Raw genomic sequence first — 144,179 nt, forward strand, 5'->3', positions numbered from 1 at the left:
TAACGTATTACGCTATATAGTATAACGTTATAACGTATTACGTTATATGGCATAACGTTATAACGTATTACGTTATATGGTATAACGTCATATGGTATAATGCTATGACGTATTACGTTATATGGTATAACGTTATAATGTATTATGTTACATGGTATAACGTTATAACGTATTACGTTATATTACATAACGTTATATGGTATAACGTTATAATCTATTACGTTATCTAACATAACGTTATTTCGTGGTATTTGAATCTATCTGTTACAAAGTTGCAAGTTTATGACGTTATTACCCAATTTGAAACAATAAGAGAATACGTTAAAAATTCATTTGAAATAAGAGAATAATTTCACACATCGGGCTCTTTCGAAAGAGTCAATTAACTGATGTGACGCTCTCTTGTGCTCAAAATAACTGCAAAATTCAGTGGAAATGAAGATTAGATTTCTATATCTCGGACCAAGTCGGATAAGTATCATTGTGCAGAATGGGCACAGAATGGATTCGACACAGTCAAGGCATATCCCGCGGTGTTCCACGGCGTCCCACGGTGTCCCACGGTGCAGTCCAGTCTAGATCATCCAAAATTCTTTTGGCGGCATTTGGAGATCCAAACTGGACTGGTGCGTAGTTCTTTGCTTGGCATCGTTTTCCAAAGATTAATCAACTGATTAATTTTTGGAAAAGGATGCCAATTACCAGGTCTCACCACGAGGAGGTGACTACGCGCGAGACCCGCCCATGGGTTATGTAACACTACACATCGATCTCGACATTCAACCTGTTGGCAGAATGTCGAGTTTTGACTCTACTTAACCATGGGCCTGCGTATGGAAATAGTTTTTTCGTAGCCTAACTGCGATACACATATCTCCAACGCAGCGCTTACATGAATATTTACAAACGTAGAACAAAGCCTACGTAACGCAACATCCATCTCCCACACAACGATTACATCGATCAGTACAAATATCATACAATAATTCGCATCCCTACTGGCAGCATTCGGTATCAAACACACATTTATCTAACTAGGAACGAAAAGAAGAAAATGTAGCTACTGACACTGTATATACCATTTCGTGCCTTGCAGAAGGGACATACGAGTCGCTGTACTAAACTGCTTAACGTTCTACTTTTGCGACACTATAAGATATTGAAGATATTGAAAAGTTATAAGCTCTAACGTGATCTCTATAAGTTTCCCTTAAAAATGGGAAAGCAAGAAGATGCCCGATGAATCAGATGATAAAGGAAAAAATCGCGGCGCGCCCGAAACGAACGAGATCGCGATCTCTCGAAAGAACTAACAAACCTACGCGACGTACCCTCGTACACGAGATAACCCCGAGGTTCAGCGGAAAGCCCAAGAATTGACCGTAACTCGATTCCTGTTTCGCCGTTCGAAACTTACACGAGTCGCGGTCGATGGCGCCGACCGATGATGCCAGTGATCCACTGGCAATTCAGCCGTGGATCCAGCACATAGGCCAGCAACTTAACACACTCCAACTGAACATGTGGAACCCGGGGATGGACCGCTGAACAGGATTACGAAGGCAAGAGGCCTCAACTGAACAGTGGGGTCCACTCACGGGGAGGGACCGCTGAACAGGATTACGAAGGCATTGACCTCAACTGCACAGTGGGGTCCACTCCCGCGGGCCCGAACAGAATTACGGAGGACGTGAAATTGCAGGTCCCTGACCGAGTACCGAAGTACCAATCGGACAGGACTGCGGATCCACGACTGAATCCCCAACAGAATCGCAAGCATCACCGGCGCGACGACAACCCCCGCGATCCGATGCGAACGTCGAGCAGTCGTCGAGTAGTCACCAAGACAGAGGTGTCCTTGGGGCGACTTACGAATCTGAAGAGTTGTCTAGTGCACGTTGACAAGCACGTACGCGGAATACGCGCGGGCGAGTACGCCACGCTACGGTTTGAAAGAACTGAGTGATCGCGAACGAATAAATCGCGAGTACAATAAGTACTGTGTGGTAAACGAGTGAAGGGAGACGAGATTTTTCTTTTTTTCGTTCTAAGGTGGATAAATATCGTTGTACAGAATGAGCTCACAATGCACTTAACATAGGTATCTACCTTACGATTAATTAAGACTAAAAGGTACGCATCCCACAGTGTCCCACGGTGTGCAGCGATGTCCCACGGTGTCCCACGGTGTCCCACGGTGTCCAACGACGTCCAACGACGTCCCACGACGTCCCACGATGTCCAACGGTGTCCAACGATGTCCAACGACGTCCAACGGTGTCCAACGGTGTCCAACGTTGTCCAACGTTGTCCAACGGTGTCCAACGGTGTCCAACGTTGTCCAACGGTGTCCAACGTTGTCCAACGTTGTCCAACGACGTCCAACGACGTCCAACGATGTCCAACGGTGTCCAACGATGTCCAACGCCGTCCAACGGTGTCCAACGATGTCCAACGATGTCCCACGTTGCAGTCCAGTCTAGATCATCCAAAATTCTGTTGGAGGCTTTTGGAGACCCAAACTAGACCGACGGTATCCCACGGGGTCCCACGGTGCAGTCCAGTCTAGATCATCCAAAATTCTTTTGGCGGCATTTGGAGATCCAAACTGGACTGGTGCGTAGTTCTTTGCTTGGCATCGTTTTCCAAAGATTAATCAACTGATTAATTTTTGGAAAAGGATGCCAATTACCAGGTCTCACCACGAGGAGGTGACTACGCGCGAGACCCGCCCATGGGTTATGTAACACTACACATCGATCTCGACATTCAACCTGTTGGCAGAATGTCGAGTTTTGACTCTACTTAACCATGGGCCTGCGTATGGAAATAGTTTTTTCGTAGCCTAACTGCGATACACATATCTCCAACGCAGCGCTTACATGAATATTTACAAACGTAGAACAAAGCCTACGTAACGCAACATCCATCTCCCACACAACGATTACATCGATCAGTACAAATATCATACAATAATTCGCATCCCTACTGGCAGCATTCGGTATCAAACACACATTTATCTAACTAGGAACGAAAAGAAGAAAATGTAGCTACTGACACTGTATATACCATTTCGTGCCTTGCAGAAGGGACATACGAGTCGCTGTACTAAACTGCTTAACGTTCTACTTTTGCGACACTATAAGATATTGAAGATATTGAAAAGTTATAAGCTCTAACGTGATCTCTATAAGTTTCCCTTAAAAATGGGAAAGCAAGAAGATGCCCGATGAATCAGATGATAAAGGAAAAAATCGCGGCGCGCCCGAAACGAACGAGATCGCGATCTCTCGAAAGAACTAACAAACCTACGCGACGTACCCTCGTACACGAGATAACCCCGAGGTTCAGCGGAAAGCCCAAGAATTGACCGTAACTCGATTCCTGTTTCGCCGTTCGAAACTTACACGAGTCGCGGTCGATGGCGCCGACCGATGATGCCAGTGATCCACTGGCAATTCAGCCGTGGATCCAGCACATAGGCCAGCAACTTAACACACTCCAACTGAACATGTGGAACCCGGGGATGGACCGCTGAACAGGATTACGAAGGCAAGAGGCCTCAACTGAACAGTGGGGTCCACTCACGGGGAGGGACCGCTGAACAGGATTACGAAGGCATTGACCTCAACTGCACAGTGGGGTCCACTCCCGCGGGCCCGAACAGAATTACGGAGGACGTGAAATTGCAGGTCCCTGACCGAGTACCGAAGTACCAATCGGACAGGACTGCGGATCCACGACTGAATCCCCAACAGAATCGCAAGCATCACCGGCGCGACGACAACCCCCGCGATCCGATGCGAACGTCGAGCAGTCGTCGAGCAGTCACCAAGACAAAGGTGTCCTTGGGGCGACTTACGAATCTAAAGAGTTGTCCAGTGCACGTTGACCCGCACGTACCCGGAATACGCGCGAGCGAGTACGTCACGCTACGGTTTGAAAGAAATGAGCGACCGTGAACGGATAAATCGCGTGAACAGTTTTTCCAGTGTGGTAAGCGAGGGGATCACGAGAGACGAGATTTTTATTTTTCGTTCCAAGATAGGTAAGTATCTTTGTACAGAATGAGCTTACAATGCACATAACATAGGCATCTATCTTATGATTAATTAAGGCTAAAACGCTCGCATCCCACGGTGTCCCACGATGTCCCACGATGTAGAACGGCGCCCCCGCGGGGGGATATTAGTCCAGTCTAGATTACCAAAACTATTTTGGATGATCGAGACCAGACTATATTCAAGTAGTTTTTAGCTTGATATCGTTTTTCAAATAATAATACTAATATTCAAAATAGTGCTTGGTGTATTATGATTTGGGAAACGATACCAATTACCGGGACCCACCACGAGGAGGTAACTACGCTCGGGTCCCATTTACATAAACAGTTTTTAAACATTGGAAGCAGAGATGTAAAATTATTTTATAATAAAGCGACATTGTAGCGGCGATATTGTTTTGCCCGGAGTGTATTTGTTCTTACATTACTTGTAATCTAACGGTCTTGATACTCCGAGGCAAAACAACAACATGATCTGAAATGTCCTCTGACTCATGTGCAGCTATAGATAAGATGTGGTTGCCTTCGGTTAAATTGCACTTGCTTCCTTGATTCCATGGATATCATGTTATTTCCTTGGTTTTGAGCAAATATGGAAAATTACATCTTAAAATTACATCTTAAAATTACACTCTGTGTTACCACTGGTTTTATACGAAACAGTGAAATGAGAAATTAAATACTGTCTTTAAAATTAAAAAATAATGCTATATAGAAACAAAATAGCACTTCAGGGACTTGAAAGATTTCGTTAATAAAATAAAACAAAATAAATCATTAATACAGTCACTACGAATTGATGGTATTTATTTAAATCAATGAACGTAGAGTTGCTTCCGAATAATGGTACAACTGTTATAAATTAAGAGCATAATTACCTTGAATTAATGGGAGAATATGATTAGAAATTATTGGTATATTTGTTAAGAACTAATGGAGTAATTGGTTAATATTAATGGCTTAAATGTTGTAAATTAATAGCTTAAATGCTATAAATTAATAGCTTCAATGTTATAAATAAATGGCTTAAATGCTATAAATTAATGGCTTAAATGTTATAAATTAATAGTCTAAATGTTATAAATTAATGGCTTAAATGTATAAAATAACAGTTTAAATATTGTAAATTAGTGGCTTAGATGTTGCAAATTAATAGCTTGAATGTTATAAATTAATAGTATAAATGTTATAAATTAATAGTTTAAATGTGATAAATTAATTGCTTAAATGTTATAAATTAATAGCATAAGTGTTGTAAATTAATGGTTTAGACGTTATAAATTACTGGTTGCAATGTTGTTATTTGATATTTTTTTCATTTACCTTATATTTATGTTCTTCTTCGATGTTCACTATCCGGAATTTCAGGCACAAAAGAGCACGCGCGCGACTTCCGTGTTCCTTATATACATTGACAAGGTGACGAGATGTCAATCAAACGGTAACGATCTCTTAACATAGTAAAGGACGGTTTTTCCATTATGACAAAATCAAATTCAACAATTACTTAATTTTATCACAAATTGGCGCCTTCAACGATTTAATACGATATCCATTTTTATCATTTTATATGAATATATAATGGTTATATGTTATAACGTTATAACGTATTACGTTATATGGTATAACGTTATAACGTAATACAATATACGGTAGTACTTTATAACGTATTACGTTATATGGTATAACGTGATAACGTATTACGCTATAGTGTATAACGTTATAACGTATTACGTTATATGGTATATCGTTATAACGTATTACGTTATATGGTTTTACGTTACATGGTATAACGTTACAACGTATTACGTTATATGGTACAAACGTTATAACTTATTACGTTATTTGGTATAACGTTATATGGTACAAGGTTATAACGTATTACGTTTTATCGTATAACGTTATAACGTATTGCGTTATATGGTATAAAGGTATAACGTAAAACGTTATATGGTATAACGTCATATAGTATAACGTTATAACGTATTACGTTATGTGGTATAACGCTATAACGTATTACGTTATATGATATAACGTCATATAGTATAACGTTATAACGTATTACGTTATGTGGTATAACGCTATAACGTATTACGTTATATGGTATAACGTTATAACGTATTACGTTGTATTGTATAACGTTATAACGTATTACGTTATATGGTATATCGTTATAACGTATTACGTTATATGGTATATCGTTATAACGTATTACGTTATATGGTATAACGTTATAACGTATTACGTTATATGATATAACGTCATATAGTATAACGTTATAACGTATTACGTTATGTGGTATAACGTTATAACGTGTTACGTTATACGGTATAACGGTATCACGTATTACGTTATATGGTATAACGTTATAACGTATTACGCTATAGTGTATAACGTTATAACGTATTACGTTATATGGTATATCGTTATAACGTATTACGTTATATGGTTTTACGTTATATGATATAACGTCATATAGTAAACGTTACGACGTATTACGTTATAAGGTATAACGTTATAACGTATTACGTTATATAGAATATCGTTATAACGTATTACGTTATATGGTATAACGTTATAACGTATTACGTTATATGGTATATCGTTATAACGTATTACGTTATATGGTATAACGTTATAACGTATTACGTTATATGATATAACGTCATATAGTATAACGTTATAACGTATTACGTTATGTGGTATAACGCTATAACGTATTACGTTATATGGTATAACGTTATAACGTATTACGTTGTATTGTATAACGTTATAACGTATTACGTTATATGGTATATCGTTATAACGTATTACGTTATATGGCATAACGTTATAACGTATTATGTTATATGGTATAACGTTATAACGTGTTACGTTATGTGGCATAACGTTATAACGTGTTACGTTATACGGTATAACGGTATCACGTATTACGTTATATGGTATAACGTTATAACGTATTACGCTATAGTGTATAACGTTATAACGTATTACGTTATATGGTATATCGTTATAACGTATTACGTTATATGGTTTTACGTTATATGATATAACGTCATATAGTAAACGTTACGACGTATTACGTTATAAGGTATAACGTTATAACGTATTACGTTATATGGAATATCGTTATAACGTATTACGTTATATGGTATAACGTTATAACGTATTACGTTATATGGTATATCGTTATAACGTATTACGTTATATGGTTTTACGTTATATGATATAACGTCATATAGTAAACGTTACGACGTATTACGTTATAAGGTATAACGTTATAACGTATTACGTTATATGGTATAACGTTATAACGTATTACGTTATGTGGTATAATGCTTTAACGTATTACGTTATGTGGTATAACGTTATAACGTATTACGTTATGTGGTATAATGTTATAACGTATTACGTTATATGGTATAACGGTATCACGTATTACGTTATATGGTATTACGTTATATGATATAACGTCGTATAGTATAACGTTACAACGTATTACGTTATAAGGTATAACGTTATAACGTATTACGTTATATGGTATAACGTTATAACGTATTACGTTATGTGGTATAATGCTTTAACGTGTTACGTTATGTGGCATAACGTTATAACGTGTTACGTTATACGGTATAACGGTATCACGTATTACGTTATATGGTATAACGTTATAACGTATTACGCTATAGTGTATAACGTTATAACGTATTACGTTATATGGTATATCGTTATAACGTATTACGTTATATGGTTTTACGTTATATGATATAACGTCATATAGTAAACGTTACGACGTATTACGTTATATGGTATAACGGAATAACGTAAACCGTTAAATGGTATAACGTCCTATGGTAGAACGCAATAACTTTTTACGTTATATGGTATAACGTTGTATGGTATAACTTTATAACGTATTACCATATATGGTATAACGTTACATGGTAATACGTAATAACGTATTACGTTATATGGTATAACGTTATAACGTATTACGTTATAAGGTATAACGTTATATGGTATATCGTTACAACGTATTGTGTTTTATGGTATAACGTTATAGCCTATTACCTTATATGGTATAACGTTATAACGTATTGCGTTATATGGTATAACGTCATATGGTATAACGCTATGAAGCATTACGTTATATGTTATAACGTCATAACGTATTACGTTATATGGTATAACGCTATAACGTATTATGTTACGATTCTATGGATAAAGTGTACGATTCTAATAATCGACGCCGCGAATTAGTCGTTCCCCTGTTTCGATTAAGCAACGGAGGTGGTTCAAATGAGTTTAACACTGAATTGACAGGGTTAATATAAACTTGTATCTTTAACAATATTTAATATTATAATGAGCTCGTCACAAATGATTTAACGATGAGTACAATTATTTTATTAGAATAATTCGAATCGACTGTATGATATTTGTCGATGTATTTGTTAGACTAAGCGATTTTAATTTTATTCGTCAGAACCTCGCGGTGCAATCCGTTTGAGTCCCCAAATGATACTGATTGCACCGCCACCGTTCGCGCCTATGATCGCGTATACCACCTTCTTTGTAATAACAGACCGAAGGCGAATCGACGTTTCTAGAACTCGCAGCTTGGTGACAATTATGCGTTTGTCGTTACATTGTTACGTCGCGTGAAGTAGGTCTGTGCGATGTCCTTCATTGCGTGGCCGTCAACGCCCAAGCGCCATTAGACAGACCCTCAATAAACCAAAGGCCCCACCATAAACCGAATCTTATTAGCTTGCAGGGACCTTTAATCCTGCAAGTATTTTCGGTTTATAGCTGGTACTTAAAACAGTCCTTAAGTCTATTGCGCGTTCTTACAAATTACGGAGAAAGCAGGTAGTTATCTAACGGAAAAGGTGGATATTTGTCTAACGGAAAAGCCGGTTTTTACCATGAACAAGGTCACCCCTGAGCCACGTCGGTAGGAGGCTTCCTTCTCCAATCTTCATTTATTAACATTGGCTATAACCAATGGGCATTGCGGATCGTTATTCTCACTGTTCTAACGAAAAGTGTGAACAACGAATCCACGTTCTTAGTTCAAAAGACACACTCACTCCGAGCTTTCCTCCGTAATCACACAAGAACGAACTTCACTTGTTCTCATCACGACAGAACAATCAAGTGACAATCAAATCTCATCAGCGAATCTATCAACTCGAGTCAGAGGACAGTGCAAAGAACAGCACGAATCTACAAGTCGAAAACAGTCATCATCATCGTCAGCACGAAAGGAGACTCAGGTCGTACTCGTTCGTAGTTGTCATTTCAAATACTCAATCTTGTATCACACTAAAGTTGTTGGATCATTAAAATATATAGTAACCTGTTAATAGCAGCGTTATCTTCAATCAACTACCCTTATTATCCCACAAGAAATAATAAAAGAAAACGGGAATTTACGACTCCCGTTGGCGTGCTCCTTCGAGAACGTGTCTCCTATTGAACGTCCGAAAGTTCATCTATACTTTATTTTACTTTATTACTTTAATGAACAATTAAACTGAATGAAGATAATTAATGAAGAATATACATATTTATTAAACATAAAGCAGGATTCAATGCAAGTAATATTTATATCAATGAATAACAATGGACTCTAAATGAACTCTATTACTCGAAATATCCTCAGGCGATATCTTTATCAAAACACATCTTTGAAAACACAAAAAAACGTTCGAAATTTGTTTTGATTCAGAAACCAGCCTGTCGCGAAGTATTTTCTTGCACGTGAAATTTGATAATATTTATCATAACGGACAGACAAAGTTAGACTTTCACATATATTTTCATATTCCATATCCCGAATTTTACTGAAATTATACTATTAAGTATCTCGTGTATACTCAAATGATACAACTGCTCCATACCATCGTAATCATAATTCAATTTTCATATTAACGAAGTTTGAGGGTATCAGACTTCTTCACTACGAAATATGTAAACGAAGTCATTTCGTCGTTTATTACAATACTCATATATATGCTCACATGGATACTCGGTCTTTATAAACATATAGTAATGTTGAATATAATTTGATTTTATAAATGATTATAATTAATATGTTACGCCGCCTAAAACATCTGCACGCCAGCCCGCGCGACCGGACAACAACCGGCCTGCGTAACGTCACTTCGACCCTCAATAAACCTAAGGACCCACCATAACTTTCACTTCCCTGTATTGTTTCGCCATGTGTCTTCAATCCGTTTGTCTTGAAGAATTTCTAAAGCTTAAAAATATTCTCGAAACACCGTCGGTTTTTAGAGATGTTCTTGGGTTTATTAGGCGCACTTAAAACACGGAGAAAGCGGGTATGCACCCATTAGGAAAATCCGAATAGCCCTCTAATAAAACAAGCTAGGTTTTCCTCACGCACACGGTCATCTATACACCACGATGGTAGGAGACTTCCTACTCATCCCTTCGAGCAGTAGTGCAGGTCATGACCAATCGACACCGCGGTTCGTTACCCTCACTTTTCCTAACGAAAGTGGGAACAACGAATCCGCGTTCTTTAGACACAGGGGCACACCCACACCGAACTTTCCTTCCGTATTAAAAAAAGAGCGACAGTCAGTCTAAAAACTAACGCCTAACGCGGCAGTCTACACATAGCGCGAGAGTCGCATACTTCACGCAAACCTTTTGTCGGTTCTCGGTGTTGTCGAACATACATCTCCTCTCCTAAATATATTATAGTGCTACGTCCATCAATACATTAACTTCCATTATAAGAGGCCAACTCTAGCGTACATATCTATCGCATCTTCGTGCGACAAGTTGTTATCTATTTATTTCTCTTCGACAGTGTAATCTAAGTGTTGGAAATATATATGTCGGAGATGAAAGGAAAGCCGAAGCCTTTCCTTGGAAATTTTGGGAACATCCTCTAGTACCTTAGCCTAGATTTTATTATAGTTGTAATTGCTTAAGATTTGTAATAAGCGAGATTGGGTTCGAGGTGACAATCGGTCGCTGAACGTAGCCACGGTCACGGGATGGATGTTTTATCTAACGGAGGTCTGGAGTGGTTGTATGTGTTTTCCGAGAAATGTGGTTGTGGCGGCATGCGGCCTCGAGAGCGGGCCTAGCCACGTGTGATGTTGCCTCGGAGGTGCCGATGCAATGGGACATACATTGTATTAGTAATCAAAACTCCAGGCAGAAACTGCCTAGCAACGGCGTTTGGAACTTTCTCGATGCTTCCAACGAGTGTGCCTAGCAACGGCGTTTGGAACCTTCTCGATGCTTCCAAACGGGTATAGAAAACAAAATGCAATCGTACAGGAAGAAAAATCTCCACGAGGCTGGCATTCTTGCGATTGCCTTGGAGAGTGATACATCGAGCATTTTCGACGATCGCATTTGCGTCTAAGTTAGTTTCGCTAAGGAGTTATCCCGGTGACCGTGGATTCGTTTGAACTCGAACATTGCTAATAGTATTATTTAATTTAATTATTCGTAGATCGTATTATTCATTAGGCTTAGTGTTTGTTAGACTTATTATTAGTTGTACTTATTATTTGTTAAGCTTAGTGATAGTCCTGTATATACGTGTAAATAAAATCTCGGCTTTGTGAAACGATGGCTAGTCCACATGAAGAGTCGTCGCGCGCCCAAAATTCGAATCGTGATCCGACATCAGAAGTGGGATTAGAACCGTTTAAAGTGCTACAAGAGCAAATGGTCCTTATGCGCGAGTTAATTCAGACGCTAGCGCACAAACCGGGGGAGCAAAGACCGAGTACGGAATCTAAGGATGCAACGTTACCACGTTTTGACCCCGAAGGCGCGGGCGCCGATCCATCCGCGTGGTGCTCTCATGCTGATCTGATTTTGAAAGACCACCCGATGCAAGATAGTGCGTTACTTTCCGCTCTAAATCGCGCCCTAAGGGGTTCTGCTGCGCATTGGCTTTCACAAATGGTGCGCGGTGGAAAGCTTACCTGGCCAACGTTTAAGGAACAATTTCTTTCGCGTTTTGGTGGCAGAGAGACAGCCGCTTCGGCGTTAATAAGGATATCCAGAGAACGACCGTCGGAGACTGAATCCCCGGGAGCGTACGGTAGTCGCCTCCGCTCCATGCTGCAGATGAAGTTGCAAGATCTAACGATGCCCGAAGTGATCAATGCCCTCGCCCTTTATATACTGAGTTCACAAGATCGACGCTTTCGGCGACTAACGCTCGCGAATAATATCAGGACGGAGGACCAATTTCATGATGAAATGAGGATTCTCCCTTACAACGATCAGCCGACATTTTCGCCAAGAAATTCACTAACGGAACCTGAAGCTAAACGAAGCAGGTTATCAGTTCCTCGGATTAAGTGCTACCGCTGTGGTGCTCACGGACATAGGAGAACGGAGTGTCGCCTGCAAACACAAACGGGGAAGGAGCAGGATATACGAAACCCGAAGGAAAAACGACCAGCCGCATCGTCGAAGGTGACCTGCTTCAAATGCCACGAGGAGGGACATATCGCGCCTAATTGCCCATCATCGCGGAAAAGAAACTACGATTCCACTGACGAACGCCGGATCGACTCCTGTGTAGTGGAAGCTCCGGCTGGTAGATTAAGCCATCTGGGTGAGTCGTATCCATTTTACTTTGATTCTGGGGCCGAGTGTTCGTTAATCAAAGAGTCCCTAGCCTCGAAATTTTCGGGTAAAAGAATAACCGATGTGGTAGTGATGCGGGGGATCGGGAATACTTGTATTAAGAGTACACTTCAGATTTTGTCCACTGTTTGTATTAACGGTCTTACATTGGAGATAGTTTTTCATGTCCTTGCTGACGATTACCTAAAATACGACATCATGATTGGTCGCGAGATTTTGAGCCAGGGATTCGACGTAAATATCACGCAAAATAGCCTCGTTATTTGTAAAACAAAGGTCGTTAACGCTTGTGGTAAAGTCGCGGAAGATGCGGTCAACATTAACGAGGTTGACACTGATGTGATCGGTAACGATAAAGATCGATTAATCTCTGTTCTCGAAAAATTTAAAGAATCATTCATTACGGGTTTCCCGCGTACTCGCGTCAGTACGGGCCAGTTGGAAATACGGCTAATTGATCCCAACGTCACCGTGCAGAGAAGCCCTTACAGGCTTAGCGAGGAAGAGCGAAGAATAGTACGCGAGAGAATAGACGAATTAATTAAAGCACAAATTGTAAAACCTAGTAATTCGCCGTTCGCGAGCCCTATGATACTCGTGAAGAAGAAGGACGGCTCAGACAGATTGTGTGTAGACTTTCGAGCGCTGAATAAAAATACGGTCGCGGATCGGTATCCCTTACCCCTTATTGCTGACCAAATCGCGAGATTGCAGAGTGCGAGATACTTCATTAGCCTGGACATGGCTAGCGGATTTCACCAGATTCCCATTCATCCTAACTCGACGGAATATACTGCGTTCGTTACCCCCGACGGTCAATACGAATACGTGACGATGCCGTTTGGATTGAAAAATGCACCAGCCGTTTTCCAGAGAGCCATTTTCAAGGCCTTAGGCGACCTCGCTTATTCGTATGTCGTTGTTTATTTGGACGACGTTCTAATAATCGCCGACTCAATAGATCAAGCTCTAGAAAGGTTGCACACTGTACTAAACACTCTCGTAAACGCCGGATTTTCTTTCAATTTCGCTAAATGTTCTTTTCTGAAGACGTCGGTACTTTATTTGGGATATGTAATTCGTAACGGAGAAGTTCGTCCAAACCCGGGAAAAATACAAGCTTTGAATTCTTTACCTGCACCGTCGACCGTCACACAGCTTAGGCAGTTCATAGGTTTGGCCTCTTACTTCCGAAAATTTATTCCTAAATTTTCACAAGTGATGAAACCCTTGTACGCACTCACTTCTAGTAACAAGCACATAACTTGGACGGACAGGCACGAAAAGATAAGACAACAGATAATTTCCGTTCTGACCGACGCGCCGGTGTTAATGATATTTGATCCCAATCGTCCCATAGAGCTACATACCGACGCTAGTTCGGAGGGGTATGGAGCTATTTTAATGCATAAAGTCGAAAAGGAAAACAGAGTCATCGAATATTATAGTAAAAGGACCAGTCCCGCGGAATCTAAGTATCATTCGTACGAACTGGAGACACTAGCAGTAGTAAGCGCCGTCAAGCATTTCCGACACTACTTACATGGACGGAAATTCTTAGTAGTTACCGACTGTAATTCTTTGAAAGCCTCCAGCAACAAAGTAAACTTAAACGACCGGGTTTATAGGTGGTGGGCTTATTTGCAAACATTCGATTTTGACATCATGTATCGAGAGAGTAAACGAATGGCCCACGTAGATTTCTTTTCGCGAAACCCCGTAGACTTGAATCGACGTATGATAGACAAGGTCGCAGAGAAAGAGATTAATCTGGCTGAGATCTCCGAAGATTGGCTATTAGCGGAACAACGTCGCGATCCGCAAATCTCCGAAATCGTTAATAAATTACAGAACGAAGAGCTCGCGGAAGATATCGCGAATACCTACGAACTGCGATCCGGTACACTTTACCGTAAAATACAACGAAAGGGCAGAACCCTTTGCTCACCCATTGTTCCGAGAGGTTTTAGATGGTCCGTCATCAACCATGTGCATCAGTCAATTATGCACTTAGGATGGGATAAAACGCTCGAGAAGCTCTATGAGTATTATTGGTTCGAGGGAATGGCGAAGTATGTTCGCAAATTTGTCGAGAACTGCCATGCTTGTAGAGTTTCGAAGGCTAGTTCAGGTAAAATACAGGCTGAACTGCATCCTATACCTAAGACCGGCATACCGTGGCATACGGTGCACATGGACATAACGGGCAAGCTGAGTGGCAAGAATGACTCGAAAGAGTATGTCGTCGTCTTGATCGATGCCTTTACGAAATTCGTGCACTTACATCACACACGCAAATTGGATTCGCTTAGCGTTATCAAGGCACTTAAGTCCGCCGTGTTTTTGTTCGGTAGTCCCTGTCGGATAATAGCAGATCAGGGTAGATGTTTCACGGGCCGGGAATTTCGAGAATTCTGTGCAAGCAAACAAATCAAAGTTCATTTGATCGCGACCGGTACAAGTAGGGCCAATGGGCAAGTAGAACGTGTTATGAGCACGTTAAAAAATATGTTCACAACGGTAGAAACGACCGGGCGTTCATGGCAAGACGCGATCGGGGAGATGCAATTGGCTTTGAATTGCACCATCAACCGCGTAACCAAATCGAGTCCTTTAGAGTTATTGATTGGTAGAGCAGCAAGACCGTATGACTTATTACTACCTGATAACATCGAGGAAAAAGAAATAGATATCTCCAGTGTAAGACAACAGGCAATAAAAGAGATGGAAACTAGTGCTAGGTATGACAAAGAGAGATTCGATAAAACCAAAGCTAAAGTAGTTAGGTTTAATCTCGGTGATTTGGTACTACGCCAAAATGAAGAAAGGAACCAGACAAAATTGGATCCAAAATTCAGGGGTCCGTTTGTGATATCGGAGGTCCTGGAAGGAGACCGATATACCTTGAAAACACTGGATGGGAAAAGGTCATACAAGTACAGTCATGACAGGTTAAGGAAAATGCCGGATAGTTGCATTCCTGCGGAGTTGGATGTCTGTTGTGATGACGAGAACAGTGACCATGGCGATGTGAGTACCCCGATCCCAGAGGATCGTAGAATTATATGAGCCCAGGTGCGGCCATGGGATAGAGTTCAGTGCGGTCAGGCACTGGAAGTGACGATGTCACGAAGCTGGGAGCCGGTTTAGTACCGACAGCGACGATGTCACGAAGCTGGAGCTGGTCTAGTACCGACAGTGACAATGTCACGAGGCTGGAGGCGGTCTAGTGTTGACAGCGATCGTGTTACGAAGCTGGTTATGTAACGAACTTTGAGAGTATGTGCGATTCGAAGGATGAGACCCATTTGGGTGTGAAATCGAGAATGGTCCGTCATGTCATTACGACCCGACTGAAAGCACGCAGAATGCAACTGGCACTTTGAATGCTAATCACAATGATACTAATCTTGTTTCCTTTTGTTTTGTTGACGAAGGTACACCCGAGGACGTGTGATAGTCAGGATGGCCGTGTCGGAGATGAAAGGAAAGCCGAAGCCTTTCCTTGGAAATTTTGGGAACATCCTCTAGTACCTTAGCCTAGATTTTATTATAGTTGTAATTGCTTAAGATTTGTAATAAGCGAGATTGGGTTCGAGGTGACAATCGGTCGCTGAACGTAGCCACGGTCACGGGATGGATGTTTTATCTAACGGAGGTCTGGAGTGGTTGTATGTGTTTTCCGAGAAATGTGGTTGTGGCGGCATGCGGCCTCGAGAGCGGGCCTAGCCACGTGTGATGTTGCCTCGGAGGTGCCGATGCAATGGGACATACATTGTATTAGTAATCAAAACTCCAGGCAGAAACTGCCTAGCAACGGCGTTTGGAACTTTCTCGATGCTTCCAACGAGTGTGCCTAGCAACGGCGTTTGGAACCTTCTCGATGCTTCCAAACGGGTATAGAAAACAAAATGCAATCGTACAGGAAGAAAAATCTCCACGAGGCTGGCATTCTTGCGATTGCCTTGGAGAGTGATACATCGAGCATTTTCGACGATCGCATTTGCGTCTAAGTTAGTTTCGCTTAGTAAGGAGTTATCCCGGTGACCGTGGATTCGTTTGAACTCAAACATTGCTAATAGTATTATTTAATTTAATTATTCGTAGATCGTATTATTCATTAGGCTTAGTGTTTGTTAGACTTATTGTTAGTTGTACTTATTATTTATTAAGCTTAGTGATAGACCTGTATATACGTGTAAATAAAATCTCGGCTTTGTGAAACGATGGCTAGTCCACATGAAGAGTCGTCGCGCGCCCAAAATTCGAATCGTGATCCGACATATAATTTATAATTCTGTGAATCACAGTGTTATACAAACTCAATCACCCCTATTATCTCACCGGAAATCAGGGGATCGATCAATTCGTGGTGTCGATTGTTATAATCGTAACGGGAATTTACGACTCCCGTTGACGTCTCTCCTCGCGATTACGTCTCCCCGCAATTGGTCGAATTTACATAATATATTGTGTAATTTTCAATCATATGCATATATACATTAGTTATATCTAATAATACAATACATATAATTATATTATTATCAACATTATATTACTTACACAAAATACTTTATATTGTAATATGTAAATACCATACTTATATATATTATATATGTCGGGTTCAGATTATGATTAAGGTTAGGGGCGTGAAGCGAATTTTCATTTGGATTAGACATCGTTGTTATGCAATAGAGAAGATATTTACTAGCGCAAATACGATTATTACAGAATTTGACAAGTAACCGTGGTAATTAGCTAATCGAGATGCTAATAACAATGATCTTAGGTTCAATAGCGAATCCGCAGTCAACGGGATAACCAAATGCGCTTTCTTCCAAAATCCAAGTTGTACTCCACTTGCTTGTCTACGGTACAAGTATTACTGAACTAAGTCTTTGTTAAAACGTAGAATATCCACAGAGCGTAAAGACGCTATGTATCTCGCTAATGCGACCTCACGAGAGAATGACTTTCCGTCACAATGATGCTGCAGAGGAGAACTATAATAGGGCGTGTCTAAGGACACGAGATCGTCGGATTCGTCGAGGAAAGCCTTCGTTCGGAAAGTGAGGGAAATGGACGTTTCTGTTAATTGGTTAATTTCTAGGTTGGTGGTTGAAGAAGGATGCTAACCACCCTTGAGAGAAAGTTGCTAGCGGGAAGCGTCATTCGTGAGAAAAGCAGATTTCCCGTATCTCCCTGTAGTAGGTGGTAGATTTAGGGACTGTTAGGAAGAATAGGGTCTGTGTGTGACGAGCCACGGGACAGAAACCGTTGGAATGTTTATTGTCCCGTGCTGCTACAACTATTTCTTTTTAAGGAGAGCTATACTATTACTCCATACCTTTGTTAGGCAAAACGTTCATCCCTTGAACGCGACTACGTTCGGCGACTGGTTGTCACCTCGAGCCCAAGCTCATTATCACAAATCTCGAACAAATACAATCGGATTGAATGACGACAATTGCTTAATAACGGCTATGGTAGAATCTAGATTACAGTATTAAGGGGTTTTCCCGAAGTTCCAAAGGGAAGGCTCCGGTGTCCTTTCATCTCCGACATATATATTCATCATCATTTAAAAACGCGGTGTGCAAGAAAACCTATCCTAAACTAATAAATAAAATATAGACAAAAATGTTACTACTCACGGGTATAATAAATAACCGCGGTCACTATGCTCGTCAAAAATTCTACGTATATAACAAATTGCCCGTGTCGATTCGGACCTTCCATCCTTCGATATAATTGAGTGACTTGAAGAACAAAAACGCATGCGACTCACGATTAGATGTAAAGAATGTCGTGTTCGATATTGTTCTGATCCAAGGGATTCGTTATCAAGTCGTCATCAAATTGAAATCATCGAATTCGATGGAAGAAAACTTTAATAAAGCATAGCAAAGCAAAGCAAATAAAAAAAAAATAATAATAATAATAATAGACTAACGCATCCGTTATGTCAACTGACAATCGGCGAACACACAGACCCTAATTTCGCGTCTGATTATTATAATTACATTTAATGAAAGTTATTATGCTCTAAATCAATATTAAATGTGATTTAACGCAGCAAACGCTGATTCTACCGACCGCATTGCGCGCGGACATAAAAATATTCTGAAAGAAAACTTTATTAGAGGTAGGGGATAGGAAAAGGAAATTTTTTTCTTTTTTCTGTCGAGTGTTTGTTTACGAAAATACTGCTTTCTTAGAACTACGAATTAATTATTATTTATTTACCATAGGTAGAATCATATATCATATCAAGAGCACGAAAATATACACATAAATATTATACCAAAAATGCGAAAGAAAATATATCGTTAGTATATTTAAAATATTTTCAAAGTATTTTTTATTATTGTCAAATATATGTATGAATATTGCATAATACGATTGATTTGTAAAAGTTATCCGCCAAATAGAATGTCCGCCATTATAATTTCAAATATTTTATGCATTACTTGACTTCGTTCTAATGCAACATGGCGCACTTTTTCTGCCCGTTAAACAAAGCTGCGCAATACGAAAATAACGCGATATGCAGAAACTGTTTTAACTAGTCTGTGATAACGTAATTTCTCAAATGTAATAAAAGTTATTGAGAAAAACGAAATTAATAGTCCATATTATATTACAGACAATTTACGAATAATGAAGCAAAATGAGAAAGTTATTTGAATTTCTTACTCAAATGAAACAGAATCGAGAGAATCTATGTTAAATTTATGTTAAACAATCTATTCAATTTCTTCGGAAATATAATTTAATATATTCGAAAGAAAAAAATAATTTCTTTAATCTTGCATTTTTCATCTTGGTGTTCTAATAAACCGTGAATTTAGAATTTGTTATATTAGATATTAATTACGATAATATCACGAAATATTTATAAGAAATGGAGTTAATCTAAAAGTGAACAAATATTATCACATTTCGACGAAAAGTTATCAAATTTATCGTTAATCACCATGGTGTCCTCTTGACTTTCATCCCGTCCTTTCGAATTTCACAGCATCCTTCTAATACATCAAAGTTCCCCTCGGTATCATATAATAGTAATCTGCACAAAAAAAGAGCGAAATATTAAAACAAATGTATAAAAAGAATAAATCATTTGAAAATGAAACAATGATCAGGGTCAAATTGTTTTTCGAAAACATATTGCACGAGCTACCGGCAAATGGGACAACCAAAAAGACAGTCGGAAAAACAAAGGTAATTAAATAATAGATTACAACGAAGTATTGAAGAAAAACGTACAATTAAATGAAAATAACAATAGTGTGAGTTTGAACGGTAGAAAAATGTCTACCAAAGTGCCAAAGCCACCTGTCGCGAAATGACACGGATGGACATACGTCTGATTCCTCTGATTGTCTACGCTAAACTGACATCCCATACTGCGATTTACCCGACGAATTTGGGTTAGGGAGAAGTAGGGGGCTAGAGTTGTCGGCTATCCATACATACACGAATAGAATTCGTCAAATTCCTGGAACACTCAAGGATACGTTTTGTATATGCGTTTACACGTGTCTGGTATTGTAGAGCTCTCGTGAAAACAAAAAGTTGTTGACAAAGATTTAGTGACGCTACGATGTTCTCGTCAAGAATTTACAATTCATATAATATATGAGATATTTCAATTTTTATTTTAATTTCAATTGATAATATACTAATTATTTTATCGAATTGTTCAAAACTTTATTTTGTAGTACAGCTCGAGGAAAAAATTATTTAAAATAAAAAAACGTTGAAGATATTTGAACTCTCATAAAAGTAATGATTTCTTATTTCATTACGTCTAATTCCACTTTGGTATTTTTTAGAGAAATTATAGAATTACGTATAATTTCGTCATATTAAGTTAAATATTAAGTTAAATATACATGACATATAGACATATAGATATATAGACATCATAAATGTGTATATCATAAATGAAACGTTACTAAACATTGCTGTATGAAAAAGCATGGAATAGAATGCTAATTATTTCATTATTCAGTCCTGCAATTAATGAACTGTACGAAACAAAATCAAAGATTTAAATAAACTTATATCGAACTTATGTTTCAAAAGTTTATGATACAAGCCACCGGTAATAAAAACGATCAAATAGTCTACCAATGGAAAGAAACAGAAAAAAGTCTCGCTCTTCGACGGTAGAATGGTGGTATCCCGCTAAAAGTGAGCCTAGCCGATTCTTGATTGGCTGAGGCGACGAGGCTTCGTTTGTATGCAATGCGCGCGAGAAATTGAAATACCAAACGCCGCAAAAATTTTCTTACATTTTACGAACTTATGAACTGAATATTTTCAAACCAGATAACTATAAGAATTTGAACACTAAAGTGCACACGTATATATGCGTACATCAACAAACATGATTTCTTTAACAAAATCTTGTATTTTAACAAATATTTTCAGAATGAACATATTGTTCATTATGATTTTAAAATGCGAATTTTAAGTATTATGTGAAGACAGATAATTACAGAATTACAGATTGCTGTTACAAGCGAAATATAAAAAATTGTATGCTTATTCGTACTGTGTAACAGTGCATATACGTAACCTTTCTACTTACTGTTCTACTAATAGTAATATAAAATAAAATTAAGATATAGTCCATCAAATCTAATATATCCACCATGAAATAAGATTATGATCATATAGATAATTTCTAAAATTTTCTGACAAAGAGAGGTTATTGTATAATGCATTAAATCCATATATTAAGATTAATCTTTGGAAAGCGAAGGTAATGTAACCCAAGAACTATGCACTAAATTTGAAACGTATGCGATGTGTTGAAAGTTTTAAGTTTCCTTCAAGTTTCAGATATTTAATCTAAATTAGAGATATATTAGTAAAACATGAAATGAAATATATATATTTACATTATAATTTTTAAACATATTCGTATTTTTAAACATCATTAAGTAAATTTCTAAATAATTAAGAATATACTGCTTCTTATTAAATAGTTACGAAATGTTTTTATTAGCGAGAAGCTATTGAAAGTGATGGTTGACAAATTGTATCGATATACCACACGTTGACGAAGTATACCAGTAATAATTTAACAAAGCAAATTCTTCACTGCGATCTTCGAGAGAAATTCCTTGGAATTGGAATTGTTGTAACGAACGCAGCTACATCTATAACATGCGACACAAGTACACTCTTTTATATACTAAGCTATTTGATTAATGCTAAGTATGTAAGAAATTTAAAAAGTTTTTAAAATCGTATATTTATCATTGTACTATTGATTTTCTTACCATTTCGAAATGTACAATTTTGAGAATAATTGCTATATCTTCGTTCTTAAATAATGGAGCAACTAGCGAAAAAATAAAAGAAAAGGCGAAGAAACGATGCAGAATATTAATGATGTGCGTGTGATTCATCTACGTGTTTCAGTTTTGTTGTATATTTCACGATCGAACATTTTCTTTTCTCTTCTATCGTACTCTTGTATCTTGTGACGTGACTGTTTCTCGTGGGAGATAAGAGCAAGACGATATGCGGTTTCTAGCATTTCGAAAACAAAAAAGGACGAAACTGTTCGCTTTTCTTCTGTTTTCTTGTTTTTAAATAGAGGTGAAAGATAAAAAGACATATATCTACAGAATTTATTCTATTTCCATTACACGTTCTGCCGATTGATTATTTTCATCTAAATCAATTGACTTGACTTACTTAATAAATTCTTCTTGTTTACAGGCATAGCTAACAGAGATTTGAATAGTCTAATATGGCTTATTTTCATTCTTTGTCTTAGCTCTAATACTTTCTTTAAATCTTTCTCGCCAAACCTTATAAATTTAGAATTATTCACACACTGTAATTCATTATTCCAATTCAATAACATTTCACACTGAGTTGCATTTAAAATATCAGAAATTTCTGAAAAATAAAGGAGAGTTTGTACATCAGGATATATTGAAAATAAATTTGGCTGTAATTCTTTACCTATTCCACGTGTATGATATTCTCCTAGTTCTTTCTACTCTAATTATATGTTCCCTCCTAGCATGCTGTCTACTCCTGTTGCTACCTATAGATCTTTTAATAGTAATTTCTTCCATTGCTTCATCATTTCTTGCTACATACCTTTGGATCAAATATAGAACTATAACTAATCACATCTTTAATGTACAATCTCTGTATCATCATGTGTATACATTTTTGTTTTACCTCCGTTTCTAACAAACTTGCAGTTAACTCTGGAGTATAGGGACACACGCCTGGAATCATATTGTTTCTGATCCATGATATTTTCTCTCCTATTGAATTCTGTTTTATCAAGCGGGACATTTCTGCCTTCTGTCTATTTGATATTCTGAAACAAAACACATTGTCCATTTCCTTCTTTAGTACACAAAAGTATTATATAATCATATAAAATAAATGAAATGTACATAACATAAATCACACAATTTAATAGTAATTGTATTTACTTTTTGGCTTTTTTCGTAATAGCGATAGACTTTCTGCTATTTGGATGTATCATTTTTTTTGGCTTCAGGAATTCCTTTCTCATTGCAGTGGCCTATAAAAGACAACAAAATAAATTAGTTAAAATATTACCATGGCTATGAATTATTTCGATTATCCTAATCATCAAAACTCCAACTCAGACTATACGTTTACTCAATGTATAATCATGCACAGGCGAATCGTCGACAGTATCACACGCTTAGAAGCACTAATGGAGTAGACAAAATATACCTCTTTGTTATGACACTCTGAACCGTCACTCTGTTGGATTCATGCAATAAATTTTACCACTATATCTAAAGTTCAATACTTTAACTTATTTGTGAAACGTTCGAACTGCGACTCGAGGAGATCACCGGTGATTTGTCAATTTCGTGATTTGTTGTGTCTCGTATGTGACAACAGCAACGACAGCGACGCCTATCGAGAGTAAAAATAATATCGAAGTATACCTTCTTACCATGACATTTCCGGGCCAACAAACTTCAAAATTGGTTTCTTCCGTTTCAAAATATTTTTAGCTATATTTTTTAATCTTATAATGATAACCTATTTTAAAATGTGCAATGTTTGATAAATGTACATTAGTAAAATTTCATACGAAGAAAGTTTTTGGGAATCCGTATTATATCCAGCGAGCAGAAAACGAAGACTTGACGGAAGTTGACGACAATGGAGATAAAAGTCTTTATCGTAATATTGTTTTTATTGGTTTTAACGTCAGATGGAACGGGTTTCGACAGAAAACGATCCTCCAAATGTCAAAGAGGTAAGAGCAGACTTCAAGTAAAAACGAGCAGAAGTCAACACCCGATTATTATTATTACTGCGACTCAACAGAATTTGGAGTAGTATTATACAAAAGATTCCGTATTTGCGTTCTTGTTCACCATGTGACATGATAGGAATTGATTTCTCTTCCGCTTGTATCAGATGCGGGATGTGCCTTGCCATTGCTGAAAAGGTTGATCCTTTTTCACCAGTCTCGATTATCCTATTTCTCTTTATTCGCCTATTTTTTAAACACAAATATACATTTTTTACGATTATTTATATTGTTGATGACATCATTTAACGAATTCTTCGAGAACTTCGCAAGGGAACCAAGACATAATGATATTTAAAATGTTTATAGCAGTTCTGAAGTAAAGAGAAGCGATATTAGTTTGAAATGATGGATCATTTCAATGACTTTATTATTTCCATTTTAGACATAACACAGGAGAACTTTATAATTTCAAAATCTCTTTGATTTTATGTATCTTTCCACATTTATTTTTCTTTTTGCATATCTGCATGTTGCCTTAATAGCTATCTACATATTATTTTAGTTGCGTTTTTCTTTTGGATCGGAAATGACTATCCTGTGTTTCGTCAATAATTTGTCTTGCTTCTCTTGGTGCATTTCTAAAAGTAGTATTGATATAAATGAATTTTTTACTCCAAGAGTCAACATCACATTTTTTCGATTTCTTTTTTAGTTTACAAGAGTATAAAGCTATATATAGGCCAAAACATGTATGTATTTTTCGATAAAAGATAAATTTTTATTCAAAATCTACGAGACTGCACGCAGATATTTCAAATTGCAGCGAATATAATCACGAATACTTCGCGTTAAACATGTTATATCTTTTAACATTTTCAGAGACGCGTAAACATCCGCAAGCTATTTATCACTTTATTCGATTGCATATTGTAGCGGCATATGAATCATAGGACGATGCGAATCGAGAGTAACTCATGTTGTTGTTTTGCCTCGGGGCATTGATACCGTCTTGAGGTACGAAACTTGATAATAAACAAACTCCGGACAGAACAATATCGCCGCTACGCGCAACCGTCAACCGAAGTCGAATTTAAATTCGTTAGAAGGAGATCGTTAGAAGAGTACTGCCGATAGTTTTAAACACATTTGACTACACCAAATATCAACTCGTCTCATCACTATATACACCAACGTGTTTAATCAACCTCCACATAACCGAGAAGTGATTTCAAATTTGACCCACGTTTCTATCGACTTCGCTTTCTTCTTTATTTTGGAAGAAATGCACATTCACTATTTATCAGCTAAGCGAACTCGAAACGAATGAAAATTCCCAACCACCACGTAGACCAAAGCCTATCAGCCTTTTTCGAACCTGTAGGTTACAACGAGATTCTTAATTAATTAATTCGTTTCTTACAGGCTACAGAGTCTGTGAATAAAGAACTTTTTCTGACCGTTTTGTTACGACCTTTGTTAAAACCACGTCATAGGAATAAGATAATAATACAGATCGTAATCATTATATATCAGCACGTACTGTCAATTTGATTGTGCAATTAAATAACATAATATCAAAAGTAATCAAATGTTGGGATACTTTTGAGCGATAGTGTATATGTGTAAAACAATATGATTCTATAAATTCATTAACAATAAATCAAAAACAATGCTGCGTTGCTTATTCTAGTAAACAATCCAACCATTTAACTGTAAGATATTTGGAAAGTTCATGTAACAAGCATACAATATGCCAGCCGGAAGGTACCAACTACGTTCCTCTATGAAATTAGTATAAATATTTCAAGACTTATATACGATTAACATTTCACGCAACGTTTTTATAAGATACGTTAATCCGTAGAAATGATCCGTCGCGGTAAATTTATACATAGATCAGAGTTAGAAAATACAAAAGAACGATATTTTCTCTGCGTATACGAAGTTAAAATGGTGTTGGACGCAAATTAATTGGTTGAACAGAGGCGCCTTGAAGCGTACTAAAAAAGGTAGCTTACCTCGTTGAAATACCATGGAACGAAACCCTGTTGGGTAATGGGCATTCTGCTGTAGCCTGGAATTCCTTTTGCTCCCGTATTCTTCTTCTGTTTTCCGTGGTTTTTGTTACAACACTCGCGACATTTTCATTCAAACGAACACACAACGCATAAACCGAGAAAAACAAACGTTGAAGGTTACGTCGCGTCACGCGAATCACTGACGCTACACTTATACGTTGGAAACAGGAACGAAAGCAATGCGGGTGCAACACGGGGCCCGTGAAATGTAAACTATCGAACTACGTATAATAGCACACGAAAGTATTTCTATTGTATTGTATATATATGTGTGTGTGTGTGTGTGTGTGTGTGTGTGTGTGTGTGTGTGTGTGTGTGTGTGTGTGTGTGTGTGTGTGTGTGTGTGTGTGTGTGTGTGTGTGTGTGTGTGTGTGTGTGTGTGTGTGTGTGTGTGTGTGTGTGTGTGTGTGTGTGTGTGTGTGTGTGTGTGTGTGTGTGTGTGTGTGTGTGTATTCATATGTATATGTATGTATGTGTGTGTGTGTGAATTCATATATATATTATAAATTGGTTATATATATATATATATTATATATTATATATTGGTTATATTATATATATATATAAAACCAATTTATAATATATATATATGAATACACACATATATGATTACACACATATATATAAGATTTATAAAATGAATCCTCGGTAAAATGTCTGTGATAAATAATTCCAATTAAAATAGAAAAATTTTTAATTGCATTGCTTCGACTATACATATACACATACTTAATGTGACTCACTTTCTATGAGAAAAATTCTGTTTGTCAATTCGATACCGAGAGCTGATAATGCTAACACACGATGAAACGATAACAGAAGAATCCGAATATTCAGAACTTTTCACGATATATGTTAAATAATATTATGAAATAAATCAAATAATTACCCCGCATTGCTTCCGGCGTACGTGTTCACGATTCTCGGCGAAACCGAATATGGCAGCAGGAAATCAACCAATCAGAACTTCGGAGAAAAGTAAAGCGCGGGAAGAAATCGCGGCATCCAGCTTCCTGCGAATCTATTCTCGATCTCGATGTAAGCAGTAATCTTTCGATAATCGTTTTGCAAAATGGCGTGCCTTAAACGAAGTGTATAGTAAAATTCGTATTTGAGAGACGCATAAATAAACGATATCAGACTATTTCCCGGGAGAAATTCACGTTCGGTTGCAACATAACATGTCACGTATATATTTTCGTCGAAAACTGATTTCGAGGGACGTGTATCTGTACGTATCAAGTTACTTGGCGAAAGTTCAACGACAGACTGTGACTTTAAAACAGTAAGTGTGTAAGCCTGTGTTTGTTGTCCGAGAATTTGAAAAATCTGTCATCTTTTGTTTACGTCGGCTGTAATAGAGTGGTGTTTTTGTTTTGTGGTAACTGAATGTCTCAAACAACAAACTCGAGATTTCAATGGATCTTCGAAAAGAAGTCATAACCATTGGCCTTGGATGAGTTGTGATTTCATTAACTTTTTAATTCATAATTGATAACATAAGGTTATTGTAAGACCGATGAAAATATGGATAGCAACCAATTGCTATTGAATATCTGGCCTGTTTTGCACTATTGAAATTTTGCAAGTCACTAAAGTTACCAGCATTAATATGTTCCCTTGCACAAGTTTGACGATAAAACAAATGAAATTTTACTAATTGCAAGTTATTTGATTATTCTATTTAACGAAAAATTATAAAATCATAAAATAGAATTCTATATAATCTGTAAATCGTAACTTGTCAATCTACTAGTACATATATTATAAATTGGTAAACTTTTGTGTGTGGGGGAGGGGGTGCTAGATGTAACACTGATGCGACATTTTGAAAAATATTTAATTATAATCATGAAAGGTGTTATTGAAATATTGAATTTTTATTAATGTTCCTTGCAACTTCGATTTTGCGTACCATATTTAAAATGTACATAAGATATAAAGTATATTGACAAATAACAGTCACAAAATTGTTTCAAATGATGATAATCATCCTAATATCGACTTATCAATTGTGATCTGATAAACAAGAATTCAAAATACAGTTAAACTGTGTTCTACATACAATAATCTTTTTCGGATGAGATTTAAATATATGAACATATTGTGATATTTTGTCCATAATAACATGAATAATACAAAGTTTCGTATTACATATACTATATTTTTTAATATATTCTGCATATCTCATTTTATGACAACAGACAAGCAAACTATATTCCCATTATAAGCTTCGCTCTAATTTCGCATCGTTTCACCTGAATATATCGTGAAATTTCATCCCGTCAAAATTTTGCGTCAATCTTTTTTATCTTAAAGGATTAAAGACAGTTGCAAAACGCCACGTGTTTCGGGGTTTGTTTAAATTTCCGCCAAATGAAAAAGAAGTTTCGCGAAAAATGGTGGTTACTAACGGCACGTCTGGTTACAATTTTCGTTTACAATACTTTTGGCGAGTAAATATGACGTACTGGGTCGATACTAAGTAGTCGGTCGTCCCTGAAATTTGAACTGTTGAGAACGAGGTAATAAAAGGGCGACTGGTTTGTTGCTGTGTAACGTATACACGTTTCTGAATAGTTTTCTACTTCAAATGACATTATCTGCTACCCGACGGAGTTTCGACGTAGCGATAAACACGCCACTGAAAAAAGCGACGAATGGGAATGGAACATACGTAAAGATTTTTTTGACAAAATAAAGAATCATTTTGTCAGATTCCAAGAAGAGTTTGGGTAAATTCAATGTATGCTATTTGCTACTTGACTTATGTTTATAACACTAAAAGTTATCTTTACAAGCAGCGAAGTGATTCAGTTTCATTCGTAGTTCGGTTGCTTCCAATTTTTTCATTTTCACATTGCGTATTACAATATTGATGTTAAAATATTATTATAGAAAAACATGTTAGCAATTTAATTTTCTATTTGTTCTTTTCTCTGTTTTCCTTGTTCCGTTTTTGGATTTGTGGTGGATGATTTAAATAATGACGTGACGAGTTGATACTTGATATTGTCAAATATATTTAAAATTATTCTAAATACAGAATTAATCGCGCGGGAGACAAAGATTTTATAACGAATCCTAGCGGCTGCCATTTGTCGTTCACGCGCTGTTGCCAATACCGGATGCGCTAATGTCACGTAAAATAACAAAATAAAAAAAGAAATTTGAGGTAAAAAATAAAAAAAGAAACTTTTTTTCTAACAACAATCCACTTCCGAACTCTAGGCGTGACTTTCCAAGACTGAAGCTCTTATGATTTGATTTTCGATCGGATCCGATTACTTTCTTTTGTCATTCCTCAACATCCCCACCGTCAATGCATTTGCTAGGCGTCCGCGGCCGTTGCCACGTGCTCTTTCTTCTAGACCCTTCGGTGGAAGGACCGTTGGGATGTTGATGGTTCATTAGACACTTCAGCGATATACATTGTCGCCGAGTGCCGCCACATCTTTATCTCCATCGTCAGTCCATCGGATTTGAAGTATGCCGGTCGTAACACTAACATTGTGGCGTCAGAGAGGACGCGCTTCGAATCGCAAAAGGCGTTTTCGGTTTGCTTCGACCACTCGAATCGCCGCGAACAGCTCGTACGTATCTTTGTTCGCGGATCCGCGTAGTTTGTTGCACGGGTATACGTTTATATTGACACCGGTGTTCACGAGGAAAGAGATCCTTGGTGCCCTGTCCGTTACGAAAATCCGACGGGATACTAAAGCCATCGCCACATGCCGCGTTTACGGACGGCTGGTCTCGTTTCACTGGGTCCAGTTGCAAGGGGCCCGGCACTTCCTTGCGCGGTCTCGAAAGGTCTCGTGGTAATAGCAGAGACCAGACTTCTGCGGTCTGTCTTTCGAACTCGATGTCAATCTTGCCTTCCGTATGTAGAATAACGATGTGAGGTGGATAGCGGGTGAAGGTGGCCACAAGAAATACTCTTGATGTTCAACAAAAAAGTTAATTAAACTATTAACAATCAACAGTCAATAATTTATGATCAACAATTAACGACTAACGATTAACTGTCAACAACAATTAACGATTAACGATGAACGATCGACAACAATTAACGATTAACGATGAACAACAATTAACGATTAACGATTAACGATTAACTATCAAGAGTCAATAATCACGTATCTCTAATTGTGTTTACTTCGCTATGACGCTTAACCTTTCGCACTCCGCAGCTCGGGGCAGAATGAATCTTTGATTCGAAACCAAATGGATTCTTTATTTTGTTGCCCCTCGATATCCCCACTACGCACGCGTTTATTAGATGCCCGCAACGGTTGCCGCGTATGCATTCTTCCGAATATTCGGCGAAAGAACTGTAGGTATATCGATGGTACATTAGGCATGTCGGCCTTACGCTTTGAAGGTATAGCGCTTTGTGTCGCGAAGCCGTTGGAAAGTTCCATGGTCGAGTGCCATCACAGATGCATGACGATTAGATACAAATGCTTCAAGTATTACAATTAATAGCTGATACAATTGCAACAAAACAGATGTCCTTTATGCAATACTACTGAAATTACACAGCTACAATAATATAAGGAATACGTCTGTACTATGGGAAACATAAATAAATATACACATAGTAGCTTATACAACATGTATGTGGAGGACGATTAAACGTGTTGTTAATTAATGACTAGACGAGTTGATACTTAGTTTAGTCAAATGTATTTAAAATTATTTGCAGTACAGAGTTAGTCGTCGTTCGCTTAGTGTTGCTCGATATGTGTTTACAAGGTAATGCTTACGTTCGTTCGATATTAATTCGCTATAAGAATGTTCGATACTAACTGTCTTAACGATCGTGTTCTTTTATTTATACTCGGGGGAGTACCAGAAACTTTAAATTCAACCTCGGTTGACGATTGCACGTAGCGGCAACAATGTTTTGCCCGGAATTTGTTTATCGTTACGCTTTGCGTGTCACGTAAAAGTAATGGGAAAATAATAATAAAAAAATGTTGGGTTCTTGAACCAGAGTTCGAGATACCTTTATTCTATAATAGGATTACAAGTGTGCGATTAGATTAGATCAATATAACTAATAATTTATAAGACACTTAGTTCCTATTTCTTAAGACTTCTAATTCTATGTTCATAATTAAGGGAGTTTACTTCGTTGGAAATTTGATTGAGGTGCATTCTATACGATTATACATTATTAATGATTTTTGGAGCGCTCTTAATTTTTGTTAGGATTTCTTCTAGACTGTCAGTTAAGGGTAAAGTTATAGTTTTGAGATTTATTTTGTAAGTTATATTGGTTTTTAAGTTATTGTTTTCTATAATCTTTTTGTTTAACATTTCAGTCATCTGTATATTTATTTCGGTTTTATGATGTTCGGGAGGACGGTAGGATTTTACGTTGATGATCTTGTTAGGTAGATGATACATTTACACTGTACATGTGAATGTGTGTGTAAGCGTCAGAGGGCGTCCAGGTCTCAGTTGAGACAAAAGACGATTGGAGGCTGTTAGGAGAATCTAGAAGAGTTGCTTGACAACAAGCGTGCGTGCAAGAAGGTTATCGAAGTCTTCAGAGTGTAATATATATATATATGTATAGCTGTTGTGTGCGAAATAAAGTAAACTATTTGTATTTTCGAATCCTCTGTATACCTTAACATGGTAGCAGAGCGTGGTTACTAGTTTTGCAAGCTATTTAGTGCGTGGTTTTTAGTCTTGCGAGTTTAGTAAGGGAAGAAACGTTCAAAGAATATAAAATAAAAGAAAAAATACTTCAAGCACGTAGGAACGCTTGAGTAAAGAATAGGAAATCAATTAAAATGGAGAGATCGGAAATTATGATATCGATATTTGATGGTGAGGGTTACGGTATGTGGAAGAAAAGAATAACAATGTTTCTGAGGTATAAAGAATGTGATATTGTTATAACTAGAGTGAAGACTGAAACAGACAATCCAGACTGGGATAAAAAGGATCTGAAGGAGATAAATATAATTTACAGTGCCTTCTCAAATAGACAATTGGAATATATTAGGGGAGAAAAAACAGCGTATGAAATAATGAAAAAGTTCGACGAAGTGTACTTGAAAGAGTCGACGGCACTAGATCGTGTGCAGAAGGAGATTGGAGAAGATAAGTCTTGATAAATACAGTGATTCAGCATCGTTCTTTAGCGATTTTGAAAAATTAATAAATGAATTAAAAGGTGCAGGCGCACAAGTGAGTGAGAGGGAAAAGCTGAATTACATGCTAAATACGTTACCCGAAGAGTATAGCTACATAGCGGATAAAATAGATGCAGTGAAAGAAGAGAAAGAAACGGTAGCGTGCGTGAAGAATAAAATAGAAATAGCGGAAAAGAAAGATAAGTCTAATCGAGGAGAAATGAAAACTAATGCCTTTGCTGCAAAAAAGGAAGGATGCTTCAAATGTGGAAGAGTGGGACATTTTGCAAGAGAGTGTCAAAATAGCGTCCAAGGGGAAGCAGTAACAGTTATCGGTGTGAGTCAACACGCGGTCGCAGCAGAGGAAGAGGAAACAATGGCAATACGAGCAGGGGGCGTGGAAACTTCCATCGTCAATCAGCAGCCGGCACGAGCGAATATGGCGAATATGGCAACACAGGAGCAGGCACATGGATGGCAACAGCGCACGCAGCACACAGCAGCGAGATGAACGAGATAAGTGGTAACGAAATAACATGCCTATTAGATAGCGGTTCTACCGATCACATTATTAACGATGTAAATTATTTTGATAAATCTATCGACCTTAAAGAACCGGTAAATATATATTTGGGCGATAATAGATCGATAAAGGCAACAGAAGTATGAAATGTTATTAGCTATTTTGAAGCATTTGGAAAGCGAAATAAAATAAATATGAATAAAGTTTTTTATGTGAAAGAAATGTCCGCAATCTTGATTAGTTTAGGCAAGTTAACGGATAATAATAATATGGTTATTTCAAAAGGAAATATTGCAAAAATAATAGATGAGAACAATAAACTTACAGCTTTAGCGGTCAAAGAGAATGGTACATATAAAATGAAAAGTATATTGAAAGGAAGAAGCACTTAGTAAACAGTGCCGAACGTAGTGGTATGAGTAAAAAGGAAAGATGGCATAGGATGCTAGGACGCGTAAATTTTAGATACTTAAATATTTTGGGCAAGTAAAGAGCAGCTAGTGACAGGTATACCGAATAAATTTGAAAAGGAATTGTTCAAATGTAAGGTGTATATAGAACGTAAAATTCATAATTTATCTTTCAAAAATAATCGAACTAAGGCTAGGGAGATAATGGAAATTATTCATACGGACGTGTGCGGTATCTTTAAGACTACCGGATTAAATGGAGAGAAATATTTTATTTCATTTATCGATGATTATAGTAAAATAGCTAGGATCTATTGTATAAAATCAAAAGATAAGGTCTGTCATTCTCTCGTACAGTTTGTAAATGAAGTTGAGAACTTAAGGGGCAAGAGGTTAAAAATATTAAGATGCGGTAATGGAAGAGAATACTTAAACAATCGAATTTATAAATTTGCTAGGGATAAAGATATCATAATAAATAATTGTCCTACCTACGTACATGAATTAAGCGGGACAGCGGAAAGGTATAATAGAACAGTGATGGACACGGCGCGTTGCTTGTTAACGGAAGCGAAAGTACATAAAAAGTACTGGCCGGAAATAATATGTACAGCGGCGTACTTGAAAAATCGAATACTAGCAAACATTGTAGAGAGAAAGACACCTTTTGAAATATTCTTCGAGAGAAAACCAAGTGTTGAAAATTTGTATCTATATGGAAGTAAAGTTTTTGTAAGAAGGCCAGAACAAAAAAGTTATTTGGTATAACGTTATAACGTATTACGTTATATGGTATAACGTTATAACTTATTACGTTATATGGTATAACGTTATAACGTATTACGTTATATGGTATAACGTTATAACTTATTACGTTATATGGTATAACGTTATAACGTATTACGTTATATGGTATAACGTTATAACGTATTACGTTATATGGTATAACGTTATAACGTATTACGTTATATGGTATAACGTCATATGGTATAACGCCATGACGCAATACATTATATGGTATAACGTTATAACGTATTACGTTATATGTGTAGTAACTGATGGATTCTTAGAGTAAGGACAAGTGATGATGGTAGAGTTCAAAGTTTGATGTATTTTAATAAGTGATATTCGATAACAACAGGACCGACTACGATATCGTCGCACGCCGACTCACACTCCGTATCAGCTCATCTCGCACTCTGCTTCTCGACTGACTCTCTGGCCGTTGTAGCATTCTATTGTCTTTTGCTAGGCCCACCGCACATGTGTTCTGCAGACGCTCGTAGCCAGAGTCACGTAGGTCTTTTCGGCGAAGCTATTTATTTGAAGGACCCGGTAATGCATTGATGGAGCCGACAGCGCCACGACTCTCGCGACATTGTCTGTAGTTAGCTCGACGTTTCTTAGGCCCTTCTCCCCGATACTACATATGCATTATTAAATTGTCTAAATTTCTTTCGCGAGCGCGTGTAATCATTTCATTGGAATGCGGGCATTCACTTTTATAATGCTCTGTTAACATTAGTCTAAATCTCTTAATTTCGCTGAGTTTTGCATATATATCCTTAATGTCTAAACCTATAATTACGTTTACAGATTCGCTATATAAGTATGCATGAGCTAATTTTTCTTGATATATAGAACTACCGTTAAGAGGTATAACGTTTAGCTTAGCTAACTATGTAGAAGGTGAAGATCGTCCTGGAAAGTAAGGTTTAATACGGTTACCATGTATTTTCCTAATCGAGTCATTTACTATTATTTCATAATAAGGGGCTTTTCACTTTTTCAATGGTGTATGGCTCTGGCCATTCAGTATCTAACTTGTGTTATTTATGATCGTTATGAACTAATACTAAATGTCCTTCTTTAAAAATAGATTGAGGTTTGGCAATTTTAGAGAAGTTTCTAATAAATTTTCTATAGTATCCAGCTAGCCCAAGGAATGATTTTACATCTGTAGGATTTTTTGGTAGTTTAAAATTCTTTACTGCTTCCATCTTTTTAGGGTTAGGTTTTATTCCATCTGCTGTCACTACATGTCCTAGATATTCTAATTCGGGCTTTAAGAATTCACATTTATCTGGTTGTATTCTTAGACCTACTCCCCTGAGTCTTTGGTATATAATGGCTAAGTTTTTATTATGTTCTTCTATCGATTGCCCGAATATAATGATATCATCGAGATAAACGAAACAATGATTGTTAATCAAACCTCTTAACGTGGTATCCACCATTCTTTGAAAGGTAGCAGGTGCGTTCTTGAGCCCGAGTGGCATTCTATTATAGTGGAAGTGTTCTTGTGGTGTGCTAAATGCAGTGTATTTCTTTGAATTCTCGTCCATGGGTATTTGATGGAACCCTGAAGATAAGTCTAAAGCGGAGAAATATTTCGCATTTCCTAGTTGTGATAGTATATCGTCAATGTCAGGTAGTGGATAGGCGTCTTGGTCTGTTAGTTCGTTTAACTTCCTAAAGTCAATCACTACTCGCCACTTTTGTTTCCCTGGTGCGTCGATTGTCTTTGGAACGACCCAGACAGGAGAGTTATAGGGGGAGTCGGAGGATTCTATAATCTTTTTGTTTAACATTTCAGTCATCTGTATATTTATTTCGGTTTTATGATGTTCGGGAGGACGGTAGGATTTTACGTTGATGATCTTGTTAGGTAGATGATACATTTACACTGTACATGTGAATGTGTGTGTAAGCGTCAGAGGGCGTCCAGGTCTCAGTTGAGACAAAAGACGATTGGAGGCTGTTAGGAGAATCTAGAAGAGTTGCTTGACAACAAGCGTGCGTGCAAGAAGGTTATCGAAGTCTTCAGAGTGTAATATATATATATATGTATAGCTGTTGTGTGCGAAATAAAGTAAACTATTTGTATTTTCGAATCCTCTGTATACCTTAACATGGTAGCAGAGCGTGGTTACTAGTTTTGCAAGCTATTTAGTGCGTGGTTTTTAGTCTTGCGAGTTTAGTAAGGGAAGAAACGTTCAAAGAATATAAAATAAAAGAAAAAATACTTCAAGCACGTAGGAACGCTTGAGTAAAGAATAGGAAATCAATTAAAATGGAGAGATCGGAAATTATGATATCGATATTTGATGGTGAGGGTTACGGTATGTGGAAGAAAAGAATAACAATGTTTCTGAGGTATAAAGAATGTGATATTGTTATAACTAGAGTGAAGACTGAAACAGACAATCCAGACTGGGATAAAAAGGATCTGAAGGAGATAAATATAATTTACAGTGCCTTCTCAAATAGACAATTGGAATATATTAGGGGAGAAAAAACAGCGTATGAAATAATGAAAAAGTTCGACGAAGTGTACTTGAAAGAGTCGACGGCACTAGATCGTGTGCAGAAGGAGATTGGAGAAGATAAGTCTTGATAAATACAGTGATTCAGCATCGTTCTTTAGCGATTTTGAAAAATTAATAAATGAATTAAAAGGTGCAGGCGCACAAGTGAGTGAGAGGGAAAAGCTGAATTACATGCTAAATACGTTACCCGAAGAGTATAGCTACATAGCGGATAAAATAGATGCAGTGAAAGAAGAGAAAGAAACGGTAGCGTGCGTGAAGAATAAAATAGAAATAGCGGAAAAGAAAGATAAGTCTAATCGAGGAGAAATGAAAACTAATGCCTTTGCTGCAAAAAAGGAAGGATGCTTCAAATGTGGAAGAGTGGGACATTTTGCAAGAGAGTGTCAAAATAGCGTCCAAGGGGAAGCAGTAACAGTTATCGGTGTGAGTCAACACGCGGTCGCAGCAGAGGAAGAGGAAACAATGGCAATACGAGCAGGGGGCGTGGAAACTTCCATCGTCAATCAGCAGCCGGCACGAGCGAATATGGCGAATATGGCAACACAGGAGCAGGCACATGGATGGCAACAGCGCACGCAGCACACAGCAGCGAGATGAACGAGATAAGTGGTAACGAAATAACATGCCTATTAGATAGCGGTTCTACCGATCACATTATTAACGATGTAAATTATTTTGATAAATCTATCGACCTTAAAGAACCGGTAAATATATATTTGGGCGATAATAGATCGATAAAGGCAACAGAAGTATGAAATGTTATTAGCTATTTTGAAGCATTTGGAAAGCGAAATAAAATAAATATGAATAAAGTTTTTTATGTGAAAGAAATGTCCGCAATCTTGATTAGTTTAGGCAAGTTAACGGATAATAATAATATGGTTATTTCAAAAGGAAATATTGCAAAAATAATAGATGAGAACAATAAACTTACAGCTTTAGCGGTCAAAGAGAATGGTACATATAAAATGAAAAGTATATTGAAAGGAAGAAGCACTTAGTAAACAGTGCCGAACGTAGTGGTATGAGTAAAAAGGAAAGATGGCATAGGATGCTAGGACGCGTAAATTTTAGATACTTAAATATTTTGGGCAAGTAAAGAGCAGCTAGTGACAGGTATACCGAATAAATTTGAAAAGGAATTGTTCAAATGTAAGGTGTATATAGAACGTAAAATTCATAATTTATCTTTCAAAAATAATCGAACTAAGGCTAGGGAGATAATGGAAATTATTCATACGGACGTGTGCGGTATCTTTAAGACTACCGGATTAAATGGAGAGAAATATTTTATTTCATTTATCGATGATTATAGTAAAATAGCTAGGATCTATTGTATAAAATCAAAAGATAAGGTCTGTCATTCTCTCGTACAGTTTGTAAATGAAGTTGAGAACTTAAGGGGCAAGAGGTTAAAAATATTAAGATGCGGTAATGGAAGAGAATACTTAAACAATCGAATTTATAAATTTGCTAGGGATAAAGATATCATAATAAATAATTGTCCTACCTACGTACATGAATTAAGCGGGACAGCGGAAAGGTATAATAGAACAGTGATGGACACGGCGCGTTGCTTGTTAACGGAAGCGAAAGTACATAAAAAGTACTGGCCGGAAATAATATGTACAGCGGCGTACTTGAAAAATCGAATACTAGCAAACATTGTAGAGAGAAAGACACCTTTTGAAATATTCTTCGAGAGAAAACCAAGTGTTGAAAATTTGTATCTATATGGAAGTAAAGTTTTTGTAAGAAGGCCAGAACAAAAAAGTTATATGGTATAACGTTATAACGTATTACGTTATATGGTATAACGTTATAACTTATTACGTTATATGGTATAACGTTATAACGTATTACGTTATATGGTATAACGTTATAACTTATTACGTTATATGGTATAACGTTATAACGTATTACGTTATATGGTATAACGTTATAACGTATTACGTTATATGGTATAACGTTATAACGTATTACGTTATATGGTATAACGTCATATGGTATAACGCCATGACGCAATACATTATATGGTATAACGTTATAACGTATTACGTTATATGTGTAGTAACTGATGGATTCTTAGAGTAAGGACAAGTGATGATGGTAGAGTTCAAAGTTTGATGTATTTTAATAAGTGATATTCGATAACAACAGGACCGACTACGATATCGTCGCACGCCGACTCACACTCCGTATCAGCTCATCTCGCACTCTGCTTCTCGACTGACTCTCTGGCCGTTGTAGCATTCTATTGTCTTTTGCTAGGCCCACCGCACATGTGTTCTGCAGACGCTCGTAGCCAGGGTCACGTAGGTCTTTTCGGCGAAGCTATTTATTTGAAGGACCCGGTAATGCATTGATGGAGCCGACAGCGCCACGACTCTCGCGACATTGTCTGTAGTTAGCTCGACGTTTCTTAGGCCCTTCTCCCCGATACTACATATGCATTATTAAATTGTCTAAATTTCTTTCGCGAGCGCGTGTAATCATTTCATTGGAATGCGGGCATTCACTTTTATAATGCTCTGTTAACATTAGTCTAAATCTCTTAATTTCGCTGAGTTTTGCATATATATCCTTAATGTCTAAACCTATAATTACGTTTACAGATTCGCTATATAAGTATGCATGAGCTAATTTTTCTTGATATATAGAACTACCGTTAAGAGGTATAACGTTTAGCTTAGCTAACTATGTAGAAGGTGAAGATCGTCCTGGAAAGTAAGGTTTAATACGGTTACCATGTATTTTCCTAATCGAGTCATTTACTATTATTTCATAATAAGGGGCTTTTCACTTTTTCAATGGTGTATGGCTCTGGCCATTCAGTATCTAACTTGTGTTATTTATGATCGTTATGAACTAATACTAAATGTCCTTCTTTAAAAATAGATTGAGGTTTGGCAATTTTAGAGAAGTTTCTAATAAATTTTCTATAGTATCCAGCTAGCCCAAGGAATGATTTTACATCTGTAGGATTTTTTGGTAGTTTAAAATTCTTTACTGCTTCCATCTTTTTAGGGTTAGGTTTTATTCCATCTGCTGTCACTACATGTCCTAGATATTCTAATTCGGGCTTTAAGAATTCACATTTATCTGGTTGTATTCTTAGACCTACTCCCCTGAGTCTTTGGTATATAATGGCTAAGTTTTTATTATGTTCTTCTATCGATTGCCCGAATATAATGATATCATCGAGATAAACGAAACAATGATTGTTAATCAAACCTCTTAACGTGGTATCCACCATTCTTTGAAAGGTAGCAGGTGCGTTCTTGAGCCCGAGTGGCATTCTATTATAGTGGAAGTGTTCTTGTGGTGTGCTAAATGCAGTGTATTTCTTTGAATTCTCGTCCATGGGTATTTGATGGAACCCTGAAGATAAGTCTAAAGCGGAGAAATATTTCGCATTTCCTAGTTGTGATAGTATATCGTCAATGTCAGGTAGTGGATAGGCGTCTTGGTCTGTTAGTTCGTTTAACTTCCTAAAGTCAATCACTACTCGCCACTTTTGTTTCCCTGGTGCGTCGATTGTCTTTGGAACGACCCAGACAGGAGAGTTATAGGGGGAGTCGGAGGATTCTATAATCTTTTTGTTTAACATTTCAGTCATCTGTATATTTATTTCGGTTTTATGATGTTCGGGAGGACGGTAGGATTTTACGTTGATGATCTTGTTAGGTAGATGATACATTTACACTGTACATGTGAATGTGTGTGTAAGCGTCAGAGGGCGTCCAGGTCTCAGTTGAGACAAAAGACGATTGGAGGCTGTTAGGAGAATCTAGAAGAGTTGCTTGACAACAAGCGTGCGTGCAAGAAGGTTATCGAAGTCTTCAGAGTGTAATATATATATATATATGTATAGCTGTTGTGTGCGAAATAAAGTAAACTATTTGTATTTTCGAATCCTCTGTATACCTTAACATGGTAGCAGAGCGTGGTTACTAGTTTTGCAAGCTATTTAGTGCGTGGTTTTTAGTCTTGCGAGTTTAGTAAGGGAAGAAACGTTCAAAGAATATAAAATAAAAGAAAAAATACTTCAAGCACGTAGGAACGCTTGAGTAAAGAATAGGAAATCAATTAAAATGGAGAGATCGGAAATTATGATATCGATATTTGATGGTGAGGGTTACGGTATGTGGAAGAAAAGAATAACAATGTTTCTGAGGTATAAAGAATGTGATATTGTTATAACTAGAGTGAAGACTGAAACAGACAATCCAGACTGGGATAAAAAGGATCTGAAGGAGATAAATATAATTTACAGTGCCTTCTCAAATAGACAATTGGAATATATTAGGGGAGAAAAAACAGCGTATGAAATAATGAAAAAGTTCGACGAAGTGTACTTGAAAGAGTCGACGGCACTAGATCGTGTGCAGAAGGAGATTGGAGAAGATAAGTCTTGATAAATACAGTGATTCAGCATCGTTCTTTAGCGATTTTGAAAAATTAATAAATGAATTAAAAGGTGCAGGCGCACAAGTGAGTGAGAGGGAAAAGCTGAATTACATGCTAAATACGTTACCCGAAGAGTATAGCTACATAGCGGATAAAATAGATGCAGTGAAAGAAGAGAAAGAAACGGTAGCGTGCGTGAAGAATAAAATAGAAATAGCGGAAAAGAAAGATAAGTCTAATCGAGGAGAAATGAAAACTAATGCCTTTGCTGCAAAAAAGGAAGGATGCTTCAAATGTGGAAGAGTGGGACATTTTGCAAGAGAGTGTCAAAATAGCGTCCAAGGGGAAGCAGTAACAGTTATCGGTGTGAGTCAACACGCGGTCGCAGCAGAGGAAGAGGAAACAATGGCAATACGAGCAGGGGGCGTGGAAACTTCCATCGTCAATCAGCAGCCGGCACGAGCGAATATGGCGAATATGGCAACACAGGAGCAGGCACATGGATGGCAACAGCGCACGCAGCACACAGCAGCGAGATGAACGAGATAAGTGGTAACGAAATAACATGCCTATTAGATAGCGGTTCTACCGATCACATTATTAACGATGTAAATTATTTTGATAAATCTATCGACCTTAAAGAACCGGTAAATATATATTTGGGCGATAATAGATCGATAAAGGCAACAGAAGTATGAAATGTTATTAGCTATTTTGAAGCATTTGGAAAGCGAAATAAAATAAATATGAATAAAGTTTTTTATGTGAAAGAAATGTCCGCAATCTTGATTAGTTTAGGCAAGTTAACGGATAATAATAATATGGTTATTTCAAAAGGAAATATTGCAAAAATAATAGATGAGAACAATAAACTTACAGCTTTAGCGGTCAAAGAGAATGGTACATATAAAATGAAAAGTATATTGAAAGGAAGAAGCACTTAGTAAACAGTGCCGAACGTAGTGGTATGAGTAAAAAGGAAAGATGGCGTAGGATGCTAGGACGCGTAAATTTTAGATACTTAAATATTTTGGGCAAGTAAAGAGCAGCTAGTGACAGGTATACCGAATAAATTTGAAAAGGAATTGTTCAAATGTAAGGTGTATATAGAACGTAAAATTCATAATTTATCTTTCAAAAATAATCGAACTAAGGCTAGGGAGATAATGGAAATTATTCATACGGACGTGTGCGGTATCTTTAAGACTACCGGATTAAATGGAGAGAAATATTTTATTTCATTTATCGATGATTATAGTAAAATAGCTGGGATCTATTGTATAAAATCAAAAGATAAGGTCTGTCATTCTCTCGTACAGTTTGTAAATGAAGTTGAGAACTTAAGGGGCAAGAGGTTAAAAATATTAAGATGCGGTAATGGAAGAGAATACTTAAACAATCGAATTTATAAATTTGCTAGGGATAAAGATATCATAATAAATAATTGTCCTACCTACGTACATGAATTAAGCGGGACAGCGGAAAGGTATAATAGAACAGTGATGGACACGGCGCGTTGCTTGTTAACGGAAGCGAAAGTACATAAAAAGTACTGGCCGGAAATAATATGTACAGCGGCGTACTTGAAAAATCGAATACTAGCAAACATTGTAGAGAGAAAGACACCTTTTGAAATATTCTTCGAGAGAAAACCAAGTGTTGAAAATTTGTATCTATATGGAAGTAAAGTTTTTGTAAGAAGGCCAGAACAAAAAAGTTATTTAGTATAACGTTATAACGTATTACGTTATATGGTATAACGTTATAACTTATTACGTTATATGGTATAACGTTATAACGTATTACGTTATATGGTATAACGTTATAACTTATTACGTTATATGGTATAACGTTATAACGTATTACGTTATATGGTATAACGTTATAACGTATTACGTTATATGGTATAACGTTATAACGTATTACGTTATATGGTATAACGTTATATGGTATAACGCCATGACGCAATACATTATATGGTATAACGTTATAACGTATTACGTTATATGTGTAGTAACTGATGGATTCTTAGAGTAAGGACAAGTGATGATGGTAGAGTTCAAAGTTTGATGTATTTTAATAAGTGATATTCGATAACAACAGGACCGACTACGATATCGTCGCACGCCGACTCACACTCCGTATCAGCTCATCTCGCACTCTGCTTCTCGACTGACTCTCTGGCCGTTGTAGCATTCTATTGTCTTTTGCTAGGCCCACCGCACATGTGTTCTGCAGACGCTCGTAGCCAGGGTCACGTAGGTCTTTTCGGCGAAGCTATTTATTTGAAGGACCCGGTAATGCATTGATGGAGCCGACAGCGCCACGACTCTCGCGACATTGTCTGTAGTTAGCTCGACGTTTCTTAGGCCCTTCTCCCCGATACTACATATGCATTATTAAATTGTCTAAATTTCTTTCGCGAGCGCGTGTAATCATTTCATTGGAATGCGGGCATTCACTTTTATAATGCTCTGTTAACATTAGTCTAAATCTCTTAATTTCGCTGAGTTTTGCATATATATCCTTAATGTCTAAACCTATAATTACGTTTACAGATTCGCTATATAAGTATGCATGAGCTAATTTTTCTTGATATATAGAACTACCGTTAAGAGGTATAACGTTTAGCTTAGCTAACTATGTAGAAGGTGAAGATCGTCCTGGAAAGTAAGGTTTAATACGGTTACCATGTATTTTCCTAATCGAGTCATTTACTATTATTTCATAATAAGGGGCTTTTCACTTTTTCAATGGTGTATGGCTCTGGCCATTCAGTATCTAACTTGTGTTATTTATGATCGTTATGAACTAATACTAAATGTCCTTCTTTAAAAATAGATTGAGGTTTGGCAATTTTAGAGAAGTTTCTAATAAATTTTCTATAGTATCCAGCTAGCCCAAGGAATGATTTTACATCTGTAGGATTTTTTGGTAGTTTAAAATTCTTTACTGCTTCCATCTTTTTAGGGTTAGGTTTTATTCCATCTGCTGTCACTACATGTCCTAGATATTCTAATTCGGGCTTTAAGAATTCACATTTATCTGGTTGTATTCTTAGACCTACTCCCCTGAGTCTTTGGTATATAATGGCTAAGTTTTTATTATGTTCTTCTATCGATTGCCCGAATATAATGATATCATCGAGATAAACGAAACAATGATTGTTAATCAAACCTCTTAACGTGGTATCCACCATTCTTTGAAAGGTAGCAGGTGCGTTCTTGAGCCCGAGTGGCATTCTATTATAGTGGAAGTGTTCTTGTGGTGTGCTAAATGCAGTGTATTTCTTTGAATTCTCGTCCATGGGTATTTGATGGAACCCTGAAGATAAGTCTAAAGCGGAGAAATATTTCGCATTTCCTAGTTGTGATAGTATATCGTCAATGTCAGGTAGTGGATAGGCGTCTTGGTCTGTTAGTTCGTTTAACTTCCTAAAGTCAATCACTACTCGCCACTTTTGTTTCCCTGGTGCGTCGATTGTCTTTGGAACGACCCAGACAGGAGAGTTATAGGGGGAGTCGGAGGATTCTATAATCTTTTTGTTTAACATTTCAGTCATCTGTATATTTATTTCGGTTTTATGATGTTCGGGAGGACGGTAGGATTTTACGTTGATGATCTTGTTAGGTAGATGATACATTTACACTGTACATGTGAATGTGTGTGTAAGCGTCAGAGGGCGTCCAGGTCTCAGTTGAGACAAAAGACGATTGGAGGCTGTTAGGAGAATCTAGAAGAGTTGCTTGACAACAAGCGTGCGTGCAAGAAGGTTATCGAAGTCTTCAGAGTGTAATATATATATATATGTATAGCTGTTGTGTGCGAAATAAAGTAAACTATTTGTATTTTCGAATCCTCTGTATACCTTAACATGGTAGCAGAGCGTGGTTACTAGTTTTGCAAGCTATTTAGTGCGTGGTTTTTAGTCTTGCGAGTTTAGTAAGGGAAGAAACGTTCAAAGAATATAAAATAAAAGAAAAAATACTTCAAGCACGTAGGAACGCTTGAGTAAAGAATAGGAAATCAATTAAAATGGAGAGATCGGAAATTATGATATCGATATTTGATGGTGAGGGTTACGGTATGTGGAAGAAAAGAATAACAATGTTTCTGAGGTATAAAGAATGTGATATTGTTATAACTAGAGTGAAGACTGAAACAGACAATCCAGACTGGGATAAAAAGGATCTGAAGGAGATAAATATAATTTACAGTGCCTTCTCAAATAGACAATTGGAATATATTAGGGGAGAAAAAACAGCGTATGAAATAATGAAAAAGTTCGACGAAGTGTACTTGAAAGAGTCGACGGCACTAGATCGTGTGCAGAAGGAGATTGGAGAAGATAAGTCTTGATAAATACAGTGATTCAGCATCGTTCTTTAGCGATTTTGAAAAATTAATAAATGAATTAAAAGGTGCAGGCGCACAAGTGAGTGAGAGGGAAAAGCTGAATTACATGCTAAATACGTTACCCGAAGAGTATAGCTACATAGCGGATAAAATAGATGCAGTGAAAGAAGAGAAAGAAACGGTAGCGTGCGTGAAGAATAAAATAGAAATAGCGGAAAAGAAAGATAAGTCTAATCGAGGAGAAATGAAAACTAATGCCTTTGCTGCAAAAAAGGAAGGATGCTTCAAATGTGGAAGAGTGGGACATTTTGCAAGAGAGTGTCAAAATAGCGTCCAAGGGGAAGCAGTAACAGTTATCGGTGTGAGTCAACACGCGGTCGCAGCAGAGGAAGAGGAAACAATGGCAATACGAGCAGGGGGCGTGGAAACTTCCATCGTCAATCAGCAGCCGGCACGAGCGAATATGGCGAATATGGCAACACAGGAGCAGGCACATGGATGGCAACAGCGCACGCAGCACACAGCAGCGAGATGAACGAGATAAGTGGTAACGAAATAACATGCCTATTAGATAGCGGTTCTACCGATCACATTATTAACGATGTAAATTATTTTGATAAATCTATCGACCTTAAAGAACCGGTAAATATATATTTGGGCGATAATAGATCGATAAAGGCAACAGAAGTATGAAATGTTATTAGCTATTTTGAAGCATTTGGAAAGCGAAATAAAATAAATATGAATAAAGTTTTTTATGTGAAAGAAATGTCCGCAATCTTGATTAGTTTAGGCAAGTTAACGGATAATAATAATATGGTTATTTCAAAAGGAAATATTGCAAAAATAATAGATGAGAACAATAAACTTACAGCTTTAGCGGTCAAAGAGAATGGTACATATAAAATGAAAAGTATATTGAAAGGAAGAAGCACTTAGTAAACAGTGCCGAACGTAGTGGTATGAGTAAAAAGGAAAGATGGCATAGGATGCTAGGACGCGTAAATTTTAGATACTTAAATATTTTGGGCAAGTAAAGAGCAGCTAGTGACAGGTATACCGAATAAATTTGAAAAGGAATTGTTCAAATGTAAGGTGTATATAGAAAGTAAAATTCATAATTTATCTTTCAAAAATAATCGAACTAAGGTTAGGGAGATAATGGAAATTATTCATACGGACGTGTGCGGTATCTTTAAGACTACCGGATTAAATGGAGAGAAATATTTTATTTCATTTATCGATGATTATAGTAAAATAGCTAGGATCTATTGTATAAAATCAAAAGATAAGGTCTGTCATTCTCTCGTACAGTTTGTAAATGAAGTTGAGAACTTAAGGGGCAAGAGGTTAAAAATATTAAGATGCGGTAATGGAAGAGAATACTTAAACAATCGAATTTATAAATTTGCTAGGGATAAAGATATCATAATAAATAATTGTCCTACCTACGTACATGAATTAAGCGGGACAGCGGAAAGGTATAATAGAACAGTGATGGACATGGCGCGTTGCTTGTTAACGGAAGCGAAAGTACATAAAAAGTACTGGCCGGAAATAATATGTACAGCGGCGTACTTGAAAAATCGAATACTAGCAAACATTGTAGAGAGAAAGACACCTTTTGAAATATTCTTCGAGAGAAAACCAAGTGTTGAAAATTTGTATCTATATGGAAGTAAAGTTTTTGTAAGAAGGCCAGAACAAAAAAGAGTTTCTAAATGGGATAAGAAGGCAGATATGGGAATTCTGTTAGGATATAGCGAAGTAGGTTACAGAGTCCTATTAGGTGGAAAAATAACAGTAGCGACATGTAGAGGTCGTAGAAACAGACAAAAAATGTATCGGTTTTGAGGAGAATTCATTCGATGCAGTTAGCGATGATAGTAAAGATAATTATTTATTGGATAGCATGAATAAGGAAGAGTTAGAAAGTAGAGAAGATGAAAATGATAATAGTTCTGAAAGCTTAAAGATTCCTAGGAGATCTACTCGTAATAAGAAAATTCCAGTATGGTATCCAGAAAAGGAAAACAGTAGTGAGATTCACGCAAATTATTGTAGAGTAGATATCCTTTGTACATTTGAGGAGGCGATTTGTTGTGAAAATAGTGAAGATTGGAAACAGGCTATGGATAAAGAAATAGAATGTCTCTATAAAAATAAAACTTGGAAATTGGTAGAAAGGGTAAAAGGCAAAGATGTATTAGATGTAAAATGGGTTTACACGAGAAAATCAGATGACAGGTATCAGGCTAGATTAGTGGTAAGAGGATTTCAACAAAGAAACGTAGTCGATGACATATATTCTCCAGTAGCGAGTAATCAGACCTTTAAAATATTGCTATCATATTGTTGTCAAAATGCATTAATCATTGAGCAAATGGATGTAAAAACTGCCTTTTTAAATGGTGAAATAAGTTCGGAGGTATATGTAAATCAACCAAAGGGATATGCAGACGGAACGAATAGAGTTTGTAAATTATCGAAAGCGCCTTATGGGTTAAAAGAAAGTCCGAGGAACTGGTATGAGTGTTTTGATAGGTATGTGACGAGATTGGGTTTTAAGAAGAAGATTTAAGGTTACATTAGAAAAGGAATGAAAAGTGTGAAACGATAGATTGTTATGTGGACGCTGATTGGGCAGGAGATCATTTAGATAGGAAATCTACTTCTGGATATGTAATTAAATTGTATGGAAATGTAATCGGGTGGAAATCTAAAAAACAAAGGTGTGTGACAAAAGCCTGGACGTATGCAGAGTATGTAGCTCTATCGGAAGCGGTGAGTGAATTAATGTCTATTAGAGAAATTATGAAGGTCTTCAATGTAAATCTAGACAATAACCCTGTAAAAATTTATGACGATAACTCTGGAGTGATAAGTATAGCAAAGTACGGAAATTTCACAAAAAATTCTAAACACATTGAAGTCCATTACCACTACGTTCACGAATGCTTAAAGGAAAATAAGATAAATATAATTAAAGTAGGTACAGACGAAAATACTACATAGGTTCTCTAAGAGGTTTTTCTATGTGCGATAGTCGAATCAAAGATTTGAATTTTTCGATTTGATCTACAGTGTTTATATTTTCAATAATGTTAGAAATTTGGACTGAAAACTTACCACCATTGATAAAGCATACTGGCATTGGCTTTCCCTCGAGGTATACAATTTTTTGAACGATTTCTCCTGATGCGAGGGTTGGTTCTTGCTGCAGCAGAAGGGTATTATTATCTAATTTTAATGTTTTATTGGAGAGTTCGAATCGATATTGATTTAAAGCGGGTAAGCCTAATATGCCGTCTTCTATGATAGGGAAATTATCATCTACTAAGGCAAATTCTATCTCTTTGTTCAATAAATTTAGTTTAATTTTGGAATTGGATTCGTATTTGGAATGTCCCATGGAGAATTTCTATGTGTCTGGTATTATTGTTCCTCCTGGGTAGCATCCTTGTTTAAGCAAGTTGATTCCTGCTCCCGAGTCAACGAAAAATCGCAATCCTGGTCGTCCTGGTAATTGTAGTCGTATTGTGGATAATCTTCCTGAGGTATCATTGTTAATTCTGATTGTTCTTGAATGTGGTTTATTCCTGGAGAGGCTTTTGTTTGAGGCGGTATTCGAAAATTTTGGCATTGATTGGCAAGGTGTCCCAATCGATTTCATTTGAAACATTTCGTTTGTGACCTTTCGTTTAATGGTCGATTCTCAAGCTTTGTAAAATTATTCATTCTTGGTTGAATGTTTTGTGTGGGTGGAGTTTTGTTATTCATGTTACTTGTAATCGTGAAGCGGTTACCTACTGGACGAGACGTCTGGTTACGATAAGATGGTGGAGTGGTTGTTTGTCGTGTCATCCGTCTGCGAGCGTTGTCTTCGCGAAAGTATTTTTCCACGTCCATTGTCTTTTTTTCTGCATCGATGATGTTTGGGGGGGGGGGGGGGAGGGGGGATTAGCCAATAGCACGCGTCCTATTTCTGAACGAAGGCCTCTTACTTACATAGTCAATCACAGAAACCATGTATAGTCGATCGTTCATCGCTCATCGAGTTAGTTCGTCTTTATATTCATTGGTAATGCTGTATTGAAGTTTGTTGAAAACACGTCGAAATCTAATGTTATAATTTTGCACGCTTTCGGTTATTCCTTGCTTTATCACTCTTAACTGATCTTGGTGTTCTCTTACTGATGCTTGAGTAGCTACGTTACGTCTTAATCCTTCGTACAGAATTTCGAATTCGTTAATATGAATATTGCGGATTGTCATTGCGGCTTTTCCTACAATTTTCTCTATTTTGATCATTTTTAATAATAACGTTTGTTCGCTACACATCATTCTCATTTCTTTTATTTCACGAATAAAATCTTCTACACCTATATCGTCTTCTCCGGTTAGTATCGAAGATACTAAACAGCTTTTAGATTTCCAGAGTTTGCAGCTGTTGGATTGGATGGTTGGACATATGTTGGTGGTCTTGGTGGCACAGGTGGAGGTGGATTAGTATCGTGTTTTAATATTGATATATTATCGTCATCGTCAGTCATCATAGAACCGAATTCAGTTGATTTTACGTCTATTTGTGATAGTTTAACACGAGAGAGGTTTCTACCTAATATTTCCATTTCGTTAACGCGTTTTCTATTTTCTTCGTTGGCTAATTTTAAAGCATTCTTTATTTCGTTAAATTGTTGTCGAAATTCTTCGTTCTGTCTCTGTACTAAGTCTAAAATTGCTCTGGTAGAGGAATCGAGTGATCCCGTTTTATTTTGGACTCCACTTGTAGAGGGTAAACTTGTCTCGACTATTGAGTCTTTCTTGTTGTTCATAGTGAATATTGTCTCTTCGCTAGAGTTACTAGAGAAACTAACTTTTCGCGTTCTATATTGTTTAAAAGAATCCAGACTTTTCTCACCTTGATACGTAAGTTCGTAGAATGAGGTTCCCTTGCGGTGTTTTCCTCTGTGGCGCGTTCAAAGGTGTTGTTTGAGTGTCAAACTCGTTCTGTTGATTTGTTCTATGCTGGCAGTGGTCCCGTTGATTTGATCCACTGTGGTAAATTATTGGCAGCAGAGTTCATAACACAAGTGCTTCGAATCCTTCGATCTTCAATAATGTCCGTAGACCGAAATCGTAATTTCGCTTACACTGAAACGAATGGATCCTGGCAGGATCGCCAAAATGTCACGTAAAAATAATGGGAAAATAATAATAAAAAAATGTTGGGTTCTTGAACCAGAGTTCGAGGTTTTTTTTAATAGGATCTTTATTTTATAATAGGATTACAAGTGTGCGATTAGACCGTTACCGAAAGACTGAAGCCTCGATCAAGACTCAGCCCTTCTAGATGTTCGTTTATCTTATGCCTATGTGCCGAATTCATATTCCTTTGTTTTGGGAGTCGGTGTCGTGTGCAAGGCGGTTCAGATTTCCTGAGTCTGTTGGAGATATTTGTTGACGTTACATGTACGTCAAGATTGCGTCAGTGTCACGAGGCAAAACAATAATATGAGTCGCTCTCGATTTGCATCGTCCTCTAACTCATGTGCCGCTACATACGCATATAGCTATTATTTCTTACAACCTAGCGTATGCAGTTGTGTATGGGGCCTTAAGTTCACTGTTTATAGATACTGCTAGGAATTAATCGAACGAATTCAACGCAGTCGCGTTTACAGTGTTCCGTATTATCGGAAATGCCGAATTCGCGTGGTTTCGCTTTGACGTTCGTCCACGTTGACGATTGTTCAAAGAACAACCGAGTGGCCTCCGCGTCGCAGCTACGAAAGACATCGAAGCCGCGACATCCTTGAGTGACTTCCCTATCTTTTCCTAAAACCAAGGATGACGCAACTCAGGCAATCGTTACAAGCGTTCGAACTTGACATTTTCTTACCATACTATCAACAAAAAATGAAAGCTGGTTTTCAATGAGTCATTATATAATTATATGATATGTAATTTATAAACAGAATTCATTGTAATGATATAGATAGATTTCTTAGATAGTTAAAGAAGGAAGTTGTTCGCAATCATGCACTTGACAACATATTCAAAAGTCATTGAAGTCGGAAAAGACGTTACGGTTCTATAGTTTCACCCAATCAATATTTATTAATCATAAACGAAGTAGCTATAAATCTTGACAATTCCCAGTTAAACTTAAAATAATTATTGCATTTTTAAAAATAATGAAAATTTATTATTTGCATAAGCGATCTAATGATCATTCTTGTGTTCTTCATTGTAAATTAAAATAAATAAATTATACACTTTACTTTGTACCGCTTAGGACTGAATTATAACTTTACCGAAACAGTGCAAAGCATTCTTTAAAACTCTCTAAAATTCATTTGCATTCATTTCATTTATATACATATATTTATACATATGTTGAGTTGATAGTAAAAAGTACTTCAATGGAAATTATTTAATAATAATAATTATCTACTGTGCCCTGTTCTTTAAGGATTAAGTATGTAGTAGTTCCTGTGCTCACAGTTAGAAAATAAACTATCTATCTTGTCTTGTGCGTTCGGTTCCTCATTGTGTCTTTTGATGCCGTTGATGACACATATCACTTCATAGTGAAAAAAGCAACATTCAATCACGGACCAGCAACATACTCGAGATCTTATAAGGAAATTCAAGAAATTCAAAATAAAATAGAGTCGAACTCAATCCTAAAATCAAATGGAGTTATTATTACTCGACCGAACTATTTTCAATCAACTCTCATTGAGAATTATAAGTAAATTTTTTTGGCGTGGTACTGTAACAAGCAAAATTTAACATAATTTTGAGACGAAACGCGAAAGTAAATCGATAAAAAGGAGGGAGGGTTATATTTCCCCTTTCCTTCTTGAAAATAGGCCGAAATCACATTGAAGCGGATCAAATAGTACATATATACAATTACATAGTCAAATAAATACTAACAAAAGGGAAGCCAGCACCAATACCTTGGGCCTTGATATATGTTGACAAGGACACACTTCTGATTAACTTCCAGAAGATTTTAGCCATCACTCGTTAGTCCTTAAAAATTTATTAACAGAAGCATATTGCTACTACTATGTACAGCGTGTTAAAATATTTATTTGTCAAAAAAGTGGAACGCCAAATTTCCTGAATGTTGAAATGGTTACCACTTCTAAGAAAATTCTACACCTGGTCTTTTTAGTTTTCTCAAGCACTGAAGCCATTGACAGCGCGTAGACAAAAGACTGCGACGAAGTAAGGCCATAAACAATAGACAGGCGACGTTGGCTTCGGGGTTTTCAGTTATTGGGTAACACAGCTAGCGTGCGGATCTGGACCAGCTCAAATTGTATTTTTACTTATTCACTTCTATTTAAATATATTTTCTGCCTTACAATTTATCCACGTGTTTTCTCTGTTTACACATCGAATAACCTCAACACTGAACATGATTAACAAGGCCAAATTTTTTCCTGTTGCAAAAATCTGTTCTCTTAGAAACAGGTATTTAAAGTGTCCTGAATTTTTAAACTGATTTTGTTCATATTTTAAAGTCAGATATGTAGTATCGTGGATAGATTGCCTAAGAAATATCGGTTTTTTTTTCTATTTACCGTACCGTATAATCTACCGTACAAAGTTCTTACATTATATGAACCATATAAAAACATAGACCTTCTTTACGTATTATTCTTCTTACTGCTTCTTGTGAAATTCCTACTCGATAAGCTATTGTTCGCAAATACATCAATAGATTTATACGTACACTGCACAAACGACACTTGCTCTTTCTTACGTCAATGTACACAACGAGCGTCGAGTGGAAATCAACCTAACCCCAATCGACGATCTGAAACTTCTACTTCACGCTGTGATCTTCCATTAGGTCTAGAACAAAGAACAATTCCCAGCACGCTTTCTAAACTTTATTACTTATTATTATGTTCATAATATTATTAATTTTGTATTAATACAATAATAATATCGTATCATTATTATATTATTTCTTTATTTTTCTGCTTGTATTGTCTTTTATTCGTAATATATTATCGCAATATAATAACAAAATTAGTTTAAGGGATAATGGAACCTTAAAGATTTTTTTCAAATGAACGGGTCATTTGCAAACCATGATTCTTTTTAGACATTTGTTCTTCGTGATAAGTACTATATGACGAGGTAAAAAAATTTGATTTTGAATATCATGCTCAAAATCAGTTTTGCGAATCATTTTTTCTACAGATCTCCGCAGATTTAAAGATGTAGCATCACCCCCTCCCCAAAGCAATTACAAATAATTTTTTAATACCTTGTACATTATATTCTGCCTATATGTATGTCGGGTTTACATTAGAATTAGGGTTAGGGGCGTGAAGCGAATCTTCGTTTGGATTACACCTCGTCGTTATGCAATAGAGAAGACATTGGCTAGTGCAAATACGATTACCATAGAACCGGACAAGTAACCGTGGTAATTAGATACTCGAGAAACTAATGACAATGATCCTAGGTTCAATAACGAATCCGCGGACAACGGGACGGTAGTCGTACGCACTCGCAAAAATCTAAGTCGGATTCTGTGTTAATATTCGCTGACCGTAAGGAGTTAATCCTTTTTGTCGATGAGACCGCAAGAGAGAATGACTTTCCGTCCCGGTGATACCCCAGAGGAAAACTATGACGGGGTGTGTCTAAGGACACGAGATCATCGGATTCGTCGGGGACATCCTACGTTCGGAAAGTAAGGGAAATTGACGTTGCTGCTAATTGGCCAATCTCCATATCGGTAGTTAGAAAAGGATGCTAGCCGCCCTTGAGGGAGGGTTGCTAGTGGGAGACGTCGTTCGTGGAAAAATAGGTCTCTCTTGTCTTCCCGTAACTGGGACAAAGACTGTGTATCTGTTGAAGGATTTTAGGTAACTAGATATTAGTGTTTATGACGGTCCTCGGGCTAGCCGATCACGTTCTGCGGAGACGCGTCGGCATCTGGTAAACATCCTGCCCGGAGAATAGGATCTGCGTGTGGCGAGCTACGGGACAGAAACCGTTGGAATGTTTACTGCCACGTGTTGCTACAAATCTTTCTTTTAAGGGGAGCTATATGATTACTCAATGCCTTTGTTAGATGGAGAGTTCGTCCCGTTGACCGCGGCTACGTTCGGCGACTAATTGTCGCCTTGAGCCCAAGCTCATTGTCACAAGTCTCAAACAAATACAATTGGGTAGAATGACGGCAAATCGTTTAGTTACAACTGTAGATTTTAATTACAATGTTTTTATGGATTTTCCCGAGGTTTCAGAGGGAAGGCACCGGTGTCCTCTTATCTCCGACATGTAAATATATGTGACTGTGAATTGCAAACACGGACGTACGTGTTTATTTCCTAGTTTTTATTTGAAAGGAACATCACATATGTTGGTCGTTCCACTCGGTCCGCGAACTCTGCGAGTTCATAAAAATCTATTCCAACCCAATGTTCCATATGCGAGCGAAGCGGCTTCTCTAACTTTCGGCCAAAAAAATATTTCTAAAAATTTCTTGTTCGCTCGCATATGAAACTGGTATTAGGTTGGACTACCTTTTTTACGAGCGAGTAGAGCGAGCAACGAGAACAGTGTTTCTCTACTATATGTAAATGAATACTATACATTGATTTTTATAAATATTTTTTATTGATAATTTCTTATGGAATAACAGGCGATCGCTAAAATCTTCTAGAAGTTGCTCAAGAAAATGTCCTTGACAACATATATCGAAGCGAACGTCATTAGCAAAAACTCTGACGGATCATATATTTTTTAACAAGAACTTTAAGATAAAATATGCAAGAGAGCATTATTTAAAGAATTGAAAGAAGGATAAGTATGAGAGAGAAAGCAGGTTGTGACTTTTATTGATATAACTGTTTTACTATACTAGCAATAAGAGGAAAATTGAACAAAACAAAAGCTAATTAATTACATATATATGTCGGGTTCACATTATGATTAGGGTTAGGGGCGTGAAACAAATCTTTATTTGGATTAGACATTATTGTTATGCAATAGAGGAGATATGTACTAGTGTAAATATGATTATTACAGAATATGGCAAGTAACTGTGGTAATCAGATACTCGAGAAGCTAATGACAATGATTCTAGGTTCAATAACGAATCCGCGATTAACGGGATAACAGAATGCGCCTTCTTCCAAGGTCCACGTTGTACCCAACTTCCTTGTTTACGGTTCAAGTATTACTGAACTAACTCTTTGTTAAAACATAGAATATCCACCGAGCGTAAGGACGCTATGTAACTAGCTAATGTGACCTCACGAGGGAATAAGTCTCCGTCGCGTTGGGGTGTGTCTAAGGACACGAGATCATCGGATTCGTGGAGAGATGCCTTCGTTCGGAAAGTGAGGGAAATTGACGTTGCTGTTAATTGGTCAATTTCCATGTTGGTGGTTAGAGGAGGATGCTAGCCGCCCTTGAGGGAAAGTTGCTAGCGGGAAGCGTCGTTCATGAGAAAAATAGATTTCCCCTATCCTCTTGTAGTTGGTACAATGACTGTTTGTTTGTTTGAAGGACTTTAGTTAATTAAATCTTAAGATTTATAACGGGTCCTCAGGCTAGCTGAGCATGTACTGTGGAGATGCGTCGACGTCTGTTAATCATCTTACCCGAAGAATAGGACTTGTGTGTGGCGAGCCATTTTAAGGAGAGCTATAGAATTACTCCATACCTCTGTTAGGTAAAAACATTCATCCCTTGACCGCGGCTACGTTCGGCGACTGGTTGTCGCCTCGAGCCCAAGCTTTTTTTTTTTTTTTTTTTTTTATTTATTTGTTGAAATTACAATCAATTCTCGCGTTGAGAATTTTCAGTAATTTTTCTGGCGTGGCGCAGTGACATGGCTGTTTATTTACAATAAGTTAATACTTATTATAGATAGGTATAATTTATAAGTATTATAAGTAAGTGCATATGCTTAATTTGGATAATTAAATGAATCTAACGTTTAGGTCTAGCGGGTAGTGCCTCTTCAGCCTGCGAATCTGGTCCGTCGTATCGAGTAGTCCAGTGATTAGGGGGTTTCGGTGTTTGTTGATTCTTTTGCTGTATCTGTCGCTATATTTTGCTATTTCCTCTTTGACGGTGGGTATCTTGAGGTTGCGGTGTATTGTTTCATTGGTTACATACCAAGGTGCGTCAATTAGGGATCTTAGCGTTTTCGATTGAAAGCGTTGGAGTATTTCAATGTTGGAGTTACTTGCTGTTCCCCATAGTTGGATTCCGTAGGTCCAGACAGGTTTTATTACGGTCTTGTAGAGGGTAATTTTATTCTGTATATTTAGTTTGGAGCGTCGGCCCGTGAGCCAATAGAGTTTTTTTAGTTTGTCCTTTAGTTGCTTCCTTTTATCTGAGATGTGTGTCTTCCACGTTAGTCTCCTGTCCAGGGTCATGCCCAGGTATCGGACTGTGTCCCTGCTAGGAACTGTTGCATTGTTGATGGTGACCTGGGGGCAGGTTTGTTTTCGGAGCGTGAAGGTTACATGTGAGGATTTCTTTTCGTTGACTTTGAAGCCCCATTTGTGAAACCACTTTTCCATGGAGTCGAGACTTCGCTGGAGAGTGGATGAGGCTATTACCGGGTCTGCGTGGGTAGCTAATAGCGCTGTGTCGTCTGCAAATGTCGCTATTGTTATATCGTTTGATATAGGTAGGTCGGCAGTGTAGATGGAGTACAGTAGGGGTCCGAGGACACTACCTTGGGGTATGCCGGCTTCTATTGGGAATGTTGCGGAAGTGGCGTCTAGGCATTTAACCATGAATTGTCTATTGGTTAGGTAAGATTTTAGGATGGAGTAGTAGGGGTGGGGTAGGATCTTTTTAAGCTTGTATAGTAGCCCTTCATGCCATACTTTGTCGAATGCCTGTTGGATGTCTAGGAAAACCGCTGAGCAATATTTTTTCTTTTCGAGTGTTTGGCTGATCGTATGAGTTAAGCGGTGGATTTGCTCTACTGTAGAATGATGTTTCCGGAAGCCGAATTAGTGATCTGGGAGTGTTTTCAAGTTCTCTAGGATTGGAAGGAGTCGGTTCGTGAGCATCTTCTCGAATAGTTTGGACAGGGTAGGTAAAAGACTGATTGGGCGATAGGAGCAGGTTTCGTATATCGGTTTACCGGGTTTAGGGATGAGGGTAATCAATGAGATTTTCCAGGCCTTAGGATAGTGTTCCAGGCGAAGGATGGCATTAAAAATCGATGTGATGAGTGCTATCCCTTTTGTGTGAAGTTCCTTGATTGCTTTATTGCCTATTAGGTCGTGTCCTGCTGCTTTCTTGGGGTTTAGGCGACTGATTGTTTCTATAGTCTCTGCAGAGGAGAAGGGTTCGATAGGAGGGGACATTTGGAAGGGGGTGTGCAGGTATTCAGTAACGTCCGCGGCGGTTTTGGGGGAATGGGGTTTGAATACTTTTGACAAGTGTTTAGCAAACAGGTCGCTTTTTCTATAGGGCTTCGCGCCCATCCACCTTGCGGACGGCGGATGGGTGGGATTATTTGTGGGGGGCGTGTGAGTTTCCTAGAGGCCTTCCATAGTGAGTAGTTGGCGTCGGCTGTGGGGGATAAGTTGGCGAGATATTTATGGAAACAGTCGTTTTTATAGTTTCTTAAGGTTCTGGATAGCTTTCTAGTTGCGTTGTTAAGTTTGCGTTTGTCCTCCGGTGTTCTATGGGTCTGCCATACTCTTCTTAGTCTACGTTTTCCTGCTATTTTTTTTAGTATGTATTGGGGATATTCTTGTTTGCTGTTAGATGGCTTTGTCGGTGTGGAGAGGCGGATTGCGTTTATTATGCTCGTCTTTAAGTATTCCGTGGCTGCTTCGATATCTTCCTTTGTTTTTAGTGGGGTGAAGGCTGAGGTTGAGTGTGTAAAGACTTCTCTGAAGAGCTGCCATTTGGTGTGTTGGTTGTGAATGGAGCCATTAGGTGTATTCTCGATGATTGTTGAACTGACTGTTGCTATCACGGGAGAATGATCAGAGGAGAGATCAGCCGAGGAGTTGATCTGGACGTGTCTTGATGGGATATTTTTAGTTATGAAGAAGTCGAGAAGGTCGGGTATTTTGTTGTTGTCAGTGGGCCAGTATGTGGGTTCGTATGTGGTGAGGTAGTTGAGGTTGTTGTTTATTATGCTGTTTAAGAGGTTTTTGCCTCTTGCTGTAACCAGTCTGCTGCCCCATTGGATGTGCTTGGCGTTATAGTCTCCTCCAACTATGAATCTATTGCCCAGGGTGTCCAGGAAGTTATCAAAGTCTTCTTTGGCGATGGAGTGTCTGGGAGGGCAGTATACTGCTGAGGTGGTGATTGAGCCATGACAGTCTTCTATTGCTACGTTTGTTGCTTGGAGGTAGTCTTTCTGGAATGATGGAAGTTCGTAGTGCTTAATACTTGCTTTGATTATTATTCCGGTGCCACCGTGGGCCTTTCCGCTGGGGTGTTGGGTATGGTAGAATTTGTAACCATTTATTTTCAGGTAGCTCTTGTCGGTGAAGTGGGTTTCCGATACGAGCATTACGTCGATTTGCTGGTGTTTTAAGAAGAGTTCTAGTTCAAGTTTGTGTTGCGCTAGACCGTTGGCGTTCCAGAGTGCTATGCGCCTTGGTTTTATTTTGAGTCGAGGCGTGCTAATTTTTCCACGATGAGTGTTAGTAGCGATAGCAAGTGATTTATTTGCTCTGATTGTTTCTCTATTAGCTTTTCAAGCCTTGAGGAGTTGTCTATGTTAGGTGGGTTGGGGACACTGTTTTGGGGAAGGTTCCTTTGGCTGTTCGGGTTATTTTGGATGCCTTGTACTGCTTGGGCATAGGAGGTTGAGGTGGAGATGAATTTGGTAGGACTGGGTGTTTGGTTGGTTGAGGGGGTTGGGGTAGTCGTGAATTTCGGCGGGCTGGGTGTTTGGTTGGATACCTCTTTTGCTCTGAGCTTAGGATACCTGTTCGTGTATAGTGTTTTATATGCTGGGCAGCCTTTGTAGTTGGCAGGGTGGTCCCCTTGGCAGTGGATGCATTTCGCTGGGGTTTCCGGTGATTTGGCGCACTGGTCAGTGGAGTGAGTGCCTGCGCATTTAACGCAGCGGAAAGTATGGTTGCAGTATTTCTGCGTATGACCGTACCTTTGGCACCTTTTGCATTGCACTATTTCTTTTTTCACGAGCGGTGGTTCGATCTTTACTATCGCGTTCATTAGGCGACTGATGTTGTAGATTTCCTTATTGTTCGGCTTTTATTTAATGTCTAGGAAGAATAAGGATAACGGGTCTTTCGAGACTCTATGCCTTATATTACTTACGTTGATGACTTCGTGGCCGAGTTTTGAGAGTTCGTATTTGAGTTCGTCTATGTCTGCTGAGTGTTGTATGTTTCGTAGGACCACCCGGAAAGGCCTTTCCTGTTTGAGTTGGTAGGTGTGGAAGTTGGCGTTCAGGGTCCTGAGTGTCTTGGTGAGTTTTCTGTAAGCTTCTGGGTTCGTCGGCAGTATTTTTACTTTATTGTTGCTTATCTTAAGGTTATATTCCTCCTTGCTGATATCTCTCTCTAGGGACTTGGTCATTGTCTGTATGTCAATGACGTCGTCCACAAATATTGGTGGGGGAGGGGGGATTCTCTGCGAGTGTTGGTTTGGTGGCGGTTCTACGATTTCCATGGCGTCGTTTGAGGATTCCAATACGGCGAACCTGTTGTGTGTGTTTATTTGCGTTGCTGTTTCTATTTTCCTTTTCTTTGTAGTATTAGCGTCGTTAGTGCGGAGAGTTCTGCTACACTTCTGCCACGGGGGGTAGCACGGGGTAGCTGCGAGTCTGCTCCGGAGAGCCTGGTCGCGGTTGCTGGACCATCATCGAGCTAGTTAATTCGGAATGAACAACTAGTCGTGAGGCTGTGAGGCTAGTATTCGGGTTGGGGTTAGGTGCGTGGGATTTTCTTCTCCCTAAAGGGTAAGGGACACTTAGCTGTGTTCTCTTTCGACGGTTGGGCGACACGTGTTGTTTTCGGACTACGCTGGGCACTAGAGACACGTCTGCACGCTTCGGCACTCCACAGCGAACTGAGCCCAAGCTCACTATCATAAATCTGGAACAAATACAATCGGATTGAATGGCGGCAATCGCTTAATTACGGCTATGGTAGAATCTAGATTAAAGTGTTAAGGGACTTTCCCAAAATTCCAAAGGAGAGGCTCCGGTGTCCTTTCATCTCTGATATATATATATATGCTCAGATTTCAGAGCTTAGTTTTAGGAGTAATGTAATATCGTAAGGTAGTTCGAATTAGAAATCAGTTGAAAATAGATAAAACCGAGTACGTCGTCTTTCTGTGGTTCGTTTACATTTAAGAGTGCCTGCGTGACTAAAGGCACGTAGTTGGTAGTTCTTACATAGGTATGAGGGAAACAATAGACAACGTTAGAAGAAGGACGGTTTCGCTATCCAAGGCGGGACGACCGAAAGATCAGAGTGTGCGAGTCGAAAAGTGTGCGTGTTGCGAGAATCAGAGCTAATTGAGTCGTCGAAGAGTAGAGTCGTTAGAGGTAATCGAGTCGTCGAAGAGTAGAGTCGTGAGAATTGATAGAGTTGTTAGAGAGAGAGAGTGTGTGTGTGTGTGTTAGATTCGTTGTGACGAGGGTGGTCAAATAACTGTAAAGTTATTTGATATAGATACGAGTATTGCATTTAGTTTCCGTTAAATAAACATCGTTTTCTGTCCAATTTATATTTGTATATTCAATTTAATATTAATAAATTGTAAGTAATCGGAAAAAAAATTCTATCCTTATTTCCACGATATTACAGTAATATATTGTATTTCCCAGATTACTTTCATTAATATTCGTCTTAAGACATTAATAACACTCAATTTTAATTTTATCAAAGCAAAATAAATATTTTTGTTTAATTAAAACTCTACTCCTAAAAAAATAAAACTTTTCTATTTATGCAAAATTGCATGCAATAAAAGTTTCAATGAATACACTTCGTTTTGTAACTGTTTTCTTCAATCAGAAAAGATAACGGCCAAAAAATTATTGTTATTCCACAACTAATTGGAAATTTTGACAGTTTAATTCGATCATTGGATCGATTACACGTACGGTGATTTTTCAAATTCGGAATCAGTTACAGACCTAACTGAAGAGTTAAGCCCTGCGATGTGTAGTTGGTCCAGGGACAGTGTGGCAAATCTATTCGTTCAACGCTGATTGGTTCCGCCATTTATAAAAGCGCTTCCTGCAGCAGTTATGTATAGATTGGTATAAATATAAATGTATGAAGTATACGTTTACAAAGTTGTCTGTAAACAAAGTGTAATAATATTTACCGTGTATTGGAGTGTATATAACGACGGAAATAAAGAATAATAAGAAAAAGTAAGATATTATTAAAAGTCGCTCTTATTAATAGATATAAATAATAGTTGAATAACCTTTTTATAAGATTGCTAAAGATAACCTCAAAAGAAAATACAACTTTTTTGCAAAGTTTAACGATAAATTATATTACAATTTTAAATTAACATCAAATTTTGAGCTACACACATCTTAGTAATTAAATCTGTATGGTGTTATCCGTTTTTACTTTAAGGTGATTTATACTTCGTGTTTATTACAAATTTTTGCAGTCATCATAGAGAACATACAGAATTAACATTTAAGTTTGGAACGTTAGTTCAAATGCCTGATTACTCAGCCAAGGGATGCAGAAACAAGTCAAAGAGTGGTAAGAAAATGTATTATCATCCGAACGATCCCAAACGAAGAGAGTAATTCGCAATTAATTGCGTAACTCTTGGTGGAAAATAGAATGTAATTGAATATAAATCCAATTTTTAATATATTATGTTTAACAAAGTATTTGCATTACATTATTCCAGTCATACAGTATTTAAAAAAAATATATAATAAGCATAAAAAATGTATTTAAGTTTTCATTAATAAAATTAGACACTAATGACTTTACGCTGTTAATTTCCCTAGGCCATAGTTGTACACACAGGTCTGTTAACTGCTGTAAAGGAGATAAGGTTCTTAATGTCGCAAGATGTACTTTACCAATCGGCCACCATTGAACACTGCGATCGAGTAGCTAGGGTTTTGTGTTTGGCGCCATTCTTCGGTGAAAGCACTAAAGGTAAAGAATATAAACTAAAGCAGTAAGCTTATTCAATAACTAATACTATATTATGTATTTATTATAATTTCTCACCATTTATTTCAAGCAGATACATCTACAATACTCCATTTATTACAGAAAGCATTGTTTAAATGAATATTAATTATGAACCATTATTAAACATGCATTATTATTACCAACAAACAAGTTTAACAAGACCACAATTTTCAAATTAAATATGTACACATATCTTTAATGCTTTTACATTTGACGCATATATTGGAAAGTAAGTTTGTTTTTAGTTTTTTCTTAATTTATTAAAAAATTGTGTAACTATTAACATTACCTATAACATACGTAAATAGTGTCATATTTAAAATATTACCCATGATTAAAAATTTTCAATGTTATTAAATTCTTTATTGAGGAAGCTAAATTATAATATAATTATAGAGTTTACAAAGGATTTTAATAATGAAAAAATATTTATTTTATATAACATTTATTAGACATTAGTTAGATATAAAATAAGAATAATATAATCATAATAATCATATATCTAAGATAAAAGTTGATCTCCATGATCATTAACATGGTGTTGCTTTTTCCTCACACCCTCCTGCTACACGCTTCGAAGCAGAACATACAGCGAGTAGATATTACGGAATCAGATCCAACAGCAAACAATACAATATGTATAGAACTCTAATCATGGAAACACCAACACCTTTGGTAGCCGAAGTTATGCACAAGTAACTAACCTAATCGCCACCCTTAACACCAACATAGCCAAATCCATCATTAATACACTCAAGCAACCACCGTTACAATACTAACTAACGGCAATTACTTCCAGACGTAGCAGTATATGCACCACTGCGAACAGGCAGTACATTGACAGAGATTATAGAAGTAGCATTGGCAACTACTACTTATGAACCAAATAACAGGCAAACAAAAATAATTCCGCAAGACTTTCTTGACAAAATCAGAGGAAAAAAGGTAAGCGAAAGCAAAATGACAAAAACATAGAGCAGGTGAAAGCAAAAAAACATCTAAACAAACTTGCAAAGGAAATAGAAAGTAAAATAAAAGATCATAATAATAACGAATTCTCAAAATTCATAGATTCACTTTCTGCGTACGAGAATTCCAACTATTTCCTATGGAAAGCCACGAACAAAATAAAGGAGCCAATTAAACTAATCCCAGCAATCAGATTAACGGACAACACATGAGCCAGAAGCAACGAAGAGCAAGCTGAAGAATTTTCCAACCACCTTTGTTGAAGTTATCTCTTCGAGGAACGCGTGATGAATGTGTAACAGAAATATATTTAAGTATAAGTGTAACTGTAAGTATAAGTATAAATATAAGCATAAGTATAAGTACAGTGTATACTAATCCAGAACCACACTGTGGCAGCGTTACATTACAACAGAGCTTCGAAGCCATGAGTCTATGGGTATTTATATAATTACGAAAACTGGCCGGTCTATATATACCCTGCTGCACCATCTGTGCATGGCATATTCCTAAAAAAGGCTATGAGACTGAGAGGCCCTTCAAATTGATTTAGAGCTAAACAATACTCAATAGCATCGGGGACTAAGAGAACTAAACGCTAGAGAAGATGTAGTTTTCCTAGAAGTGAGTATTACTTCAACACCCTCCCTAACACTCGAAATCTTTACAAACGATTACTTTTTAACATCATTGTTATTTTTCAGACCTAATTTTTGTCGTAAATATTGAAATCTTGGTTTCGGTAACGCCTTCGTAAATATATCTGCTTGTTACGTCCGGCGACTCTCTACACAAAGCAGACTCCACGCCACGTGAGTTCTATTAGAAACAGTGACAATGACTGTTTTGTATCGTATCTGGTTATATTATTTATTGTTCTTACTTGGTGCCCGATTTTTGTTAGTTCTTTGCATATATTTTTGGTGTTTGTTCTTGGGTATAGGTCTCTAATTACTACTTTGTGGTTCTTTTCTGTTTTGAGTTGGTATGTATGATGTATGGTATGTTTAATACTTGCGCCACTTTTCGAAAGATTTTTGGAGTATTTGTTTGCACTTTGACTTGTTCCAGTTTTAATTCCTTTATACTGTAGTTTTCTCTTCCGACAGTGTTGTTTAATAGTTCAATAAGGGTATCTGTTATTTGAGCATGAATGTAGATCGGTGGTGGTTTAACGATATGTGTTGTCATTTCTTCCTCTGAACTCGTATCTCCGTCTTTTATCAGTGAGCTGAAAGAATTTCGGAGTGGGATGTCCTGTAGCCACTGGTGCATTTCTGTAATTTTTATAGCGCTTGTATTTAGGATTATTTTACGCCTTTTGTGAGCTGTTGCTACCTTCCAGTTTTCATCTTGATAGGATAGTTCGTTATTGTAGCTGTTTTCTTCCTGCTTTTGCAACGTTTCCATTTCTTTTATAGGCTTTCCTGTTCTTTGTTAATTGGTTGTTTTCTGCTTAACGTATTTGTAGCTTCATTTATGAAACATATGTCACCCTTTTTTGTTTGGCGGCGGTATTGGTTGTTGCATTTTGAAACTTTTACCATGTGACAGTGTTCGTTAACGTTTTAACCTCCTAAATTCACTATTTATCGCACTAACACTGGAGCACATTTATTCGCGCCTGTTTACCTCGACTGCTCGGGCAGAATTGTCATTACAATGCAATTATCTATATTGTTACATCGAGGCCTTTCTTCTATTTTGTCCGGCAATTTTCATTTTTAACGTGATGAACATTTTCTTCTACATCATATTTTAAAATTTGTTAACAATCACTGTTTACAAATTGACGGCAAGTACCTGATTTGGGATTATACGTTCTATATACATCGAACGTAACAATAAGGAACACAGAAAGCAACTGAGATATAACACGATATTGAAATTGGAAATTAATTACACCCTCGTAGCGGTGCCTGCATCAGCTTGGACTAATTCGCAAACGATGGAAGTTGTATATGTTAGAGCGAAAAGAAGCCTCGCATATTCAATCTCAGAATGTCATGTCCGAAGGAAGTCCATCTCCAACGCAGCTAATCGAACTATGCGTCTAATCGAACTTTTCGGGGTTATTTTCATGTTCGGTATCATTTTGATCGAAAGAACCTCAACAATTCAACTAAAACAACGTTTTGTCGATGAAATAAAAGATGTAGAAGCTTCATTTTTTCTATCGAAGAGATCTTAACAAAAGAACGATAACAGGTTGTACCTTAATGCCTCGATGAAAGAAATTTTATATTTTAACGTTTCAATATTTTAATGATGCAATAGTATAATATTTTAATAAGAAGGGAGAAATGGTACGTTCGTGTACGATTTTATACTTTTAATCGGCAAAAATGACGTTGGAAGGGTAGAAAAGCTATTGAAAAACATTTGGATAATTTCTCATCGAAGCATCTGCAAATGTAGCTGCTGGCTGTAGATGTCGCTGCTGGGGTACTGCTATATTTTTCTAATTTAGATGCGTGGAAGAAAAATGGGACTACGGGCGCCGGGATTCGAATCCGAGTCCCGAACGTTCGTAACCTAAGGCGCTAACCACTGCGCTACCGTTGTCCGGTATTAGTTAGTGGCGGTAGTTGTTGTCGAGTGCCGCGACAGATCTATCGGACGATGACCCGCGGCCGGTTCGATCGTAACGTCGATTAACATGTATCAACGACTGGACCCGCTAGTAACATCAAAATACAATTTTTTTTGTCAAGGAGAAACATTGAATTATAGGCTCGCCCTATCAACTCAAAATCAACTTCAAATGACGACTAATTAGACACTTTGGAAAGTTTCACATACATCACAATCACGATAGACATTACGCAGGACGATTAATTCGTTTCTAAGTTTCTCTTTGTACAGAACCATACCGTCGACCGATGGGTCCGCGGTAGAAAACGGTAACAAGGAAGAATGGCCGCAGGAAATCCCTGACTCCTAAAGCCGCGAGCAAGGTGGTTGGAGCGGAGGAAGCGGCGATTGAAGCCATGAACTTAGGTGATTAAGATTAAGGGTACGCACCCTCCAGAACAATCTGGGACAGTCAAGACCTGCTTTTCCAAACCATTCTGGAGAGCACGGTTGCCCTAGCGGTGGTGGCCGAGCCATACAGAGTCCTGGACGCTCCGGACTGCGCCGGAGATACAGACGGCTGTCACCTGGACATCAGCGCCGGCATCGTCCGCCCACAGGGATCCTCTGGAGCGCGGCAACGGATACGCAGCGGTCGAATGGTCAGGAATGGTGGTAGTGGCCGTGTATGTGTCGCCCAACAGCGAATGGACAGCGTTCGAGGAGTTCTTGAACGGGGTAGACGACTGCCATTACGATTACGAGATATAGTATTACGTTATAATACATTACATTATAACGTATTCCGTTAAATTGAATTACGTTATATCATATTACGTTTTGCCGTTCCTTCACATACTGAGCAGAAGGCGAACGTTACCATGATCGCGGACGGATATTAAGACAGGCGGAGTGGGGATATGGTAAGAATAGAAAGGGAGGCAAGTGGATCAACACAGCAGTTGCCCGTAACCAGTCGTCAGTAGGAATCGCAACCAGAGATTTCTGAAGAAGTCGCTGGTCAAGAAAGCAAACGAACTGCGGAACGAAGCGCCGCGTATTAAGTTGGCAGCCTTCACGTAATAGAGTACATTCAGTAATATAGTATTACGTTATATATGTCGGAGATGAAAGAACACCGGAGTCTGTAATTGAACAATTGTAGTTATTCAATCCGATTGTAATTGTTCGAGAGTTGTGATAATGAGCTTGGGCTCGAGGCGACAGTCAGTCGCCGAACGTAGCCGCGGTCACGGGATGAACGCTTTGTCTAACAAAGGTATGGAGTAATTCTATAGCTCTCCTTAAAAGAAATATTCGTGGCGACACGCGACAGTAAACATTCCAACGGTTTCTGTCCCGTGGCTCGCCACACGCAGACCCTATTCTTCGAGTAAGATGATTACCAGATGTCGATGCGTCTCCGCAGTACATGTTCGGCTAGCCTGAGGACCCGTTATAAATCCTAAGATTTAATTAACTAAAGTCCTTCAAACAAACAAACAGTCATTGTCCCAACTACGGGAAAATAGGGGAGACCTATTTTTCGACGAGCGGCGTCTCCCACTAGCAACTTTCCATCGAGGGCGGCTAGCATCTTTTTCTAACCACCGATATGGAGATTGACCAATTAGCAGCAACGCCAATTTGTCTTACTTTCTGAACGAAGGCTTTTCTCGACGAATCCGATGATCTCGTGTCCTTAGACACACCCCATTATAGTTTTCCTCTGTGGCATCATCGGGACGGGAAAGGCATTCTCGCTCGCGATCTCAGTGATGAAAGGAGTAACTCTTTACAACCAGTGAATATTACGCATCCGACTTAGATTTCGTGAGTACGTTCATCTATCATCCCGTCGACTGCGGATTCGTTATTGAACTTAGGATCATTGTCATTAGTTTCTCGAGTACCTAACTACCACGGTTACTTGTCCGGTTCTATAATAATCGTATTTGCACTAGTCAATGTCTTCTCTATTGCACAACGACGACGTGTAATCCAAACGAAGATTCGCTTCACGCCCCTAACCCTAATTCTAATGTAAACCCGACATATAGTATAACGCTATAACGCATTACGTTATAAAGTATAGCGTTATAACGTACTACGTTATATAGTATTACGTAATATGGAAATAACGTATTACGTTATATAGTATAAGTAAAATCCAATGCAACCACAGCTATCAATATTGAAGATTAAATATGTAATTGAACGAATCTCCGCTTCCGTTGAGGATATGTAGACAATTCGATGCTCGTTATACTCCACGTTTGATGCCAAATACAACGCACATCATCTGGTTTGCGCTATGTCCACTCTTTTCCTGTCAAATCCGATGCAATTATAATTTTTAATGCTCAAGGCTAAATATTCAATTCTACGAATCTCCGCTGCTATTGGACAAATTTCGACAATTCGATACGCGTTGTACTCCACATTTGCTGTTTTACACAGCGCACATCAGTCGGTTTGCACTATGTCATCTCTTTTCCCTGTCAAATCCGATGCAGTTAGAATTTTTAATGCTCAAGGGGTAAATATTGAATTCTACGAATCTCCGCTACTACTCAGGATACAGAGGCAGTTCGATGCGCATTGTACTCCGTATTGGCTGCTTTATACAGCGCACATCAGCTGATTTGCACTGTGTTAATCCTGGACCCTGTCAAATCCAATGGAGTTAGAACTTTTAATTCTCGAGGCTAAATATTGATCTCCGCTGTTATTAGGGATACCTAGGCATGTTGGGTCCCAAAGGTGCTAGTGGTATCATTGCACTGTTCACGCCCAGTAGTGCCAAGTGCCAACTCCTCCTCCAAGTCGGTGGGGCTGGTAAATACTGACTTGTCAGTGGCTACGTGGATGGCGACGTGGCTTAAGAACTCATCCTGCCCGAGGAAGAGAACATGCATCATGGCGTAAACAATCACACGTCGCAGACCCGATCGGGTGTCGTGGCGGGTTAAGCCTTTCGTTACTGGCGGCTTCTCCTGCGTCACAAGCGCTCTGCGCCAAAAAGAAAAAACTTTCCTCGAAACAGGGTATTTATAACTTCTTAACACACTCACTTTTAATTGAAATTTGGGTAGGCCTACTTTGGGGGGGGGGGGACAATCGTCTCCCCTAACGCCACATTTAGTTAGTTAGTTCATAGGATAGGCCTAACGAGAAGACGCGGGGAGTGTACCGGCAGTAATTTCCAAGAGGTCTCGGACACTGCTGCCAAACGTGTAGGTTGGCCACCGTGGAGTTTTTGTCAGTAGGAGTCTGGCACTACTCCACTAATTCTCCAGAATGCAGCGGAGTGTCCATGAGGATTTCTCCACGTAGAAGAAAAAAAGAAAGAAGGTGTTGAAGCATATAAATAGGTGATATATCGTATTTCAATTCTTTGAATTTTGTTTGAATTATTGTTAATTACAATCACAATTTCTGATAATATCATGCACACGATTAAGTGTAACCACGCTCTTAATCGTCATCGTTGTCAATTACAATTATAATTCCAAGTTTACTTACATTCATTTTAACGAAACCAATGTTTATTGCTAGAACACGCGCATATTCGTACAACGATGTTAAAAATCTGAGCGTAATGGAAATGTACGTACAGCAGATACTCACAGGAAAAACCAACGAGACTAATAATAAAATCAATGAATTAGAAAAAAAGAGCTATAGACAAATATCTTATAATATACCGTGGCATAATCTGCAATTTATTATAAAATAATTGATCCCAGCAGTATCAATTATAAAAGAAGATGGCTGAATATGATAGACACTGTCGAATACTAATCAAATATAATCATTTAGTTAATCTTTAAGATTTAAGTTAAGATACATCTTTGAGGAATCAATAAGTCTTTCGCTAATAGCCTAATAGATCCCTTGATAGATCAAACGAAGAAATACCTAACCGCGATTACAGCCAATTGGTACATATTATTCGATACATAATTAATATCTGTATCGCGTACAGCGATGCAAGTGGTATTGAAGAAAATAGCCATTTTATGTTACAACTATAACGAGTAAATTTACTCGTTTAACTTGAGAGGAATTAAAAAGGTACCTGACTTTTAAATAAGCATTAAATAAGAAATTTAAATATCGCAGACGGTGATGTAGGTGTTATTCAAGAAAAGAGAACATTTTATTTTGTAATTAGCACGAGTAAATGAACGAATATCGATAATATAATATAATGATTAATATGAATTTTATCTGGCTGATTATTTAAATACCTTAACATATTTCACAGTAACGTCATCGACTGCCGTTAGGCTCTTTTCCCTTTTTGTTCAAACTAATTGATAGTCGAAAACTAGTATCAAGGAGGTGTGAATTTAGTCTTAGTTTGTAGAAACTATTAAAATGATAAAAATGGATACCGTATTAAATCGTCGAAGGCGCCAATTTACGATAAAAATTAAGAAATTGTTCAATTTGATTTTGTTATAATGGAAAACCCGTCCTTTGCTATGTCAAGAGATCGTTAACGTTTGATTGACATCTCGACACCTTGTCAAGATATATAAGGGACGCGGAAGTCGCGCGCGAGCTCTTTCGTGCCTGAAATTCCGGACAGTGAACATCCAAGAAGAATTTAAATATAAGGTAAATAAAAAAAAATATCAAATAACAACATTGTAACTAGTAATTTATAACGTCTAAGCCATTAATTTACAATACTTGAGAAATTAATTTATAATATTTAAGCTATTAATTTATAACATTTAAGCTATTAATTTACAACATCTAAGCCATTAATTTACAACATTTGAACTGTTATTTTATACATGTAAGTTATTAATTTATAAAATTTAGGCTATTAATTTACAACATCTTAGCCATTAATTTACAATATTTGAACTATTATTTTATACATTTAAGCCATTAATTTATAACATTTAAACCATTAATTTATAACATTTAAGCCACTAATTTATAACATTTAAGCTATTAATTTACAACATCCAAGCCATTAATATACAACATTTAAACTGTAATTTTATACATTTAAACTATTAATTTATAACATTTAAGCTATTCATTTATACCTTCTAAGCCATTAATTTATAACATTTAAGCCATTAATCTAAAACAATTACACCATTAATTTTTAACAGTTATACCAATAATTTATAGCAACATTTTCCCATTAATTCAATGTAATTGTGTTCTTAATTTATAACAGTTGTACCCTTAATCGGCAGTAACTCTACATTCATTGACTTTAATCAATACCATAAATTCGTAGTGAGTGAATTAATGATTTATTTACGTTAATTATTAATTATTTATTAACGTTATAACGTATTACGTTATACGATATAACGTTGTAACGTATTACGTTATATGGTATAACGGTATAACGTATTACGTCATATGGTATAACGTTATAACGTATTACGTTATATGGTATAACGTTATAACGTATTACGTTATATGGTATAACGGTATAACGTATTACGTTATATGGTATAACTCTATAACGTATTACGTTATGTCGTATAATGCTTTAACGTATTACGTTATGTGGTTTAATGTTATATCGTATTACGTCATATGGTATAACGTTATAACGTATTACGTTATATAGAATATCGTTATAACGTATTACGTTATATGGTATAACGTTATAACGTATTACGTTATATGGTATATCGTTATAACGTATTACGTTATATGATATAACGTCATATAGTAAACGTTACGACGTATTACGTTATAAGGTATAACGTTATATCGTATTACGTCATATGGTATAACGTTATAACGTATTACGTTATATAGTATAACGTTATGACGTATTACCTTACAAGGCATAACGTTATAACGTATTACGTTATATGGCATAACGTTATAACGTATTACGTTATATAGTATAACGTAATATCGTATTACGTTATATGGTATAACATTATAACGTATTACGTTATGTGGTATAACGCTATAACGTATTACGTTATATGATATAACGTCATATAGTATAACGTTATAACATATTACGTTATGTGGTATAACGCTATAACGTATTACGTTATATGGTATAACGTTATAACGTATTACGTTGTATTGTATAACGTTATAACGTATTACGTTATGTGGTATAACGCTATAACGTATTACGTTATATGGTATAACGTTATAACGTATTACGTTGTATTGTATAACGTTATAACGTGTTACGTTATATGGCATATCGTTATAACGTATTACGTTATATGGCATAACGTTATAACGTATTACGTTATATGGTATAACGTTATAACGTGTTACGTTATATGGTATAACGTTATAACGTATTACGTTGAAGGGTATAACGTTATAACGTATTACGTTATATTGTATAACGTCATAACGTATTACGTTATATGGCATAACGTTATAGCGTATTATGTTATATGGTATAACGTTATAACGTGTTACGTTATATGGCATAACGTTATAACGTGTTATGTTATACGGTATAACGGTATCACGTATTACGTTATATTGTATTACGTTATAACATATTACGTTATTTGGTATATCATTATAACGTATTAGGTTATATGGTATAACGTTAGTACGTATTACGTTATATGGTATAACGTTATAACGTATTACGTTATATAGTATAACGTAATATCGTATTACGTTATATGGCATAACGTTATAATGTATTACGTTATGTGGTACAACGTTATAACGTATTACGTTATGTGGTATATCGTTATGACGTATTACGTTATAAGGCATAACGTTATAACGTATTACGTTATATGGCATAACGTTATAACGTATTATGTTATATGGCATAACGTTATAACGTATTACGTTATATCGAATATCGTTATAACGTGTTACGTTGTATTGTATAACGTTATAACGTATTACGTTATGTGGTATAACGCTATAACGTATTACGTTATATGGTATAACATTATAACGTATTACGTTGTATTGTATAACGTTATAACGTGTTACGTTATATGGTATATCGTTATAACGTATTACGTTATATGGCATAACGTTATAACGTATTACGTTATATGGTATAACGTTATAACGTGTTACGTTATATGGCATAACGTTATAATGTATTACGTTATGTGGTACAACGTTATAACGTATTACGTTATATGATATAACGTCATAACGTATTACGTTATATGGTATAACGTTATAATGTATTACGTTATATGGTATAACGTTATAACGTATTACGTTATATAGTATAACGTAATATCGTATTACGTTATATGGTATAACGTTGTAACGTATTACGTTATGTGGTATAACGCTATAACGTATTACGTTATATGATATAACGTCATATAGTATAACGTTATAACATATTACGTTATGTGGTATAACGCTATAACGTATTACGTTATATGGTATAACGTTATAACGTATTACGTTGTATTGTATAACGTTATAACGTATTACGTTATATGGTATAACGTAATATCGTATTACGTTATATGGTATAACGTTATAACGTATTACGTTATGTGGTACAACGTTATAACGTATTACGTTATATGATATAACGTCATAACGTATTACGTTATATGGTATAACGTTATAATGTATTACGTTATATGGTATAACGTTATAACGTATTACGTTATATAGTATAACGTAATATCGTATTACGTTATATGGTATAACGTTGTAACGTATTACGTTATGTGGTATAACGCTATAACGTATTACGTTATATGATATAACGTCATATAGTATAACGTTATAACATATTACGTTATATGGCATAACGTTATAACGTATTACGTTATATGGTATAACGTTATAACGTGTTACGTTGTACGGTATAACGTTATAACGTATTACGTTGAAGGGTATAACGTTATAACGTATTACGTTATATTGTATAACGTCATAACGTATTACGTTATGTGGTATAACGTTATAATGTATTACGTTACATGGTATAACGTTATAACGTATTACGTTATATGGTATAACGTTATAACGTATTACGTTATACGGCATAACGTTATAGCGTATTATGTTATATGGTATAACGTTATAACGTGTTACGTTATATGGCATAACGTTATAACGTGTTATGTTATACGGTATAACGGTATCACGTATTACGTTATATGGTGTAACGTTATAACGTATTACGCTATAGTGTATAACGTTATAACGTATTACGTTATATGGTATAACGTTGTAACGTATTACGATATATGGTATAACATCATATGGTACAAGGTTATGACGTATTACGTTATATGGTATAACGTCGTATGGTATAATGTTATATCGTATTACGTCATATGGTATAACGTTATAACGTATTACGTTATATAGTATAACGTTATGACGTATTACCTTACAAGGCATAACGTTATAACGTATTACGTTATATGGCATGACGTTATAACGTATTACGTTATATGGCATAACGTTATAACGTATTATGTTATATGGTATAACGTTATAACGTGTTACGTTATATTTCATAACGTTATAACGTATTACGTTATATGGTATTACGTTATATGATATAACGTCATATAGTATAAAGTTATGACGTATTACGTTATGTGGTATATCGTTGTGACGTATTACGTTATATGGTATAATGTTATAACGTATTAAGCTATATAGTATAACGTCATAACGTATTACGTTATATGGTATAACGGTATAACGTATTACGTCATATGGTACAACGTTATAACGTATTACGTTATATGGTATAACTTTATAACGTATTACGTCATATGGTATAACGTTATAACGTATTACGTTATATGGTATAACGTTATAACGTATTACGTTATATGGTATAACGGTATAACGTATTACGTTATATGGTATAACTCTATAACGTATTACGTTATGTCGTATAATGCTTTAACGTATTACGTTATGTGGTTTAATGTTATATCGTATTACGTCATATGGTATAACGTTATAACGTATTACGTTATATAGAATATCGTTATAACGTATTACGTTATATGGTATAACGTTATAACGTATTACGTTATATGGTATATCGTTATAACGTATTACGTTATATGGTATAACGTTATAACGTATTACGTTATATGGTATATCGTTATAACGTATTACGTTATATGATATAACGTCATATAGTAAACGTTACGACGTATTACGTTATATAGTATAACGTAATATCGTATTACGTTATATGGTATAACGTTATAAAGTATTACGTTATGTGGTATAACGGTATAACGTATTACGTTATGTGGTATATCGTTATAACGTATTACGTTATATGATATAACGTCATATAGTAAACGTTACGACGTATTACGTTATAAGGCATAACGTTATAACGTATTACGTTATATGGCATAACGTTATAACGTATTATGTTATATGGTATAACGTTATAACGTATTACGTTATGTGGTATAACGTTATAACGTATTACGTTATATAGAATATCGTTATAACGTATTACGTTATATGGTATAACGTTATAACGTATTACGTTATATGGTATATCGTTATAACGTATTACGTTATATGATATAACGTCATATAGTAAACGTTACGACGTATTACGTTATAAGGTATAACGTTATAACGTATTACGTTATATGGTATAACTCTATAACGTATTACGTTATGTCGTATAATGCTTTAACGTATTACGTTATGTGGTTTAATGTTATATCGTATTACGTCATATGGTATAACGTTATAACGTATTACGTTATATAGAATATCGTTAGAACGTATTACGTTATATGGTATAACGTTATAACGTATTACGTTATATGGTATAACGGTATAACGTATTACGTTATATGGTATAACTCTATAACGTATTACGTTATGTCGTATAATGCTTTAACGTATTACGTTATGTGGTTTAATGTTATATCGTATTACGTCATATGGTATAACGTTATAACGTATTACGTTATATAGAATATCGTTATAACGTATTACGTTATATGGTATAACGTTATAACGTATTACGTTATATGGTATATCGTTATAACGTGTTACGTTGTACGGTATAACGTTATAACGTATTACGTTGAAGGGTATAACGTTATAACGTATTACGTTATATTGTATAACGTCATAACGTATTACGTTATGTGGTATAACGTTATAATGTATTACGTTACATGGTATAACGTTATAACGTATTACGTTATATGGTATAACGTTATAACGTATTACGTTATATGGCATAACGTTATAGCGTATTATGTTATATGGTATAACGTTATAACGTGTTACGTTATATGGCATAACGTTATAACGTGTTATGTTATACGGTATAACGGTATCACGTATTACGTTATATGGTGTAACGTTATAACGTATTACGTTATATAGTATAACGTAATATCGTATTACGTTATATGGTATAACGTTGTAACGTATTACGTTATGTGGTATAACGCTATAACGTATTACGTTATATGATATAACGTCATATAGTATAACGTTATAACATATTACGTTATGTGGTATAACGCTATAACGTATTACGTTATATGGTATAACGTTATAACGTATTACGTTGTATTGTATAACGTTATAACGTATTACGTTATATGGTATATCGTTATAACGTATTACGTTATATGGCATAACGTTATAACGTATTACGTTATATGGTATAACGTTATAACGTGTTACGTTGTACGGTATAACGTTATAACGTATTACGTTGAAGGGTATAACGTTATAACGTATTACGTTATATTGTATAACGTCATAACGTATTACGTTATGTGGTATAACGTTATAATGTATTACGTTACATGGTATAACGTTATAACGTATTACGTTATATGGTATAACGTTATAACGTATTACGTTATACGGCATAACGTTATAGCGTATTATGTTATATGGTATAACGTTATAACGTGTTACGTTATATGGCATAACGTTATAACGTGTTATGTTATACGGTATAACGGTATCACGTATTACGTTATATGGTGTAACGTTATAACGTATTACGCTATAGTGTATAACGTTATAACGTATTACGTTATATGGTATAACGTTGTAACGTATTACGATATATGGTATAACATCATATGGTACAAGGTTATGACGTATTACGTTATATGGTATAACGTCGTATGGTATAATGTTATATCGTATTACGTCATATGGTATAACGTTATAACGTATTACGTTATATAGTATAACGTTATGACGTATTACCTTACAAGGCATAACGTTATAACGTATTACGTTATATGGCATGACGTTATAACGTATTACGTTATATGGCATAACGTTATAACGTATTATGTTATATGGTATAGCGTTATAACGTGTTACGTTATATTTCATAACGTTATAACGTATTACGTTATATGGTATTACGTTATATGATATAACGTCATATAGTATAAAGTTATGACGTATTACGTTATGTGGTATATCGTTGTGACGTATTACGTTATATGGTATAATGTTATAACGTATTAAGCTATATAGTATAACGTCATAACGTATTACGTTATATGGTATAACGGTATAACGTATTACGTCATATGGTACAACGTTATAACGTATTACGTTATATGGTATAACTTTATAACGTATTACGTCATATGGTATAACGTTATAACGTATTACGTTATATGGTATAACGTTATAACGTATTACGTTATATGGTATAACGGTATAACGTATTACGTTATATGGTATAACTCTATAACGTATTACGTTATGTCGTATAATGCTTTAACGTATTACGTTATGTGGTTTAATGTTATATCGTATTACGTCATATGGTATAACGTTATAACGTATTACGTTATATAGAATATCGTTATAACGTATTACGTTATATGGTATAACGTTATAACGTATTACGTTATATGGTATATCGTTATAACGTATTACGTTATATGGTATAACGTTATAACGTATTACGTTATATGGTATATCGTTATAACGTATTACGTTATATGATATAACGTCATATAGTAAACGTTACGACGTATTACGTTATATAGTATAACGTAATATCGTATTACGTTATATGGTATAACGTTATAAAGTATTACGTTATGTGGTATAACGGTATAACGTATTACGTTATGTGGTATATCGTTATAACGTATTACGTTATATGATATAACGTCATATAGTAAACGTTACGACGTATTACGTTATAAGGCATAACGTTATAACGTATTACGTTATATGGCATAACGTTATAACGTATTATGTTATATGGTATAACGTTATAACGTATTACGTTATGTGGTATAACGTTATAACGTATTACGTTATATAGAATATCGTTATAACGTATTACGTTATATGGTATAACGTTATAACGTATTACGTTATATGGTATATCGTTATAACGTATTACGTTATATGATATAACGTCATATAGTAAACGTTACGACGTATTACGTTATAAGGTATAACGTTATAACGTATTACGTTATATGGTATAACTCTATAACGTATTACGTTATGTCGTATAATGCTTTAACGTATTACGTTATGTGGTTTAATGTTATATCGTATTACGTCATATGGTATATCGTTATAACGTATTACGTTATATAGAATATCGTTATAACGTATTACGTTATATGGTATAACGTTATAACGTATTACGTTATATGGTATAACGGTATAACGTATTACGTTATATGGTATAACTCTATAACGTATTACGTTATGTCGTATAATGCTTTAACGTATTACGTTATGTGGTTTAATGTTATATCGTATTACGTCATATGGTATAACGTTATAACGTATTACGTTATATAGAATATCGTTATAACGTATTACGTTATATGGTATAACGTTATAACGTATTACGTTATATGGTATATCGTTATAACGTGTTACGTTGTACGGTATAACGTTATAACGTATTACGTTGAAGGGTATAACGTTATAACGTATTACGTTATATTGTATAACGTCATAACGTATTACGTTATGTGGTATAACGTTATAATGTATTACGTTACATGGTATAACGTTATAACGTATTACGTTATATGGTATAACGTTATAACGTATTACGTTATATGGCATAACGTTATAGCGTATTATGTTATATGGTATAACGTTATAACGTGTTACGTTATATGGCATAACGTTATAACGTGTTATGTTATACGGTATAACGGTATCACGTATTACGTTATATGGTGTAACGTTATAACGTATTACGCTATAGTGTATAACGTTATAACGTATTACGTTATATGGTATAACGTTGTAACGTATTACGATATATGGTATAACATCATATGGTACAAGGTTATGACGTATTACGTTATATGGTATAACGTCGTATGGTATAATGTTATATCGTATTACGTCATATGGTATAACGTTATAACGTATTACGTTATATAGTATAACGTTATGACGTATTACCTTACAAGGCATAACGTTATAACGTATTACGTTATATGGCATGACGTTATAACGTATTACGTTATATGGCATAACGTTATAACGTATTATGTTATATGGTATAACGTTATAACGTGTTACGTTATATTTCATAACGTTATAACGTATTACGTTATATGGTATTACGTTATATGATATAACGTCATATAGTATAAAGTTATGACGTATTACGTTATGTGGTATATCGTTGTGACGTATTACGTTATATGGTATAATGTTATAACGTATTAAGCTATATAGTATAACGTCATAACGTATTACGTTATATGGTATAACGGTATAACGTATTACGTCATATGGTACAACGTTATAACGTATTACGTTATATGGTATAACTTTATAACGTATTACGTCATATGGTATAACGTTATAACGTATTACGTTATATGGTATAACGTTATAACGTATTACGTTATATGGTATAACGGTATAACGTATTACGTTATATGGTATAACTCTATAACGTATTACGTTATGTCGTATAATGCTTTAACGTATTACGTTATGTGGTTTAATGTTATATCGTATTACGTCATATGGTATAACGTTATAACGTATTACGTTATATAGAATATCGTTATAACGTATTACGTTATATGGTATAACGTTATAACGTATTACGTTATATGGTATATCGTTATAACGTATTACGTTATATGGTATAACGTTATAACGTATTACGTTATATGGTATATCGTTATAACGTATTACGTTATATGATATAACGTCATATAGTAAACGTTACGACGTATTACGTTATATAGTATAACGTAATATCGTATTACGTTATATGGTATAACGTTATAAAGTATTACGTTATGTGGTATAACGGTATAACGTATTACGTTATGTGGTATATCGTTATAACGTATTACGTTATATGATATAACGTCATATAGTAAACGTTACGACGTATTACGTTATAAGGCATAACGTTATAACGTATTACGTTATATGGCATAACGTTATAACGTATTATGTTATATGGTATAACGTTATAACGTATTACGTTATGTGGTATAACGTTATAACGTATTACGTTATATAGAATATCGTTATAACGTATTACGTTATATGGTATAACGTTATAACGTATTACGTTATATGGTATATCGTTATAACGTATTACGTTATATGATATAACGTCATATAGTAAACGTTACGACGTATTACGTTATAAGGTATAACGTTATAACGTATTACGTTATATGGTATAACTCTATAACGTATTACGTTATGTCGTATAATGCTTTAACGTATTACGTTATGTGGTTTAATGTTATATCGTATTACGTCATATGGTATAACGTTATAACGTATTACGTTATATAGAATATCGTTATAACGTATTACGTTATATGGTATAACGTTATAACGTATTACGTTATATGGTATATCGTTATAACGTATTACGTTATATGATATAACGTCATATAGTAAACGTTACGACGTATTACGTTATAAGGTATAACGTTATAACGTATTACGTTATATGGTATAACTCTATAACGTATTACGTTATGTGGTATAATGCTTTAACGTATTACGTTATGTGGTATAACGTTATAACGTATTACGTTATGTGGTATAACGTTATAACGTATTACGTTATATAGAATATCGTTATAACGTATTACGTTATATGGTATAACGTTATAACGTATTACGTTATATGGTATATCGTTATAACGTATTACGTTATATGATATAACGTCATATAGTAAACGTTACGACGTATTACGTTATATAGTATAACGTAATATCGTATTACGTTATATGGTATAACGTTATAAAGTATTACGTTATGTGGTATAACGTTATAACGTATTACGTTATGTGGTATATCGTTATGACGTATTACGTTATAAGGCATAACGTTATAACGTATTACGTTATATGGCATAACGTTATAACGTATTATGTTATATGGTATAACGTTATAACGTGTTACGTTATATGGCATAACGTTATAACGTATTACGTTATATGGTATTACGTTAAATGATATAACGTCATATAGTATAAAGTTATGACGTATTACGTTATGTGGTATATCGTTGTGACGTATTACGTTATATGGTATAATGTTATAACGTATTAAGCTATATAGTATAACGTCATAACGTATTACGTTATATGGTATAACGTTATAACGTATTACGTTATGTGGTATAACGCTATAACGTATTACGTTATATGATATAACGTCATATAGTATAACGTTATAACATATTACGTTATGTGGTATAACGCTATAACGTATTACGTTATATGGTATAACGTCGTATGGTATAATGTTATATCGTATTACGTCATATGGTATAACGTTATAACGTATTACGTTATATAGTATAACGTTATGACGTATTACCTTACAAGGCATAACGTTATAACGTATTACGTTATATGGCATAACGTTATAACGTATTACGTTATATAGTATAACGTAATATCGTATTACGTTATATGGTATAACATTATAACGTATTACGTTATGTGGTATAACGCTATAACGTATTACGTTATATGATATAACGTCATATAGTATAACGTTATAACATATTACGTTATGTGGTATAACGCTATAACGTATTACGTTATATGGTATAACGTTATAACGTATTACGTTGTATTGTATAACGTTATAACGTATTACGTTATGTGGTATAACGCTATAACGTATTACGTTATATGGTATAACGTTATAACGTATTACGTTGTATTGTATAACGTTATAACGTGTTACGTTATATGGCATATCGTTATAACGTATTACGTTATATGGCATAACGTTATAACGTATTACGTTATATGGTATAACGTTATAACGTGTTACGTTATATGGTATAACGTTATAACGTATTACGTTGAAGGGTATAACGTTATAACGTATTACGTTATATTGTATAACGTCATAACGTATTACGTTATATGGCATAACGTTATAGCGTATTATGTTATATGGTATAACGTTATAACGTGTTACGTTATATGGCATAACGTTATAACGTGTTATGTTATACGGTATAACGGTATCACGTATTACGTTATATTGTATTACGTTATAACATATTGCGTTATTTGGTATATCATTATAACGTATTAGGTTATATGGTATAACGTTAGTACGTATTACGTTATATGGTATAACGTTATAACGTATTACGTTATATAGTATAACGTAATATCGTATTACGTTATATGGCATAACGTTATAATGTATTACGTTATGTGGTACAACGTTATAACGTATTACGTTATGTGGTATATCGTTATGACGTATTACGTTATAAGGCATAACGTTATAACGTATTACGTTATATGGCATAACGTTATAACGTATTATGTTATATGGCATAACGTTATAACGTATTACGTTATATAGAATATCGTTATAACGTATTACGTTATATGGTATAACGTTATAACGTATTACGTTATATGGTATATCGTTATAACGTATTACGTTATATGATATAACGTCATATAGTAAACGTTACGACGTATTACGTTATAAGGTATAACGTTATAACGTATTACGTTATGTGGTATAACGCTATAACGTATTACGTTATATGGTATAACGTTATAACGTATTACGTTGTATTGCATAACGTTATAACGTGTTACGTTGTATTGTATAACGTTATAACGTATTACGTTATGTGGTATAACGCTATAACGTATTACGTTATATGGTATAACATTATAACGTATTACGTTGTATTGTATAACGTTATAACGTGTTACGTTATATGGTATATCGTTATAACGTATTACGTTATATGGCATAACGTTATAATGTATTACGTTATGTGGTACAACGTTATAACGTATTACGTTATGTGGTATATCGTTATGACGTATTACGTTATAAGGCATAACGTTATAACGTATTACGTTATATGGCATAACGTTATAACGTATTATGTTATATGGCATAACGTTATAACGTATTACGTTATATCGAATATCGTTATAACGTATTACGTTATATGGTATAACGTCATATAGTATAAGGTTATGACGTATTACTTTATATGGTATTACGTTATATGGTATAACGTTATAACGTATTACGTTATATGGTATATCGTTATAACGTATTACGTTATATGATATAACGTCATATAGTAAACGTTACGACGTATTACGTTATATAGTATAACGTAATATCGTATTACGTTATATGGTATAACGTTATAAAGTATTACGTTATGTGGTATAACGTTATAACGTATTACGTTATGTGGTATATCGTTATGACGTATTACGTTATAAGGCATAACGTTATAACGTATTACGTTGTATGGCATAACGTTATAACGTACTACGTTATATAGTATAACGTAATATCGTATTACGTTATATGGTATAACGTTGTAACGTATTACGTTATGTGGTATAACGCTATAACGTATTACGTTATATGATATAACGTCATATAGTATAGCGTTATAACATATTACGTTATGTGGTATAACGCTATAACGTATTACGTTATATGGTATAACGTTATAACGTATTACGTTGTATTGTATAACGTTATAATGTATTACGTTATATGGTATAACGTTATAACGTATTACGTTATATGGTATAACGTTATAACGTATTACGTTATATGGCATAACGTTATAGCGTATTATGTTATATGGTATAACGTTATAACGTGTTACGTTATATGGCATAACGTTATAACGTGTTATGTTATACGGTATAACGGTATCACGTATTACGTTATATGGTGTAACGTTATAACGTATTACGCTATAGTGTATAACGTTATAACGTATTACGTTATATGGTATAACGTTGTAACGTATTACGATATATGGTATAACATCATATGGTACAAGGTTATGACGTATTACGTTATATGGTATAACGTCGTATGGTATAATGTTATATCGTATTACGTCATATGGTATAACGTTATAACGTATTACGTTATATAGTATAACGTTATGACGTATTACCTTACAAGGCATAACGTTATAACCTATTACGTTATATGGCATGACGTTATAACGTATTACGTTATATGGCATAACGTTATAACGTATTATGTTATATGGTATAACGTTATAACGTGTTACGTTATATTTCATAACGTTATAACGTATTACGTTATATGGTATTACGTTATATGATATAACGTCATATAGTATAAAGTTATGACGTATTACGTTATGTGGTATATCGTTGTGACGTATTACGTTATATGGTATAATGTATTAAGCTATATAGTATATTATATTACATTATAACGTATATTATAGTACATTATAACGTATTAAGCTATATAGTATAACGTCATAACGTATTACGTTATATGGTATAACGGTATAACGTATTACGTTATATGGTATAACGTTATAACGTATTACGTTATATGGTATATCGTTATAACGTATTACGTTATATGATATAACGTCATATAGTAAACGTTACGACGTATTACGTTATAAGGTATAACGTTATAACGTATTACGTTATATGGTATAACTCTATAACGTATTACGTTATGTGGTATAATGCTTTAACGTATTACGTTATGTGGTATAACGTTATAACGTATTACGCTATAGTGTATAACGTTATAACGTATTACGTTATATGGTATAACGTTGTAACGTATTACGATATATGGTATAACATCATATGGTACAAGGTTATGACGTATTACGTTATATGGTATAACGTCGTATGGTATAATGTTATATCGTATTACGTCATATGGTATAACGTTATAACGTATTACGTTATATAGTATAACGTTATGACGTATTACCTTACAAGGCATAACGTTATAACGTATTACGTTATATGGCATGACGTTATAACGTATTACGTTATATGGTATTACGTTATATGATATAACGTCATATAGTATAAAGTTATGACGTATTACGTTATGTGGTATATCGTTGTGACGTATTACGTTATATGGTATAATGTATTAAGCTATATAGTATATTATATTACATTATAACGTATATTATAGTACATTATAACGTATTAAGCTATATAGTATAACGTCATAACGTATTACGTTATATGGTATAACGGTATAACGTATTACGTTATATGGTATAACGTTATAACGTATTACGTTATATGGTATAACGTTATAACGTATTACGTTATATGGTATATCGTTATAACGTATTACGTTATATGATATAACGTCATATAGTAAACGTTACGACGTATTACGTTATATAGTATAACGTAATATCGTATTACGTTATATGGTATAACGTTATAAAGTATTACGTTATGTGGTATAACGTTATATCGTATTACGTTATGTGGTATATCGTTATAACGTATTACGTTATATGATATAACGTCATATAGTAAACGTTACGACGTATTACGTTATAAGGCATAACGTTATAACGTATTACGTTATATGGCATAACGTTATAACGTATTATGTTATATGGTATAACGTTATAACGTATTACGTTATGTGGTATAACGTTATAACGTATTACGTTATATAGAATATCTATATAACGTATTACGTTATATGGTATAACGTTATAACGTATTACGTTATATGGTATATCGTTATAACGTATTACGTTATATGGTATAACGTTATAACGTACTACGTTATATGGTATATCGTTATAACGTATTACGTTATATGATATAACGTCATATAGTAAACGTTACGACGTATTACGTTATATAGTATAACGTAATATCGTATTACGTTATATGGTATAACGTTATAAAGTATTACGTTATGTGGTATAACGTTATAACGTATTACGTTATGTGGTATATCGTTATGACGTATTACGTTATAAGGCATAACGTTATAACGTATTACGTTATATGGCATAACGTTATAACGTATTACGTTATATAGTATAACGTAATATCGTATTACGTTATATGGTATAACATTATAACGTATTACGTTATATGGTATAACGTTATAACGTATTACGTTATATGGTATATCGTTATAACGTATTACGTTATATGATATAACGTCATATAGTAAACGTTACGACGTATTACGTTATAAGGTATAACATTATAACGTATTACGTTATATGGTATAACTCTATAACGTATTACGTTATGTGGTATAATGCTTTAACGTATTACGTTATGTGGTATAACGTTATAACGTATTACGTTATGTGGTATAACGTTATAACGTATTACGTTATATAGAATATCGTTATAACGTATTACGTTATATGGTATAACGTTATAACGTATTACGTTATATGGTATATCGTTATAACGTATTACGTTATATGATATAACGTCATATAGTAAACGTTACGACGTATTACGTTATATAGTATAACGTAATATCGTATTACGTTATATGGTATAACGTTATAAAGTATTACGTTATGTGGTATAACGTTATAACGTATTACGTTATGTGGTATATCGTTATGACGTATTACGTTAGAAGGCATAACGTTATAACGTATTACGTTATATGGCATAACGTTATAACGTATTACGTTATATAGTATAACGTAATATCGTATTACGTTATATGGTATAACATTATAACGTATTACGTTATGTGGTATAACGCTATAACGTATTACGTTATATGATATAACGTCATATAGTATAACGTTATAACATATTACGTTATGTGGTATAACGCTATAACGTATTACGTTATATGGTATAACGTTATAACGTATTACGTTGTATTGTATAACGTTATAACGTATTACGTTATGTGGTATAACGCTATAACGTATTACGTTATATGGTATAACGTTATAACGTATTACGTTGTATTGTATAACGTTATAACGTGTTACGTTATATGGCATATCGTTATAACGTATTACGTTATATGGCATAACGTTATAACGTATAACGTTATATGGTATAACGTTATAACGTGTTACGTTATATGGTATAACGTTATAACGTATTACGTTGAAGGGTATAACGTTATAACGTATTACGTTATATTGTATAACGTCATAACGTATTACGTTATATGGCATAACGTTATAGCGTATTATGTTATATGGTATAACGTTATAACGTGTTACGTTATATGGCATAACGTTATAACGTGTTACGTTGTATTGTATAACGTTATAACGTATTACGTTATGTGGTATAACGCTATAACGTATTACGTTATATGGTATAACATTATAACGTATTACGTTGTATTGTATAACGTTATAACGTGTTACGTTATATGGTATATCGTTATAACGTATTACGTTATATGGCATAACGTTATAACGTATTACGTTATATGGTATAACGTTATAACGTGTTACGTTATATGGCATAACGTTATAATGTATTACGTTATGTGGTACAACGTTATATCGTATTACGTTATATGATATAACGTCATAACGTATTACGTTATATGGTATAACGTTATAATGTATTACGTTATATGGTATAACGTTATAACGTATTACGTTATATAGTATAACGTAATATCGTATTACGTTATATGGTATAACATTATAACGTATTACGTTGTATTGTATAACGTTATAACGTGTTACGTTATATGGTATATCGTTATAACGTATTACGTTATATGGCATAACGTTATAACGTATTACGTTATATGGTATAACGTTATAACGTGTTACGTTATATTTCATAACGTTATAACGTATTACGTTATGTGGTACAACGTTATAACGTATTACGTTATATGATATAACGTCATAACGTATTACGTTATATGGTATAACGTTATAATGTATTACGTTATATGGTATAACGTTATAACGTATTACGTTATATAGTATAACGTAATATCGTATTACGTTATATGGTATAACGTTGTAAATTATTACGTTATGTGGTATAACGCTATAACGTATTACGTTATATGATATAACGTCATATAGTATAACGTTATAACATATTACGTTATGTGGTATAACGCTATAACGTATTACGTTATATGGTATAACGTTATAACGTATTACGTTGTATTGTATAACGTTATAACGTATTACGTTATATGGTATATCGTTATAACGTATTACGTTATATGGCATAACGTTATAACGTATTACGTTATATGGTATAACGTTATAACGTGTTACGTTATATGGTATAACGTTATAACGTATTACGTTGAAGGGTATAACGTTATAACGTATTACGTTATATTGTATAACGTCATAACGTATTACGTTATGTGGTATAACGTTATAATGTATTACGTTATATGGTATAACGTTATAACGTATTACGTTATATGGTATAACGTTATAACGTATTACGTTATATGGCATAACGTTATAGCGTATTATGTTTTATGGTATAACGTTATAACGTGTTACGTTATATGGCATAACGTTATAACGTGTTATGTTATACGGTATAACGGTATCACGTATTACGTTATATGGTGTAACGTTATAACGTATTACGCTATAGTGTATAACGTTATAACGTATTACGTTATATGGTATAACGTTGTAACGTATTACGATATATGGTATAACATCATATGGTACAAGGTTATGACGTATTACGTTATATGGTATAACGTCGTATGGTATATTGTTATATCGTATTACGTCATATGGTATAACGTTAGAACGTATTACGTTATATAGTATAACGTTATGACGTATTACCTTACAAGGCATAACGTTATAACGTATTACGTTATATAGCATGACGTTATAACGTATTACGTTATATGGCATAACGTTATAACGTATTATGTTATATGGTATAACGTTATAACGTGTTACGTTATATTTCATAACGTTATAACGTATTACGTTATATGGTATTACGTTATATGATATAACGTCATATAGTATAAAGTTATGACGTATTACGTTATGTGGTATATCGTTGTGACGTATTACGTTATATGGTATAATGTTATAACGTATTAAGCTATATAGTATAGCGTCATAACGTATTACGTTATATGGCATAACGTTATAACGTATTACGTTATAGGTTATAACTTTATAACGTATTACGTTATATTGTATAACGTTATAACGTATTACGTTATATGGTTTTACGTTATATGATATAACGTCATATAGTATAACGTTATGACGTATTACGTTATAAGGTATAACGTTATAACGTATTACGTTATATTGTATAACGTTATAACCTATTACGTTGTATGGTATAACGTTATAACGTGTTACGTTATAGGGTATAACGTTATAACGTATTATGTTATATGGTATAACGTTATAACGTATTACGTTATATAGTATAACGTTATGACGTATTACGCTATAGTGTATAACGTTATAATGTATTACGTTATATGGTATTACGTTATATGGTATAACGTCATATAGTATAACGTTATGACGTATTACGTTATAAGGTATTACGTTATAAGGTATTACGTTATAACGTATTACGGTATATGGTATAACGTTATTACGTATTACGTTATATTGTATTACGTTATAACATATTACGTTATATGGTATATCATTATAACGTATTAGGTTATATGGTATAACGTTAGTACGTATTACGTTATGTGGTATAACGTTATAACGTATTACGTTATATAGTATAACGTAATATCGTATTACGTTATATGGCATAACGTTATAATGTATTACGTTATGTGGTATAACGTTATAACGTATTACGTTATATGATATAACGTCATAACGTATTACGTTATATGGTATAACGTTATAATGTATTACGTTATATGGTATAACGTTATAACGTATTACGTTATATAGTATAACGTAATATCGTATTACGTTATATGGTATAACGTTATAACGTATTACGTTATATGATATAACGTCATATAGTATAACGTTATAACGTATTACGTTATGTGGTATAACGCTATAACGTATTACGTTATACGGTATAACGTTATAACGTATTACGTTGTATTGTATAACGTTATAACGTATTACGTTATATGGTATATCGTTATAACGTATTACGTTATATTGCATAACGTTATAACGTATTATGTTATATGGTATAACGTTATAACGTATTACGTTGTATGGTATAACGTTATAACGTGTTACGTTATATGGCATAACGTTATAACGTGTTACGTTATACGGTATAACGTTATAACGTATTACGTTATATGATATAACGTCATATAGTATAACGTTATAACGTATTACGTTATATGGTATATCGTTATAACGTATTACGTTATATGGTATATCGTTATAACGTATTACGTTATATGATATAACGTCATATAGTAAACGTTACGACGTATTACGTTATATAGTATAACGTAATATCGTATTACGTTATATGGTATAACATTATAACGTATTACGTTATATGGTATAACGTTATAACGTATTACGTTATATGGTATATCGTTATAACGTATTACGTTATATGATATAACGTCATATAGTAAACGTTACGACGTATTACGTTATAAGGTATAACGTTATAACGTATTACGTTATATGGTATAACTCTATAACGTATTACGTTATGTGGTATAATGCTTTAACGTATTACGTTATGTGGTATAACGTTATAACGTATTACGTTATGTGGTATAACGTTATAACGTATTACGTTATATAGAATATCGTTATAACGTATTACGTTATATGGTATAACGTTATAACGTATTACGTTATATGGTATATCGTTATAACGTATTACGTTATATGATATAACGTCATATAGTAAACGTTACGACGTATTACGTTATATAGTATAACGTAATATCGTATTACGTTATATGGTATAACGTTATAAAGTATTACGTTATGTGGTATAACGTTATAACGTATTACGTTATGTGGTATATCGTTATGACGTATTACGTTAGAAGGCATAACGTTATAACGTATTACGTTATATGGCATAACGTTATAACGTATTACGTTATATAGTATAACGTAATATCGTATTACGTTATATGGTATAACATTATAACGTATTACGTTATGTGGTATAACGCTATAACGTATTACGTTATATGATATAACGTCATATAGTATAACGTTATAACATATTACGTTATGTGGTATAACGCTATAACGTATTACGTTATATGGTATAACGTTATAACGTATTACGTTGTATTGTATAACGTTATAACGTATTACGTTATGTGGTATAACGCTATAACGTATTACGTTATATGGTATAACGTTATAACGTATTACGTTGTATTGTATAACGTTATAACGTGTTACGTTATATGGCATATCGTTATAACGTATTACGTTATATGGCATAACGTTATAACGTATAACGTTATATGGTATAACGTTATAACGTATTATGTTATATGGTATAACGTTATAACGTGTTACGTTATATGGCATAACGTTATAACGTGTTACGTTGTATTGTATAACGTTATAACGTATTACGTTATGTGGTATAACGCTATAACGTATTACGTTATATGGTATAACATTATAACGTATTACGTTGTATTGTATAACGTTATAACGTGTTACGTTATATGGTATATCGTTATAACGTATTACGTTATATGGCATAACGTTATAACGTATTACGTTATATGGTATAACGTTATAACGTGTTACGTTATATGGCATAACGTTATAATGTATTACGTTATGTGGTACAACGTTATATCGTATTACGTTATATGATATAACGTCATAACGTATTACGTTATATGGTATAACGTTATAATGTATTACGTTATATGGTATAACGTTATAACGTATTACGTTATATAGTATAACGTAATATCGTATTACGTTATATGGTATAACATTATAACGTATTACGTTGTATTGTATAACGTTATAACGTGTTACGTTATATGGTATATCGTTATAACGTATTACGTTATATGGCATAACGTTATAACGTATTACGTTATATGGTATAACGTTATAACGTGTTACGTTATATGGCATAACGTTATAATGTATTACGTTATGTGGTACAACGTTATAACGTATTACGTTATATGATATAACGTCATAACGTATTACGTTATATGGTATAACGTTATAATGTATTACGTTATATGGTATAACGTTATAACGTATTACGTTATATAGTATAACGTAATATCGTATTACGTTATATGGTATAACGTTGTAAATTATTACGTTATGTGGTATAACGCTATAACGTATTACGTTATATGATATAACGTCATATAGTATAACGTTATAACATATTACGTTATGTGGTATAACGCTATAACGTATTACGTTATATGGTATAACGTTATAACGTATTACGTTGTATTGTATAACGTTATAACGTATTACGTTATATGGTATATCGTTATAACGTATTACGTTATATGGCATAACGTTATAACGTATTACGTTATATGGTATAACGTTATAACGTGTTACGTTATATGGTATAACGTTATAACGTATTACGTTGAAGGGTATAACGTTATAACGTATTACGTTATATTGTATAACGTCATAACGTATTACGTTATGTGGTATAACGTTATAATGTATTACGTTATATGGTATAACGTTATAACGTATTACGTTATATGGTATAACGTTATAACGTATTACGTTATATGGCATAACGTTATAGCGTATTATGTTATATGGTATAACGTTATAACGTGTTACGTTATATGGCATAACGTTATAACGTGTTATGTTATACGGTATAACGGTATCACGTATTACGTTATATGGTGTAACGTTATAACGTATTACGCTATAGTGTATAACGTTATAACGTATTACGTTATATGGTATAACGTTGTAACGTATTACGATATATGGTATAACATCATATGGTACAAGGTTATGACGTATTACGTTATATGGTATAACGTCGTATGGTATAATGTTATATCGTATTACGTCATATGGTATAACGTTAGAACGTATTACGTTATATAGTATAACGTTATGACGTATTACCTTACAAGGCATAACGTTATAACGTATTACGTTATATAGCATGACGTTATAACGTATTACGTTATATGGCATAACGTTATAACGTATTATGTTATATGGTATAACGTTATAACGTGTTACGTTATATTTCATAACGTTATAACGTATTACGTTATATGGTATTACGTTATATGATATAACGTCATATAGTATAAAGTTATGACGTATTACGTTATGTGGTATATCGTTGTGACGTATTACGTTATATGGTATAATGTTATAACGTATTAAGCTATATAGTATAACGTCATAACGTATTACGTTATATGGCATAACGTTATAACGTATTACGTTATAGGTTATAACTTTATAACGTATTACGTTATATTGTATAACGTTATAACGTATTACGTTATATGGTTTTACGTTATATGATATAACGTCATATAGTATAACGTTATGACGTATTACGTTATAAGGTATAACGTTATAACGTATTACGTTATATTGTATAACGTTATAACCTATTACGTTGTATGGTATAACGTTATAACGTGTTACGTTATAGGGTATAACGTTATAACGTATTATGTTATATGGTATAACGTTATAACGTATTACGTTATATAGTATAACGTTATGACGTATTACGCTATAGTGTATAACGTTATAATGTATTACGTTATATGGTATTACGTTATATGGTATAACGTCATATAGTATAACGTTATGACGTATTACGTTATAAGGTATTACGTTATAAGGTATTACGTTATAACGTATTACGGTATATGGTATAACGTTATTACGTATTACGTTATATTGTATTACGTTATGACATATTACGTTATATGGTATATCATTATAACGTATTAGGTTATATGGTATAACGTTAGTACGTATTACGTTATGTGGTATAACGTTATAACGTATTACGTTATATAGTATAACGTAATATCGTATTACGTTATATGGCATAACGTTATAATGTATTACGTTATGTGGTATAACGTTATAACGTATTACGTTATATGATATAACGTCATAACGTATTACGTTATATGGTATAACGTTATAATGTATTACGTTATATGGTATAACGTTATAACGTATTACGTTATATAGTATAACGTAATATCGTATTACGTTATATGGTATAACGTTATAACGTATTACGTTATATGATATAACGTCATATAGTATAACGTTATAACGTATTACGTTATGTGGTATAACGCTATAACGTATTACGTTATATGGTATAACGTTATAACGTATTACGTTGTATTGTATAACGTTATAACGTTTTACGTTATATGGTATATCGTTATAACGTATTACGTTATATTGCATAACGTTATAACGTATTATGTTATATGGTATAACGTTATAACGTATTACGTTGTATGGTATAACGTTATAACGTGTTACGTTATATGGCATAACGTTATAACGTGTTACGTTATACGGTATAACGTTATAACGTATTACGTTATATGATATAACGTCATATAGTATAACGTTATAACGTATTACGTTATATGGTATATCGTTATAACGTATTACGTTATGTGGTATAACGCTATAACGTATTACGTTATATGGTATAACGTTATAACGTATTACGTTATATGGTATATCGTTATAACGTATGACGTTATATGGTTTTACGTTATATGATATAACGTCATATAGTAAACGTTACGACGTATTACGTTATAAGGTATAACGTTATAACGTATTACGTTATATGGTATAACGTTATAACGTATTATGTTATATGGTATAACGTTATAACGTATTACGTTATATAGTATAACGTTATGACGTATTACCTTACAAGGCATAACGTTATAACGTATTACGTTATATGGCATAACGTTATAACGTATTGCGTTATATACAATATCGTTATAACGTATTACGTTATAGGGTATAACGTTATAACGTATTACGTTATATTGTAAAACGTTATAACGTATTACGTTATATGGTATTACGTTATAACGTATTAGGTTATATGGTATAACGTTATAAGGTATTACGTTATGTGGTATAACGTTATAACGTATTACGCTATATGATATAACGTCATAACGTATTACGTTGTATTGTATAACGTTATAATGTATTACGTTATATGGTATATAGTTATAACGTATTACGTTATATGGTATAACGTTATAACGTATTACGTTATGTGGTATTACGTTATATGATATAACGTCATATAGTATAACATTATGACGTATTTCGTTATGTGGTATATCGTTATGACGTATTACGTTATAAGGTATTACGTTATAACGTATTACGTTATATGGTATAACGTTATTACGTATTACGTTATATTGTATTACGTTATAACATATTACGTTATATGGTATATCATTATAACGTATTAGGTTATATGGTATAACGTTATAAGGTATTACGTTATGTGGTATAACGTTATAACGTATTACGTTATATGGTATAACGTTATAACGTATTACGTTATATAGAATATCGTTATAACGTATTACGTTATAGGGTATAACGTTATAACGTATTACGTTATATAGTATAACGTAATATCGTATTACGTTATATGGCATAACGTTATAATGTATTACGTTATGTGGTATAACGTTATAACGTATTACGTTATATGATATAACGTCATAACGTATTACGTTATATGGTATAACGTTATAATGTATTACGTTATATGGTATAACGTTATAACGTATTACGTTGTATTGTATAACGTTATAACGTATTACGTTATATGGTATATCGTTATAACGTATTACGTTATATGGCATAACGTTATAACGTATTACGTTATATGGTATAACGTTATAACGTGTTACGTTATATGGTATAACGTTATAACGTATTACGTTGAAGTTTATAACGTTATAACGTATTACGTTATATTGTATAACGTCATAACGTATTACGTTATATGGTATAACGTTATAATGTATTACGTTATATGGTATAACGTTATAACGTATTACGTTATATGGTATAACGTTATAACGTATTACGTTATATAGTATAACGTAATATCGTATTACGTTATATGGCATAACGTTATAATGTATTACGTTATGTGGTATAACGTTATAACGTATTACGTTATATGATATAACGTCATAACGTATTACGTTATATGGTATAACGTTATAACGTATTACGCTATATGATATAACGTCATAACGTATTACGTTGTATTGTATAACGTTATAATGTATTACGTTATATGGTATATAGTTATAACGTATTACGTTATATGGTATAACGTTATAACGTATTACGTTATGTGGTATTACGTTATATGATATAACGTCATATAGTATAACATTATGACGTATTTCGTTATGTGGTATATCGTTATGACGTATTACGTTATAAGGTATTACGTTATAACGTATTACGTTATATGGTATAACGTTATTACGTATTACGTTATATTGTATTACGTTATAACATATTACGTTATATGGTATATCATTATAACGTATTAGGTTATATGGTATAACGTTGTAAGGTATTACGTTATGTGGTATAACGTTATAACGTATTACGTTATATGGTATAACGTTATAACGTATTACGTTATATAGAATATCGTTATAACGTATTACGTTATAGGGTATAACGTTATAACGTATTACGTTATATAGTATAACGTAATATCGTATTACGTTATATGGCATAACGTTATAATGTATTACGTTATGTGGTATAACGTTATAACGTATTACGTTATATGATATAACGTCATAACGTATTACGTTATATGGTATAACGTTATAATGTATTACGTTATATGGTATAACGTTATAACGTATTACGTTGTATTGTATAACGTTATAACGTATTACGTTATATGGTATATCGTTATAACGTATTACGTTATATGGCATAACGTTATAACGTATTACGTTATATGGTATAACGTTATAACGTGTTACGTTATATGGTATAACGTTATAACGTATTACGTTGAAGTTTATAACGTTATAACTTATTACGTTATATTGTATAACGTCATAACGTATTACGTTATATGGTATAACGTTATAATGTATTACGTTATATGGTATAACGTTATAACGTATTACGTTATATGGTATAACGTTATAACGTATTACGTTATATGGCATAACGTTATAGCGTATTATGTTATGTGGTATAACGTTATAACGTGTTACGTTATATGGCATAACGTTATAACGTGTTATGTTATACGGTATAACGGTATCACGTATTACGTTATATGGTGTAACGTTATAACGTATTACGCTATAGTGTATAACGTTATAACGTATTACGTTATATGGTATAACGTTGTAACGTATTACGATATATGGTATAACATCATATGGTACAAGGTTATGACGTATTACGTTATATGGTATAACGTCGTATGGTATAATGTTATATCGTATTACGTCATATGGTATAACGTTATAACGTATTACGTTATATAGTATAACGTTATGACGTATTACCTTACAAGGCATAACGTTATAACGTATTACGTTATATGGCATGACGTTATAACGTATTACGTTATATGGTATAATGGTATAACGTATTACGTTATATGGCATAACGTTATAACGTATTACGTTATATAGTATAACGTAATATCGTATTACGTTATATGGCATAACGTTATAATTTATTTCGTTATGTGGTGTAACGTTATAACGTATTACGTTATATAGAATATCGTTATAACGTATTATGTTATATGGTATAACGTTATAACGTGTTACGTTATATGGCATAACGTTATAACGTGTTACGTTATACGGTATAACGGTATCACGTATTACGTTATATGGTATAACGTTATAACGTATTACGCTATAGTGTATAACGTTATAATGTATTACGTTATATGGTATTACGTTATATGGTATAACGTCATATAGTATAACGTTATGACGTATTACGTTATAAGGTATTACGTTATAACGTATTACGGTATATGGTATAACGTTATTACGTATTACGTTATATTGTATTACGTTATAACATATTACGTTATATGGTATATCATTATAACGTATTAGGTTATATGGTATAACGTTAGTACGTATTACGTTATGTGGTATAACGTTATAACGTATTACGTTATATAGTATAACGTAATATCGTATTACGTTATATGGCATAACGTTATAATGTATTACGTTATGTGGTATAACGTTATAACGTATTACGTTATATGATATAACGTCATAACGTATTACGTTATATGGTATAACGTTATAATGTATTACGTTATATGGTATAACGTTATAACGTATTACGTTATATAGTATAACGTAATATCGTATTACGTTATATGGTATAACGTTATAACGTATTACGTTATATGATATAACGTCATATAGTATAACGTTATAACGTATTACGTTATGTGGTATAACGCTATAACGTATTACGTTATATGGTATAACGTTATAACGTATTACGTTGTATTGTATAACGTTATAACGTTTTACGTTATATGGTATATCGTTATAACGTATTACGTTATATTGCATAACGTTATAACGTATTATGTTATATGGTATAACGTTATAACGTATTACGTTGTATGGTATAACGTTATAACGTGTTACGTTATATGGCATAACGTTATAACGTGTTACGTTATACGGTATAACGTTATAACGTATTACGTGATATGATATAACGTCATATAGTATAACGTTATAACGTATTACGTTATATGGTATATCGTTATAACGTATTACGTTATGTGGTATAACGCTATAACGTATTACGTTATATGGTATAACGTTATAACGTATTACGTTATATGGTATATCGTTATAACGTATGACGTTATATGGTTTTACGTTATATGATATAACGTCATATAGTAAACGTTACGACGTATTACGTTATAAGGTATAACGTTATAACGTATTACGTTATATGGTATAACGTTATAACGTATTATGTTATATGGTATAACGTTATAACGTATTACGTTATATAGTATAACGTTATGACGTATTACCTTACAAGGCATAACGTTATAACGTATTACGTTATATGGCATAACGTTATAACGTATTGCGTTATATACAATATCGTTATAACGTATTACGTTATAGGGTATAACGTTATAACGTATTACGTTATATTGTAAAACGTTATAACGTATTACGTTATATGGTATTACGTTATAACGTATTACGTTATATGGTATAACGTTATAAGGTATTACGTTATGTGGTATAACGTTATAACGTATTACGCTATATGATATAACGTCATAACGTATTACGTTGTATTGTATAACGTTATAATGTATTACGTTATATGGTATATAGTTATAACGTATTACGTTATATGGTATAACGTTATAACGTATTACGTTATGTGGTATTACGTTATATGATATAACGTCATATAGTATAACATTATGACGTATTTCGTTATGTGGTATATCGTTATGACGTATTACGTTATAAGGTATTACGTTATAACGTATTACGTTATATGGTATAACGTTATTACGTATTACGTTATATTGTATTACGTTATAACATATTACGTTATATGGTATATCATTATAACGTATTAGGTTATATGGTATAACGTTATAAGGTATTACGTTATGTGGTATAACGTTATAACGTATTACGCTATATGATATAACGTCATAACGTATTACGTTATATGGTATAACGTTATAACGTATTACGTTATATAGAATATCGTTATAACGTATTACGTTATAGGGTATAACGTTATAACGTATTACGTTATATAGTATAACGTAATATCGTATTACGTTATATGGCATAACGTTATAATGTATTACGTTATGTGGTATAACGTTATAACGTATTACGTTATATGATATAACGTCATAACGTATTACGTTATATGGTATAACGTTATAATGTATTACGTTATATGGTATAACGTTATAACGTATTACGTTGTATTGTATAACGTTATAACGTATTACGTTATATGGTATATCGTTATAACGTATTACGTTATATGGCATAACGTTATAACGTATTACGTTATATGGTATAACGTTATAACGTGTTACGTTATATGGTATAACGTTATAACGTATTACGTTGAAGTTTATAACGTTATAACGTATTACGTTATATTGTATAACGTCATAACGTATTACGTTATATGGTATAACGTTATAATGTATTACGTTATATGGTATAACGTTATAACGTATTACGTTATATGGTATAACGTTATAACGTATTACGTTATATGGCATAACGTTATAGCGTATTATGTTATGTGGTATAACGTTATAACGTGTTACGTTATATGGCATAACGTTATAACGTGTTATGTTATACGGTATAACGGTATCACGTATTACGTTATATGGTGTAACGTTATAACGTATTACGCTATAGTGTATAACGTTATAACGTATTACGTTATATGGTATAACGTTGTAACGTATTACGATATATGGTATAACATCATATGGTACAAGGTTATGACGTATTACGTTATATGGTATAACGTCGTATGGTATAATGTTATATCGTATTACGTCATATGGTATAACGTTATAACGTATTACGTTATATAGTATAACGTTATGACGTATTACCTTACAAGGCATAACGTTATAACGTATTACGTTATATGGCATGACGTTATAACGTATTACGTTATATGGTATAATGGTATAACGTATTACGTTATATGGCATAACGTTATAACGTATTACGTTATATAGTATAACGTAATATCGTATTACGTTATATGGCATAACGTTATAATTTATTTCGTTATGTGGTGTAACGTTATAACGTATTACGTTATATAGAATATCGTTATAACGTATTATGTTATATGGTATAACGTTATAACGTGTTACGTTATATGGCATAACGTTATAACGTGTTACGTTATACGGTATAACGGTATCACGTATTACGTTATATGGTATAACGTTATAACGTATTACGCTATAGTGTATAACGTTATAATGTATTACGTTATATGGTATTACGTTATATGGTATAACGTCATATAGTATAACGTTATGACGTATTACGTTATAAGGTATTACGTTATAACGTATTACGGTATATGGTATAACGTTATTACGTATTACGTTATATTGTATTACGTTATAACATATTACGTTATATGGTATATCATTATAACGTATTAGGTTATATGGTATGACGTTAGTACGTATTACGTTATGTGGTATAACGTTATAACGTATTACGTTATATAGTATAACGTAATATCGTATTACGTTATATGGCATAACGTTATAATGTATTACGTTATGTGGTATAACGTTATAACGTATTACGTTATATGATATAACGTCATAACGTATTACGTTATATGGTATAACGTTATAATGTATTACGTTATATGGTATAACGTTATAACGTATTACGTTATATAGTATAACGTAATATCGTATTACGTTATATGGTATAACGTTATAACGTATTACGTTATGTGGTATAACGCTATAACGTATTACGTTATATGGTATAACGTTATAACGTATTACGTTGTATTGTATAACGTTATAACGTATCACGTTATATGGTATATCGTTATAACGTATTACGTTATATGGTATAACGTTATAACGTATTACGTTATATGATATAACGTCATATAGTATAACGTTATAACGTATTACGTTATGTGGTATAACGCTATAACGTATTACGTTATATGGTATAACGTTATAACGTATTACGTTGTATTGTATAACGTTATAACGTATTACGTTATATGGTATATCGTTATAACGTATTACGTTATATTGCATAACGTTATAACGTATTATGTTATATGGTATAACGTTATAACGTATTACGTTGTATGGTATAACGTTATAACGTGTTACGTTATATGGCATAACGTTATAACGTGTTACGTTATACGGTATAACGTTATAACGTATTACGTTATATGATATAACGTCATATAGTATAACGTTATAACGTATTACGTTATATGGTATATCGTTATAACGTATTACGTTATGTGGTATAACGCTATAACGTATTACGTTATATGGTATAACGTTATAACGTATTACGTTATATGGTATATCGTTATAACGTATGACGTTATATGGTTTTACGTTATATGATATAACGTCATATAGTAAACGTTACGACGTATTACGTTATAAGGTATAACGTTATAACGTATTACGTTATATGGTATAACGTTATAACGTATTACGTTATATGGTATAACGTTATAACGTATTACGTTATATGGCATAACGTTATAACGTGTTACGTTATACGGTATAACGTTATAACGTATTATGTTATATGGTATAACGTTATAACGTGTTACGTTATATGGCATAACGTTATAACGTGTTACGTTATACGGTATAACGGTATCACGTATTACGTTATATGGTATAACGTTATAACGTATTACGCTATAGTGTATAACGTTATAACGTATTACGTTATATAGTATAACGTTATGACGTATTACCTTACAAGGCATAACGTTATAACGTATTACGTTATATGGCATAACGTTATAACGTATTGCGTTATATACAATATCGTTATAACGTATTACGTTATAGGGTATAACGTTATAACGTATTACGTTATATTGTAAAACGTTATAACGTATTACGTTATATGGTATTACGTTATAACGTATTACGTTATATAGTAACGTTATATGATATAACGTCATATAGTATAACGTTATTACGTATTACGTTATGTGGTATATCGTTATGACGTATTACGTTATAAGGCATAACGTTATAACGTATTACGTTGTATTGTATAACGTTATAATGTATTACGTTATATGGTATATAGTTATAACGTATTACGTTATATGGTATAACGTTATAACGTATTACGTTATGTGGTATTACGTTATATGATATAACGTCATATAGTGTAACATTATGACGTATTTCGTTATGTGGTATATCGTTATGACGTATTACGTTATAAGGTATTACGTTATAACGTATTACGTTATATGGTATAACGTTATTACGTATTACGTTATATTGTATTACGTTATAACATATTACGTTATATGGTATATCATTATAACGTATTAGGTTATATGGTATAACGTTATAAGGTATTACGTTATGTGGTATAACGTTATAACGTATTACGTTATATGATATAACGTCATAACGTATTACGTTATATGGTATAACGTTATAACGTATTACGTTATATAGAATATCGTTATAACGTATTACGTTATAGGGTATAACGTTACAACGTATTACGTTATATAGTATAACGTAATATCGTATTACGTTATATGGCATAACGTTATAATGTATTACGTTATGTGGTATAACGTTATAACGTATTACGTTATATGATATAACGTCATAACGTATTACGTTATATGGTATAACGTTATAATGTATTACGTTATATGGTATAACGTTATAACGTATTACGTTATATAGTATAACGTAATATCGTATTACGTTATATGGTATAACGTTATAACGTATTACGTTATGTGGTATAACGCTATAACGTATTACGTTATATGGTATAACGTTATAACGTATTACGTTGTATTGTATAACGTTATAACGTATTACGTTATATGGTATATCGTTATAACGTATTACGTTATATGGTATAACGTTATAACGTATTACGTTATATGATATAACGTCATATAGTATAACGTTATAACGTATTACGTTATGTGGTATAACGCTATAACGTATTACGTTATATGGTATAACGTTATAACGTATTACGTTGTATTGTATAACGTTATAACGTATTACGTTATATGGTATATCGTTATAACGTATTACGTTATATTGCATAACGTTATAACGTATTATGTTATATGGTATAACGTTATAACGTATTACGTTGTATGGTATAACGTTATAACGTGTTACGTTATATGGCATAACGTTATAACGTGTTACGTTATACGGTATAACGTTATAACGTATTACGTTATATGATATAACGTCATATAGTATAACGTTATAACGTATTACGTTATATGGTATATCGTTATAACGTATTACGTTATGTGGTATAACGCTATAACGTATTACGTTATATGGTATAACGTTATAACGTATTACGTTATATGGTATATCGTTATAACGTATGACGTTATATGGTTTTACGTTATATGATATAACGTCATATAGTAAACGTTACGACGTATTACGTTATAAGGTATAACGTTATAACGTATTACGTTATATGGTATAACGTTATAACGTATTACGTTATATGGTATAACGTTATAACGTATTACGTTATATGGCATAACGTTATAACGTGTTACGTTATACGGTATAACGTTATAACGTATTATGTTATATGGTATAACGTTATAACGTGTTACGTTATATGGCATAACGTTATAACGTGTTACGTTATACGGTATAACGGTATCACGTATTACGTTATATGGTATAACGTTATAACGTATTACGCTATAGTGTATAACGTTATAACGTATTACGTTATATAGTATAACGTTATGACGTATTACCTTACAAGGCATAACGTTATAACGTATTACGTTATGTGGCATAACGTTATAACGTATTGCGTTATATACAATATCGTTATAACGTATTACGTTATAGGGTATAACGTTATAACGTATTACGTTATATTGTAAAACGTTATAACGTATTACGTTATATGGTATTACGTTATAACGTATTACGTTATATAGTAACGTTATATGATATAACGTCATATAGTATAACGTTATTACGTATTACGTTATGTGGTATATCGTTATGACGTATTACGTTATAAGGCATAACGTTATAACGTATTACGTTGTATTGTATAACGTTATAATGTATTACGTTATATGGTATATAGTTATAACGTATTACGTTATATGGTATAACGTTATAACGTATTACGTTATGTGGTATTACGTTATATGATATAACGTCATATAGTATAACATTATGACGTATTTCGTTATGTGGTATATCGTTATGACGTATTACGTTATAAGGTATTACGTTATAACGTATTACGTTATATGGTATAACGTTATTACGTATTACGTTATATTGTATTACGTTATAACATATTACGTTATATGGTATATCATTATAACGTATTAGGTTATATGGTATAACGTTATAAGGTATTACGTTATGTGGTATAACGTTATAACGTATTACGTTATATGATATAACGTCATAACGTATTACGTTATATGGTATAACGTTATAACGTATTACGTTATATAGAATATCGTTATAACGTATTACGTTATAGGGTATAACGTTATAACGTATTACGTTATATAGTATAACGTAATATCGTATTACGTTATATGGCATAACGTTATAATGTATTACGTTATGTGGTATAACGTTATAACGTATTACGTTATATGATATAACGTCATAACGTATTACGTTATATGGTATAACGTTATAATGTATTACGTTATATGGTATAACGTTATAACGTATTACGTTGTATTGTATAACGTTATAACGTATTACGTTATATGGTATATCGTTATAACGTATTACGTTATATGGCATAACGTTATAACGTATTACGTTATATGGTATAACGTTATAACGTGTTACGTTATATGGTATAACGTTATTACGTATTACGTTGAAGTTTATAACGTTATAACGTATTACGTTATATTGTATAACGTCATAACGTATTACGTTATATGGTATAACGTTATAATGTATTACGTTATATGGTATAACGTTATAACGTATTACGTTATATGGTATAACGTTATAACGTATTACGTTATATGGCATAACGTTATAGCGTATTATGTTATGTGGTATAACGTTATAACGTGTTACGTTATATGGCATAACGTTATAACGTGTTATGTTATACGGTATAACGGTATCACGTATTACGTTATATGGTGTAACGTTATAACGTATTACGCTATAGTGTATAACGTTATAACGTATTACGTTATATGGTATAACGTTGTAACGTATTACGATATATGGTATAACATCATATGGTACAAGGTTATGACGTATTACGTTATATGGTATAACGTCGTATGGTATAATGTTATATCGTATTACGTCATATGGTATAACGTTATAACGTATTACGTTATATAGTATAACGTTATGACGTATTACCTTACAAGGCATAACGTTATAACGTATTACGTTATATGGCATGACGTTATAACGTATTACGTTATATGGCATAACGTTATAACGTATTATGTTATATGGTATAACGTTATAACGTGTTACGTTATATTTCATAACGTTATAACGTATTACGTTATATGGTATTACGTTATATGATATAACGTCATATAGTATAAAGTTATGACGTATTACGTTATGTGGTATATCGTTGAGACGTATTACGTTATATGGTATAATGTTATAACGTATTAAGCTATATAGTATAACGTCATAACGTATTACGTTATATGGCATAACGTTATAACGTGTTACGTTATATGGCATAACGTTATAACGTATTAAGTTATATGGTATAACGTTATAACGTATTACGTTATATGGTATAACGTTATAACGTATTTCGTTATATCGTATAACGTTATAACGTATTACGTTATGTGGTATAACGTTATAACGTATTACGTTATATGGTATAACGTTGTATGGTATAATGTTATATCGTATTACGTCATATAGTATAACGTTATAACGTATTACGTTATATGGCATAACGTTATAACATATTACGTTATATGGTATAACGTTATAAGGTGTTACGTTATATGGCATAACGTTATAACGTATTACGTTATATAGTATAACGTAATATCGTATTACGTTATATGGTATAACGTTATAACGTATTACGTCATGTGGTATAACGCTATAACGTATTACGTTATATGATATAACGTCATATATTATAACGTTATAACATATTACGTTATGTGGTATAACGCTATAACGTATTACGTTATATGGTATAACGTTATAACGTATTACGTTGTATTGTATAACGTTATAACGTATTACGTTATGTGGTATAACGCTATAACGTATTACGTTATATGGTATAACGTTATAACGTATTACGTTGTATTGTATAACGTTATAACGTGTTACGTTATATGGTATATCGTTATAACGTATTACGTTATATGGCATAACGTTATAACGTATTACGTTATATGGTATATCGTTATAACGTGTTACGTTATATGGTATAACGTTATAACGTATTACGTTGAAGGGTATAACGTTATAACGTATTACGTTATATTGTATAACGTCATAACGTATTACGTTATATGGCATAACGTTATAGCGTATTATGTTATATGGTATAACGTTATAACGTGTTACGTTATATGGCATAACGTTATAACGTGTTATGTTATACGGTATAACGGTATCACGTATTACGTTATATTGTATTACGTTATAACATATTACGTTATGTGGTATAACGCTATAACGTATTACGTTATATGGTATAACGTTATAACGTATTACGTTATATTGTATAACGTTATAATGTATTACGTTATATGGTATAACGTTATAACGTATTACGATATATAGTATAACATAATATCGTATTACGTTATATGGTATAACGTTGTAACGTATTACGTTATGTGGTATAACGCTATAACGTATTACGTTATATTGTATAACGTCATAACGTATTACGTTATATGGCATAACGTTATAGCGTATTATGTTATATGGTATAACGTTATAACGTGTTACGTTATATGGCATAACGTTATAACGTGTTATGTTATACGGTATAACGGTATCACGTATTACGTTATATTGTATTACGTTATAACATATTACGTTATTTGGTATATCATTATAACGTATTAGGTTATATGGTATAACGTTAGTACGTATTACGTTATATGGTATAACGTTATAACGTATTACGTTATATGATATAACGTCATATAGTATAACGTTATAACATATTACGTTATGTGGTATAACGCTATAACGTATTACGTTATATGGTATAACGTTATAACGTATTACGTTATATGGCATAACGTTATAGCGTATTATGTTATATGGTATAACGTTATAACGTGTTACGTTATATGGCATAACGTTATAACGTATTAGGTTATATGGTATAACGTTAGTACGTATTACGTTATATGGTATAACGTTATAACGTATTACGTTATATAGTATAACATAATATCGTATTACGTTATATGGTATAACGTTGTAACGTATTACGTTATGTGGTATAACGCTATAACGTATTACGTTATATGATATAACGTCATATAGTATAACGTTATATGGTATAACGTTGTAACGTATTACGTTATGTGGTATAACGTTATAACGTGTTATGTTATACGGTATAACGGTATCACGTATTACGTTATATTGTATTACGTTGTAACATATTACGTTATTTGGTATATCATTATAACGTATTAGGTTATATGGTATAACGTTAGTACGTATTACGTTATATGGTATAACGTTATAACGTATTACGTTATATAGTATAACGTAATATCGTATTACGTTATATGGCATAACGTTATAATGTATTACGTTATGTGGTATAACGCTATAACGTATTACGTTATATGGTATAACGTTATAACGTATTACGTTATATTGTATAACGTTATAATGTATTACGTTATATGGTATAACGTTATAACGTATTACGTTATATAGTATAACATAATATCGTATTACGTTATATGGTATAACGTTGTAACGTATTACGTTGTGTGGTATAACGCTATAACGTGTTACGTTATATGATATAACGTCATATAGTATAACGTTATAACATATTACGTTATGTGGTATAACGCTATATCGTATTACGTTATATGGTATAACGTTATAACGTATTACGTTATATGGCATAACGTTATAGCGTATTATGTTATATGGTATAACGTTATAACGTGTTACGTTATATGGCATAACGTTATAACGTGTTACGTTATACGGTATAACGGTATCATGTATTACGTTATATGGTGTAACGTTATAACGTATTACGCTATAGTGTATAACGTTATAACGTATTACGTTATATGGTATAACGTTGTAACGTATTACGATATATGGTATAACATCATATGGTACAAGGTTATGACGTATTACGTTATATGGTATAACGTCGTATGGTATAATGTTATATCGTATTACGTCATATGGTATAACGTTAGAACGTATTACGTTATATAGTATAACGTTATGACGTATTACCTTACAAGGCATAACGTTATAACGTATTACGTTATATAGCATGACGTTATATCGTATTACGTTATATGGCATAACGTTATAACGTATTATGTTATATGGTATAACGTTATAACGTGTTACGTTATATTTTATAACGTTATAACGTATTACGTTATATGGTATTACGTTATATGGTATAACGTTATAACGTATTACGTTGTATTGTATAACGTTATAACGTGTTACGTTATATGGTATATCGTTATAACGTATTACGTTATATGGCATAACGTTATAACGTATTACGTTATATGGTATATCGTTATAACGTGTTACGTTATATGGTATAACGTTATAACGTATTACGTTGAAGGGTATAACGTTATAACGTATTACGTTATATTGTATAACGTCATAACGTATTACGTTATATGGCATAACGTTATAGCGTATTATGTTATATGGTATAACGTTATAACGTGTTACGTTATATGGCATAACGTTATAACGTGTTATGTTATACGGTATAACGGTATCACGTATTACGTTATATTGTATTACGTTATAACATATTACGTTATTTGGTATATCATTATAACGTATTAGGTTATATGGTATAACGTTAGTACGTATTACGTTATATGGTATAACGTTATAACGTATTACGTTATATAGTATAACGTAATATCGTATTACGTTATATAGCATAACGTTATAATGTATTACGTTATGTGGTACAACGTTATAACGTATTACGTTATATGATATAACGTCATAACGTATTACGTTATATGGTATAACGTTATGATGTATTACGTTATATGGTATAACGTTATAACGTATTACGTTATATAGTATAACATAATATCGTATTACGTTATATGGTATAACGTTGTAACGTATTACGTTATGTGGTATAACGCTATAACGTATTACGTTATATGATATAACGTCATATAGTATATCGTTATAACATATTACGTTATGTGGTATAACGCTATAACGTATTACGTTATATGGTATAACGTTATGATGTATTACGTTATATTGTATAACGTTATAATTTATTACGTTATATGGTATAACGTTATAACGTATTACGTTATATAGTATAACATAATATCGTATTACGTTATATGGTATAACGTTGTAACGTATTGCGTTATGTGGTATAACGCTATAACGTATTACGTTATATGATATAACGTCATATAGTATAACGTTATAACATATTACGTTATGTGGTATAACGCTATAACGTATTACGTTATATGGTATAACGTTATAACGTATTACGTTATATGGCATAACGTTATAGCGTATTATGTTATATGGTATAACGTTATAACGTGTTACGTTATATGGCATAACGTTATAACGTGTTATGTTATACGGTATAACGGTATCATGTATTACGTTATATGGTGTAACGTTATAACGTATTACGCTATAGTGTATAACGTTATAACGTATTACGTTATATGGTATAACGTTGTAACGTATTACGATATATGGTATAACATCATATGGTACAAGGTTATGACGTATTACGTTATATGGTATAACGTCGTATGGTATAATGTTATATCGTATTACGTCATATGGTATAACGTTAGAACGTATTACGTTATATAGTATAACGTTATGACGTATTATATTACAAGGCATAACGTTATAACGTATTACGTTATATAGCATGACGTTATAACGTATTACGTTATATGGCATAACGTTATAACGTATTATGTTATATGGTATAACGTTATAACGTGTTACGTTATATTTCATAGCGTTATAACGTATTACGTTATATGGTATTACGTTATATGATATAACGTCATATAGTATAAAGTTATGACGTATTACGTTATGTGGTATATCGTTGTGACGTATTACGTTATATGGTATAATGTTATAACGTATTAAGCTATATAGTATAACGTCATAACGTATTACGTTATATGGCATAACGTTATAACGTATTACGTTATAGGTTATAACTTTATAACGTATTACGTTATATTGTATAACGTTATAACGTATTACGTTATATGGTTTTACGTTATATGATATAACGTCATATAGTATAACGTTATGACGTATTACGTTATAAGGTATAACGTTATAACGTATTACGTTATATTGTATAATGGTATAACGTATTACGTTATATGGCATAACGTTATAACGTATTACGTTATATAGTATAACGTAATATCGTATTACGTTATATGGCATAACGTTATAATGTATTACGTTATGTGGTATAACGTTATAACGTATTACGTTATATGATATAACGTCATAACGTATTACTTTATATGGTATAACGTTATAATGTATTACGTTATATGGTATAACGTTATAACGTATTACGTTATATAGTATAACGTAATATCGTATTACGTTATATGGTATAACGTTATAACGTATTACGTTATGTGGTATAACGCTATAACGTATTACGTTATATGGTATAACGTTATAACGTATTACGTTGTATTGTATAACGTTATAACGTATTACGTTATATGGTATATCGTTATAACGTATTACGTTATATGGTATAACGTTATAACGTATTACGTTATATGATATAACGTCATATAGTATAACGTTATAACGTATTACGTTATGTGGTATAACGCTATAACGTATTACGTTATATGGTATAACGTTATAACGTATTACGTTGTATTGTATAACGTTATAACGTATTACGTTATATGGTATATCGTTATAACGTATTACGTTATATTGCATAACGTTATAACGTATTATGTTATATGGTATAACGTTATAACGTGTTACGTTATATGGCATAACGTTATAACGTGTTACGTTATACGGTATAACGGTATCACGTATTACGTTATATGCTATAACGTTATAACGTATTACGCTATAGTGTATAACGTTATAACGTATTACGTTATATGGTATTACGTTATATGGTATAACGTCATATAGTATAACGTTATGACGTATTACGTTATATGGTATTACGTTATATGGTATTACGTTATATGGTATAACGTCATATAGTATAACGTTATAACGTATTACGTTATGTGGTATAACGCTATAACGTATTACGTTATATGGTATAACGTTATAACGTATTACGTTGTATGGTATAACGTTATAACGTGTTACGTTATATGGCATAACGTTATAACGTGTTACGTTATACGGTATAACGTTATAACGTATTACGTTATATGATATAACGTCATATAGTATAACGTTATAACGTATTACGTTATATGGTATATCGTTATAACGTATTACGTTATGTGGTATAACGCTATAACGTATTACGTTATATGGTATAACGTTATAACGTATTACGTTATATGGTATATCGTTATAACGTATGACGTTATATGGTTTTACGTTATATGATATAACGTCATATAGTAAACGTTACGACGTATTACGTTATAAGGTATAACGTTATAACGTATTACGTTATATGGTATAACGTTATAACGTATTACGTTATATGGTATAACGTTATAACGTATTACGTTATATGGCATAACGTTATAACGTGTTACGTTATACGGTATAACGTTATAACGTATTATGTTATATGGTATAACGTTATAACGTGTTACGTTATATGGCATAACGTTATAACGTGTTACGTTATACGGTATAACGGTATCACGTATTACGTTATATGCTATAACGTTATAACGTATTACGCTATAGTGTATAACGTTATAACGTATTACGTTATATGGTATTACGTTATATGGTATAACGTCATATAGTATAACGTTATGACGTATTACGTTATATGGTATTACGTTATATGGTATTACGTTATATGGTATAACGTCATATAGTATAACGTTATAACGTATTACGTTATGTGGTATAACGCTATAACGTATTACGTTATATGGTATAACGTTATAACGTATTACGTTGTATGGTATAACGTTATAACGTGTTACGTTATATGGCATAACGTTATAACGTGTTACGTTATACGGTATAACGTTATAACGTATTACGTTATATGATATAACGTCATATAGTATAACGTTATAACGTATTACGTTATATGGTATATCGTTATAACGTATTACGTTATGTGGTATAACGCTATAACGTATTACGTTATATGGTATATCGTTATAACGTATTACGTTATGTGGTATAACGCTATAACGTATTACGTTATATGGTATAACGTTATAACGTGTTACGTTATATGGCATAACGTTATAACGTGTTACGTTATACGGTATAACGTTATAACGTATTACGTTATATGATATAACGTCATATAGTATAACGTTATAACGTATTACGTTATATGGTATATCGTTATAACGTATTACGTTATGTGGTATAACGCTATAACGTATTACGTTATATGGTATTACGTTATATGGTATAACGTCATATAGTATATCGTTATAACGTATGACGTTATATTTTTTTACGTTATATGATATAACGTCATATAGTAAACGTTACGACGTATTACGTTATAAGGTATAACGTTATAACGTATTACGTTATATGGTATAACGTTATAACGTATTACGTTATATGGTATAACGTTATAACGTATTACGTTATATGGCATAACGTTATAACGTGTTACGTTATACTGTATAACGTTATAACGTATTATGTTATATGGTATAACGTTATAACGTGTTACGTTATATGGCATAACGTTATAACGTGTTACGTTATACGGTATAACGGTATCACGTATTACGTTATATGGTATAACGTTATAACGTATTACGCTATAGTGTATAACGTTATAACGTATTACGTTATATGGTATAACGTCATATAGTATAAGGTTATGACGTATTACGTTATAAGGTATAACGTTATAACGTATTACGTTATATAGTATAACGTTAAGACGTATTACCTTATAAGACATAACGTTATAACGTAGTACGTTATATGGCATAACGTTATAACGTATTACGTTATATGGTATAACGTTATAACTTATTACGTTATTTGGTATAACGTTATATGGTATAACGTTATAACGTATTACAATATATGGTATAACATCATATGGTACAAGGTTATGACGTATTACGTTATATGGTATAACGTCATATAGTATAACGTTATGACGTATTACGTTATATGGTATTACGTTATATGGTATAACGAACGTCATATAGTATAACGTTATGACGTATTACGTTATAAGGTATAACGTTATAACGTATTACGTTATATAGTATAACGTTATGACGTATTACCTTACAAGGCATAACGTTATAACGTATTACGTTATATGGCATAACGTTATAACGTATTGCGTTAAATACAATATCGTTATAACGTATTACGTTATAGGGTATAACGTTATAACGTATTACGTTATATTGTAAAACGTTATAACGTATTACGTTATATGGTATTACGTTATAACGTATTACGTTATATAGTAACGTTATATGATATAACGTCATATAGTATAACGTTATGACGTATTTCGTTATGTGGTATATCGTTATGACGTATTACGTTATAAGGTATTACGTTATAACGTATTACGTTATATGGTATAACGTTATTACGTATTACGTTATATTGTATTACGTTATAACATATTACGTTATATGGTATATCATTATAACGCATTAGGTTATATGGTATAACGTTATAAGGTATTACGTTATGTGGTATAACGTTATAACGTATTACGTTATATGATATAACGTCATAACGTATTACGTTATATGGTATAACGTTATAACGTATTACGTTATATGGCATAACGTTATAATGTATTACGTTATGTGGTATAACGTTATAACGTATTACGTTATATGATATAACGTCACAACGTATTACGTTATATGGTATAACGTTATAATGTATTACGTTATATGGTATAACGTTATAACGTATTAGGTTATATAGTATAACGTAATATCGTATTACGTTATATGGTATAACGTTATAACGTATTACGTTATGTGGTATAACGCTATAACGTATTACGTTATATGGTATAACGTTATAACGTATTACGTTGTATGATATATCGTTATAACGTATTACGTTATATGATATATCGTTATAACGTATGACGTTATATGGTTTTACGTTATATGATATAACGTCATATAGTAAACGTTACGACGTATTACGTTATAAGGTATAACGTTATAACGTATTACGTTATATGGTATAACGTTATAACGTATTACGTTATGTGGTATAATGCTTTAACGTATTACGTTATGTGGTATAACGTTATAACGTATTACGTTATGTGGTATAACGTTATAACGTATTACGTTATATGTTATAACGGTATCACGTATTACGTTATATGGTATTACGTTATATGATATAACGTCGTATAGTATAACGTTATGACGTATTACGTTATGTGGTATATCGTTATGACGTATTACGTTATAAGGCATAACGTTATAACGTATTACGTTATATGGCATAACGTTATAACGTATTATGTTATATGGTATAACGTTATAACGTGTTACGTTATATGGCATAACGTTATAACGTGTTACGTTATACGGTATAACGGTATCGCGTATTACGTTATATGGTATAACGTTATAACGTATTACGTTATATGGTATATCGTTATAACGTATTACCTTATATGGATTTACGTTATATGATATAACGTCATATAGTAAACGTTACGACGTATTACGTTATAATTTATTACGTTATAACGGATTACGTTATATGGTATAACGTTATTGCGTATTACGTTATATTGTATTACGTTATAACATATTACGTTATATGGTATAACGTTATAATGTATTACGTTATATGGTACAACGTTATAACGTATTACGTTATATAGTATAACGTAATATCGTATTACGTTATAGTGTATAACGTTATAATGTATTACGTTATATGGTATAACGGTATCACGTATTACGTTATATGGTATAACGTTATAACGTATTACGCTATAGTGTATAACGTTATAACGTATTACGTTATATGGTATAACGTAATATCGTATTACGTTATATGGCATAACGTTATAATTTATTACGTTATGTGGTGTAACGTTATAACGTATTACGTTATATAGAATATCGTTATAACGTATTACGTTATATGGTATAACGTCGTATGGTATAATGTTATATCGTATTACGTCATATGGTATAACGTTATAACGTATTACGTTATATAGAATATCGTTATAACGTATTATGTTATATGGTATAACGTTATAACGTGTTACGTTATATGGCATAACGTTATAACGTGTTACGTTATACGGCATAACGGTATCACGTATTACGTTATATGGTATAACGTTATAACGTATTACGCTATAGTGTATAACGTTATAACGTATTACGTTATATGGTATTACGTTATATGGTATAACGTCATATAGTATAACGTTATGACGTATTACGTTATATTGTATAACGTTATAACGTATTACGTTATATGGTATTACGTTATATGATATAACGTCGTATAGTATAACGTTATGACGTATTACGTTATGTGGTATATCGTTATGACGTAGTACGTTATATGGTATAACGTCATAAAGTATTACGTTATGTGGTATAACGTTATAACGTATTACGTTATATGGCATAACGTTATAACGTGTTACGTTATACGGTATAACGGTATCACGTATTACGTTATATGGTATAACGTTATAAAGTATTACGCTATAGGGTATAACGTTATATGGTATTACGTTATATGATATAACGTCATATAGTATAACGTTATGACGTATTACGTTATAACGTATTACGTTATATGGTATAACGTTATTACGTATTACGTTATATTGTATTACGTTATAACATATTACGTTATATGGTATATCATTATAACGTATTAGGTTATATGGTATAACGTTAGCACGTATTACGTTATATGGTATAACGTTACAACGTATTACGTTATATGGTATATCGTTATAACGTATTACCTTATATGGATTTACGTTATATGATATAACGTCATATAGTAAACGTTACGACGTATTACGTTATAAGGTATTACGTTATAACGTATTACGTTATATGGTATAACGTTATTGCGTATTACGTTATATAGAATATCGTTATATCGTATTACGTCATATGGTATAACGTTATAACGTATTACGTTATATAGAATATCGTTATAACGTATTACGTTATATAGTATAACGTAATATCGTATTACGTTATAGTGTATAACGTTATAATGTATTACGTTATATGGTATAACGGTATCACGTATTACGTTATATGGTATAACGTTATAACGTATTACGCTATAGTGTATAACGTTATAACGTATTACGTTATATGGTATAACGTAATATCGTATTACGTTATATGGCATAACGTTATAATTTATTACGTTATGTGGTGTAACGTTATAACGTATTACGTTATATAGAATATCGTTATAACGTATTACGTTATATGGTATAACGTCGTATGGTATAATGTTATATCGTATTACGTCATATGGTATAACGTTATAACGTATTACGTTATATAGAATATCGTTATAACGTATTATGTTATATGGTATAACGTTATAACGTGTTACGTTATATGGCATAACGTTATAACGTGTTACGTTATACGGCATAACGGTATCACGTATTACGTTATATGGTATAACGTTATAACGTATTACGCTATAGTGTATAACGTTATAACGTATTACGTTATATGGTATTACGTTATATAGTATAACGTCATATAGTATAACGTTATGACGTATTACGTTATATTGTATAACGTTATAACGTATTACGTTATATGGTATTACGTTATATGATATAACGTCGTATAGTATAACGTTATGACGTATTACGTTATGTGGTATATCGTTATGACGTAGTACGTTATATGGTATAACGTCATAAAGTATTACGTTATGTGGTATAACGTTATAACGTATTACGTTATATGGCATAACGTTATAACGTGTTACGTTATACGGTATAACGGTATCACGTATTACGTTATATGGTATAACGTTATAAAGTATTACGCTATAGGGTATAACGTTATATGGTATTACGTTATATGATATAACGTCATATAGTATAACGTTATAACGTATTACGTTATAAGGTATTACGTTATAACGTATTACGTTATATGGTATAACGTTATTACGTATTACGTTATATTTTATTACGTTATAACATATTACGTTATATGGTATATCATTATAACGTATTAGGTTATATGGTATAACGTTAGCACGTATTACGTTATATGGTATAACGTTATAACGTATTACGTTATATGGTATATCGTTATAACGTATTACCTTATATGGATTTACGTTATATGATATAACGTCATATAGTAAACGTTACGACGTATTACGTTATAAGGTATTACGTTATAACGTATTACGTTATATGGTATAACGTTATTGCGTATTACGTTATATTGTATTACGTTATAACATATTACGTTATATGGTATAACGTTATAACGTATTACGTTATATGGTATAACGTTATTGCGTATTACGTTATATTGCATTACGTTATAACATATTACGTTATAGTGTATAACGTTATAATGTATTACGTTATATGGTATAACGGTATCACGTATTACGTTATATGGTATAACGTTATAACGTATTACGCTATAGTGTATAACGTTATAACGTATTACGTTATATGGTATAACGTAATATCGTATTACGTTATATGGCATAACGTTATAATTTATTACGTTATGTGGTGTAACGTTATAACGTATTACGTTATATAGAATATCGTTATAACGTATTACGTTATATGGTATAACGTCGTATGGTATAATGTTATATCGTATTACGTCATATGGTATAACGTTATAACGTATTACGTTATATAGAATATCGTTATAACGTATTATGTTATATGGTATAACGTTATAACGTGTTACGTTATATGGCATAACGTTATAACGTGTTACGTTATACGGCATAACGGTATCACGTATTACGTTTTATGGTATAACGTTATAACGTATTACGCTATAGTGTATAACGTTATAACGTATTACGTTATGTGGTATTACGTTATATGGTGTAACGTCATATAGTATAACGTTATGACGTATTACGTTATATTGTATAACGTTATAACGGATTACGTTATATGGTATTACGTTATATGATATAACGTCGTATAGTATAACGTTATGACGTATTACGTTATGTGGTATATCGTTATGACGTAGTACGTTATATGGTATAACGTCATAAAGTATTACGTTATGTGGTATAACGTTATAACGTATTACGTTATATGGCATAACGTTATAACGTGTTACGTTATACGGTATAACGGTATCACGTATTACGTTATATGGTATAACGTTATAAAGTATTACGCTATAGGGTATAACGTTATATGGTATTACGTTATATGATATAACGTCATATAGTATAACGTTATGACGTATTACGTTATAAGGTATTACGTTATAACGTATTACGTTATATGGTATAACGTTATTACGTATTACGTTATATTGTATTACGTTATAACATATTACGTTATATGGTATATCATTATAACGTATTAGGTTATATGGTATAACGTTAGCACGTATTACGTTATATGGTATAACGTTATAACGTATTACGTTATATAGTATAACGTAATATCGTATTACGTTATATGGCATAACGTTATAATGTATTAGCGTTATGTGGTATAACGTTATAACGTATTACGTTATATGGCATAACGTTATAACGTATTACGCTCTAGTGTATAACGTTATAACGTATTACGTTATATGGTATAACGTCATATAGTATAAAGTTATGACGTATTACGTTATATGGTATTACGTTATATGGTATAACGTCATATAGTATAACGTTATGACGTATTACGTTATAAGGTATAACGTTATAACGTATTACGTTATATAGTATAACGTTATGACGTATTACCTTACAAGGCATAACGTTATAACGTATTACGTTGTATTGTATAACGTTATAACGTATTACGTTATATGGTATATAGTTATAACGTATTACGTTATATGGTATAACGTTATAACGTATTACGTTATGTGGTATTACGTTATATGATATAACGTCATATAGTATAACGTTATGACGTATTACGTTATGTGGTATATCGTTATGACGTATTACGTTATAAGGTATTACGTTATAACGTATTACGTTATATGGTATAACGTTATTACGTATTACGTTATATTGTATTACGTTATAACATATTACGTTATATGGTATATCATTATAACGTATTAGGTTGTATGGTATAACGTTATAAGGTATTACGTTATGTGGTACAACGTTATAACGTATTACGTTATATGATATAACGTCATAACGTATTACGTTATATGGTATAACGTTATAACGTATTACGTTATATAGAATATCGTTATAACGTATTACGTTATAGGGTATAACGTTATAACGTATTACGTTATATTGTAAAACGTTATAACGTATTACGTTATATGGTATTACGTTATAACGTATTACGTTATATAGTATAACGTAATATCGTATTACGTTATATGGCATAGCGTTATAATGTATTACGTTATGTGGTATAACGTTATAACGTATTACGTTATATGGTATATCGTTATGACGTATTACGTTATGTGGTATAACGTTATAACGTATTACGTTATATGGCATAACGTTATAACGTGTTACGTTATACGGTATAACGGTATCACGTATTACGTTATATGGTATAACGTTATAAAGTATTACGCTATAGGGTATAACGTTATATGGTATTACGTTATATGATATAACGTCATATAGTATAACGTTATGACGTATTACGTTATAAGGTATTACGTTATAACGTATTACGTTATATGGTATAACGTTATTACGTATTACGTTATATTGTATTACGTTATAACATATTACGTTATATGGTATATCATTATAACGTATTAGGTTATATGGTATAACGTTAGCACGTATTACGTTATATGGTATAACGTTATAACGTATTACGTTATATAGTATAACGCAATATCATATTACGTTATATGGCATAACGTTATAATGTATTAGCGTTATGTGGTATAACGTTATAACGTATTACGTTATATGGCATAACGTTATAACGTATTACGCTCTAGTGTATAACGTTATAACGTATTACGTTATATGGTATAACGTCATATAGTATAACGTTATGACGTATTACGTTATATGGTATTACGTTATATGGTATAACGTCATATAGTATAACGTTATGACGTATTACGTTATAAGGTATAACGTTATAACGTATTACGTTATATAGTATAACGTTATGACGTATTACCTTACAAGGCATAACGTTATAACGTATTACGTTATATGGCATAACGTTATAACGTATTACGTTATATACAATATCGTTATAACGTATTACGTTATAGGGTATAACGTTATAACGTATTACGTTATAATGTAAAACGTTATAACGTATTACGTTATATGGTATTACGTTATAACGTATTACGTTATATAGTAACGTTATATGATATAACGTCATATAGTATAACGTTATGACGTATTACGTTATGTGGTATATCGTTATGACGTATTACGTTATAAGGTATTACGTTATAACGTATTACGTTATATGGTATAACGTTATAACGTATTACGTTATATAGAATATCGTTATAACGTATTACGTTATAGGGTATAACGTTATAACGTATTACGTTATATTGTAAAACGTTATAACGTATTACGTTATATGGTATTACGTTATAACGTATTACGTTATATAGTATAACGTAATATCGTATTACGTTATATGGTATATCGTTATGACGTATTACGTTATATGGTATAACGTTATAACGTATTACGTTATATGATATAACGTCATATAGTATAACGTTATAACGTATTACGTTATATGGTATAACGTTATAACGTGTTACGCTATAGTGTATAACGTTATAACGTATTACGTTATATGGTATTACGTTATATGGTATAACTTCATATAGTATAACGTTATGACGTATTACGTTATATTGTATAACGTTATAACGTATTACGTTATATGGTATTACGTTATATGATATAACGTCGTATAGTATAACGTTATAACGTATTACGTTATAGGGTATAACGTTATAACGTGTTACGTTATGTGGTATAACGTTATAACGTATTACGTTATATGGCATAACGTCATATAGTATAACGTTATAACGTATTACGTTATAGGGTATAACGTTATAACGTATTACGTTATATTGTAAAACGTTATAACGTATTACGTTATATGGCATAACGTCATATAGTATAACGTTATAACGTATTAGGTTATATGGTATATCGTTATGACGTATTACGTTATATGGTATAACGTTATAACGTATTACGTTATATGATATAACGTCATATAGTATAACGTTATAACGTATTACGTTATATGGTATAACGTTATAACGTGTTACGCTATAGTGTATAACGTTATAACGTATTACGTTATATGGTATTACGTTATATGGTATAACTTCATATAGTATAACGTTATGACGTATTACGTTATATTGTATAACGTTATAACGTATTACGTTATATGGTATTACGTTATATGATATAACGTCGTATAGTATAACGTTATAACGTATTACGTTATATGGTATATCGTTATGACGTATTACGTTATATGGTATAACGTTATAACGTATTACGTTATATGATATAACGTCATATAGTATAACGTTATGACGTATTACGTTATGTGGTATATCGTTATGACGTATTACGTTATATGGTATAACGTTATAACGTGTTACGTTATGTGGTATAACGTTATAACGTATTACGTTATATGGCATAACGTCATATAGTATAACGTTATAACGTATTACGTTATAGGGTATAACGTTATAACGTATTACGTTATATTGTAAAACGTTATAACGTATTACGTTATATGGCATAACGTCATATAGTATAACGTTATAACGTATTAGGTTATATGGTATAACGTTAGCACGTATTACGTTATAAGGTATAACGTTATAACGTATTACGTTATATGGCATAACGTTATAATGTATTACGTTATGTGGTATAACGTTATAACGTATTACGTTATATGGTATATCGTTATGACGTATTACGTTATATGGTATAACGTTATAACGTATTACGTTATATGATATAACGTCATATAGTATAACGTTATAACGTATTACGTTATATGGTATAACGTTATAACGTGTTACGTTATGTGGTATAACGTTATAACGTATTACGTTATATAGAATATCGTTATAACGTATTATGTTATATGGTACAACGTTATAACGTGTTACGTTATATGGCATAACGTTATAACGTGTTACGTTATACGGCATAACGGTATCACGTATTACGTTATATGGTATAACGTTATAACGTATTACGCTATAGTGTATAACGTTATAACGTATTACGTTATATGGTATTACGTTATATGGTATAACTTCATATAGTATAACGTTATGACGTATTACGTTATATTGTATAACGTTATAACGTATTACGTTATATGGTATTACGTTATATGATATAACGTCGTATAGTATAACGTTATGACGTATTACGTTATGTGGTATATCGTTATGACGTAGTACGTTATATGGTATAACGTCATAAAGTATTACGTTATGTGGTATAACGTTATAACGTATTACGATATATGGCATAACGTTATAACGTGTTACGTTATACGGTATAACGGTATCACGTATTACGTTATATGGTATAACGTTATAAAGTATTACGCTATAGCGCATAACGTTATATGGTATTACGTTATATGATATAACGTCATATAGTATAACGTTATGACGTATTACGTTATAAGGTATTACGTTATAACGTATTACGTTATATGGTATAACGTTATTACGTATTACGTTATATTGTATTACGTTATAACATATTACGTTATATGGTATATCATTATAACGTATTAGGTTATATGGTATAACGTTAGCACGTATTACGTTATATGGTATAACGTTATAACGTATTATGTTATATAGTATAACGTAATATCGTATTACGTTATATGGTATAACGTTATAACGTATTACGTTATGTGGTATAACGCTATAACGTATTACGTTATATGGTATAACGTTATAACGTATTACGTTATATGGTATATCGTTATGACGTATTACGTTATATGGTATAACGTTATAACGTATTACGTTATATGATATAACGTCATATAGTATAACGTTATAACGTATTACGTTATATGGTATAACGTTATAACGTGTTACGTTATGTGGTATAACGTTATTACGTATTACGTTATATTGTATTACGTTATAACATATTACGTTATATGGTATATCATTATAACGTATTAGGTTATATGGTATAACGTTAGCACGTATTACGTTATATGGTATAACGTTATAACGTATTATGTTATATAGTATAACGTAATATCGTATTACGTTATATGGTATATCGTTATGACGTATTACGTTATAAGGTATTACGTTATAACGTATTACGTTATATGGTATAACGTTATTACGTATTACGTTATATTGTATTACGTTATAACATATTACGTTATATGGTATATCATTATAACGTATTAGGTTGTATGGTATAACGTTATAAGGTATTACGTTATGTGGTACAACGTTATAACGTATTACGTTATATGATATAACGTCATAACGTATTACGTTATATGGTATAACGTTATAACGTATTACGTTATATAGAATATCGTTATAACGTATTACGTTATAGGGTATAACGTTATAACGTATTACGTTATATTGTAAAACGTTATAACGTATTACGTTATATGGTATTACGTTATAACGTATTACGTTATATAGTATAACGTAATATCGTATTACGTTATATGGCATAGCGTTATAATGTATTACGTTATGTGGTATAACGTTATAACGTATTACGTTATATGGTATATCGTTATGACGTATTACGTTATGTGGTATAACGTTATAACGTATTACGTTATATGGCATAACGTTATAACGTGTTACGTTATACGGTATAACGGTATCACGTATTACGTTATATGGTATAACGTTATAAAGTATTACGCTATAGGGTATAACGTTATATGGTATTACGTTATATGATATAACGTCATATAGTATAACGTTATGACGTATTACGTTATAAGGTATTACGTTATAACGTATTACGTTATATGGTATAACGTTATTACGTATTACGTTATATTGTATTACGTTATAACATATTACGTTATATGGTATATCATTATAACGTATTAGGTTATATGGTATAACGTTAGCACGTATTACGTTATATGGTATAACGTTATAACGTATTACGTTATATAGTATAACGCAATATCATATTACGTTATATGGCATAACGTTATAATGTATTAGCGTTATGTGGTATAACGTTATAACGTATTACGTTATATGGCATAACGTTATAACGTATTACGCTCTAGTGTATAACGTTATAACGTATTACGTTATATGGTATAACGTCATATAGTATAACGTTATGACGTATTACGTTATATGGTATTACGTTATATGGTATAACGTCATATAGTATAACGTTATGACGTATTACGTTATAAGGTATAACGTTATAACGTATTACGTTATATAGTATAACGTTATGACGTATTACCTTACAAGGCATAACGTTATAACGTATTACGTTATATGGCATAACGTTATAACGTATTACGTTATATACAATATCGTTATAACGTATTACGTTATAGGGTATAACGTTATAACGTATTACGTTATAATGTAAAACGTTATAACGTATTACGTTATATGGTATTACGTTATAACGTATTACGTTATATAGTAACGTTATATGATATAACGTCATATAGTATAACGTTATGACGTATTACGTTATGTGGTATATCGTTATGACGTATTACGTTATAAGGCATAACGTTATAACGTATTACGTTGTATTGTATAACGTTATAACGTATTACGTTATATGGTATATAGTTATAACGTATTACGTTATATGGTATAACGTTATTACGTATTACGTTATGTGGTATTACGTTATATGATATAACGTCATATAGTATAACGTTATGACGTATTACGTTATGTGGTATATCGTTATGACGTATTACGTTATAAGGTATTACGTTATAACGTATTACGTTATATGGTATAACGTTATAACGTATTACGTTATATAGAATATCGTTATAACGTATTACGTTATAGGGTATAACGTTATAACGTATTACGTTATATTGTAAAACGTTATAACGTATTACGTTATATGGTATTACGTTATAACGTATTACGTTATATAGTATAACGTAATATCGTATTACGTTATATGGTATATCGTTATGACGTATTACGTTATATGGTATTACGTTATATGATATAACGTCGTATAGTATAACGTTATGACGTATTACGTTATGTGGTATATCGTTATGACGTAGTACGTTATATGGTATAACGTCATAAAGTATTACGTTATGTGGTATAACGTTATAACGTATTACGATATATGGCATAACGTTATAACGTGTTACGTTATACGGTATAACGGTATCACGTATTACGTTATATGGTATAACGTTATAAAGTATTACGCTATAGCGCATAACGTTATATGGTATTACGTTATATGATATAACGTCATATAGTATAACGTTATGACGTATTACGTTATAAGGTATTACGTTATAACGTATTACGTTATATGGTATAACGTTATTACGTATTACGTTATATTGTATTACGTTATAACATATTACGTTATATGGTATATCATTATAACGTATTAGGTTATATGGTATAACGTTAGCACGTATTACGTTATATGGTATAACGTTATAACGTATTATGTTATATAGTATAACGTAATATCGTATTACGTTATATGGTATAACGTTATAACGTATTACGTTATGTGGTATAACGCTATAACGTATTACGTTATATGGTATAACGTTATAACGTATTACGTTATATGGTATATCGTTATGACGTATTACGTTATATGGTATAACGTTATAACGTATTACGTTATATGATATAACGTCATATAGTATAACGTTATAACGTATTACGTTATATGGTATAACGTTATAACGTGTTACGTTATGTGGTATAACGTTATTACGTATTACGTTATATTGTATTACGTTATAACATATTACGTTATATGGTATATCATTATAACGTATTAGGTTATATGGTATAACGTTAGCACGTATTACGTTATATGGTATAACGTTATAACGTATTATGTTATATAGTATAACGTAATATCGTATTACGTTATATGGTATATCGTTATGACGTATTACGTTATAAGGTATTACGTTATAACGTATTACGTTATATGGTATAACGTTATTACGTATTACGTTATATTGTATTACGTTATAACATATTACGTTATATGGTATATCATTATAACGTATTAGGTTGTATGGTATAACGTTATAAGGTATTACGTTATGTGGTACAACGTTATAACGTATTACGTTATATGATATAACGTCATAACGTATTACGTTATATGGTATAACGTTATAACGTATTACGTTATATAGAATATCGTTATAACGTATTACGTTATAGGGTATAACGTTATAACGTATTACGTTATATTGTAAAACGTTATAACGTATTACGTTATATGGTATTACGTTATAACGTATTACGTTATATAGTATAACGTAATATCGTATTACGTTATATGGCATAGCGTTATAATGTATTACGTTATGTGGTATAACGTTATAACGTATTACGTTATATGGTATATCGTTATGACGTATTACGTTATGTGGTATAACGTTATAACGTATTACGTTATATGGCATAACGTTATAACGTGTTACGTTATACGGTATAACGGTATCACGTATTACGTTATATGGTATAACGTTATAAAGTATTACGCTATAGGGTATAACGTTATATGGTATTACGTTATATGATATAACGTCATATAGTATAACGTTATGACGTATTACGTTATAAGGTATTACGTTATAACGTATTACGTTATATGGTATAACGTTATTACGTATTACGTTATATTGTATTACGTTATAACATATTACGTTATATGGTATATCATTATAACGTATTAGGTTATATGGTATAACGTTAGCACGTATTACGTTATATGGTATAACGTTATAACGTATTACGTTATATAGTATAACGCAATATCATATTACGTTATATGGCATAACGTTATAATGTATTAGCGTTATGTGGTATAACGTTATAACGTATTACGTTATATGGCATAACGTTATAACGTATTACGCTCTAGTGTATAACGTTATAACGTATTACGTTATATGGTATAACGTCATATAGTATAACGTTATGACGTATTACGTTATATGGTATTACGTTATATGGTATAACGTCATATAGTATAACGTTATGACGTATTACGTTATAAGGTATAACGTTATAACGTATTACGTTATATAGTATAACGTTATGACGTATTACCTTACAAGGCATAACGTTATAACGTATTACGTTATATGGCATAACGTTATAACGTAATACGTTATATACAATATCGTTATAACGTATTACGTTATAGGGTATAACGTTATAACGTATTACGTTATAATGTAAAACGTTATAACGTATTACGTTATATGGTATTACGTTATAACGTATTACGTTATATAGTAACGTTATATGATATAACGTCATATAGTATAACGTTATGACGTATTACGTTATGTGGTATATCGTTATGACGTATTACGTTATAAGGCATAACGTTATAACGTATTACGTTGTATTGTATAACGTTATAACGTATTACGTTATATGGTATATAGTTATAACGTATTACGTTATATGGTATAACGTTATTACGTATTACGTTATGTGGTATTACGTTATATGATATAACGTCATATAGTATAACGTTATGACGTATTACGTTATGTGGTATATCGTTATGACGTATTACGTTATAAGGTATTACGTTATAACGTATTACGTTATATGGTATAACGTTATAACGTATTACGTTATATAGAATATCGTTATAACGTATTACGTTATAGGGTATAACGTTATAACGTATTACGTTATATTGTAAAACGTTATAACGTATTACGTTATATGGTATTACGTTATAACGTATTACGTTATATAGTATAACGTAATATCGTATTACGTTATATGGTATATCGTTATGACGTATTACGTTATATGGTATAACGTTATAACGTATTACGTTATATGATATAACGTCATATAGTATAACGTTATAACGTATTACGTTATATGGTATAACGTTATAACGTGTTACGTTATGTGGTATAACGTTATAACGTATTACGTTATATGGCATAACGTCATATAGTATAACGTTATAACGTATTACGTTATAGGGTATAACGTTATAACGTATTACGTTATATTGTAAAACGTTATAACGTATTACGTTATATGGCATAACGTCATATAGTATAACGTTATAACGTATTAGGTTATATGGTATAACGTTAGCACGTATTACGTTATAAGGTATAACGTTATAACGTATTACGTTATATGGCATAACGTTATAATGTATTACGTTATGTGGTATAACGTTATAACGTATTACGTTATATGGTATATCGTTATGACGTATTACGTTATATGGTATAACGTTATAACGTATTACGTTATATGATATAACGTCATATAGTATAACGTTATAACGTATTACGTTATATGGTATAACGTTATAACGTGTTACGTTATGTGGTATAACGTTATAACGTATTACGTTATATAGAATATCGTTATAACGTATTATGTTATATGGTACAACGTTATAACGTGTTACGTTATATGGCATAACGTTATAACGTGTTACGTTATACGGCATAACGGTATCACGTATTACGTTATATGGTATAACGTTATAACGTATTACGCTATAGTGTATAACGTTATAACGTATTACGTTATATGGTATTACGTTATATGGTATAACTTCATATAGTATAACGTTATGACGTATTACGTTATATTGTATAACGTTATAACGTATTACGTTATATGGTATTACGTTATATGATATAACGTCGTATAGTGTAACGTTATGACGTATTACGTTATGTGGTATATCGTTATGACGTAGTACGTTATATGGTATAACGTCATAAAGTATTACGTTATGTGGTATAACGTTATAACGTATTACGATATATGGCATAACGTTATAACGTGTTACGTTATACGGTATAACGGTATCACGTATTACGTTATATGGTATAACGTTATAAAGTATTACGCTATAGCGCATAACGTTATATGGTATTACGTTATATGATATAACGTCATATAGTATAACGTTATGACGTATTACGTTATAAGGTATTACGTTATAACGTATTACGTTATATGGTATAACGTTATTACGTATTACGTTATATTGTATTACGTTATAACATATTACGTTATATGGTATATCATTATAACGTATTAGGTTATATGGTATAACGTTAGCACGTATTACGTTATATGGTATAACGTTATAACGTATTATGTTATATAGTATAACGTAATATCGTATTACGTTATATGGTATAACGTTATAACGTATTACGTTATGTGGTATAACGCTATAACGTATTACGTTATATGGTATAACGTTATAACGTATTACGTTATATGGTATATCGTTATAACGTATGACGTTATATGGTTTTACGTTATATGATATAACGTCATATAGTAAACGTTACGACGTATTACGTTATAAGGTATAACGTTATAACGTATTACGTTATATGGTATAACGTTATAACGTATTACGTTATGTGGTATAATGCTTTAACGTATTACGTTATGTGGTATAACGCTATAATGTATTACGTTATGTGGTATAACGTTATAACGTATTACGTTATGTGGTATAACGGTATCACATATTACGTTATATGGTATTACGTTATATGATATAACGTCGTATAGTATAACGTTATGACGTATTACGTTATGTGGTATATCGTTATGACTTATTACGTTATAAGGCATAACGTTATAACGTAGTACGTTATATGGCATAACGTTGTAACGTATTACGTTATATGGTATAACGTTATAACTTATTACGTTATTTGGTATAACGTTAAATGGTATAACGTTATAACGTATTACGATATATGGTATAACATCATATGGTACAAGGTTATGACGTATTACGTTATATGGAATAACGTCGTATGGTATAATGTTATATCGTATTACGTCATATGGTATAACGTTATAATGTATTACGTTATATGGTATAACGGTATCACGTATTGCGTTATATGGCATGACGTTATAACGAATTACGCTATAGTGTATAACGTTATAACGTATTACGTTATATGGTATAACGTCATATAGTATAACGTTATGACGTATTACGTTATATGGTATTACGTTATATGGTATAACGTCATATAGTATAACGTTATGACGTATTACGTTATAAGGTATAACGTTATAACGTATTACGTTATATAGTATAACGTTATGACGTATTACCTTACAAGGCATAACGTTATAACGTATTACGTTATATGGCATAACGATATAACGTATTACGTTATATACAATATCGTTATAACGTATTACGTTATAGGGTATAACGTTATAACGTATTACGTTATATTGTAAAACGTTATAACGTATTACGTTATATGGTATTACGTTATAACGTATTACGTTATATAGTAACGTTATATGATATAACGTCATATAGTATAACGTTATGACGTATTACGTTATGTGGTATATCGTTATGACGTATTACGTTATAAGGCATAACGTTATAACGTATTACGTTGTATTGTATAACGTTATAACGTATTACGTTATATGGTATATAGTTATAACGTATTACGTTATATGGTATAACGTTATAACGTATTACGTTATGTGGTATTACGTTATATGATATAACGTCATATAGTATAACGTTATGACGTATTACGTTATGTGGTATATCGTTATGACGTATTACGTTATAAGGTATTACGTTATAACGTATTACGTTATAACGTATTACGTTATATGGTATAACGTTATTACGTATTACGTTATATTGTATTACGTTATAACATATTACGTTATATGGTATATCATTATAACGTATTAGGTTATATGGTATAACGTTATAAGGTATTACGTTATGTGGTATAACGTTATAACGTATTACGTTATATGATATAACGTCATAACGTATTACGTTTTATGGTATAACGTTATAACGTATTACGTTATATGGCATAACGTCATATAGTATAACGTTATAACGTATGACGTTATGTGGTATAACGCTATAACGTATTACGTTATATGGTATAACGTTATAACGTATTACGTTATATGGCATAACGTTATAATGTATTACGTTATGTGGTATAACGTTATACCGTATTACGTTATATGATATAACGTCATAACGTATTACGTTATACGGTATATCGTTATAATGTATTACGTTATAAGGTATAACGTTATAACGTATTACGTTATATAGTATAACGTAATATCGTATTACGTTATATGGTATAACGTTATAACGTATTACGTTATATGGTATATCGTTATAACGTATTACGTTATATGGTATCACGTTATAACGTATTACGTTATATGGTATATCGTTATAACGTATTACGTTATATGGTATTACGTTATATGATATAACGTCGTATAGTATAACGTTATGACGTATTACGTTATGTGGTATATCGTTATGACGTAGTACATTATATGGTATAACGTCATAAAGTATTACGTTATGTGGTATAACGTTATAACGTATTACGTTATATGGCATAACGTTATAACTTGTTACGTTATACGGTATAACGGTATCACGTATTTCGTTATATGGTATAACGTTATAAAGTATTACGCTATAGCGTATAACGTTATATGGTATTACGTTATATGATATAACGTCATATAGTATAACGTTATGACGTATTACGTTATAAGGTATTACGTTATAACGTATTACGTTATATGGTATAACGTTATTACGTATTACGTTATATTGTATTACGTTAATACATATTACGTTATATGGTATATCGTTATAATGTATTACGTTATATGGTATAACGTTATAACGCATTTCGTTATGTAGTATAACGTAATATCGTATTACGTTATATGGTATAACGTTATAACGTATTACGTTATATGGTATATCGTTATAACGTATTACGTTATATGGCATAACGTTATAACGTATTATGTTATATGGTATAACGTTATAACGTGTTACGTTATGTGGCATAACGTTATAACGTGTTACGTTATACGGTATAACGGTATCACGTATTACGTTATATGGTATAACGTTATAACGTATTACGCTATAGTGTATAACGTTATAACGTATTACGTTATATGGTATTACGCTATATATGGTATAACGTCATATAGTATAACGTTATGACGTATTACGTTATATGGTATAACGTCATATAGTATAACGTTATGACGTATTACGTTATATGGTATTACGTTATATGGTATAACGTCATATAGTATAACGTTATGACGTATTACGTTATGTGGTATATCGTTCTGACGTATTACGTTATAAGGCATAACGTTATAACGTATTACGTTGTATTGTATAACGTTATAACGTATTACGTTATATGGTATATAGTTATAACGTATTACGTTATATGGTATAACGTTATAACGTATTACGTTATGTGGTATTACGTTATATGATATAACGTCATATAGTATAACGTTATGACGTATTACGTTATGTGGTATATCGTTATGACGTATTACGTTATAAGGTATTACGTTATAACGTATTACGTTATAACGTATTACGTTATATGGTATAACGTTATTACGTATTACGTTATATTGTATTACGTTATAACATATTACGTTATATGGTATATCATTATAACGTATTAGGTTATATGGTATAACGTTATAAGGTATTACGTTATGTGGTATAACGTTATAACGTATTACGTTATATGATATAACGTCATAACGTATTACGTTATATGGTATAACGTTATAACGTATTACGTTATATGGCATAACGTCATATAGTATAACGTTATAACGTATGACGTTATGTGGTATAACGCTATAACGTATTACGTTATATGGTATAACGTTATAACGTATTACGTTATATAGTATAACGTTATGACGTATTACCCTACAAGGCATAACGTTATAACGTATTACGTTATATGGCATAACGTTATAACGTATTACGTTATATACAATATCGTTATAACGTATTACGTTATAGGGTATAACGTTATAACGTATTACGTTATATTGTAAAGCGTTATAACGTATTACGTTATATGGTATTACGTTATAACGTATTACGTTATATAGTAACGTTATATGATATAACGTCATATAGTATAACGTTATGACGTATTACGTTATGTGGTATATCGTTATGACGTATTACGTTATAAGGTATTACGTTATAACGCATTACGTTATAACGTATTACGTTATATGGTATAACGTTATTACGTATTACGTTATATTGTATTACGTTATAACATATTACGTTATATGGTATATCATTATAACGTATTAGGTTATATGGTATAACGTTATAAGGTATGACGTTATGTGGTATAACGTTATAACGTATTACGTTATATGATATAACGTCATAACGTATTACGTTATATGGTATAACGTTATAACGTATTACGTTATATGGCATAACGTCATATAGTATAACGTTATAACGTATTACGTTATGTGGTATAACGCTATAACGTATTACGTTATATGGTATAACGTTATAACGTATTACGTTATATGGCATAACGTTATAATGTATTACGTTATGTGGTATAACGTTATACCGTATTACGTTATATGATATAACGTCATAACGTATTACGTTATATGGTATATCGTTATAATGTATTACGTTATATGGTATAACGTTATAACGTATTACGTTATATAGTATAACGTAATATCGTATTACGTTATATGGTATAACGTTATAACGTATTACGTTATATGGTATATCGTTATAACGTATTACGTTATATGGTATCACGTTATAACGTATTACGTTATATGGTATATCGTTATAACGTATTACGTTATATGGTATTACGTTATATGACATAACGTCGTATAGTATAACGTTATGACGTATTACGTTATGTGGTATATCGTTATGACGTAGTACGTTATATGGTATAACGTCATAAAGTATTACGTTATGTGGTATAACGTTATAACGTATTACGTTTTATGGCATAACGTTATAACGTGTTACGTTATACGGTATAACGGTATCACGTATTACGTTATATGGTATAACGTTATAAAGTATTACGCTATAGCGTATAACGTTATATGGTATTACGTTATATGATATAACGTCATATAGTATAACGTTATGGCGTATTACGTTATAAGGTATTACGTTATAACGTATTACGTTATATGGTATAACGTTATTACGTATTACGTTATATTGTATTACGTTAATACATATTACGTTATATGGTATATCGTTATAATGTATTACGTTATATGGTATAACGTTATAACGTATTTCGTTATATAGTATAACGTAATATCGTATTACGTTATATGGTACAACGTTATAACGTATTACGTTATATGGTATATCGTTATAACGTATTACGTTATATGGCATAACGTTATAACGTATTATGTTATATGGTATAACGTTATAACGTGTTACGTTATGTGGCATAACGTTATAACGTGTTACGTTATACGGTATAACGGTATCACGTATTACGTTATATGGTATAACGTTATAACGTATTACGCTATAGTGTATAACGTTATAACGTATTACGTTATATGGTATTACGCTATATATGGTATAACGTCATATAGTATAACGTTATGACGTATTACGTTATATGGTATAACGTCATATAGTATAACGTTATGACGTATTACGTTATATGGTATTACGTTATATGGTATAACGTCATATAGTATAACGTTATGACGTATTACGTTATAAGGTATAACGTTATAACGTATTACGTTATATAGTATAACGTTATGACGTATTACCTTACAAGGCATAACGTTATAACGTATTACGTTATATGGCATAACGTTATAACGTATTACGTTATATACAATATCGTTATAACGTATTACGTTATAGGGTATAACGTTATAACGTATTACGTTATATTGTAAAACGTTATAACGTATTACGTTATATGGTATTACGTTATAACGTATTACGTTATATAGTAACGTTATATGATATAACGTCATATAGTATAACGTTATGACGTATTACGTTATGTGGCATATCGTTATGACGTATTACGTTATAAGGTATTACGTTATAACGTATTACGTTATAACGTATTACGTTATAACGTATTACGTTATATGGTATAACGTTATTACGTATTACGTTATATTGTATTACGTTATAACATATTACGTTATATGGTATATCATTATAACGTATTAGGTTATATGGTATAACGTTATAAGGTATTACGTTATGTGGTATAACGTTATAACGTATTACGTTATATGATATAACGTCATAACGTATTACGTTATATGGTATAACGTTATAACGTATTACGTTATATGGCATAACGTCATATAGTATAACGTTATAACGTATTACGTTATGTGGTATAACGCTATAATGTATTACGTTATATGGTATAACGTTATAACGTATTACGTTATATGGCATAACGTTATAATGTATTACGTTATGTGGTATAACGTTATACCGTATTACGTTATATGATATAACGTCATAACGTATTACGTTATATGGTATATCGTTATAATGTATTACGTTATATGGTATAACGTTATAACGTATTACGTTATATAGTATAACGTAATATCGTATTACGTTATATGGTATAACGTTATAACGTATTACGTTATATGGTATATCGTTATAACGTATTACGTTATATGGTATCACGTTATAACGTATTACGTTATATGGTATATCGTTATAACGTATTACGTTATATGGTATTACGTTATATGACATAACGTCGTATAGTATAACGTTATGACGTATTACGTTATGTGGTATATCGTTATGACGTAGTACGTTATATGGTATAACGTCATAAAGTATTACGTTATGTGGTATAACGTTATAACGTATTACGTTATATGGCATAACGTTATAACGTGTTACGTTATACGGTATAACGGTATCACGTATTACGTTATATGGTATAACGTTATAAAGTATTACGCTATAGCGTATAACGTTATATGGTATTACGTTATATGATATAACGTCATATAGTATAACGTTATGGCGTATTACGTTATAAGGTATTACGTTATAACGTATTACGTTATATGGTATAACGTTATTACGTATTACGTTATATTGTATTACGTTAATACATATTACGTTATATGGTATATCGTTATAATGTATTACGTTATATGGTATAACGTTATAACGTATTTCGTTATATAGTATAACGTAATATCGTATTACGTTATATGGTACAACGTTATAACGTATTACGTTATATGGTATATCGTTATAACGTATTACGTTATATGGCATAACGTTATAACGTATTATGTTATATGGTATAACGTTATAACGTGTTACGTTATGTGGCATAACGTTATAACGTGTTACGTTATACGGTATAACGGTATCACGTATTACGTTATATGGTATAACGTTATAACGTATTACGCTATAGTGTATAACGTTATAGCGTATTACGTTATATGGTATTACGCTATATATGGTATAACGTCATATAGTATAACGTTATGACGTATTACGTTATATGGTATAACGTCATATAGTATAACGTTATGACGTATTACGTTATATGGTATTACGTTATATGGTATAACGTCATATAGTATAACGTTATGACGTATTACGTTATAAGGTATAACGTTATAACGTATTACGTTATATAGTATAACGTTATGACGTATTACCTTACAAGGCATAACGTTATAACGTATTACGTTATATGGCATAACGTTATAACGTATTACGTTATATACAATATCGTTATAACGTATTACGTTATAGGGTATAACGTTATAACGTATTACGTTATATTGTAAAACGTTATAACGTATTACGTTATATGGTATTACGTTATAACGTATTACGTTATATAGTAACGTTATATGATATAACGTCATATAGTATAACGTTATGACGTATTACGTTATGTGGCATATCGTTATGACGTATTACGTTATAAGGTATTACGTTATAACGTATTACGTTATAACGTATTACGTTATATGGTATAACGTTATTACGTATTACGTTATATTGTATTACGTTATAACATATTACGTTATATGGTATATCATTATAACGTATTAGGTTATATGGTATAACGTTATAAGGTATTACGTTATGTGGTATAACGTTATAACGTATTACGTTATATGATATAACGTCATAACGTATTACGTTATATGGTATAACGTTATAACGTATTACGTTATATGGCATAACGTCATATAGTATAACGTTATAACGTATTACGTTATGTGGTATAACGCTATAACGTATTACGTTATATGGTATAACGTTATAACGTATTACGTTATATGGCATAACGTTATAATGTATTACGTTATGTGGTATAACGTTATACCGTATTACGTTATATGATATAACGTCATAACGTATTACGTTATATGGTATATCGTTATAATGTATTACGTTATATGGTATAACGTTATAACGTATTACGTTATATAGTATAACGTAATATCGTATTACGTTATATGGTATAACGTTATAACGTATTACGTTATATGGTATATCGTTATAACGTATTACGTTATATGGTATCACGTTATAACGTATTACGTTATATGGTATATCGTTATAACGTATTACGTTATATGGTATTACGTTATATGACATAACGTCGTATAGTATAACGTTATGACGTATTACGTTATGTGGTATATCGTTATGACGTAGTACGTTATATGGTATAACGTCATAAAGTATTACGTTATGTGGTATAACGTTATAACGTATTACGTTATATGGCATAACGTTATAACGTGTTACGTTATACGGTATAACGGTATCACGTATTACGTTATATGGTATAACGTTATAAAGTATTACGCTATAGCGTATAACGTTATATGGTATTACGTTATATGATATAACGTCATATAGTATAACGTTATGGCGTATTACGTTATAAGGTATTACGTTATAACGTATTACGTTATATGGTATAACGTTATTACGTATTACGTTATATTGTATTACGTTAATACATATTACGTTATATGGTATATCGTTATAATGTATTACGTTATATGGTATAACGTTATAACGTATTTCGTTATATAGTATAACGTAATATCGTATTACGTTATATGGTATAACGTTATAACGTATTACGTTATATGGTATATCGTTATAACGTATTACATTATATGGCATAACGTTATAACGTATTATGTTATATGGTATGACGTTATAACGTGTTACGTTATGTGGCATAACGTTATAACGTGTTACGTTATACGGTATAACGGTATCACGTATTACGTTATATGGTATAACGTTATAACGTATTACGCTATAGTGTATAACGTTATAACGTATTACGTTATATGGTATTACGCTATATATGGTATAACGTCATATAGTATAACGTTATGACGTATTACGTTATATGGTATTACGTTATATGGTATAACGTCATATAGTATAACGTTACGACGTATTACGTTATAAGGTATAACGTTATAACGTATTACGTTATATAGAATATCGTTATAACGTATTACGTTATATGGTATCACGTTATAACGTATTACGTTATATGGTATATCGTTATAACGTATTACGTTATATGGTTTTACGTTATATGATATAACGTCATATAGTAAACGTTACGACGTATTACGTTATAAGGTATAACGTTATAACGTATTACGTTATATGGTATAACGTTATAACGTATTACGTTATGTGGTATAATGCTTTAACGTATTACGTTATGTGGAATAACGTTATAACGGATTACGTTTTGTGGTATAACGTTATAACGTATTACGTTATATGGTATAACGGTATCACGTACTACGTTATATGGTATTACGTTATATGATATAACGTCGTATAGTATAACGTTATGACGTATTACGTTATGTGGTATATCGTTATGACGTATTACGTTATAAGGCATAACGTTATAACGTATTACGTTATATAGAATATCGTTATAACGTATTACGTTATATGGTATAACGTTGTAACATATTACGTTATATGGTATAACGTTATTGCGTATTACGTTATATTGTATTACGTTATAACATATTACGTTATATGGTATAACGTTATAACGTATCACGTTGTATTGTATAACGTAATATCGTATTACGTTATATGGCATAACGTTATAACGTATTACGTTATATAGAATATCGTTATAACGTATTACGTTATATGGTATAACGTTATAACGTATTACGTTATATGGTATATCGTTATAACGTATTACGTTATATGGTTTTACGTTATATGATATAACGTCATATAGTAAACGTTACGACGTATTACGTTATAAGGTATAACGTTATAACGTATTACGTTATATGGTACATCGTTATAACGTATTACGTTATATGGTATTACGTTATAACGTATTACGTTATATGGTATAACGTTATAACGTATTATGTTATATTGTAAAACGTTATAACGTATTACGTTATATGGTAACGTTATATGATATAACGTCATATAGTATAACGTTATGACGTATTACGTTATGTGGTGTATCGTTATGACGTATTACGTTATAAGGCATAACGTTATAACGTATCACGTTGTATTGTAAAACGTAATATCGTATTACGTTATGTGGTATAATGCTTTAACATATTACGTTATGTGGAATAACGTTATAACGTATTACGTTTTGTGGTATAACGTTATAACGTATTACGTTATATGGTATAACGGTATCACGTATTACGTTATATGGTATTACGTTATATGATATAACGTCGTATAGTATAACGTTATGACGTATTACGTTATGTGGTGTATCGTTATGACGTATTACGTTATAAGGCATAACGTTATAACGTATTACGTTATATGGCATAACGTTATAACGTATTATGTTATATGGTATAACGTTATAACGTGTTACGTTATATGGCATAACGTTATAACGTGTTACGTTATACGGTATAACGGTATCACGTATTGCGTTATATGGTATAACGTTATAACCTATTACGCTATAGTGTATAACGTTATAACGTATTACGTTATATGGTATAACGTCATATAGTATAACGTTATGACGTATTACGTTATATGGTATTACGTTATATGATATAACGTCGTATAGTATAACGTTATGACGTATTACGTTATGTGGTATATCGTTATGACGTATTACGTTATAAGCTATAACGTTATAACGTATTACGTTATATTGCAAAACGTTATAACGTATTACGTTATATGGTATTACGTTATAACGTATTACGTTATATGGTATAACGTTATAACGTATTACGTTATATTGTAAAACGTTATAACGTATTACGTTATATGGTAACGTTATATGATATAACGTCATATAGTATAACGTTATGACGTATTACGTTATGTGGTATATCGTTATGACGTATTACGTTATAAGGCATAACGTTGTAACGTATCACGTTGTATTGTATAACGTAATATCGTATTACGTTATATGGCATAACGTTATAACGTATTACGTTATGTGGTATAACGCTATAACGTATTACGTTATATGGTATAACGTTATAACGTATTACGTTATGTGGTATAATGCTTTAACGTATTACGTTATATAGTATAACGTTATGACGTATTACCTTATAAGGCATAACGTTATAACGTAGTACGTTATATGGCATAACGTTATAACGTATTACGTTATATGGTATAACGTTATAACTTATTACGTTATTTGGTATAACGTTATATGGTATAACGTTATAACGTATTACGATATATGGTATAACATCATATGGTACAAGGTTATGACGTATTACGTTATATGGTATAATGACGTATGGTATAATGTTATATCGTATTACGTCATATGGTATAACGTTATAACGTATTACGTTATATAGAATACCGTTATAACGTATTACGTTATATGGTATAACGTTATAACGTATTACGTTATATGGTAAATCGTTATAACGTATTACCTTATATGGATTTACGTTATATGATATAACGTCATATAGTAAACGTTACGACGTATTACGTTATAAGGTATTACGTTATAACGTATTACGTTATATGGTATAACGTTATTGCGCATTACGTTATATTGTATTACGTTATAACATATTACGTTATATGGTATAACGTTATAACGTATTACGTTATGTGGTATAACGCTATAACGTATTACGTTATATGGTATAACGTTATAACGTATTACGTTGTATTGTATAACGTTATAACGTATTACGTTATGTGGTATATCGTTATAACGTATTACGTTTTGTGGTATAACGCTATAACGTATTACGTTATATGGTATAACGTTATAACGTATTACGTTATATGGTATATCGTTATAACGTATGACGTTATATGGTTTTACGTTATATGATATAACGTCATATAGTAAACGTTACGACGTATTACGTTATAAGGTATAACGTTATAACGTATTGCGTTATATGGTATAACGTTATAACGTATTACGTTATGTGGTATAATGCTTTAACGTATTACGTTATATGGTATAACGTTATAACGTATTACGTTGTATTGTATAACGTTATAACGTATTACGTTATATGGTATAACGCTATAACGTATTACGTTATATGGTATAACGTTATAACGTATTACGTTATATGGTATATCGTTATGACGTATTACGTTATATGGTATAACGTTATAACGTATTACGTTATATGATATAACGTCATATAGTATAACGTTATAACGTATTACGTGTATGGTATAACGTTATAACGTGTTACGTTATGTGGTATAACGTTATAACGTATTACGTTAAGTGGTATAACGTTATAAGGTATTACGGTATGTGGTATAACGTTATAACGTATTACGTTATATGGTATAACGTTATAACGTATTACTTTTTATGGCATAACGTTATAACGTATTACGTTATATGGTATAACGTCATATGGTATAATGCTATGACGTATTACGTTATATGGTATAACGTTATAACTTATTACGTTATGTGGTATAACGTTATAAGGTATATCGTTATAACGTATTACGTTATATGGTATAACGTTGTATGGTATAACGTTATATCGTGTTACCTTATATGGTATAACGTTATATGCTATCACGATATAATGTATTACGTTATATGCTATAACGTTATATCGTATTACGTTATACGTTGTAACGGTATCACGTATTAACGTTATAACGTATTACGTTACATGGTATAACGTTATAACGTATTACGCTATATAGTATAACGTTATAACGTATTACGTTATATGGCATAACGTTA

At 32.8% G+C, this 144,179-nt stretch overlaps 1 protein-coding gene and 2 long non-coding RNA genes across 25 annotated transcripts; 1 reads left to right on the plus strand and 2 right to left on the minus strand.

Moving 5' to 3' along the window:
- Positions 1–18,942: 18,942 nt before the first annotated feature.
- On the minus strand, positions 18,943–26,996 carry LOC126876331 (translation machinery-associated protein 16 homolog). 8 transcript variants are annotated; one of them, XR_007694073.1, is made up of 8 exons: positions 26,830–26,969; positions 26,027–26,307; positions 23,471–23,659; positions 23,200–23,291; positions 22,937–23,081; positions 22,712–22,852; positions 22,439–22,645; positions 18,943–19,790 (listed from the first exon to the last, which is right to left on the minus strand). XR_007694073.1 is itself a non-coding variant. In XM_050639169.1 (4 exons), the coding sequence occupies exons 1-4, from the start codon at positions 26,069–26,071 to the stop codon at positions 19,776–19,778; spliced, it is 297 nt and encodes a 98-aa protein (XP_050495126.1). In that variant the 5' UTR covers positions 26,072–26,307; the 3' UTR covers positions 18,943–19,775. The 8 variants fall into 8 exon arrangements, 1 of the variants encoding a protein (XP_050495126.1); XR_007694072.1 differs by lacking the exons at positions 23,471–23,659; positions 26,830–26,969 and adding an exon at positions 26,976–26,990; XR_007694071.1 differs by lacking the exon at positions 23,471–23,659.
- Positions 26,997–27,945: 949 nt separating this feature from the next.
- Positions 27,946–30,929, minus strand: LOC126876337 (uncharacterized). Its single transcript, XR_007694123.1, has 2 exons — positions 30,856–30,929; positions 27,946–30,026 (listed from the first exon to the last, which is right to left on the minus strand). It is a non-coding gene; the product is annotated as an uncharacterized LOC126876337 (long non-coding RNA).
- A 492-nt stretch (positions 30,930–31,421) lies between these two features.
- LOC126876333 (uncharacterized) lies at positions 31,422–70,234 on the plus strand. 16 transcript variants are annotated; one of them, XR_007694091.1, is made up of 11 exons: positions 60,079–61,665; positions 61,917–62,014; positions 62,272–62,425; positions 62,517–62,693; positions 63,048–63,159; positions 63,264–63,409; positions 63,536–63,761; positions 63,833–64,057; positions 64,138–64,245; positions 66,299–67,127; positions 68,068–70,234. It is a non-coding gene; the product is annotated as an uncharacterized LOC126876333 (long non-coding RNA). The 16 variants fall into 16 exon arrangements; XR_007694086.1 differs by lacking the exon at positions 63,048–63,159; XR_007694092.1 differs by lacking the exon at positions 63,048–63,159 and having other exon boundaries at positions 62,546–62,693.
- The last annotated feature ends 73,945 nt before the right edge of the window (positions 70,235–144,179 follow it).

The sequence above is a fragment of the Bombus huntii genome, unplaced genomic scaffold (assembly GCF_024542735.1).
Source record: "Bombus huntii isolate Logan2020A unplaced genomic scaffold, iyBomHunt1.1 ctg00000070.1, whole genome shotgun sequence".
NCBI classification, from domain to species: domain Eukaryota; kingdom Metazoa; phylum Arthropoda; class Insecta; order Hymenoptera; family Apidae; genus Bombus; species Bombus huntii.

Coding starts and splice junctions, on each gene's coding strand:
- LOC126876331 (XM_050639169.1), bottom strand. CDS start 26,071: ATGCCCATTACCCAACAGGGTTTCGTTCCATGGTATTTCAACGAG. Junction 23,292..26,026: donor TTCCATGGTATTTCAACGAG/GTAAGCTACCTT, acceptor TGTCTTTTATAG/GCCACTGCAATGAGAAAGGA. Junction 23,082..23,199: donor ATTACGAAAAAAGCCAAAAA/GTAAATACAATT, acceptor GTTTTGTTTCAG/AATATCAAATAGACAGAAGG.